This window comes from Eschrichtius robustus, chromosome 5 (assembly GCF_028021215.1).
Source record: "Eschrichtius robustus isolate mEscRob2 chromosome 5, mEscRob2.pri, whole genome shotgun sequence".
Classification (NCBI taxonomy): Eukaryota; Metazoa; Chordata; class Mammalia; order Artiodactyla; family Eschrichtiidae; genus Eschrichtius; species Eschrichtius robustus.
In genome coordinates, this window is record NC_090828.1 from 1,105,521 (window position 1) to 1,242,321 (window position 136,801).

Below are 136,801 nucleotides of genomic sequence, written 5' to 3' on the forward strand. Positions count from 1 at the left end.
CTCAAATAAACAATCTAACCTTACACCTAAAGGAACTAGAGAAAGGAGAACAAAGAAAACCCAAAGTTAGCAGAAGGAAAGAAATCATAAAGATCAGAGCAGAAATAAATGAAATAGAAACAAAGAAAACAATGGCAAAGATCAATAAAACTAAAAGCTGGTTCTTTGAGAAGATAAACAAAATCGACAAACCATTAGCCAGACTCATCAAGAATAAGAGCGAGAGGACTCAAATTAATAAAATTAAAAATGAAAAAGGAGAAGTTGCAACAGACACCGCAGAAATACAAAGCATCCTAAGAGACTACTACAAGCAACTCTATGCCAATAAAATGGACAACCTGGAAGAAATGGACAAATTCTTAGAAAGGTATAACCTTCCAAGACTGAACCAGGAAGAAATAGAAAATATGAACAGACAGATCACAAGTAATGAAATTGAAACTGTGATTAAAAATCTTCCAACAAACAAAAGTCCAGGACCAGATGGCTTCACAGGTGAATTCTATCAAACATTTAGAGAAGAGCTAACACCCATCCTTCTCAAACTCTTCCAAAAAATTGCAGAGGAAGGAACACTCCCAAACTCATTCTATGAGGCCACCATCACCCTGATACCAAAACCAAAGATACTACAAAAAAAGAAAACTACAGACCAATATCACTGATGAATATAGATGCAAAAATCCTCAACAAAATACTAGCAAACTGAATCCAACAACACTTTAAAAGGATCATACACCATGATCAAGTGGGATTTATCCCAGGGATGCAAGGATTCTTCAATATACGCAAATCAATCAATGTGATACACCATATTAACAAATTGAAGAAGAAAAACCATATGATCATCTCAATAGATGCAGAAAAAGCTTTTGACAAAATTCAACACCCATTTATGATAAAAACTCTCCAGAAAGTGGGCATAGAGGGAACCTACCTCAACATAATAAAGGCCATATACGACAAACCCACAGCAAACATCATTCTCAATGGTGAAAAACTGAAAGCATTTCCTCTAAGATCAGGAACAAGACAAGGATGTCCACTCTCACCACTATTATTCAACATAGTTTTGGAAGTCCTAGCCATGGGAATCAGAGAAGAAAAAGAAATAAAAGGAATACAAATTGGAAAAGAAGAAGTAAAACTGTCACTCTTTGCAGATGACATGATACTATACATAGAGAATCCTAAAGATGCCACCAGAAAACTACTAGAGCTAATCAATGAATTTGGTAAAGTTGCGTGACACAAAATTAATGCACAGAAATCTCTTGCATTCCTATATACTAATGATGAAAAATCTGCAAGAGAAATTAAGGAAACACTCCCATTTACCATTGCAAAAAAAAGAAGAAAATACCTAGGAATAAACCTACCTAGGGAGACAAAAGACCTGTATCCAGAAAACTTAAGACACTGATGAAAGAAATTAGGGCTTCCCTGGTGGCGCAGTGGTTGAGAGTCTGCCTGCCAGTGCAGGGGATGCGGGTTCGAGCCCTGGTCTGGGAAGATCCCACATGCCGCGGAGCAACTAAGCCCGTGAGCCACAACTACTGAGCCTGCGCGTCTGGAGCCTGTGCTCCACAACAAGAGAGGCCGCGACAGTGAGAGGCCTGCGCACCGCGATGAAGAGTGGCCCCTGCTCACCACAACTGGAGAAAGCCCTCGCACAGAAACAAAGACCCAACACAGCCAAAAATAAATAAATAAATAAATAAATAAATAAATAAATTTATAAAAAAAAAAGAAAGAAATTAAAGATGATACCAACAGATGGAGAGATATACCATATTCTTGGATTGGAAGAATCAATATTATGAAAATGACTATACTACCCAAAGCAATCTACAGATTCAATGCAATCCCTATCAAATTACCAATGGCATTTTTTACAGAACTAGAACAAAAAATCTTAAAATTTTATGGAGACACAGAAGACCCCGAATAGCCAAAGCAGTCTTGAGGGAAAAAAGCGGAGCTGGAGGAATCAGACTCCCTGACTTCAAACTATACTACAAAGCTACAGTAATCAAGACAATATGGTAATGGCACAAAAACAGAAATATAGATCAATGGAACAAGATAGAAAGCCCAGAGATAAACCCACGCACCTATGGTCAACTAATCTATGACAAAAGGAGGCAAGGATATAAAATGGAGAAAAGACAGTCTCTTCAATAAGTGGTGCTGGGAAAACTGGACAGCTACATGTAAAAGAATGAAATTAGAACACTCCCTAACACCATACACAAAAATAAACTCAAAATGGATTAGAGAGCTAAATGTAAGACCAGACACTATAAAACTCTTAGAGGAAAACATAGGAAGAACACTCTTTGACATAAATCACAGCAAGATATTTTTTGATCCACCTCCTAGAGTAATGGAAATAAAACCAAAAATAAACAAATGGGACCTAATGAAACTTAAAAGCTTTTGCACAGCAAAGGAAACCATAAAGAAGACGAAAAGACAACCCTCAGAGTGGGAGAAAATATTTGCAAATGAATCAAATGACAGAGGATTAATCTCCAAAATATATAAACAGCTCATGCAGCTCAATATTAAAAAAAAAAACCCAATCCAAAAATGGGCAGAAGACCTAAGTAGACATTTCTCCAAAGAAGACATACAGATGGCCAAGAAGCACATGAAAAGCTGCTCAACATCACTAATTATTAGGGAAATGCAAATCAAAACTACAATGAGGTATCACCTCACACCAGTTAGAATGGGCATCATCAGAAAATCTACAAACAACAAATGCTGGAGAGGGTGTGGAGAAAAGGGAACCCTCTTGCACTGTTGGTGGGAATGTAAATTGATACAGCCACTATGGAGAACAATATGGAGGTTCCTTAAAAAACTAAAAATAGAATTACCATATGACTCAGCAATCCCACTACTGGGCATATACCCAGAGAAAACCATAATTCAAAAAGACACATACACCCCAATGTTCATTGCAGCACTATTTACAATAGCCAGGTCATGGAAGCAACCTAAATGCCCATCGACAGACGAATGGATAAAGAAGATGTGGTACATATATACAATGGAATACTACTCAGCCATAAAAAGGAACGAAATTGGGTCATTTGTTGAGATGTGGATGCATCTACAGACTGTCATACAGAGTGAAGTAAGTCAGAAAGAGAAAAGCAAATATCATATATTAACACATATATGTGGAACCTAGAAAAATGGTACAGATGAACCGGTTTGCAGGGTAGAAATGGAGACACAGATGTAGAGAACAAACGTTATGGACACCAAGGGGGGAAAGTGGCAGGGGGGTGGTGGTGGGATGAATTGGGAGATTGGGATTGACATGTATACACTATGGGTATAAAATGGATGACTAATAAGAACCTGCTGTAAAAATAAATAAATAAAACAAAATTTAAAAAAAATCCATAAATTACTAATATCAAGAATGAAGGAGGACACATCATTTAGATCCTACAGACATTAGAAGAATAATAAAGGAACATTATTAATAACTTTATGCAGAGACATTTGACAGCTCAGTTGAAATTCACAAATTCCTTGAAAGTCACAACTTGCCAAAATTTGTACAAGAAATATAAAATTTGAATAACCTATATCTATCAAAGTTGTTGAATTTATAATTAAAAACCTTTCCACAAAGAAAACTCCTGACCCAGATGATGTCACTGGTGAATTCCATCAAACATGTAAGGATGAAATAATGCTAATCTTAAAGACTTTCTGAAAATAAATAAGGAGGAACACTTCCCAACACATTTTCAAAGACAAGCTTTACCCTCATAGCAAAACTAGACAAAGATGTTATTACAAGAAAACTACAGATTAACATCATGTATGAACATAGACACAAAAATCCTTAATAAAATATTTTTAGCTGATTGAATCCAGCAATATAGAAACCAAATAATCCACCATGCACAAGTATCCCAGGATTGTAAGGTTTATTTTAACATTAGAATGTCCATCAATATAATTCGCTATATTAATAAAATAAAGGAGAACATAATCCTCTTAATAGGTGCAAAAAAAATCATTTTACAAAATTCAATACCCATTTATGATAGAAACTCTCAGCAAACTAGGAATGGAAAACAGGTATGCTCAAAACCACAAAATATTGCTGAGAGAAATTAAGATGTCAAAAATGGATAGCTACACCATGCTCATGGATTGGAAGGTGCCAATTCTCCTCATGTCCATCTGCATAACCAAACCTATTAAGTAAGCATCAAGCATCACGTGCTGCGGGCTTTGCTTTCCAAGCAGACCACAGCACTGCCCTCTCCCCTCAGCGCCCACCCCCCCGCCCCCGCCCGCCGGGACACCCTCCTGTCTCGCTTGCAAGAAGGCGGCAGTCTTCTGGTTGGTCCCCTCCCCCAAGTCCGTTCCTGAGACTTCAGCCAGAGACAGATGTCAAATAGGCACACATGGGGCCCTGCTTGAAACTGCCATGGCTGCCACTGCCCAAGACGTGAGGCCCAAGCTCCTGGAACGGCCTCGGGACCCTCACATACTTCTCCAGCCTCAGCTCTTGCCTTGTTCCCCAAGCCCACTCCCCGCACTGCAGGCACAGAGAGCTTCTTTCCATTCTCTGAGGGTGCCCGGTTCTCCCGCCAGCCCCTGCCCTGCACCTGGCAGACCCCAGGCTGGTCGAAGACCCCCCAGCCCCACTGCCACCCCCATGCGTCATCTATCACCTCATTGTCATGACTCTCTGGGTGACCTGTGTGCAGACGGTCCAACCTGAGGACCCTGCATGCCTGAAGCTGCACGTGCTCACGGAGGGGCTTCAGCGTGAAGGGACCGGGGGAGCAAGGTGGCGGACAGGGATCGCAGATGCCGGCGGGTCCCGTCCATGGGGCTTGGGGGATGAGGGGGGAGCCCACAGAGACATGCACACGTCTGCCCAGGCCCCGGAACCTGCAGGGGACCTGGCCTGGCCCCGGACGGGGCAGCCCCAGCCCAGCCCAAGCCAGTGCTGGCTCCTCACCCTGCAGCCTCACCTCCTGGGTGATTTGTGAAGGGACCAGGAGTCCCAGGCAGCTGAGGACAGGCCCTGGCCCTGTGGCAGGGTGGGTGGGGGGGTGGGGGGGGGCGCGGCAGCGGGGTGGGAGGCAGGAGGCTTAGGAAATCGTGCACAAGAGTGCCCTGACTAAACCTCCACGGCCACTGGTCCCAGGGACCCTGAGTGAGCAGGCTCCCAGGCCATACTCGGGGCTGTGCAGGCTGGGCAGACGCAGCCTGTACTCGCCAGGAACCAGAGAGGAATGGCCTGAAGGTCGCTGCACAGACTGGACCACCCCCGGTCTGCAGCCAGAACCCTGGAGACGGATAGGGCCCCGGAGCGGCAGAGCTGCGCACTCCTGGGACTGGCGAGCCCAGCCTGCCCGCAAAGCTCGTCCTCTCAACTAGAGAAGACTCTTCCTCTGATGGAGCAGCCATGCCCAAGGCCACGTGCTGTGTCCCCAGGAACAAAGTGACTTTTCCCTTCACTTCAAACGGCAGTAAAAGCTAGGTTAATCTGTTAAACATCAGGGAAGAAAATAAAATTCAGTAAAACTAAAAGAGGCATACATGGGACACTGCGCAAGGCATACTTATGAATGGAGAGAGACAGAGACAGAGACAGAGACAGAGAGACGGAGAGAAAAGGGCCTGGAGCATCTGAGAGCCTTGGCCCTGGCCTGGCTGGGCCTGTCCAGCTCACTCTGGCCCCATCCTGCCTCCTGCTCAGGAAGCCCTGCCCCGCCGGGCCCCCTCCCTGACAATCTGCTCTCAGGGCACCAGGATCTCCATACTCAACCCAGAAGCTCTGCCGCCCCCAAGGCTGACCAGGCCTAGGGAGGGAGGGAGGACGGCGAGAGAGAAGATCCAGGATCAGGACTGAGTAGGGCTCGGTTCCCACTGCGGAGGCACTGCCTGCTATGCCTGGAGCAGGAAGTGATATCCACAAAACTCAAGCAGGTGGTTCAGGGCAAAGTCTGCAGGGAAAGCCCGGCAAAGGAGGTATCCTCACCTGCACACCCCCTGGCCCGCCCATCTGGGTCAGCCAGGGCCACGGCACATGGGAGGGAGGTGGTCTTTACCCAGTGGCATGTCCACAGAACAGGGACCCCAGGCAGCGCCTGGCCCTGGACACAGCCCCGGGCTCAGCACAGGGCACTCAGCTCGGTGTGGGTTCCGTGGAGCCCAGGTGGGCCCAGAGTAGGGTCCCAGTCTGTGTCAGTCAATACAGTGGAGGGTTGAGGCAGCAGTGGGCGCCCCTGGGGCCCCAGGCCCTCCCAGAGCCTGCGGGGGCCCTGCCTTCTGCAGTCCCCCCCAACCCGGGGGATCCTGCACTGGGCCTGGGGGCCAGCATCAGACATGATATTAAGCAAGGCCCGAGGTTTCTAACGCATCAGGAGTTCCACCATGGGCGGGAGGGGGCACGGCCACCGCAGCTGGACGGGCTCAGACCCTGCAAGACCTCGGGGAGCAGGTCCCCTTCCTTCACTCCCCTCGTCGGCAGACCTGGGCTGAGCCGGACCCCACCCAAGCAGACGCATCCAGACCCAGGACTCCAGGGCAAACCATAGGGCCAGAGCGCGGACACGGGACACCCTGTCAGTGTGGCCAGAGCCTGGACAGCAAGGACACTGGAGCCCAGAGAACACAAGCTGCGCTGGCGGTGGCTCAGCTAGGAGGTGACCGCGTGGAGTGGAACCGGGCCTGCCTGGCTCCTGAGGCTGGCCTGGGGAAGGGCCCCCTTCAGCTCAGCCGGCGGGTGGCCACTGTGAAGGGATGATGTAACAGCTGGCGCAAGCCGGGGGCTGATGGCAGGAGGGGGCCTGGGGCTTGGGGCACAGAGGCCACCCCCGACGGCGCCCTGCCTCTCAGTGCCCAGACTCTGCTTCCTCTGGCTCAGTAAACAAGGCCAGCGCCCGCTGCGCCAGCTGTGGCCTAGAAGCCCAGGTGGTGGGCGCCTTCCCATCTGCAGCGGCCGCGGTCCTGGCCTTCAAACGACCCCGCCGTGGGACCCAGATGGGGCCCTCGCCCAGCGAGGGACCAGGACTCTCCCCAGACGGGCACAGCGAGGGTGTCTGGCCGAGGGGAACCGTGAGTCACCCCACGGGCTCCTGGGGAGAAGCCGGCAGCGTCCCGCCCTCTGCCCTGGGAAGGCCCACCCGTGCCTTCTGGGGTTCTGGGAGTCCTGGCGCCTTGCCCAGGGTGGGAGGCCGATGGTGTTGGGGCAGTTGGCAGCATTTTACTTTTCAGGCCCCTTTGGAAGGGTGGCGCTCCGCAGGGCCCCTGTCTGAACCCTCACGGGGGTGAGACAGTGCACTGACTTTCTCTATTTTCATGTAAATGAAGTGCCTCGAAGTGAAGCAAGTGGGGAAGGGAAGGGGATCAGTGGATGACAAGAGTTGAGACGCGGTGGCCCAGCTCGAGTGCGCCCCCCGGAGGCCTCCCCAGACCGGCCCGGTGGAGCAGGGAGCCCCAGGCTGGCCCGAGGGAGAGGTGTCCGGCACACAGCTGGCTGGCAGTGACACTGGTCGTCCAGGCGGGGCCATCGGGTGAGCTGGCCAAGTACAGAAGGGCTTCGAGGCTGGGCAGGGACGTGTGGGTCTGGAGGCACCCATCCCCCCCGCCCCCCCAGCCAATCTCGGGACAGGGCTCTTCAAGGCAGTGGCAGCTGCAGAGAGCACACGCACCCTGTGGAGACTTAGAGAGAAAGTCCACTCCAGGGAAGCCTGAGGCCGCGGCTCAAGAATCAGGAGCAGCCTGTCTCAGTCGCTGCCAGGACAAAACACCGCAGGCTCGGAGGCTTAACCACAGACATTGATTTCTCCCAATTCTGGAAGCTGGAAGTCCAAGGTCAAGGCACTGGCCAATTTGGTTCCTGGCGGAGGCCCCCGTCCTGACTTGTGAGAGCCGCCTTCTGTGCCCTCACGTGAAGCTCTGCTACCTCTTCTAAGGACACCCAAGGGGTAACCTGCCGGGGAGACTGAGCCGGGCGGGGTGTAAACACCCTGCATTTAAGTCCCATGTGGGACTCTGGATGCACGCGTCAGACCTCCCCTCCTTCCCTTATGAACACCCTGCGCCCCAAACTTGCTTTCGTGTCGGCCTCCGAGGTGCAAGGAGAGTTGATACCGTGGGGTTTGGCGCTGGATCGCCCACTGCGCCTGGCGACAGGGGACTGCCTCTGGTGGCACAGGTGGCGGTCTCGTCCTGTCTGGGGGTTTGAGATACACGGACAGCAGGGGACAGGGCAGGTGGCTGGGCGCCAGGTGTGAGGCCGCCTCTGGTCACTCATGAAAAAGCTCCAGCTGCAGGGCAGACAGAGCCAGGCCTGGGCCCACTGACTGCAGAGGTGGCCGGGCTCCAAGAGGAAGGACCCGCCCCCAAAAGCAAGTGTGCACAGCAGACTCCCCCAGATGCCCCCACCCACCTGGCCCTTAGGCCCTCTACTCCTTGGCTGTGCTCAGGGAGAGGGAGGGGACGTCCAGACATTTGAGACCCACTGGGCATTCAGGTCCTGAGCTGACACTGACCTCTGGCGCATCCTCATGGGCCCTGCCAGGGTGGGACACAGGAGGCTGTTGACAGTGGAATCTCGCCAGGACCGGCTCCCAGCGGGTGATGGCGTCACTTCCTGGTCTCCAAGCATGTAGCTGGGATTCACACGTGCAAATGACCAACACCCTCTCTGGGGTCAGAGGCGCCCGTCAGGAAGGCCAAGGGCGAGACTGAAACCATCACCCGCCCCAGACAACAAATCACGAACGGTACCTCGGGGGAGGGTGGACACTGGGACCCCCCCTTGAGTCCCCGAAGACGCAGGGGTGGTCCCATCGGGGGTGGTGGCCCCATCCTAGCTCCATTTGACTCAGAACTCGGGTTTCCCAGGACAACTCCTGCTCCCCGAGGGCAGCGTCAGGCACAGCAGTGCTCCGGGACGGAGCAAGTCAGGAAGATGAGGAACAGCCCACGTTTTCGCGGAATGGAATAGGCACTGGCAGTTCTTTCCAAGAAACTATGTTGTAATACAGGACAAAGAGACCCAACTGGCTAGACGCCCCGATCATGGTGATGACAAGGTGTTGAAGTCAGAGGAGCAAGATGGGGCAGGAGACAACCAGGCCAAGATCGGGGCACCAGAAATGGTTAGGGGTTGAGGGGTCCCGGGGTCGGAGGCCTGCGGGCTATCCCCTCCCAAGTCAAGAGCAGAGGACCTCATCCTGCACCTCCTAGAAGGAAGCAGGAGGCCGCTGGGCACTGGCGGCAGCATTCACACCAGAGCCTGTCGGCTGGTAGACCAGATGACTAGAAGGCAGCCAGGTGGGGGGCCCGGTGTGGATGGGGAGTCGATGGCACCGTGCTGATTCGGCCACTCGCGGACTGCCGTGTGCCGCCCCTCCAATTTTCTCTTCTCACTACCCACCTCCTCCTTCCCTACACCAGCCCTGCCCCTCTTGGGCCACCTGGTCACCCCCCCGTATCTCAGCAGCCGGGCGGGAGCCCCTCACCTGCTCCCCCAGTGACAGCCAATGAAGCCGCTGGCTACCTGAACCAGGACCCAGCTGGAAGCTGCTCAGTGCTAATGTTTATTTATAAAGTTACATCCTAAAAACGTTTCTAATAAATAGTTTTAAACAAGATCTGTCCCGATGCGCCGTAAGGCCTCTCTCCGGGGCCAAGGAGACAGGGCGTGGAGGATTTCAGGGAGGCTCTGTCAGCTCAGCGGCGTGGAACGAAGGTGCCCACCCTGAGTTTTTCTTGCCCTTCCCGCAGCACCTGCCGGGATGGGGGCTCTTTGCCAGGTCCCGCTCAGGCCTGGCCGCCGCGGCACTGGCGTGTGGGCCACTGGGAGCCCCTCAGACCCCTGGTCACCGGAGCCGACACGCAGGGTCACCCGGTTAGGCTTTCATCACTGCCACGAAGGAGGCCTGCGGGAGGAGATGGCGAGGGCTGGCGGCACTGCCCCGGTTGGCGGGGTGAAGGCCGGCTCTCATGTCCTCCAGGGGCTGTCACGGCAGCCCCAGCTTCTGGGCCCCGAGAAGCTCTGCCTGGGGCTCTCAGGGGAAGAGACCAGGGCACCTTGTGTCCCAGGGCACAGCCCAGCCTTCAGGGTGGCCGCTGGGAGGAGCTAGGTGGGGGAATTACGACCCAGGGCACGAGGAGGTCCTAAAGCAGAGTGAGCTGGGCCCTCCCAGGCCCCATACGTACCTCCTTGAGGAGCTGCCCCAGCATCTCCTGGCTGTGAATGGAGCGCCTGTGGGAGAAGACACCGCGGTCTCCCCTCTGGGTCCCTCCCCACGCACTTGGAGAGGCAGCCACGCTCCAGGGCCGTCTGCTCTCTAGACGGCGCACTCTCCTCCCACAGGCCTCTGGGCTCTGCCAGGACAGTGAGAGCTGGGATGTGTGGGGCAGGCGGGAGAGAACCAGGGGCGCTAAGATGCTGAGGACCACGGCCCCCCGACCGACACACACACACACACACACACACACACACGGCCCCGGCGCCCCACCTGTCTATTCTGGTCTCCACGGTCACTGTGAAGGCCCCCTCTGTGTCCGGCAGGTAGGTGGAGGGCACAATCCAATAGGTCCCCTGGGACAGGTGGCAGAGCCGGCTGACCTCCTGGGCGTAGCAGTGCGGTACACAGCTCAGCAGAGGCTCCTGGAGCAGCAAGGAGGGCGCATCCTGGCCCCCGCCGTCCGCTGGGACCTGGGGGAGGCCCGGGCTCAGACCGGGCGGCCTGCCCGTGGGCAGACCAAATCGGCTGTGCCCGCCAGGACGGCGAAGGCAAGTCCCCTGTCTCAGCCTTGGCCTCGCTCCCTTCCCGGCAGCACTGCCCTGGGTTGGGAGCAGCCCGGTGCAGTCTGCTTGGACCCCGTCACACATGCCAGGCCCCCAAAGCTGGACTCGCCACTCACCGGGGCCCCACCACCCGAGGGCCCCAGCCTGGGGACCAGCAGAAGACCCGCCCTCACGTCCTCCAGGGGCTGTCACTGCAGCCCCAGCTTCTGGGCCCCGAGAAGCTCTGCCTGGGGCTCTCAGGGGAAGAGACCAGGGCACCTCGTGTCCCAGGGCACAGCCCAGCCTTCCGGGTGGCCGCTGGGAGGAGCTAGGTGGGGGAATTAAGACCCAGGGCACCAGGAGGCCCCCACTGCGCAAGCCCCTGCCCTGGGACTCATCTCTTTGGCCCCGGCACCGGCACTTTTTTCGAAGCGCCAGGGGGGTACCCCGGGGGCGGCCTGCGGTGGAGCGAGGCTCCAGAGCGCGTCCTCAGCCGTTGGGATCCTGAGGGCACAGAACCTTCTCAGAGAGGAGCCGACCCTCCCCTCCCCCACGTCGTCTGTACCGCAGGCTAAGCGTGCCCAGCCCCATGACGGGCCCCTGATGGCACAGCTCCGGGCCATCCTCCAGCCCATGCCCTCCTCGGGCACCTGCCACTGCCCAAGCCCATCTTGAAGCGGGGTCCCCAGAAGGAGCAGGGGAGCCACACCGTCACCACGGGATCTGGGTTTGCGACCTCTGACCTCTGGCACTTCACCTCCCCGCTTCCTCCAGCTACAGGTCCGCTAGGTGCACCCTGCTCACGAGCCGGGAGGGGAAGGGCAGACTGAGGCCGGGGAAGGCGCTCGGGGCGGCGTTTGTGAGCCCCTGGCCCTCGCGCCTGGCCTCCACAGTCTCCGGCCACCCGTGGGCAGAGCTCCAGGCCCCCATGACCCCGGGGGACAGCCTCTCCTCTGCGGGGACAACCGGCACACTTTCCCGAGTTCCCGAAGGCCACCCCACCCTCCTACTGCCTGGGACTCGGCCCCGCCCCTCGGCCTCGCTCTCAGCTCCTCACCCCCAGCTCTGCCTTTTCTTCCTGATCTGAAGACCCTCGCTCGGTGGCGCGACCGTCCATCGCGTCTCAGCGGGTGTGGGCCTCCCCTCCCTCCCTTTCCTGCTGGTCCCCACGAGCCCAGGCCCTCGCTGGTTCCAGACTCAGGCACGGGGTTTGGGGCGGGGAGGATTCATGCGGCTTCAGGGCGGCTCCTGCTGGACAACGGCGTCCTCTGCGCCCTCTCGGGCCTCCTGGCTGGAGGTGCAGTGCTGGGGGCAGCTCAGGACACAAGTGTCCAGTTGTTCTGAGCCCGGGCGAGGGGACGAGGGGCTGCCTGAGCTGAGCTGTGACCCCCAGTGAGCTACGGACTTTAGGAAACCTAGAAATGAGTCTTGCGTGTGACTGGATGACGCGGACAGACCCCGGAGGGCCTCTCGCCCCGACCCCGGCTCACCCCACCCGGACGCCCGGGAGCAGGGGCGCCTGCCTGGAAGACGTGGAAGCCGATGGGGAGGCCCTCGTGGTCACGGCTGTGCTGGCGCAGGGTGATGCGGACGCAGCGGGGACCCGCGCCCTCCGGCACCGAGAGGGGGAAGCGGGGGTTGGTGGGGTAGGAGGCAAAGTTCCGGCTGCCCCCTGCCGTCCGGCCGACTCTCCAGGAGCCCCGCAGCCTCACGATCTCCCACTCGCCCACGGGCAGGGCCTCCCTGGGGGCAGCGCTCTGGGCTGCCGGCTGGATGGCGCTGCCGGGGAGACAAGAACAGGAGGCGGCCGTGGCGCGAACGCACGCGGCCCTGCCCCAGTCCCTGGCCCGCCCGCCGCCCTCACCTGAGGGAGACTCTCCCGCTGGAGAAGACCCGGAGCAGGAACTGCCCTGGCACGTCCTTCAGGAAGGTGCTGGGCACGGCCAGGTAGTAGCCCGGGGCAAGCTCACAGCGCAGGTGGACCTCGCGGTCGTACGCGTGGCACGCGGTGCCCGCCACGGGGGGCGCGGACAGGGCCCTGGGCAGGCTGACCCGCCGCTTCTCCACCTGCAGGGGAGGCCCGCGTGCACCCGTCACAGAAGGGCCCCCCTCGAAGCACCCAGGCCTACGGGCCCCCCCCCACCATCCCCGGTGAACCCGGGCCTTCCCCTCAGCCCTGGGGTCAACGGCTCCGTCCCGCACGGGAGCCTGCAAGTCCTCCTGCTCTGGGAGGAAAGAGACAAATCTAGACAGGGCCGCGCCCGCAAAGGCAGGTGGCTGATGCAACCTGGGGACTGCCAGGCAAACGGCTTGCCAGCAGTTTCTGCAAGAGGAAAGGAACGCCAGGCAGGCCGTGGCCGCACAGGGACGGGGAACAGTGCGATGTGAGCTGTCAGACCCCGTCAGCACATACAGGGTTAAACACCAAGCGACTGGGCAAGCCAACGGGCAGCGCGGTCCTGTCGGCCACCCTCCCGTCCCCTCAGAGAGCAGGACAGGGGTCTCCATCGGGAGCCACAGACCTACCCTCAGACAACCCATGGGAGCACAACGACCCCATGCCCGTTTTGCAGGGAGGGGACTGAGGGAGGTCCCGGGCCGCCCCCCGCAGCTCTCCTAACACCTCTGCCAGCTCTGCTAACGGCTGCCTCTGTGTAGCTTGCCTTTGGCCAAAGGGCGCACCCTGGGCCAGGGGAGGGAGGTGAGTCCTGTGGACTCAGATCTGAGCGGGGTCTGTGGGAGGACAGCCGGGGGGGCGAGGGGCACGTCGGGGGCTCCTGGGGCTCAGGCCTCCTCATCCCTGTGCCTGCATCCCACAGAGCGTGGTGCTGGGCCCGGGCGGGTTACCTTCCAGAGGTGCAGGCCCACGGCCTGGTAGTCCCTGCCTGGGTGGCCCGCCGTGCGCAGCTGCGGTCTCTGCAGGACGGCCACGTATACCTCGCTGGGTTCGCAGACCCGCAGCCAGAACTTGGGGTTGCTGGGGAAGCCGCTGTTGTTCCGGCAGCCTCCCGCCGACTGGCCCTCGACCCAGGCCCCGGGCAGCTCCTGAGTGTGGCACAGTGCCCTTCCTGGGCGGGGACCCCCACGTCAGCCGCAGGGACAGGGTCCCCCTCACGCCCCCTGCACTGGCAGGGGGCCCCCACCCCGCCACCTGTCCCCCCAGGGCAGGGGGGGGGTGCGACCGTTGCTCCGCCCTGAAGAGAAGCCAAGGGGCAAGAGGGGTGCCCAGGCGCCCCGCGGTGGGACGCGGTGCCTGACTTCAGGGGCCAGTCCGTCCGGGCCACCGCGTCCCCACGAGGCCTCCCCCGGGGCGCAGGCCTCCCTTACCTGAGTAGAGGCTCTGCAGGTGGCCAGCCTCCGTGATGGGGAAGCCAATGGTGACCTCGTCAAACTCCCGCAGAAACTCGTCCTCCTCCACCCAGAACTCCCCCTCCTGCAGCTGCGACAGCAGCTCAGACTGGGCCGCCGACTCCACCCGGCTCCACCCTTCACCCCTGGAAGGAACCTCCCTTCAGCGGAGGCCTCCCGCCTGAGAGCGACAGCAGTGCCCAGGCAGCAGGGCAGGAGGCGCCCTTGCCGGGCTGGGTGGATGACGGGGGCGGGGTGGGGTGCTGGTCCCGCTCTGTGACCCTGGGCCGGCGAAGGGGAGCGGCCCTGGTCCCGGTCTCGAAGCTGAGCTGAGGTCTGGGTGCAGGCGTCCCGTGGGTCTCTGTCACCCGCAGCCCGGCAGGGCATCCACCAGTCCGTGGGTGCCCTCAGGACAGGCCCCGACCGTCCCGGCTCGCCTGGGTCACAGGGCCCAGCACTAAGCCGGCCTCAACAGGCCATCTGGGGCCGAGCACAGAGCACGGTGGCCCACGAGCAGGAGAGCAACCAAACCCTGTCCTGACCACGGCCCGGCCTCGGACACCAGGCGCGCACGCGGTCGAGGCGGCTCTGGGCGGCCCCTCGGGCCCCGCACCGCCCCCCCCCCCCAAGACCGGCACGATGACCCAGAGCGCACCCTGGCCCGCACTCACCCCTCTCTCCAGGGCCCCTGCCAGCACCGCCGGCCCCAGGGGTTCTGAATCCGCAGCAGCAGGATGCTCTGACCGGCCCGACCGCGGAGCTCTTGCAGATCCGCGACGATGAAAGCGTGAAACTCCCCCAGCGCCCTGGTACCTGGGTGAGGAACAGCCAGCAAGTCCCCAAACCGCGCAGACGCACAGGTCCGCCTCCTTCCCTGGGACGCCCCAGCCCACCCAACTGTGGCTGCACAGGCACCCGGGTCCCCGCGGGCCACCAGGGGCTCCTTTCCTGACGGCTGCAGACAAGTCAGCTCAGGGGTGGCCTTATGCAGTGTGAGTCACAGTGAAGGACCTGGGTTTAGACTCTGGCTCGGCTGCCACCAGGACTGGCAAGTCATTCCCTTCTCTGGGCCGCGGTCCTCGCTGAGGATGATGAGGGAGGTTCTCAAAAGGGCTGCTCCCAGCACCGTCACGGGCGGGTCTGTGTCGCCAGAAACTGAGTAGGCCCACTGAAACTGGGTGAGGCCCGCTAGGGTGTCAGGGGCGTCAGGTAGTGTCTGAGCAGAAACCGGTGGGGAGAGCTGGAGGCCCGTGGGAGACCCTCCACCTGGCCAGAGGCCTTGGGACAGACAGGCGCAGAAGTGGAGGGGCCAAGCAGAGACCAGTGGGGGGGCGGGGGGCGGTCCAGATGGGAGAAGAAACTCCTGGAATGTCTTTAAGGGCTTTGCTTAGAAAGGCACTGGAGCCGCCACTCTGGGTCTCCCGCCCACGTCCCCAGACCCCTGCCACTTCGGTGGGCTCCAGGTGCTCTCCATCTTTGCCTGGGGGTTCCCCCAAAGCCTGACGTGCCTAGAATTAGCCATACCCCACCCTGGGGGCAGCTGATGCTCTACAGGCCACCCTCTGAGGCCGTGTCTCGCGCGGCGCCCCAGCACAGCACTCTGTGGGCCCCCTTCACCCCCAAAGTGTGCTTCCCCACCCCCATCCTGAGGTCTGCAGGTGGGGAAACCAGACCGGGGCTGTGCTAACCCTCACGCACGTGCCGCGCAGCGTAACGGTCAACACGTGGCAGTTTATTTTGATGTTCTTATTCTTCGGACAAAAATCCCGTTATGAAAATAATCCTAAATATGAAAACAATTGTGCATAAAGATGTCCACTGCAATGTTATTTATAATAGCACAAAATGGGAAAGGCCTTAAATATCCAACATCAAGGGAAGGATTAAGAAGAGCACAGCAGATACACTAATACAATAAGACGTTGCCAAGTGTACACAGCAACACAGAGAATGGTATATCATATAGAATACAAAACGTATACATCTTTTTGGAAAAAAAAACTGAGAAAGGGGACTAAAAAGTTCAAAGTAGTCAAATCTGAGTGATTTTTTTCTTTCAACGGATTTCTTTCAATGAGCAGATATATTACTAAAGTGAAAACCTGAGTGTCGATTTTGCCAGGTTACCACCTGGGCCAGAGATGGTGCCACCACCTGGTTCCCACTGACCCCAATACAGGCTCCTGTCTCCCCATAGGGGTAAGCCCTGGTCAAGGGGAAAGGGGACACTTCCCTCCAGAGAGGGACGGTCAGTAGGGAAGGTCACACACCCAGACAGACACCAGTTCCGAAGGTTCTGCTTTCCACTTAGTCCATATAGGACCACAGTAAAAAGCTCCGTACAGGAGGCCGAGAGGGCCCAGGTGCGCAGGCCTGCCGTGCCGCCGCCCGCTCCCGCCCTACCTGTTCTGGGGCTGAGCACCGAGCAGCTCAGCAGACAGCGGTCCTTCAGGCTGAGCAGCTGCCGACAAGTCCTACGTTCCGCGCCCCTCGGCCTGTCCTGCTGGCCGCTGGTTCCTGCCATGTCCTTCAGGTTCCACCTTTCGGCCAGGCCACCAGTGAGGTCCACCAGGGCGTCAGCCACCTGTCCCGCCCACAGGTGCTCATAGGACCCGTAGATCCTGGGGAGACAGCCAGGAGGGCGTGAGGCTCTGGCACCAGGCCCCCTGCCCCTCTCCTGCCCCTGTGGTCTGCCTTCTACCCACCTCAATCTCCTCTCTTTCCTCCCCTCTTTCCCTCCCACCCTGTCCTCACCAAGTCCAGACACAAGCTCGCCTCCAAGGCCATAAGGGACAGCACCCCGCGGTGCCCTGCTGCCTCTGCCCCTGTGGGGCACCAGCGGGAGGCGGGCACAGAGGTTGTGCACCCCCACTCCTGCATCTGTCGTGATCGAGGCCCTCGGCCCCGCCAGCGGCAGCAGTGGAGGGCTCACTCCCAGCGCGGAGGCCTGCCTACCGGCCCGGCGCCCTTCAGCACGGCCATCGGCACACTGGGGGAGCAAGTCCTTGGCCTCGGGACTACGATAAACGAGCATGGTACCTCGGCGGCCTCATTCCTTCCCAGCAACCTGCACAGAGGCCGCCTGTCCCCAGTGGTGACACAGACAGACGGAGACATTTCTCTCGCTTGGGTTTGAGGAAAGAGAGAGGAAGACACACACCCTCTTTCTGGAGGCGAGGCCTTCATGCCCGACTTTGAAATGAGGGCAGGGAAAGAGGGAGTGGGCAGAGGGGAGAGCAAACCACAGGCCAAGTCTCAGAGTTTCTGTCTCTGGACGGGTCGCCCCACCCAGGACTGGCCACCAGGCCCTCGCTGCTGACAAGGACGCTGCAGCCCAGGGCGAGCAGATGTGCTTCCCGGGCCCCCAGCCCGCCTGGCCCGGCCCCTCCGCCCCCAGCGTGCGTACTTGGCGTAGACCTTCTCCAGTAAGGGAAGCCAGAACACATCCTCCCTCTGGCACCGGGAGAAGCAGAGTCTCCCTGCAAGACAAGGCAGACGGTCATCTATGGTCACCTCCACCCAGCGTCCAAACTGCCAAACTCGACAGGTGAAGGAGCCGCGGTACGTCTGGTCGAGCCAGCTCGGCTGTCCCGGAGGAAAGACCTGCCACGCGTGGGGAGAGGCAAAAGGAGACGGTGAGAGAAGCCACCACGCGGCGCGCTCCCAGCATCCCGAGCAAAGCGTGACCGTGCTCAACAGTACCCTCCCGTCGCGCAAAGGATTCCACCTCCCCCGACGCCTGGCTGGCAGTGCTTGTGCAAAACCCGCTCACTGGGCAGAAGACTAACAGACCTTTCAATAAAAGAGGCTAGGGCCACACTGAGGGAGCCGACTGGCTCCCAGAGGTCAAAGTCAACCATCATGTCCTAGTGTCCCCAATCAACACGCGACCTGAATCCAAAACAGATGTGACTTTTATAGGCCCGAGTGACCCAGTTCTCGACAGAGCGGCTGGTGGCAGGTCACCATAGGTACAGCGACCCCCTGGCTGGAGCCTGGGACCTCAGAAACTCTGACAGTGCCCGGCCCGCTCTTCATTGCTGGGTTTGTGATTCTGGCCTAATGCTGAGACAGGACGGGCTCTGGACCCAGATGGCCTCGTCTGGGCCTGGCTCTGTCCCTTACTAGCTGGGAACATGACAATGGTTTTAGTGCCCTCGTTTGTAAGAAAGGGTCAAAGCCAGCAAGCCCTGTGAGAATGAAAGCCAGCAACTGGGGTGGGCTTAGCGCAGGGCCTGGGACGTGGGAGCGGCTCGGAAAGGGGTCACCACCATCAACGCTGTTGCCTGTATCGGTGACACTTAGCAAGGCCGTGAGGGCTCCTGGGGAAGGAGTCTGACAGGCCTTCTATAACTGTGGTACCTGCTTAGCATTGGAAACAGTTTTAATCACCTTTTGCCAATTTATATTCAAAACCTGTTAAAAAAAAAAGCAACCGCAACTGGCTAGGAAGCTTACTCCAAAGCAGCATAGGACCTCTCAGCCAACCCTTTCCTACCCTGGGCTGGCATGTTTGCCTTTTTATTCCAAATGCCTGCCTGACCCAGGGCTCAGGAGATGGCAGAGCAGGGCAGAAGGCACCCCTGCTGGCCCCTGCGGGAGGGGGTCACTGCGTCTGCGCCTCGGAGCCCCCGTGGCCTGAGGGCCGAGCCCCGCAGAGCAAGAGCTTGGCTGCCTCCTGCTTCCTTCCAACGCGGGCAGACAGGAAGCAAGGGTCGGAGAGGAAGCGCACTGTGGCAGACACCTGGTCCAGGAGGTGCTGGCTCTTCTGCAGGGCGGCGCAGGCGCACAGGAACCAGCAGTCCCCTAGCAGCCCTTGCTTCACCTGCCCTTCCTGAGCGCGATCTGCAAACAGCTGGGGCGTGGCGCAGATTTCCTGAAATAAAGAAAATCGTCCAGAATTACTTCATGCCTGTGGCTAGCTTTAAAACTAAGAACACAGGATCTATGTGACAGGGGCTGGGGAGGAGCTTTTCTGGTCATCCACATTGCCTAAGAGGGGACGGGAAGCAGCTGGCTTCTTGCAGCCAGTATCCGCCAGCCCCTCCTGGCTTCAGATCATCGCATCCGACTTAGATTCCGGGGTCCCTGTCTCTGTCTACCTTCCTTAATTGGCAAAACTCCCAACTCTGGATGAATCCTACCCCCCCTTTCATAAAACAGTGCAATGTTGGTCTAGAAAACGGTCTCACTTTAAATTCATAAAGGCAAGTCTCAAGTGGGTCCTCTATACTGTTTCTCTAAAAGGCTCAATTTTCCACACCCCAGACTAGTTTACCCCTTCTCCTTCCTCCTTCTCTTCTCAAAACACCCTCGCCCCTCTGAGCAGATGGCCTCGCCTTACGCTCCATCAGAAGCCCCCTGACCTGACCCCGTCCCTGCCCTCAGTATCTGATCCCTCCCAGCATCCCCGCTTCCTTCCTTCTCTGCAGGCAGGATCCCACCAGCATAAGGCATGGGAGAGGATGTCTCCTCTTCTCTAAGATACTGTCCCTGGGCACTATTTCCCCTCTAGGCCCGTCACTGACCGACTTCTTGAAAGAGCTGCTGCCCCTACTTCCTCCCTCCGGCTCCTTGCAACACCTCGTTGCTTCTAAGCCAGCCATGCCCCCAAAACCGCTTTTATCAATGTCACCTCCGTGTCGTCACCTCCAACGGGTATCCTCTGTCCTTGTCTTTCCCAACACTCGGCAGCATAGAGCAGTGGCTGCCCCCGGCCCCAGCAGCCCCCTCCTGGCTTCCATGATTCCAAGGGTTTCTGGCTGTCCTTTCCCCTCACTGCCTGCCACTTCTCAAGTCTACCTGTCAAGGCACCTGCGGTTCCTCAAGGCTCGGTTCCAAGCCGCCTCTTCTTCTCTGCCCGTACTTTCTCCTGAGATACCCTTCCAGACCCTGGACAGTAAGCCATCTGTTACAGTCCCAGCTCCCTGGTGGAGCATCTAGCCCAGGTCTTCCTGAGCTCCCGACTCTCATATCCACTTGCCTACTGTTAGCTCCACTTCAACCTGTGAGAGCACAACCCAAGCCCCTAGCTCTCCTCCACCTCCCAGTTTCCCCAGCACATCAACCGGGTGCTCAGGCTAGAAATCTAGAAGTCATTCTTGGTCCCTCTTTCATCCTCACCATCTACTTCCAATCGGTCACTAAGACAAACTCGGGTCTCAGACCTACCTCTGCCACTTCTTAGTTCTGAGACCTTGGGCAACCTTTTGACTTAACATTGGTTTCCTGATCTGTAAAATGGAGATACAAGTACCAACCTTATAGAATTATTCGGTGGACTAAATAAAATCAAGAGCATAAATTCTGTGTGCATACAATACCTAGCCTTTACTGGCATATAATGAGTGTTATGTAAATATGTTTCTCTTCCCATTTCCTGACCACCATGAACCCAGCTCTAGTTTCCAATCGGTCACTAAGACCTATCAATCCCCCCTCCAAAATATCTCTCAAATCCATCCACTCCAAAGCCCCATCCCAACGGCTGTCACACTAATCTGAGCTCCTTCATCTTTCTTCAGGACCACTGCAATGGCCACCTGCATTCTTGCCTCAACAATCCACTTCACACCTGGCAGTAAGAGTGAGCTTCTTAAAACGTAAATCAAATCAAATCACTCCTCTACTAAAAACATTCTAATGGCCTCCCATTGTCCCTAAAATCCACCCCCACTTTTTTTTAACCCAAATTCCACTGGCATGGCCAATCAGGCTCTTTGGCCCTTGGCACCTCCATGCCAAACATGCCCTCTCAGTGTTGCCCATGGAAAGCACCTCAACAGCCAAAGCCAGGTCTGGCCTTCTTCCAGGCCTGGTGCACGCAGATGTCCCCACTAAGACTGCATACGCTCAGGGAGAGACTGTTCCTTGGACAGTCTTATTCAGCTGATACACCATTTCTAAAGATATCAGCATAGCACTAGACCAGAGTATCCCTCTAAACTGCCACCTTAAAATAATTACATCTGAAAGTGCAAGTGCACGAGGTCCAAGACAGGAACGTGCAGAGCAAAACGGCTTTGCTTTGTAGGCTCAGCCTGGCCCTTCCAGAACAGCATGAGAGACAGAACGAGACCGCTTGTGGCCAGAAGAGCCATGCAGACTAGAAGCTCTTCAAAGCAGACACAAGTGGGGCTGAGTTTGCGTCTGTTAAAACGCCCCTCTCGCTGTGCCTTGAATCTCCTATTGAATGGAGCTCTCGCAGGTAGGGGCCGTAAACTCCGGTCCAGCACACCCCAAGTGGGCTGGGGAGGGGGCCTGGGAGCCCACGCAGGAGGACAGCGGCGGCAGACCCTGCCGACCGCCGTGCACCCAGCCCCGGCTAACCCCGACTGCCGCGCTCGCACCCCTGCAGGAAGGAGCGCCTGGACGCCTGGCGCGAGACCCGTGAGACCCGCGCGCCCCCCTGCCCCACCTGGGGCCGCCTCCACGTGATTTCCTCCCGGAACTGGGCCAGCGGCGTGGAGAAGCTAGAGAAGAGCGAGGAGTCCGAGGCCGGGAAGGCAGCGTCCCGGAAGAGCTCCCTGGCCGGCGCCCGCATCTTGGGCACCCCGAGGTCCCATCTGCTGTCCGCACCCCGGTGCCGAGCGCAGCCGAGGGGGCGCGCAGCCCCGGAGGGAGCGCGAACCGGCTGCGGTCCCGCCTGCCTCGCGCCTCCCCCTTCCGGCCCGGCCCCCCAGCCCCGCTGGACCCACAGTACCACCCGGCCCCGGTGCCCGCCCGCTCCGTCGCCCCGGTAACCGTCGATCTAGGCTGCAGCCAACCAGGAGAGTAGCCCCTGATCACATGACAGAACGGCCCAATCCCACTTGAGCGTTGGGAAGTCCGCGCCAGAGTCCCAGCCCCCAGGGGGCGTGGCTCTCGAGCTAGGCTCCAGCGAAGCCGGTTAGTCGCCTTGGCTGCACTGCTCTTTCCAGGGCCGGGGGGCTCGGAGGTGTCTCAGCCGAGACTCACACCTGGGAGGCTGGCAGCATCTTGTCCTCGGGCCGGTGTGGTTCGGGTCGGGGCGTCGGGACTGCCTCCTGAGGCTGAAGGGACCAGAGAGGCAGTCTCGGCCGAGGTCGGGACACGAACTACAGGTCCCAGCATGCCGCGCTGCCTCCAGAATGCACTTCTTCCGGCGGGGACGGTGGGTCCGGCCACCTGGTGTCGGGAGAGCCAATGAGACTCGGGAAAGGGAGCTGTGGGCCGTCAGGGACCGTGTGGTGTCCGCCACTGTTGTGGTTGTGTGCTGGGGTCCTGGGGAATGTTACGGCCCCGGGAGGGCCTTCCCAGGCCTGGGAGGCTGTCTCAAGGCAGGCTGGGATCAGACGCGCTGGATCCGGAGCCGGGCAGGCGATGAGGCTGGACCATCCTCCTGGTCCCCAGATGGCCGGGCATCTAGTCCTGGTGGGCTGGACAGTGACCCGCTGGAGTTAAGGTTACAGCCCATGGCCGCTCAGTGCTGCGGGTTGGTGAGGGCAGTGACTTCAGGATCTGCTCAAGGATTCACCTTTGCTGCAGGAACCAGCGTTTCCCCGTCCCCATTCCCAGGAAGGAAGGCAGCCAGCCAGCCAGAGGCTTATTCTCTGAGTGCCTCTCCAAGCCTGCTTCACTGTGGCTGGAGCCTTCACAGAGGGCCACACAGGGGAGGAGATGGGGTGGGGTGAGGCACAATCCTTCTAGGACAACTCTCTGACACCTACTAGAGCTTCTCAAATTTTGTATTCCCAGGCCGCTTTTGCCCAGCCTCCCAGATAGGAAGGGTGGTCAGATCGAAGCCCTTCTGCAATCTAATCCAAAAAGTCCCCACTGCTGATGAGAAACGGAGCCTGGTCCAAAAGCCCCTGCCTCGACCTTCTTGCTCCAGAGGCCCTGGTTGCTGTGACAGCTGCGGCTTCTCCCTCTGAGAGGCCCAGCAAGGCCTGCATGAGTAGCAGCTGCTAGTGGTGGCATGATATGGGCTATCTTGACCCCACCAGGCCCCAGATCCCTGGTTTGGAGGCCTAGGGTCCTCATCTCTGCTGAGGTTCTAGAGAAGGGAGTGACCGCATCGTCTGACATCTCTCTCTGGGATGCTTACTTCATGACCCTTCATCCCCGTGGTGCTGACTCTCCCAGAAGATGTTTATGGCAAGCTGGAGGCTGCACCGTAGCTGGGTGGAATCAGGAATGGCCTGGGCTCTGCTTCATGTGGGTGTCCTGAAGGACTGAGACAAATTTCCCTGACATGGGGTGCTGGGCAACTGGTCTGCTCCAGGTAACACATTGGGGTGGTGAGCAGCGAGCTGGGGCCAGCCCAGGATCTGGACTCTAAGTGGGGGCCTCTGCTGTGCCACTTACCCAGGCTTGCAAGCTCTGGAGAGCAGGCAGTTTCCTGTGGGCACGTTGGTGTCCAGAGCTGGGCCCATGCCCAGAGAAGGGGCCAGGAGACAGTTGGTGCTGGGTAGGCAGCAGCCCAGGTCTGCAGTATTGGTTTGTGACCAACACTGAGATGGCATGAAGGCAGCTCTCCTGTCGGCCTGCGGGCACAGCTCGGCCTGGGCCACACTTACCCCCCACAAGCCCTGTGGTGCCATTCCCCACCTCTGGGTGCAGAGATGACCCCTTGGCTAATTAGCAGTAGTCCCCTCTCCCTCCTGGGCCCCCCTCCCTCCGCCCCCCGCCCTGTGCAGAGTGGAGCCTCTGGCTTGTGGGTATCAGGAGGCGTTGGAAGCAGCCTGGGGTGGGAAGATGAGGAGCTCTGGGGGCAGCTGGTCACAACCCCAGTCTCCACAACCGCAGGTCCTGGGATGGGCAGTTATTTAAAGTCTGACCTCAGGGCCCTCGCTGTAAGGCGGGAACACCAGCTCCATGTCATAGCGCTGTTTGACGGTTACAAGTGAGACATCGGGAGGCCCCGTGGAGCTGGAAGAAGGATTGGCCTTGGGCCCCTCAGGTTAGGAAGCTCTTGAGACGCGTTCTCAGTTACATTGACACGTCTGAATTGCAAGGCAGTTTCAGGCCCACAGAACAGTGAAGGCCATGTGCCCCACCCCAGGCAGCCGGAGATTGACTCGTGTCCCGGGCCTGCGGGCAGTGGGGTGCCTGTCCCTCTGAGCAAGCCCTTCTCTCCGGGACTCTCCTCCTGAGGGGACGGGACAGGTGGGAGGTCCCCTACCTTAGCAAGGCCCTGGGCCCGTAGGACCAGCGTCCACCATGCACATTCCAGAGCTGACTCCGGCCTCTGAGCGTTGAGAGACGGTGGGAGCACGGGCGTCCACCCCAGCGGGGCCGGGAGGCATGCAGAACAGTAGTCCAGGGCCCCCGAGCCAGGAGCAGCCTGAAGTCACCTGAGCGAGGATCACCGGAAACCTGGCCCTGCTGGGCAGCTGTCCCAGCTGCTCTCTGGGCCCCCGTCTCCAGCTACAAACCCCACAGTGCAGAGGCCCTGGGGCGTGCTGAGGATTGAGTGAGACACAGTGCTGGGCCTGGGCCAAGGGGCAGTCAGTGAGGGCCACGAATGTGGACTGTTCCTCCGTGGGATGGTCTTAGCTGGGGTGGAGTGGGAGTGGGTTCTGGAAGCTTGGGTCTCTCCCCTGCCCCTGTCTGAAGGTTCCAGCTGAAGGAATCTTCCCAGGCAGGGCTGGAACAAAGTCATCCGTGTCTTTCCTGCAACCTGCAATCCGTTCAACAGAAGTGAGGAAGGCTCCGCCCCTAAGGGCTTGAAGGGTCAAGTGCATTTGACAATGACGATACGTGGAGTGTGTATGATCCTCACGCATCTCAGAGGTAGGTGTCACTGTCCCATTTTATGACAAAGAACCTGAACTTCAAAGGGCGGAGGTGGCAGCCCAGGACCCCGCAGCTGTACGTGGGACGGAGCCAGCATTCTGACACCAGGCGGGCCCAGGTCACTCTGCTTGCTGACAGAGGAATGGATTCTTTTGGGGTGATGTTTTAGATTAAGTTTTGGGTTTTTTTTAACCTCATTGTTAAAAATAATACATGCTCCTTATAGGAATTTCCCCCCTTAACTACTGCTCCAAAATGGTCATGTGTTCTTAAATTTTATTTTGAACACAATACAGGTAATTTCTTCCTTGACTTCAGTCCTCTGAGGTGACCATATTTCCAAAGTGGGATATTTTCTGCACTGCGGGCGTTGCATTCACTTCAGGCCGTGGAGTCTTTTCCTCTCTGCTCGCTCATGCGTTTTTGAACAAGGGAGGCTTATCCGGGCCTGGGTGGGTGGGCGGGAGCGCTCTTAGCACCCTGCCCTGCGCCCGTTAGAGCCCCTCTCGGATGCCAGGCTAGCCCTGTGGGCAGCCTTGGCGCACCCCACGTTCGGGTCCTTGCCCTACTCTTCGCCTTCATCCTCCCAGGGTCTGGTCAGTGATTATTTAGAAAGAAAGTGAAGAAGGAAAAAAAAACCCTTAACAGCTGACATCAGATTGCTCTTGGTGAAAGGACAGCCTGTGTTAGGGTGTGTGGGTTAAGGAGGCTGCCTGGGGCGTGGCGGCCTCAGGTGGCCCAGCCTGGCCAGGGAGGTCTGATGGTGGGTAGAGGGGGGCAACGGCTAAGGAAAGGAGGCTGGAGTCCCGGATGTGTTGAGGGCGAGGATGCCTTGATCAGCCTGAGCTGCTTTGTGCGGCCCAGTCTCTCCGTGACCCCGGGTCTTGGGCGAATTCCGCTGCTTCGCTTTTCCTGTGTACTTTCCCTTCGTAAGGCCCTTTGCTGACGCTAGGAGCGCTCTTTGTCAGGTGCTCCGATCCGTGAGTCCCGTCTTCATTGTGACCATTCTTCTCAGGTTGCATTTTTTTAATTTAAAAAGTTGTCCCTTTAAGAAACTTCCAAGGCCTCTGACTGGTTCTTTTTCCTGACTCCCGGTCATCTCACAGGTGCCTGTTCCTGTCTTAGGGTTTATTTCAAACCACCCTCACCCCGCCATTGTGTGGCTGAGACGTTAGTTCTGTTCTGATTACGTTGTTAGCCCTGCTTCCCTGGGGGTCAGTTTGGGCCGGTGAGTACTGGCCGTCGTGCACGTGGTTGGTGCTCTCCTGGGTGGGTGCTTGACTGGGCCTTATCTTCACATCTGAAGTTCCACCCAAGGCATCTGGCCTGAGAGAGGGGGGCTTTACCCCCATTAAGTCCCAGTAAGAGTGGGGGAGGGGAGAGAAGCGCCCCCAAGGCGAGTCTGGACCGCACAGGACACGGCTTGAGGGACTCAAGACGCCCGTACCTGGACCCCAGAGAGGCTCCAGGCAGCGCGGGGCTCTACGCGCAAACCCTCACGCGTCAGCTCTCCACACGCCATCTCTCCTCGCTGCCCCACCTTCCCTGGCCCCAGCAGATCTGATGCTCACGGCCACTCCCATCCCCATCCTGGACATCACCCCCCTCGGCCCCATTCTCCTGCCTGACTGCTCCCTTCTCTGTCCCGAAAGTTCTGTCTCCCAACACTGCCCTCAGCCCCTATGGTGGTCAGTACTGCCGCTGGCCGAAACCCCCCACCTCCATGCACGTGGCAGGAGTGGACAGACGTGGCGCGTGGCCCCAGCGCATCTGACTGCTGGTGTGAGCCCCTTCACAGCCCCACCTCTGGCGAGGTGCTTTCGTCCATCAGCAATGGGTCCTTCAGGAACCAGTGACAGGAAGCCCACACCCCCGCCTGGCCTGAAGTGGACACGAGGCACGAGTGAGAGATAAAACTTCGTCATTTAAAACACTGGTATTTTAGGGACTTCCCTGGCGGTGCAGTGGTTAAGAATCCACCTGCCAACGCAGGGGACATGGGTTTGAGCCCTGGTCTGGGTAGATCCCACATACCGTGGAGCAACTAAGCCCGTGCGCCACAACTACTGAGCCTGCGCTCTAGAGCCCGCGAGCCACAGCTACTGAAGCCCGCACACCTAGAGCCCATGCTCCGCAGCAAGAGAAGCCACCGCAATGAGAAGCCCGCGCACCGCAACGAAGAGTAGCCCCCGCTCGTTCCAACTAGAGAAAGCCCGCACGCAGCAACGAAGACCCAACACAGCCAAAAATAAATACATTAATTAAAAATAAAATAAAATAAAACGTTGGTATTTTAGAGCTGTTTGTTGCCAGAGCACAGACATCGGCCCCAGAATAGGTGTGAGGCTGTATCAGGACATAGGATGCAGGCCGGGGGCTGGCATGGGCCCGTCACTGGAAGCTGTGGTATACAGCCACAAAACATTTGGTAGAACTCAACCGTGATGGCCCACGAGGCAAACGATGTCCTAAATAACTCACAGGTCTGGTGGAAGAGGTTGGGAAACCCTGGCAGCCTGTGTTGGTCACAGGCTGCGTTTGGCAAGATACCACGAGGAAGAGAGAGGCTGAAAAAACATTCCCGGGTTGCAAGCTGGGAGGAAAAGGAATCGAGACAGGCAGGAGTGCAGGGACTCATGGGGTTGAGAGGGCACCTGCTCATCCCAGAGGGCAGATCAGAGTCAGGACAGTGTGGCAAGGACAACACCGAGGTGTGGGCGTCACCCCGGTGAGACTGGGGGGCTTGCTTCTGAGCCTCGCAGTCGGGCGAGGCCGGGGGGAGTGAAGCAGGCGCCTCGGGTGTGGCGGCACGCCCACAGAGGCCACATCAGGACCTTGGGGGACCGCAGTGCTTTTGAGAGTTGCACTGCCAAAGAAACCAGGAGGCTGGGACTAAAAAGTTTGTGACTAGAGACTTGAAAATGGCCTTGGTGGGGAAGAGGCCGAGGAAGCAGTTCAGCCCCCAAAGAGGGCTCGGCCAATGCCACGTTCAGGTGTGGTCAGTTAGACGGGAGGAGGACGGACCCTTCCCAGGGCAGAGCCAAGGGCCACAGAGAACCCAGGCCTGGGGGAGCCTGGCCCAGGATGGGGTCCCTGGTGGGCCTCTAACACTGCTATGGGGCGGGGGCTTCTGGCCCCCCGTGTTTCTCCCTCCGCAAGGGTGTTGTTGCTGCCGCCCTGTCCCTGTTCCCCGTGGGTGGGTGGCTGGCCTTCCAGCTCACGAGTGGCTGGGCCGAGGGGAGCCCCACCTGGCCCTGGTGCTGGGACAGCCCCCCGAGACCTTGGGCCGTGACTGGATGGGGCCAGGTCAGCTTCTGGCCGGGGCAGGGGGGTGCGGTGGAGGGGTTGGATCTTGAGTGCAGGAAGGAGAGTCAGTGGGACATCTGGTGACCTGGGAGCCGGATGTGGCAGGGCCAGGGTTGCTGGCCCACCATTTGTGGTCCTCCCACGCCCCGGCCCCTTGGGTAGAGGGGGGCTCTGTGACCGGGTCCGGCCAGTGGGTCAGGTGACATGTCACTGCGGGGCCAGAGCGTGTAATCCTGGTGGGAGACCCACAACCAGAGGTGTGCTGCCCCGTGAGCCCAACCCCGCAGGCAACCAGGAGGAGCAGGGCCCGATCGCTGCCCTTTGTCGCAGTGGCTGCATCAATCCCAGTGCCCACAGCTTAGCCATCCTTCGTGGTGATGCCCCAAGTGGAGTGCCCAACCTCACTCCCTCTTCCAAGCCCCACCAGTACCTGCAGCCTCGACTGCACCTGTGCTTGCAGACGTCCCTCCTTCTCCATCCCCCAAAGTCACACTCACCTCTTCCTTTACTCCAGTTTGGGATGGGGGACCACTGCTGAGAAAGGCCCACAGCAAGGGTGGTGACAAGTGGCTTCCTTGCTTTGGTGTTTGGGGGTCTGGGGCTGGGGGGGGGGAGGGGCTGGGGAGGGTGGAGGGTGCCGCTGGTGCTCAGACCCCCAGGGCTGCCGGGCAGGATCAGGGGCTTCCGAGGGCAGAGCCGGGATGGTCAGGAGGGGCTGGGGGCAGAGAAGAGCCTCAGTCCTACCCATCCCCTCCGGCCTCTGGCCGGGAGCCTGCGTGTCTGGCGGTGACCAGCTCAGGACCCCGCCCCACGGCAGCTGGGCAGGTGTGAAGGAGCTGGGACGAACAGGCCGGGAGGTAGTTTGCAGAGTGGAGGTTTAATGGGACAATCACGGTGACCCTGCACAGTGGTCCCCCGGGGGGCCCGGCTCTAAGCACTGGGTTCCCCAGGCCTCTTCCAGCAGGGTGGGCCTAGAAAGAGCACCAGCGCCGCCTGCCCCTCCCTGTGTGTTATTGCTGCACTGGCCCCAGGCAGCCCCAAGACAGACTGTCCCGTCCCACTCCCCCTGGGGCCTGGGATCCTGTGATCCCGTGTTCCCTGAGGAGCTAAGGCTTTCCGGGGGCCCCTCCCCAAGGACATCCACCCTCTCCTCGGTGTCCCTTCCCCCCACACGGAGGGCATGTCTGCGTCCTCTGCCGGGGGCCAACCGAGGCTGCCATCCCCGGGGGTGGGGGGTGGGGTCCGCGGGGAGGAAGCACGCTGGGGGGACAGCGTGGCCCGGGCCCCCGGCAGATGTAAGGCACGGTGTGGCGGTCGCCATCCACCCAGGGGCAGCGCCTGGCAGTCAGTGTTGAGACAGGAGGGTGTGGCGTGTGCTGGCCGCTCCAGGCCTGCAGTGCAAGAGGGCTGGGGGGACCAGGTCCCCTGGCATTGGCCGGCCCCGGGGGGGCCCCAGAGAGCCTGCAGGAGGGGTGCGCGGGCCCGGCAGAGCTCCCGGCCAGGCTGAGGCGCGGTCACGGTGGGCCGGGGCCCAGAAGGCACAATCGTGGTGTCGGGAAGTCAGGGCTAGGCAGACACGTTGACATCCCTGAGAGAGATGGCGCTGCCGGGGGCCTCGTCCCCGAGCAGCAGGGCTGGTGCGTCCGCGTCCGCCTCCGAGTCCGCTCTGGCCCCGCCTTGCTCCACGCTGGGCTCTGTGCCGGGGCCCAGGCCCTGGGACAGGATCTGCTGGATGGTCCGGCGCAAGTTGGGGTGCAGCCGGCCCTGCGTCTGGTAGAAGACCTCCAGGGCGAAGGACTTGAGGGCGCCGGTGCAGAGGTCCTCATACAGCGGGATGGTGTACATGCGGGACATCTGCGGGCGGCCGCTTGTCACGCTGGCCGCTCCCCGGCCCCTCCCGCCCGCCGGCCCCAGGGCTGCACTCACACTGCCGCAGCGCGCGCCCCACTGTCCTTGCCTCCGCCACTGCAGGCCTCTGTAGAGGCCCCAGCTCCAGGGAGCTCGGGCTAGGGGGGCACTGCTGGGGGACAGGTCTGGGGAGTGGGGAGGCCGGGCCCCTGCAGGCCTGGGGCCCTAGGGCCTCTGAGGAGCTCAGATGCCCCGGCTGTCCACGCCCAGGGCCCAGTGGGCCCAGACCCCCACCCCGGACTCTGCTCCCAGCCTGGCCCTTGGGCACCGCCTCCCCAAGGCCCGGCGGGGTGTGCGCTCTTCCCCCCACTGCCAGCCCCGACGCCACGTCTTCCCCACCCCATTCTCTGGGATGCCCAGTCTGATTGGGCGGGGGCGGGGGCGGGGCGGGGCGGGCCGGGGCGGGGCCCGCGCCGGTGGCTGCACCTGGTTCTCAAGGAAGCGCCGCACCCTGTGGAGGTCGGGGTAGTAGTCGTTTCGGACGACGATCTGCAGCCAGCGGATGCGGATCTCGGCGTTCATCGAGTCCAGCAGGGAGGAATAGCACTTGGACAGGCTCGTCACCACCTCTGCCGGCCACGGGCAGGTCAGGCCAGCCGGCCCCTCCCTTCTCCTACCACCGGCCCCTCCCTTCCCCCACCACCCCGCTGGCTGCAGGACTCACCCTGGGGCAGCGGGGACCCGTCCAGGAGCCGGTCCAAGAAGAGCGCCGTCTGGAAGGTCCTCCACTTGGAGATGTCGATGGTGCTGGCGGAGGCGGCCGCCTGGTCCAGGGGCGCCGCGGTCCACAGCTGGAAGAGGGCCTCCACAGGCCGGGTCAGGCTGGATCCCTGAGACAGGTCTGGCTCGGCCAGCGGGGGGCCCGTGGCATTCAGCCAGCGCTCAAACTCCAGCCCTGCAGGGGAGACACCACCCTGGGGTCCCGAGCAGGCCTGCCCAGGAGACCCCAGACCCCGAGGGTGTGCCTGGGTGTGACTGTTCCGGGGCCTGGGAGCCCCGAGGGCGGGGGCCGCCTGGGGAGGCCGGGGTCACCTCTAGCCCCTGCCACTCCAAACCACTGGGGTGGCTTTGGCGAAGGGGCACACAGAGGCTCGAGCTGGTGACTGAGGGATCCCTGGCCCCTCCACGCCTCTCCTGGGTAGAAGACAACGAGGCACTGTAAACCCATGGAGGGGAGGTGGCGGGATAGGCTCTGCCCCACGAGTGGGTAGGGGGCACCACCCTGGGAAAACGATGTTCCTGCTTTAAAACCCTGGAGCTGGGCAGCCGTGGGGGCAGGTTCTGCCCATCGCCCGCTCCCAAAAGCGCTTGGAGCACTGACCAAACCTTCCCAAACACAGGGTCCCCCTGCCCACACCTCCCAGCCACACCTCACTGCCCTATAGCAAGCCCTGGCTTCTCCCTAGACGTCAGACTCTCCAGTCTCTTCTTTGGCCCCCAAGCCCTTGGACCAGGGACACCCCCGTGAGCCTCGCACGCAGGCCAGCTGCCTTCAGCTAGCTCTCAGGCAAACCTCTCTCTGTCTCGCAGATCCTGCCCCAGGCCCTTGGCAGTTTCCGGGGACCTCTTTCTGGGACTGCTTAATCAGGTCTTCCTGGGCTAAGTGCCACCTCCATGCTGGGAAGCACACCCTCCTCTCTGCTCCTATGGTGTCCAGCCCGAGGCCCACACTGTCCAGCGAGGGTGGCTGCAGGAAGGACGGATGAACCCGAGGGAATTTCTTCCAGGCAGAGGGGGCATCTTGTGCGGTGGAGCCCACACACCCGCCGCCTCCCTGGCAGGCCGAGGGCTAGCCGGTTGCGGACCCGCGGCAGGCGGTGGGCCTCACCTGCCCGGCAGTCCACGCTCTGCTCCTTCAGCTCCGGGAAGAAGGTCAGGAAGGAGTCCAGCAGGTCCTGGGCTACCACGCTGGTGAACTTGTACTTCTCCACGTAGGCCTGCTGGGGCAGGGGCAGGGCTCGGCTGGCCTGGGGGCTGGGCACACCACCACCATCCCACCACCCACCCCACAGCTGGGGCCTGCACAGCCGGAAAGGGCCGCCGCACTGAGGCGTCTGCACAGAGCGGTGTGCAGGGCCCAGGGTGGCGCGGAGGCACCCGCTGCTGCCCCATGGGCCCTGCCAAGTGGTCAGAACTGGGAGGGAGGGAGGGAGGGGAGGAAGCACCCCAGGCACTGCCCGGAGAGAAGGCCGTGTCCCAGCTCCGCTCACAGGCCCCCGCCACTCCATCCCCACCACCAGGGGAGAAGGGCAGCCCTGGGAGTTGGGGCGGAGACGAGGGGGGCGTGCGGGGCCTGTCTCGGGGAGGGGGCCGCTCACTCGGAGAAAGCTGTCAAAGCGCTGGGGATCCCCGCAGAGCTGCGACAGGTAGTACACGAAGCAGTAGCCCTTCTCGTAAGTGAACAGGTTCATGAGGTGGCTGGGATTCACCCCTGCGAGCGGAACACCCATGGCTCTGGGCAGCGCCCTGACCCTCCCACGTCCCGAGGGACGGGGGCAGGATGGCGGTCAGGCGCTGTGTGGAGCGGGAAGAGGGCCGCTGTCCCTCACATCTGGATGTCCCAGGAGTGCGGAGATGGGGCCCGCCCTACCCGGGGGGCCTCGGTGGAGACCTCGGCCCACACACCACGGTGACGGGTGCTCAGAGCCCGTGAGAGGCAGTGGCAGGCTGAGGGGCCCCTGACCTGGCCTCTGCAGGGACGCCACGGTGGGGACAGGGACGCCCGGCCAGAGTTAGCCTGGGGGGGGCAAGGACGCCCTGCAGGATGACGTATCCGGGGCCCGGAGCAGGGCCGGTGGCAGTGGGTACCTGGCTCCAGCTTGACCTGCAGCTTGCTGACTGGGCTGTCCTCGCCGAGGACCTTCATCTGCCTGTGGAGGGCGTCCAGGCGGAAGGCTGTCTCCAGACAGGTGAAGGCAGCACCTGGACGGGGCAGGTGCGAGGCTGCTGCCCTGAGCCTTGTGGAGACGACCCCCGGCCACCCGGCTGGACACACACACGGCAGGGGGACCGCACCCCGGGGGCCAGGCTGGGCTCCCAGCCCCGCACACAGTGCCCGGATGGCCCTGGTAGCCCAGCCTGCACGAGGCCACGGCGGTGCCCCTGCCGCCCCTCCTCCGGCCCGGGCGGTACCGTAGGTCTCGGTGGTGATGCGGCGCTGCGCGTAGGTGGCCAGGCCCTCACTCAGCCACATCTCCTCCCACGTGGCGTTGGTGACGGCGTTGCCGAACCAGCTGTGGGCCACCTCGTGGATGACGTCGATGATCAGGAACTCGTCGCTCTCCAGGATGGAGGAGATGATGAAGGTGAGGCAGGGGTTCTCCATGGCCACAATGGGGAAGGAGGGGGGCAGGAAGACGATGTCATACCTGCCCAGGGTGGGGGGCGACCGTGAGAGGGCCGGGGCCCGGGCAGTGAGCATCTCTTCCTCCCCAGGTCAGACAAGGCCCCCCACCAGGGGCTCCCGCTGCTTCTCGGTAGGGTGGGGACTTGCCCTCTGACCCCTCCTGCAGTCAGCCAGGCTCCCAGGTGCCCCAGGACGTACCTGCCCCACAGGTAGGGCCCGTAGAGGCGCTCGGCTGCGCTCAGCCACTGCTCCACCGCGCCTGACAGCTTGCTGGTGGCCGTGGGCAGGAGGCACGGCTCAGCCCACACGCGGCTCCTGTCACAGGGGAGAGGGTGGGTGGGGGCCGACCTGCCCCCATCCCGCTCACCCCACGAGGCCTTCCCTCTGCTTCTGGGCTCAAACACCACCTACACCAAGTCTGGCCTGGTCCACCGCCCAGCTGCTGCCCGCCGCCCTGCCTCACTCACTGCCACCACGCAGGCCCTTCCCACAGTGGGGGCCAGGCCACACGCGAGGGGCCGCTGGCTCCTTCTGTCTCTGAGTCGAGGGAGCCCGCACAGGCGTGAGGCTATGTCCAGCAGCGGCCCGGCCCGGCAGGAGGACCAGCTTGCGCAGGGCGCTGGGGAGGCCGGAAGCCCAGCCTCCAGGTCTGGGGGTGCACGGGAGTGAGAGGAGCCTGGCAGGGACGGCCCCGGGGAGTGGCGATATGGCATGTGGGGTCCTCCGCCGGGCAGCTGCAGACGCGGGCCGCACACCCGGCCCACGGTAGGATCTCCCCGAGGCCTGGACTCTGGGCGGCAGCAGCAGCTGCAGGAAGCAAGAGGCGGCCCTACCTGGGCCCGATGTCTGCCGGCTGGAGGTCCCCGGCCACGAGGGCCACGAGGTAGGCGGGCACGGGGTGCTCCATGTGGAAGCGGTAGACGCCCTCCTCCTCCACGTAGGTGCTCTGTGTGGCACTCATCAGCACCTGCACCCCCGACGGGGCCTGTGTTCGAGGAGGCCCCACCCATCAGGGCACCCTGTGTCCTCGATGGGGAGCCCCACGCCCCGTCAGGGCACCCCGTGTCCCCAGTGGGAAGTCCACAGCCCGGTCAGAAGCCCCACATTCACGGTAGGGGATGCCATGTCCCCGACGGGAAGCCCTGCCACCTGGATCAGGTAGCCACGTCACTGTCGGGGACCCTCTCAGCCCCATCAGAGGTCCCCCCACACTATTCAGGGAACCCCACGCTCCTGGTCTGCACACCTCTTGCCCCAGTCGGGAGTCGGGTGGGCGTAGGGGTGCTGCCACGCTCAGGCCAGGAGCCCTGGGACCCAGCGACTCCGTCTGTGCCCTCCCCTCGTCAGGGTCCTATTGGCTCATCCTGGGTCCAGGACCCCGACCCTATCAGGCTGCCCCCTCCTGCACAGTGAGGAGAGTGGGCTCCTTCTAGAACAGTGGTCCCCGTGGCAGCTGGGGCCAGACTCGGGCAGGTAAGAGTGAGGAGCGGGGCCTGCTGGTGGGCGCTGACCTTGACGACGGCCGAGTAGGTGCACTTGACGGCGGGCGTGTCGAAGCACGGGAAGAAGGAACGGTTGCAGACGGAGTGGCCCTGGGTGAAGACGAAGGGCTTGGCACTGCCGTAGGTCAGCTCTGGGTCCAGCCACCAGATCTGCAGTGGGCGGTGGGCAGGGTATCAGCCGACGGCCCCTGGGCTCTGGCCAGTGACGCCCTCCCCATCACGTGGGCTGAGGCCTCCTGGAGACCAGAGCTGCTGGCTGACGGCCCTCATTGTACCAGTGAGGCGGGGGCACCCGAGGCACACAGGGAATGGGGGGAGCCTGGGGGCCATGCCCCACAGAGAGCAGCACGTGGGGGCCAGAACACCCCTGCCAGCCCGGCCTTGATTCCTGAAAGCTAAGCAGAGTTCCTGGAGAGGGCAAGGCCTTGGGAAGTGGCCCCCACCCCCCTGTCCTTCTCAGGCTTCCAGGCCCAGGGCTGCTGGGGCAGCAGCTGGAGAGGGAGGGAATAAGGAAGGGCCCAGGAGGGGATGGCCTGACTGGGCTTGTCCAGGGCCAACAGCAGCTCCTGGGCACCATCGCTTGCCCACCCTGGGCAGGCAGGGCAGCTGACACAGAGTGTGGCCTGTGCTTCGCCACCAGGGCCAGGCCTCTCTCCAGGTGGGAGGCCATGCACCCAGGGAGTCCCCCAGCCTGTGCCCCTCACGCCAGCTGCCAGAGGGAAACTGAGACGGTCAGGGCACCCGAGTCCAAATTCTCACAGGCAGGAGCGAACCCGGTCTCAGCCAGGAGAGGGAGCTGGGAATGTGGACGTGTGGGGAAAGCAGTGCTTCCTGGTGACCCCCACATATGCCTGAGCCCAGGGCCACGCCTGGAAATGGCGCAGCCTCACAGGGAGGGACCCCCCCCCATGGGGAGAAGGGCTCCAGGCCAGGGCCTGTGGGCAGGGAGCTCAGGCCGGGCTCTCGGAGGGGACGGGCGGGACAGCGGCAGCCCGGGGGAGGGCCGCTGGGGCCACGGCCGGAGCCCTGTGGACAGACCCCGCAGCGGCCACCAGCGCCCAGGCACCCACCTCCCAGGCGGGCCAGCACTGGTGGGTGCCTCGCTCGTCGGCAGGACGGACGGGGACCTCCGCACAGGACCTGACACCACGCACGGTGTCCTCGGGAAGGGCAGCCGTCGGGGGCGGGCGTGGGCTCGGGGCAGGAGTGGGGAGGACGCCCTGCAGGGCCGCTGCGCAAGGAAACGGCCCCCGCCTGGAAGATGCCGCCACTGCGCGGCTCTGGTGGCCCGGGGAGGCCACGGGGGCCCAGGACGGGGGTGCTCTTCGGTGCCGTGCCGCCTACCTGCTTCCACGCCTGCCGGACACTGTCGCCCTCGCGGCCAACCGCCCCCCAGATGCCGAGGCCAGGCCCCACCCCCACGAGGGAGCCCTCCCTCGCACCCTCGTGCCCACCACTGCCCCCAGCCTCCCTAGGGCCATTGCAAGACACCCCCTCTCAACTCTGGCCAAACATTCCGGGGTCTCCAGGAAGGTCCGCACGGAGCCTGGGGGAGCTCCCCCAACCCAACCGCAGCCATTCCGTGGGGCCCCAAATCTGTTCTCACGTCCCCTCTGCCGGGACGACACGATCATTGAAGCCAACTGGACTGTCCCTCGTCTACTTTAGTGACCGAGCGCACGCAGGCTCTCCCAGGGCCGTTACGGAAGGACCCCAGCCCCCTGCAAGTGACAGGTCTGAGCAATCCACGGCTGAGCGTAACCACAGCCGCTTGCCGCTGCGAGCTGTCTGTGCTGAGACCACAGACGTGGAGGACCCCAGACCCAAGTGGGGCTCCCTACCCCGCAAACCGCAGACCCCAGACCCAGGAGGGGGCTGCCTCTCCTGCAGACCCCAGATCTTAGCAGACGCCCAGGCTCGGCAGGGCTGCCTATTCAGTTCCTGCAGACCCAGCCAGACCACTGTCAGCGTTCACAGACGTCTTCAAAACTTCCTTTGGGCCGCTATGTCTCTGTCTTCTCACGGTGAGGGGTCTGCAGCGGTACCTTCCTCTTCTGCGGACCCCCAGGGCTGCCCCAGATGTTCAGAAGGCCTGTCTGGGGAGCCTGTTCAAAAATGCAGACTCCTGGGCCCTGCCACAGAGCTTCCTGGGGCTGGGACCCAGGAATCTGCATTTAAGGAGACTCCCCCCACAGTGGGTCCTTCTGCAGGTAGCCCTTGGCTCATGCTGGGGACAGGCCCCCATGGTCAGGCTGCTGGGGGTATGGTCCGGCCAGCAAGGGTGGCCTGTTATGGGCCTTAGTCCCACCACTCTGCCAGTCTTGGGTGGACCAGACACGTGGGCTCCAAGTTCACAGATCGAGGTCAGGGAGGATCATACCCCTTTGTTCTCACGGCTGTAGTGGGAGGCACACATGCCGCTGTCAGAGACCCAGGCTACCCCAGCAGGTGCCAACCCAGCAGGCCAGGGGCCAGGCCAGCACACCCACGGAAGCTCACAAAGGAGGTGAGGTGGCAGCTGAGGGCTCCTGGGAATCATGCAGGAAGCCCGTAGGTGTGTGTCTGCTCTAGGCTCTTCCTGTCCAGGTGTCACCTTGATGGCGTCTGACCTGATGCCTCTGTGCCACCTGTGCATCACCCTATCCATTTACATGCCGGGGGCACTGACACATGGAAACTTCTGGGGCCGCCCAGAGCTACGTGTATGTTGTGTGTGTGTGTGTGTGTGTTTGGGGCGGGCAGTGTCACAAGTGTGCTGTTCACACGGAGACCCAGGAACCCCCATGCTGCCAGAACGGAAGGCCCTGCTCCATCCTGAAAGCCCTCCTATGCATAGGTGGAGGAGTGCTGCAGCCACAGCACCCAGCCTGGGCCACCCAGCCTTCCTGCTGAGCCCCTGGGGCGGCAGGTGCTCCACGTCCAAAGCCCCGCAGAGCCTACGTGTGTCCGTGTTGGGGACACGGGGCAACCCTGCCGACGCACCCGCCAGTCCCCAGGGGGCCTGAAGCATTAGAGCCAACCCGGGCCTCTCCGCCTCCCACTCCGCCAGGTCTGTCCCTCTTGCCACCTCCAGGGAACATTCCTCTGAAGGCCAGGTCACACGGAGGCCCTTCCACATCTGACACTGCCTGGCCTGCTTCTCAGTGCCAGGCTCCCTCAGATGTATGGCTTGGCGTGTGCTCACCAGAAGCTGTCCCTGTCCCAAGGCAGGGACAGTCCCTGCACACCTGAAAGGAGAGGCTTCCCGTGGTGGCATGCTGTCCCCTGTCCCCACGGTCCAGGGCCAGCACCCAGGCTCTCGCTCGGTCCAAGGTTCCTACGCGCTCCCCGGGCACCAGCTGGGAAGCACTGCAGGCACCTGGACAGGACTCCGGAGCCAGGTGGGGAAGTGCCAGGCCGGCCCCATCTCTCCGCAGGTGCCTCAGGCGCAGAGCCCACATTAACGCCCCCCCTAGCCTGGCGGCAGCGCGGGGAGAAGCCGCCTGGAAACGACACGGCGACCAGCCCACCGCCCCAGCGCCCACCCGGCGGCGGGGGACTCACGGCGGGGGCGTCGGTCGAGGTGTAGCGCAGGATGACCTGGAAGGGCTGGTGCGCCTGCAGTTCAGGCGGCAGCGTGACGGTGAGCGAGGAGCCGTAGTCCGTGAAAGGGTCCACCCTGAAGGCCAGCGGGCAGCATGCGGGCTCCGCGCCGGGCGCCTCGGGGAAGGCGGGCAGCGGGGGCGGCGGCGCGGGACCCGGCCCGGGTGCAGCGAAGGCGAAGGCGCAGGGTGGCTCGCCGGCGGCGGCGGGGGCGCGGCGGAAGGCGGCCGAATGCAGGCGCAGGGCCGGGTGCGCGTCGAGCACGAGCGCGCGGGGCGCGGGTCGCCGCGCGCACAGCTCGAGCACCAGGCAGCCGGCCAGCTCGCGCGCCTCGGGCCGCAGCTCCAGGCCCAGCTGCAGGTGGCGGAGGCGGAAGAGCTGCGCGCTGGAGGCCGAGGCCACGTCCAGGGCGGGCGGCGGCTCGGGCGGCGGACGCGCGGGCGCGGCCTCGGCGCCGGGCGCCTTGCGGCAGCAGCACTGCGCCGCCATAGCCGCCGCGCTAGGTGAAATCCATGGGCGGCGGCCGCGCCGGGCCGCGGGGAGCGGGCGAGGGGCGCCGGGAGACGGCGGCGGCGGTGGCGGCGGGGCGAGGGCACAACAGGAAGTCGCGCCGGGAGCCGCCCGGCCCGGCCCCGCGCCGTGCGCCGCCCCGCTCGGGCTCCGCTCGGCCGCCGCCGGGGGCGCTGTGCGCGGGGAGACCGGGGAGCCGGGGGCGCAGTGAGCGGGGGCGCTGTGAACGGGGAGACCGAGGAGCCGAGAGCGGGGCTAGGACCGCGAGCCCGGGGCGCTGTGCGGGGCGGGGGCACAGGGGAGCCGGGGGCGCTGTGCGTGGGGCCGGGGGCGCTGTGCCAGGGCTGGGCCGGGAGCCGGTGCGGTGCATGGGGCTGCAGCTGCCGTGTGCAGGTGGCCGGGGCACTGTGCTGGGGGTGGGGTGGGGGGCGGGGCGCTTTCGAGCCGGGGTGCGCCGGGCGGCGGAGTGGCCCTGCGGTCTCCCCAGCCCTTTGCGCTTCCTACCCGGCTCGCGTCTGGGAGACCCCGGGAGTCAGGATGCCCGATCCGTCAGCGATGCTGCGGGCCAGGTTCCTGGGGCAGCGACTGCTGGGACACCTGGGTCAGGGAAGCTGGGAAGTGTGGCGTCTGGAACTCAGTGTTATTCGTCCATTCGGGAACCTCTGGCCCCAGGAATGATGGAATGATTCCCATACACCCGACCCACTCCTCTGTGAGACCAGTGGTCTGTGTTACGTGCCATATGGTGCACGGCGGTGCTCGAGAACCTTAAGGCTGTGCTGTCAGATAAGTGTAGCTATTTATTTATTTGTTTATTTTTAAAAATTTATTTGTTATTTATTTATTATTTATTTTTGGCTGTGTTGGGTCTTCGTTTCTGTGCGAGGGCTTTCTCTAGTTGTGGCAAGTGGGGGCCACTCTTCATCGCGATGCGCGGGCCTCTCACTATCGCGGCCTCTCTTGTTGCGGAGCACAGGCTCCAGACGCGCAGGCTCAGTAGTTGTGGCTCACAGGCCTAGTTGCTCCGTGGCGTGTGGGATCTTCCCAGACCAGGGCTCGAACCCGTGTCCCCTGCATTGGCAAGCAGATTCTCAACCACTGCGCCACCAGGGAAGCCCAGTGTAGCTATTTAGATTTAAATTAAATTAGAAGTTCAGTCTCTCAGTTGCACTAGCTATATTTCAAGGTCTCCGTGTGTTTGGAGGGTAGTGTCTGGCTAGTGGTAGCCATCCTCGACAGAGCAGATATCCTATCACTGTAGAAAGTTGTGCTGGACAGTGCTGCCTTAAGGGCTGTCGGGGCCCTGGAGGAAGATTGTATAGGTGAGGGCTGGGCAGTAACAGGACCTGGCCTGCCTGTCCCCATTCCACCTCGCCCAGGCCTGCCCAGAGACTTAGGCCCAGAGGGGATGCCTGCAGACCAGCGAGGGTGCTCAAAGAGCTAGCATCAGGGGGATCTCAAAGCCATGGAACCAGAGGGGCCACCAAGATGCTGTCATCATCGCGTAAGAAGTCAGACCCTTAGGGAGAAGGGACTTTTTGGCCTGGAATCCAACCCACCTCTCTCCCCTGATCAGTCTCCCTGTGGCAAAGTTGGGGCCTGACTCACAACGCACTTAACCTCGATGGCATCCCTGAGTAGCGTTTGATCCTTCTGGGCTCAGTATCCCAATCTGTCATCCATGTGATCCTGCCTGCCCTCCTCCCCGGGTGGGGGGCTGGGTGGGAAGGACGCCTGAGTGGGAGGACACATGTTCACTGATTCAGAGCACCTGCACCGAGGCATCTCTTCAGTTTTTCCTATGTGCCATCTTAGCTGGGGGGACACAATCTCCTTATAGGGGCCCCACCCCAAACTCGCCAGTCACCTGGAGGAGGGGGTTCAGTCCTGCATCCGAGGCTCAAGAGGGAAGAGAACTGGGGTCTGATCAGTCCTCTATGCCTTCAGGTGGCCCAGCACCTGCCCAGGTGCCAAGGGCAGAGTGCTTTAGATGGCACTCCCAGTTTGACCAGCCTTTTGGAGCCACCGACCCCCCACCAGGCCAGTGGGGCTGGAGTTAGAAGACCTTCAGGAGGACCGTGTGTGGGCACCCACACTAGCCTGCCCTAGGCACCCGCAGGCAGGTCTACCAGCCACCTGCACACTCAGGGTAAGTTAACATCAGGGGGCTTCTCGCCCTCCTGGTCCCCTGGACTTGGGTGAGCAGGGATTGGGTCTCATCCCTTCTCTCCTGGGCACCTCCCAGCGGCCAGTTCTGCACACAGAAGGGGTGGAATGGGGCAGTCCTGCAGGTCCAGAGGGGCTGTTACCACTTCGAAGGCCACAGGGGTCGTCTCCACTCTCCACCCTGTTCCTGTCCTGCAGAGGACACTGCCTTCAGTGCTGGGGGCGGGGCACTGCCTTGCTGACAAAGGTCCAGGGTGGCTGCGGTGCAGTCCTCCTCTCACTCCCGCCCCAAACCGCTTAGGGGAGAGGAACCTGAAAGTCGGCACTGCTACAGGCTGGGGTTTCTCCCGTAGGAATTTTCATACACCAGCCTTTTGATGATCAAATCCTGGCTGGCTTGGGTGGGCTGATGCAGCTGACACTCCGCCTGCACCCCAGCTTTCCCCGGATGCACGTGGACTAGGTACCCCTATTCAAGTGCGCTGGCACTGGGAGGGGAGTGGGTCCCTGGCCTCACTTGCCAGCGGGTGGACACGGAGGCAGGAGGGCTTCCAGGAAGCCTGTGGTGTTCAGATGGGGGCTGTGTTGTCCCTGGGTCAGAGGTCCTAGGGATACCTGGGCCTCTGGTGGCAGCCAAAGTTGGATGGTTCTCAGAATGGAGCTGGTGGGACAAAAGGCTGATGTGACCCACAGATGTCCTTCAGCCTGGCCCAGGCTCTGACATCCTGGCAGCCCTGTCACCCAGGGCCAGGTCAGCAGGTGAGGGGGCGTGCCAGCAAGGGTGTCATGAGCACACAGGGTAAAAATGTGGGCTCAGGTCCTGGCTCCTGACCTCCTAGCTGGGCAAACCGCTCAGCTCACCTGAGGTTACAGGTGGAGCCACTGGAGCCTCACCCGCCACGTGGAGACAACAGCAGGAGCTTGTTTACGGGGTTGATGAAAAAGTGACACGAGCTATGAGGGGCTTGTGGGGAGTAAGTGGCAGCTGGCAAGCCTTCCATAAAGGTGTGAAAGTCGGGTTAGCCACGAAGAGCTGCATTTGGGTTATGACGAGGGCTGTGGCTCTCGGACATGGGGGCTGCCGATTGGTGACATCGCACCGGGCTGGGTGCTGACCCGCAGGGTGTGGTGTGTGCTCTGAGCCAGGGACCGTCACAGCTGGAAGCCCAGGTGCAGGAGCAAGAGGGCTGGGGAGGAGGAAGACCCTTTCACAACCACCCCAGTGCCTCACTCACAGAGTGTGAGCTTCCCATCCCCACAACTTTGGGCTCTGCTGGGTCAGAGGTCTTCATCTGCAGGTAGGATGCTTCCATCTGGGGACACACCTGGACGGGGGACTGAGACACCACTTAACCATTTGGGGCTCAAGCCTCAAATCAGGAGTTGCTCTGCTGGGTGAGGTGACTGATCCTGACTTTTCTTTTCTTTTTTTTTTGGCCGCACCATGCGGCTTGCAGGATCTTAGTTCCCTGACCAGGGATTGAACCTGGGCCCCAGGAGTGAAGGCACCGACTCCTAACCACTGGACCGCCAGGGAATTCCCTGATCCTGACTTTCAAGGGGCAGCAGGGCTTTGCTGCTGCTCAGGGGGGGCCAGGAGGAGGACGCTGGAACTCAGGGCGTTCTCCTGATGCCTCCCAGGACTCCCTGGTGGTACGGCAGAGGTCGCTGAGGCCACAGCGCCAGTGCAGGCAGGACCGCTCAGGGCTCTTCAGGATGAAGGCTCCAGACACCCGACTAGGAAAGACCAAGACCTGAGGCATTGGCTGAGGGTCAAGGAAAATGATAAACATCAACTGCAGTATTTTATTCATAACCTTGTTATGTATATATTTGTATATTAACCCGGTATTATATTATCTGTAACTCATATGTGTTACCCAATTTTTCCTTTACTCTTTCCCCACTATCTTATTTAAGGAGTGTTGCTGGTGATTAATTTTCTGGTATAGTCTTTAGGCTGTAGCGTGTCCAAGTGGGGTGCCTCTGAACCAGAAGAGGAATCAACAAGCTCAGACACATGGGTGGTCATTGCATTGTTGACATGACCTTGGCTGCAGGATGTTAGGCTGGGACTCATTGCTGTTGCTGAAACTGGGAGGCCAGTAAGGTAGGAGGTGGGTACGGACACTGAGACCCCCAAGGGTGCCCACATTGGGTGGTCTGTCACACAGCCTCGAACCCTCACTATGTGTCACAGCAGCTACAAGTCTGGAAACTGGGCCCTCACCAGCTGGATCCCATGTTGCGTTCTGTGATGGGACCAGTGTGAGGTTTGGGAAAGCCACTGTGGCTTGAGCAGGTGGCAGGCACGAGGTTCTGCCAGCAGCCCCCCAGAAGTCGCCCACATCAGAGTGGAAGGCAGCCAGGAACAGGGTGGCGGGTCTCTGTGACTCCTATACTTCCCCATCTCCCGACCTTGGCTCCCTGGCCTCCATCTCTCTGTAGTAAATGTGGTTTTGGCTAAAATTCCTCAAGTGGTTTTGATGTTCCTGACCAAGCTCTTGTCTAATAAACCTGCTGACCAGGGGAGGAACGATTCTCAGTTCTCTCCTCGGTGGACACACCCCTGCCCTACCGTCAAGGGGGGACAGAGACCTTCAGGAAGTTGCAGAACATAAAAAATCCGTGGGACGTGAGGCAGTAGAGGACAGACCACCCTCCCGTCAGTGCGTGAACTACCTCTTCCCACCCCGAGGCTGCAGGAAACTCTAAGCGCCCCCCTTTGGGGTTGGGCCGTCCTCAAGGGCTGACCCATTAGGGCTCAGTCGGGCCCGAGGGCTCTTCGGGCAGGCGGGACCGCGACTGCAGGGCCTCCTCGTACTTCTGGAGCTGGGACCAGAAGCCCGGGTTGGGCTCGGCCACCGGGCGGGCGCTCTTCACAATCTGCAAACGAGAGGCTTTGGCTGGACACCGCACAACATTGGCTGCAAGCTCCGCGGGCATCTCCAACGCCCGGAGGCCCCGCCCCCACGACCGGGCTCTCCTCGAAGCCCCGCCCCCACGAGCGGGCCCCCGCCCCTGCTTAGAGCCTCGCCCCGCCCAGAAGGCCCCGCCTCTTCCCGCCGGAAGCCCCGCCCACGAGAAAGTCCCGCCCTACCTGGAAGGCCCGCTCCCGCGTGAGGCCGCGGTGACGCATGAGGTAGGCGGTGCAGACGGCGGCCGAGCGGCTGCGGCCGTTCTTGCAGTAGACGAGGCAGGCACCACCGGCGCGCACCGCGGCCTCCATGGCGGCGCAGGTAGGCTCCAGGTGCGCCAGCAGGTCCTCAGCCGGGTCGTCGAATACGGGCACGCGCAGCTCGGTCACGCCGGGCGCGCGCGGGCCGGGTTGCTGGCGCGAAACGTTGACGCACAGGGTGACGCCCGCGCGCTCCAGCAGCTCCGGGGAGGCCGCCGCGCTCGCCCTCCCGAGGAAGAGCGAGGGGGCGACGCGCACGAACAGCGGCGGGGCGGCCGCGGCGGCCCCGCGGCGTCCGGCTCGTTCCGCTTCCATGACCGGCTCTCGGGCCCCCAGCCCGTGTGTGTATTTTGGGCCGTCGGGAGGCCGGCCGGGCGCCCCCGGGTCCTAGAGGCCTCCGAGGGGCGCCCCTCTTTCTCTCCCGGGGCGGGCCCTGTAGTGGTTGTGCACGAGCGGGCACGCCCACAAAACCTTGGCCGCCTCCTCATTGGCCAGGTCTAAACGGGAGAGGCCTCCTCTGATTGGCTGAGGCTGGGGGTTGCGGCCATTGGCTGGCCTGGTGGCCATCGGAAGAGTCTGAATGGCCGCAGTGAGGTGGGCGGGTTCGGGTTGCTGGGAGGAATGGGCCTCTCCTCGCTGGATACCGGAGCCCCGCAGGTTGCAAGCCGGGACATCTGAGAATAGCTGGTGCCTGTCCCTGCGAACGTGGAGGTTTCCAGCTGGGCGGGGCTCGGGGAGGTGCGCTTCTCAAGCTGTGGCTGATGTGCAGAGGAGCAGGGGACCTTGTCACAGATTCTCATCTGGGCACTGACCGGGATCCTGCACATGGTTTTGTAGGTAGGCCCCTTAATAACTGCTTCTCTTACAACCGCATAGCCAGGTGAGGTGCCCTTTAGTATAGCTTTATGTATATTCCTTTTTATTTGTTTCCTAATAAATCACCCTGTGTAATTTCTGCATTTTATTTTCTCTCTTATTGTAAAACATGGTTCATATAAAATAAAGCTACTTACGGTTAGCTTTTCATCATTTTTTCATAGACCAGTATTTTTGTTTTTATCTTTCTCAATTTTTTTTTTTTGCATTACTACTGTAACTTTAAAGAATTAATACCATTTAATTACACAGTTGCCATGTAAGAAGCCCTCTTCAATAGATTTTTCTGAGGTCCAGTGTCTTTCAGGGGCCGGTTTCAGTGAAAGGTTAACTGTCTTCCAGTCCTGCATGCATCTAGTTATTGCCGCTTCAATTCTATTCTGATAATATGAAAACATTTTTTCTGGTTCATCTGTATCATTTACTTAAGATTTGCAATCCGTTCTATTAGAAATTATTCTCCAGTACTCCCATGCCCCGCCCCCCCCCTCCCCATACAGAGTACTCAATAAACCTGACAAAATGAACCTGTACAGTCTCTCTGGGTGACCTTGATTCTCTCCATTCTAGCCAAAGCCACCAAGCATTGGTAACTGTCAGATCTTTTTTGCTACCTGGGGCTCTCCCTTGAGCTAAAGATTCAAATGTTGGTGTGTAACCAGGTCTTCACTGGTCTTCACAGGTCCAGACATCACCTACGTAGAGGCCTTCCCAGCATCCATTTCCCTCTTCTGTGGCCTAAGGAAGGATTCTGACTTTCCTGGGATGGGATTCCCATTTTCCCCAGAGTTCACGGGAGCCATCCAAGTAGGTGGAGTTTCCCTGTCCCCCAGCTCCAGAATCGGGCTTCTGATTACGTCCAGTCAGTGACGCCTATACCCCCATGATTGCTTCAGGAAAGGGCTTGGGCTGCCATATGAACCAAAGAGGAGAGAGGGGCTTGGAAACCTCTGTCCTCTCCTTATGACCACAAAGGGAAGCCAGCCTTGGTTGAAAGCACAGCTGAAGAAACGGTCCTCGAAGATACTGTTGGGCCACTGAATCAAACCAAACCTGAAGAGCCTCCAACTTCTGGGCTGTTTGGTTTCCTGAGCCATCCAATCACCCTTTACTGTTGGATATTTGAGGTGGATTTTCTGTTCCAAGGCCTCTTGACTGATAACCTCACACTCCTTCACCCCATGGAGTTAATGAGTCGGTAACAAGTCATCCTGAGTATCTCAAATCCATTCTCTCCACCTTGATTGCTGTGTTTACTTTGGGCCACTGTCTTCTGGGCTTGGCACCAGCCTCCTGAGGGGAGCCTTCCAGCCTTCCTCGCTGTAGCCGGAATACGCTTTTTAAAGCAGTGCTTTTCTGAATGTTGGTCCTGACTCAGCAAGTTGTGATCCGTTAGTGGGTTGTGAAATCAATTTTGAGGGTTTTGACCTGTATTTTATTTTTAGTAAAATGGTATAGAAAAGAATAGACTACATGAAAATATTAGGGTGCGTTCATGTAGCAGAGTGAGTTTTTTCCGCATAATTTTTTGAGTTATGTTTGTACTGGCTCATGATATGAAATGGGGTATTACAATGGGTCCCAGGCAAAAAGTCTTGAAACCTCTCAGAGCACACGTCTGACTGCACCGCCCTCCTGTGTAAAAATGTCTTGCTGCTTCTGTTTTTAACCTGGCATTCAAGGCCCCTCCTGCTTTGTCCTGTCCATCATCCTTTCTCTCTGTTCCCTTGTCAACTACAAATTGGCACTGGCCATCTACCTCTACAAGGATTAAATTATGAGCCGCTGCAGCTGCTGACCTTCAACACCTCCTGACAGGAGTTCAGGGCAGAGATCAGGAATGTGGCACTCTGTGCTCTAGGAAAAACTGGCAGAACAGTTCTTCAGATGGTTAGATATTTTCAGGAGAAGATTTTATGAGCCCAATTCTTGCATCTCCTTGTATCTAGAAAAGCACTAAAATCCTTCACGGTGACGTCTGCTCCTCGTGACTAGCAGAAACCTTCTGCAAGAAATACGTGCTTGATTGCATGTACTCTCCCTTCACCAAAATCACATATATACTGACCTCCCCGCTACCTGTTCAGAGCAGTTTCTCCGAGCTATCTGAAATGCTGCCTCCTGGGGTATTGTCCTCATTTTGCCCCCCAAAAAACTTAACTCATAATTCTCAGGTTGTGCTCTTTCTTTTTTCAGTCGACACCACCTGCCCACCACACCGTGGCCCCGTGGTTTTCAAAGCGTGGTCCAGATTTCAGCAGCAGCATCTGGGAACTTGGTAGGAATGCACATTCTCAGGAGTCCACCTACTCAGGACCTGCTGAACCGGAAACCCTGGGGGTGAGACACAGGAAGCTGTGTGTTACCATGCCTTCCATGTGATTCTGAAAAAAAGATAAAAACCTAACCATCATTTAGTTGATCTAAAAAGTCATTTAAAGCAAGATTTTTACCCATTCCCTTAAACATTGTATTTTGACCTACTACCTGTCATGTATATCCACTCACTTTCTTCTGATGAGTCATGATCACACATATACGTCTGCTCACTTTTCCCTGTGGGTCAGCTGAGGCGTTACTCATAGTGGCACTCGGTGCCCGGCCGTGACTTCCAGTTTCCCTTGCTTTCCTTCACGTGAACTTAAAAGCACTTGAGAAGTGATCAGCCAGTAGAATCCTTTTGGAATTTCTTAAAATATTTTTTTACTCACAAATCTTCTACGGTGTCTCACATGCATCTAATTTGATTGCAGTTTTTAAGTGGCTTTTGTTGACTTTTCAAAGCCTTCAACTGAATTTTAATAGAAATGCCACTCTTCTTCCCCATGCACACATCATCAGTCATATTTCACTAAATTTCATAACTATAATAGGTTCAGCCAGTATTTTCAGATTTGCGAACACCATCACTGGTCATTTGAACAGCTAACTTGCTGAAAGCCAGTCGTCCTAAAGGTCAGTTTGCTGAACTACTAATTTGCTGATTTTTACCAAGTTTATTCACCAATAACTAATATTCTTGAATATTGTCAATGAATATTAATATATTTTTCCTATGAAAACATTCTTTTGGAATATACTCTTCATCATTGTAGGACTTGTATCAACTTGTGGAAATAGGGCTTTTTAATTGTATACCTGGTTTTTAAAAATACCAGTGCATATATTCTTATGAACATAAGCAGAATTTCAGCATTTCATATTGCATTTTTTTCCAGTTTATAGAATTTTCCAGAACACCTTTTTTGGGCCACATGTTAGAATTGTTTTGCCAGCCTCACGAAGTTGTCAGATTTGCTGAAACAAATAGTTTTAGCTGCTGTTCAGTCAGTCTTTTATTCTGGGTGATATGTGAGTTTCCTAGAGTCAATGTAACAAAGCATTACAACAAACCCATAGGCTGAAAACAACCGAAGTGTATTCTGCCCTCTGTGTTGGTGTCTCCAAATCTCCCTCTCCTTGTAAGGACACTAGTTACTTGGTTTGGGGCACACCCGAATCCAGTCTGACCTCTTCACTTGATTGCATCTGTAAAGACACTGTTTCTGTATAAGGTCATTCAGAGGGGTTAGGACTTCAACTTATCCTTTTTTGGGGGGGGGGGTGGGCACTGCTCAACTCACAGCAGGTGGTATGGTTTAACAGGAAGTTTTAGTTGACTGCTTTTCTTTCTCTTTTCACAAACAAGTTTTAAAGGCAGCACGGTTTGTCTCTGCTTAGCTTCGCAAGCTGCAGTTGGAGCAAAGCAAAGATGGGACCTGAGGGGAAAGGATAAGAGGTAGAGAGGGGATCTAGGAACCAAGGTGGTATTGGGGGGCTGAGAGGGGAGCAAGGGAGAAGAAAGAGGTGAATTGGGAGACAGATCGCAGGGTGGAGGAAGTGCCCCTGGAACCCTGGGATCCTGGCACAGCTGCCTTCTTCCCACCACTCCAGCTCGTGGGGGGGCCTGGTCATCAGGTTTTCTTATCCCTTTCCCCTGTTCTCAGGGGCAGTCTGCGTCGAGAACCCCAACCCCTGCGCCTCCAGAGAGCCCCTCCTCGCTCGCTCTCCAGGAAGCCACGACTGCTTCAGTGGCAGAAAGGCCTCATGCTCTTTCCCAGCCTTGTGTTTGTGCACGTACTAGTCCAGTTCCCTGAAATGCGCTCTCTCTTCTGTTGAGAGAGCTCCTACTCATCCTCTGAAACCCTACTTAGGAATCTTCTCCCCATAAAGGTTTCCCCAGTGACCCCTCGGTCCAGACAGCTAACACTTCTCTCCCAGTGACCCTCGGCTCCTCCCTTATCTTGTTCCCCAACCAGGCTGTGAGCTCCTGCTCTGTGCCTTCCACAAACACTAACTGAACGGAAACGACCGGCTTTGGAGTCAGGCAGGGCTTGATCAAGTATTGGCCCTACCGTGTCCTAGCACGTGGCTGTGGACAAGTTAATTTACTCCCTTGTGCCTCAGTGTCCTCAGGTGTCACACGGGGCCTCTGAGCTCTTCCCGGGGGGCGTTGGGAGCTTTTAGCGCTATCTCCCCCGGGGAGTCCCTGACCCAGAGGCCGACCCGCCGTCCTCTGCTTGACGGCGAGATGGGTGTCCGAGGTGGAGGCCGCCGGCCCAGGCTCAGCAAGCCGGGTGTGAGGGTCTCCGCGGGGCACCGGGCGCGGCGCGGGCCGGGGGTTGGGGGCGGGCGGCCCGTGGGCCCTGTGAGGTCACAGAGGGGAGCCCCCTGCCCTACCCGGGACGCCAGGGGGTGTGGGTGGGCCGTGGGTATGGGCGTGGCCGGGCGCGGGGATTGGCCGGGACCCGGAGCCGCCTGGGGCACGGCAGGCCGGTCTCCAGGGAAACCTGACTCCTGCACCCTGAGCTGTGCCGAGCGGAGGCTGGCGAGCGGGCTGCGCTGCGTGTGCCACAGGCCTGCGTAGACCCTGTGCGGTCGGTGAGAGCTCTCCGAGCTTCGGTGCGGCCCCGCGGCAGGGGCATGAGTGGGGACATCCCCGAGCTGCGTGCAGGCGGCGGTGGGGGGCCTGTGCGTGGGCTCCACGCCCCCTGGGTCTGGCCCGCTGTTCTCGCTGGGAGGGGAGCAGAGCAGATTTGGGACCCGACGTGCGTGAGAGGGTGTGAGTGTGGGGTTGCGTGGGGACCGGGTCCTCGCCGCCCTGGCTCCCGAGGCCCGCGGGGAAAGGAGGAGCCTGCTGTCTGTGGCCCCAAAACGTGGACCTACTGTAAGGTCGCAGGAGGGTAGCCCAGCCGGTGCTTCCTGTGGTTCTAGGGACACCCTCGGGGCGCTGGAGGAGGTTTCCCTGGGCGGTTCCAACAGGGTCAGGATGTCCGCCTTGTTAGGGGAAAGGGCCTTGTTCCTCTGAGGCCCATGGTGCTGTGGGCGGGTCCGGGGGCGCCTGCCAGGACCCCTGAGGGCGAATGTGGGTCCCCGGCTTTGCTTCCAGGTTCGAAGACGAGAGACATGGAAGATCGTTATTCCTCAATCTCATATTACGAAATCCCAAATGCTGACAATTCTGAAAACCAGGTGGAGGAGGGGGGCAGTGTGCCTGCTGCTGCCGGGACCCCGGAGAGCTCCATGCTTGGCACCAAAAGGTGTGGGAACCCTCCCCAGGGTTGTTCCTTCTGAGGGGGTGGGAATCTGTCCTGGCCCCTCTCCTTGGCTTGCAGATGGCTGTCTGCTCTCTGTGTCTTCTCATCATCTCTCTGTGTGTCTCCCTGTGTCCAAACTTCCCCCTTGTATAAGGACATCAGTCACATTGGGTTCTAAGGACATCAGTCACATTGAGGTCACTTTCATGACCTCACGGTAGCTTGATCGCCTCTGTGAAGATGCTGTCTTCAGATACAGGCACACAGTCAGGTCCGGGGACTTAGAACTCCCAACATATGAATTTGGGTGGGGAGAGGGGGAGAGGAACACAATTCAACCCCTAACTACAGGTAAGAAAAAGAAAAACAAACCAATTCTGAGCCCCCAGACTTTAACATTGTTGCATGTGGGTCTCTATCCTTCCTGGCTTCTTTCTACAGACAAATAACAATGTGGCAAAGAGAGATATTTGTGTTTGCAGCAGGCGAATCCCTTCTTCGTTGGGCAGGTGCTTTGTTAAGCCTCTGTGGCTCATGGCTGGCATTTGAGGCTGGCTGGTGGAGGGGCTCAGTCTGAGGGTTCCCATGCGTGAGCAGCCCCGCCAGGCCGTCAGCCTGACGGCGGCACAGGTCTGTAGGCCAGAGACACCCCGGCACAGCATCCCCCAGAGAGCCCTTTAGAGTTGGGAAGGAGGTGGGGGTGGGTGTGAGGGGGCGAGAGGTGGGTCTACTTTTAAGTCAGTGCTTTCAGCTAGCAAGAGCAGGGAAGAGGCAAAGCTACCGTGGCACGTGCTCTGCCCCCTTGCTGCGCGCCTGCCCGTCCTGGCATCCTCCCCTCAGTCTGTGCCCCTTGCTAGTCAGCTTGCTGTCTCTCACACTGCTCTCAGACCCCTCCCCTGGCCCAAAGCTTCCTGTCCTGGTCCAGATGGAGTGTCAAACCAAGGGGAGAGGCCAGGGGAGGGGTGCACGCTGGGCTGGGGGAGGAGACAAGGCCCCCCAGTGCACAGTTGGAGTGGGGCAGCCACTGGGCTCCAAGCAGTGGGGCTGGCCTGGGCTGGAGAGGGCTGCCTGGCCCGGGCTCCAGGGCACTGCAGCCGTTACCCTTGTCAGACAGGCACAGCTGCACACTTAGTGCACTTTCCACTTCTATGTGACCCTGGGCAAGCACTGTGCCCCTGGTGCCTCAGTTTCCCTCTCTGGAGAACAGGGATAGCTACGCAGTCGGCCTCGGGGGTTGCTGGTTGAAATAAGATGGTGTGTGGTTCTCGGTACCCAGTGGCCCTAAGACCTTCAGCCAGCATCGGTCTCCCCTCCCCCTGCTCTTCGTCTTCCTAGATTCATCCCGGAGGCCCCAGAGGGGGAAAAGGAGGAGCCCGAGGGTCCCCTTAGGGAGCAGGACCTGAAGGAGGCCTACATCGAGCTCATCCGGGGTGTGCAGGAGTGGCAGGACGGCTGTGTCTACCGAGGAGAGTTCGGGCTGGACGTGAAGCTGGGATGCGGAGAATTCTCTTGGCCCACGGGCGAGGTAACTAGCTCCCCTCTCCTCCCCCGGTTCAGCCAACCAGAGAGACTTCTGAGATCACGTCCGAGGTTCGCCTGGGTGTCCACAGGCTGCAGCTCGGGAAACTGTGACTTCAGAGGGTAAATTCTTATTCTAGGCAAATTTTTAAAAATTGCGAATTACTGTCGAGAGTTGTATATTTGTATTGATGAAATTGCCTTGTATTTAAGCTCAAACAGAAAAAATGGATCTTTCTAAAAGTGAAAGTGCACTTTTGCGCCGCTGCAGCAGGCGGTGTCAGGACCTCCTCAGTGGGGACTCTGAGGGGCCCGTGGCAGAAGCTGTTGGCGCCACCTGGCGTCCCGGGAGGTGGAGCAGCCATGCGTGTGGCAAACCTGGGGGTGTGCTGTGGCCTGGGGGCTTAGTGCGCCTCCCCCAGTGGGAAGCTGGCTTCTGAAGGCTTCCCAACAATGTGTTGCATCCCTGCCAGCTGCACATGCGCTGGTGGAGGATTCTGCCCTGCTTGCAGGGTTGTGTGGTTCAGTGGAGACTTAAGTGCATCTTTTGCTTGCAGATAATAAAAACCGTCTGGAGGCACCGTAGGGGTGTGTGCATTTGGGGGGGTTGGAAAAGCATCAGAGGGCAGGACACCTGGCACTGAAGCTCTTCTGGGAAGCAGGCGCTGGCTGGCACAACCTCCTAGGGGCTGTGTAGGGTCCCGGCTCTGCCCCTCTCTCTTCCAGGCTTGGTTCTGCCTCTGGGGCCCCGGTTCACCTGGTTTTGGTGCCCAAGGCTGGGGGGCCTCGCCCAGCCCCTCACCTCCTGCACTTAGTCTCCCTAGTTCAGGGGAGAGCGGGGCAGGGAGGTGAGCGGGGGTCTTGGGATGGAGCTTGGGGAGCGGTGGGGGCAGGGAGGGGACAGCAGGAGCAGCTGCAGGCAGAGGCGGAGCTTCTGGGCCCCCAGCCCAGTCCCACCTGGAATGCGCCCCCAGCTTGGAGGAGCCTCCAGACCTCATGTGAGGACAGAGGCCGGGACCTGAGCCTGTGCTGAGCTTCTGCCAAAGAATGCACGGCATCGTGACCCCGATGACCCAAGCGCTGATTTTTGTTCAGCATCTGTTTCTTTAGTCCTTGGCTAGTTCCTCTTTTACCCAACAGTGTGGTGTCCAGTGGTCAGACAGCCCACGTTCCCAGCTGTGGTAGGTTGGGGCCCACTGACCGGTCCTCCTGGCCCCAGGTCCTCGCCGTGCAGGGGGACCCCAGCAGGTAGAGCATCAGCTTTGTCACTGCCTGGGGGGACGTCTGGGTCCACCGAGCAGGTGCTCCTGCAGCCATGGCAGCTCCTAAACCAGAGAGGCCAGGAGGACGAGAGGGCGTGCAGGCCGAGAGCAGCGGCTTTACACGCGTCAGCTGCCTCTGAGGAACGGGCCCGAGCGCGTCAGTCTGGCTGGTCAGATGAGGCTCCGGCTCTGTGTGGAGGAAGGATGGAGAGGGTCCTCCAAAGCTGCGCCCTCCTGGGAGCGGACAGAAACCCTCTCCCCTGCAGGCGAACCTGAGGAGCCCCCGGGGGGTTGGATTCTCCTTAGAGTTCCACACAAATGGTCTGCAACGTGGCACCTTTTTTCAGTTGGGTGGACTCTGATAGGCCCCCCCAAATCATACAAATGGAATGAATGTGGGCAGCAGATGGGCCGTCCCCCGCCTGGTGCCTCACTTCATTTCCCATGCAGCATGGAGTAGCGAAAGCCCACCAGTGAAAGGCAACGGAGGCAGATTGGTAGGTTTTTGGAGACCGAGGGTATACTAGAGGCTGGCTGGTAGCCGGAGAAAACTGGGGAAAAGGGAGCAGAGGGGAGGCTTGCAGAGGCCAGAGCAAGCCTCAACAAACCTCAGGGACCGTCTCTTCACAGAGCCTTCATTTGACTGGATCAGACTGAGGAGGAATTTACATCCCAGGACATTTTTGAAAGTAATAGAGCAATAGCTTGAAATCCATGGCGCTAATATATGGTGTGGTCATGAAAAGAGATGGTCAAAGGAAGCCCTGCCCAAACCACTGTCATCCAGGGTGGCTGTGAGTGACCCTCCACCCTGTCAGGGGCAACAGCTGAAGCTTCACACTGCAGGGGGTGGGGGGAGGACAGACACAAAAATAATTCAGCCAGTCAGTAAGCAAATAAGCAAATAACAATAACAAGCCCAGCACTGCGGGAGCACCAGTGCCTGGAGTGGCTACAGTATATTATCTAAATCGTTGTCTTCAACCCATAATTACGAGACATGCAAAGAAATGGGAAAATATGATGCATACATTGGAAGGATTAAAAAAAAAAAAGAGATAAACAACAAACTGAGAGCACCCAGATGTCAGATTTAACAGAGAAGGACTTCAAAGGAGCCATTTAAAGTATGTTCAGAGAACTAAGGAAGCCACAGTTCAAGAGGTCAAGGAAGGTATGATGACAACCTCTCAGGTAGAGAACATTCATAAGGAGATACATAGAAATTATTTTAAGAAGAGCCAAGCAGAAATTCTGGAATTCAAAATCAGTACAGTCACCAAAATGAAAACTTTACTAAGAGGGGCACAGCAGTGACAGAAAAAAGGAATCAGCAAACTTGAAGATAGATTGATAGAGATGATGCAATCAGAAGAAGAGAGAGAAAAAAAGAGTGAGGAAAAATGAACAGAACCTCAAGGAATGTGAGACAGCACCAAGCACATCAGCATATGTGTGATGGGATTGTGGGGAGGGGGGGATGGGACTGGGGTGGGGGGAGGGAGAGAGAGAGATTGAAGAATATTTGAAGAATTAGTGGCTGAAAACTTCACAAATGTGCTGAAAATGTTGATCTATACATCTTAGAAGACAAAGGAATTCCAAATAGGATAAATGCAGAGAGATCCACAAACAGACACATTATAGTAAAATTGCAGAAATCCAAGGCCCATGAGAAAATCTTGGGAGCAAGAAGAGAAAAATAACTCATTACATACGAGAGGATCCCATGAGATTAATTGTTGACTTAGAGGCTGGAAGATAGTGGGATGACATTCAAAGTGCTAAAAAAAAAAAAAAAAAAAAAAAACAACCAAAATTCTTAAATCCAGCAAAACTATCTTTTAAAAATGATGGCAAAATAAAAACATTCCCAGTTAAACAAAAGCTGAGAGAATTTATTGCTAGCAGACTTGCCTTAAAAGAGATTCTAAAGGAAGATCTTCAGGTTGAAAGCAGCCAACTGAGAATCCTATGTCCAGAAAAGGTAACTTTCAAAGATGAAGATGAAATAAAGGCATTCCCAGGTAAACAAAACCCGCTAGTAGTCTGGCCTTACAAGAAATACTAAAGGTGTTCTGAAAGCAAGTGATCAGGTGAAAATTTCTGTTTACACGAACACAGAGCACCAGCAAGCGTTATTATAAAAGACAGTATAAATAATATTTCTTGCCTTTCCTTATCTTATTGAAATAGCAATTATATAAAACAATAGGTATATAGTTTCTACTTCTGGCATGAGAGCATGAGGTGGTCCACAGACCCACTTCCAAGCAAGACTGTTGAAAATTATGATAATTTAAAAATCCAACCATTTAAAGTCTTGGTAAATGGTCTAAAGATCATAGAGCATAACATTTATTGAAGAAAATCAAATTTGGTAAGAACGGAGAATCTGTGGTATTCAGATCTCCCTTTCCCCTCAGCTCTGAATATAAGGGCTGTCTTTCTGGGAAGGGTAGATGTCAGCAATTCTCATCCTGTCCCCAGCCATCTGACTTTGGTATGTCCAGGGAGTGGGGCTTCATTTTTATGCTCAGCCCCCAATTTATGGAACAGAGGCTCAACCTTCAATGTGGTACCACTGAGAATACTGGGGCTCTGATCGTTCTTGCCCCAGCTAGTAAGGCAGAGGTTTCATGCTGGGAGAGGCAAGCTCAGAAGACCGGAGGCTATCATTCCCGACCTCCACTGACTGCTCAGGTCCTAAAGTGGGAGTGTCAATAAGAGGAAAGTGTGCTGTTGTCCCCACCATTGTCCCCAGCACAGCGCCAGAGCCATGGCTCAGAGATCTACCCAGGGGAGAAGCACACCATAAAACAGAGAGCACTGAACCTCACCTCAAAGGAAATTACCTCATTGGCAATAAAGCATGGAGACATTCAAGCCTAATGGTACTCTCAGAATCAGTGGAGGTTGTGGCGAAGGCAGTTGTTAAGGAGACTGTGGATTCATTAGAGATAAAGACTAAACTGTAATCTGGCTGGTTGCCAAAGAAACCAGGAAAGAGGCAGCTGGGAGGAGCCCTCCTGTGGTCAGAGCAAATCTCAAATACTGACCTTGGGAACTGTGCCTTCAATGAGCCCTAGTTTGATTGAACCAGTCTGTGAAGCAATTTATGCCCAAGAGCACTGTTGTAAACAGTAGAAGAATCAGTCAGCAGTCAATGGAACTAAACATCTGGGTGTGCTCCAGTAAGGAGACAGTCAGAGCCCTGCCCAAACCACAGTCAGTCCTGGGTGTGCTCCAGTAAGGAGACAGTCAGAGCCCTGCCCAAACCACAGTCAGTCCTGGGTGTGCTCCAGTAAGGAGACAGTCAGAGCCCTGCCCAAACCACAGTCAGTCCTGGGTGTGCTCCAGTAAGGAGACAGTCAGAGCCCTGCCCAAACCACAGTCAGTCCTGGGTGTGCTCCAGGAAGGAGACAGCCAGAGCCCTGCCCAAACCACAGTCAGTCCTGGGTGTGCTCCAGGAAGGAGACAGTCAGAGCCCTGCCCAAACCACAGTCAGTCCTGGGTGTGCTCCAGGAAGGAGACAGTCAGAGCCCTGCCCAAACCACAGTCAGTCCTGGGTGTGCTCCAGGAAGGAGACAGCCAGAGCCCTGCCCAAACCACAGTCAGTCCTGGGTGTGCTCCAGGAAGGAGACAGCCAGAGCCCTGCCCAAACCACAGTCAGTCCTGGGTGTGCTCCAGGAAGGAGACAGCCAGAGCCCTGCCCAAACCACAGTCAGTCCTGGGTGTGCTCCAGGAAGGAGACAGCCAGAGCCCTGCCCAAACCACAGTCAGTCGTGGGTGACTGTGGGCATACCCACGCAGCTGCACCTTGTGTGCAGCGGCATCAGAAGCTTCACGCTGCAGGGGGGACGTAGACGTCACAGCGTTAACCCAGCTGGCCACTGTGCAAATAACAGTAACCAGCCCCAGAGAGGGAGAATGATGATGAGAAATGAACAGGTCCCCGGAGAAAAGCGGGCGCCACCAAGCACATCGATATATGCATAACTGGAGTACCAGAAGCAGCGATGGGAGAGACAGGAGCAGGAAAAGTAGTCAAAGATATGATGGATGAAAACATCTCAAATTTATTGAAAAACGTCAATCTATACATCCAAGAAGCTTAATGAACTCCCAATAGGATAAATACAAAGAGACCCACAAACAGCTGACAGCTGAATGAGTCATCACTTACAAGGGAAATGCTGACAGTTAAATGATTTATCACTTACAAGGGAACCCCAATAAAATTAGCAGTTGGCGTATCATCAGAAGCAATGGAGACCAGAAGGTAGTGGGATGTTATAGTCCGAGTGCTCAAAGAGATAAACGTCAACCAAGAATCCTATATCCAGCAAAGCTAACTTAAAAAATGAGGGTGAAATAAAGGCATTCCCAGAACGACAAAACCCATAAGAATTTGTTACTAGTAGTCCTGCTTCACAGGAAATATTAAAGCAGGTGACTCCAGATGGAAATCAAATCCACATGAACAAAGAGCACTGGCAAAAGTCATTGTAAAAATGAATGCGTATTTTTCTTAACAGATTTAAAAAGCAATTTGCATACTAATTTATATATAAGCAATTTATATAAAAATTAGTATAAGTATATATGTATGAATTTTATTTACATATAATGTGTGCATATATGTTAATATATATTTATAGATGTGTGTGTATTACTGAGCCCATAACATATGGAAATGCAATATATTTGCCAATAACAGTACAAAGGAGGTGGGTAGGAGGAAAGATGTATTGTAGTAAGAAATGACTCCAGATGGCAGCTCAAATTGAGAAGAAGAAATAGAAAGACCCAGAAATGAAAAATAATAAGTTTAATATAGCAAAAGCTATAAATACATGCTTTTTTCAGCTTCTTTAGTGTACACAAAATTATATAACTAATCATAACACTGTAAGATTGGGTTTGTAACATTTACAGATGTAATATGTACGACAATAATGTCACAAAAAGGGAGGAAAGAGGCCAGAGCTATATAGGAGTTACTCTTTTATATCTCACTGTGATTAACTTAATATGGATCTGAAGCTGATATTGATAAGATTCATATGGTAAACCCTAAAGCAACCACTAAGGAAATGACAAAAGTATAGTTTACAATTAATGAAGAAAGTAAAAGTTACATTAAAAAGTATTCACTTAATGCAAAAAAGTAAATAAAGGAGGAGCAGAGGAACAAAAATATTATGAGACGCACAGAAAACAAAATGTAAAATGGCAAATGCAAATTCAACCATATCAATAATAACAAGTGTGAATGGACTAAATAATCCAGTCCAGAGGCAGAAACTGTCAGACTGAATAAAAATAAAAAAGGCTCATCTATATGCTGTCTACAGGAGACGTATTTTAGAGTCAACAATAAAAACAGATTGAAAGTAACAGGATAAAAAATCATATATCATGGAAATAACCACAAGAAAGCTGGAATGGCTATACTAATATTAGGAAAAAATGGACTTTAAAACAAAAAAAATTACTGATGATAAAGAGGGTCATTTAAAAATGATAAAAGTCAATTAATCAGCAAGATAAAATAATTATAAACCTATATGCACCTAATGGCAGACACACAGATACACGAAGCAAAATCAGACAGAAATGAAGGGAGATACAGATAATCCAACAATAAAATAATTGGAGATGTCAATCCCCCACTTTCAATAGTTGATGGAAAAACTGGGCACAAGATCATAAGGAAACAGAAGATTGAACAATACTATTAGACTACGAGACCCAACATATTTATGGAACATTCTACCTACCCAACAACAGAATATGTATTGTTCTCAAGTGCACTTGGCACATTGTTCAGGACAGATGATATGCTAGGTCATAAACCCACAAAACTCTTAATAAATTTGTAGGGATAGAAATAATACAAATTATGTACTCTGGCCACAGTGGAATGAAATTAGAAATGAATAACAGAAAGAAGTTTGGGGAAATCACATAAAACACACTCCTAAATAACCAGGGGGTCAAAGAAGAAATCAAAAGGGAAATTAGAAAATGCTTTGATATGAATGCAAAAGAAGACACAACATACCAAAACTTATGGAATGCAGCTAAAGCAGTGATTATAGGGAAGTTTATAGCTGTAAATGCCTATATTAAAAAGAAAAAAAAATATCTCAATCAGTAACCTAACCTTCCTGCTTAAAACATTGGTGGAAGAATAGCACACTAACATAAAGTAAGCTAGTTAGCTAGCCAGATAAATGTGTGTCTGTTAGAGCAAACATTAATGAAGTAGAGAACAGAAAAACAACAGAAAATCAATAAATCCAAAAGGTGGTTCATTGGAAAACATCAGCAAAACTGACATATCTGGCTGCACTGACCAGGAAAAAGTGAAGACCCAATTTACTAAAATCAGAAGTAAAAGAGAGGACATTACTACCAAACTTATAGAAATGAAAAGGATTATGAGAGAATACTATGAACAATTTTATGACAAAAATTGGATCACTGAGATGAAATGGACAAATTGCTGAAAACACATGATCTACCACAACTGATTAAAGAGGAAATAAAAAATCTGCACAGACTTATAACAACTAAAAAGATTGAATAAGTAATAAAAAACCTCCCAACAAAGAAAAGCCCAGGCACAGATGGCTGGTAAATTACACCAAACATTTCAAGCAGAATTAATACCAATCCTTTTCAAATTCTTTCAAAAATTAAAGGGAGCACTTCCTAACTTATTTTATGAAGCCAGCATTACTCTGATTACAAAGCTGGACAATGACATTATGAGAAAACTACAGACAAATATCCTTTATGAATATAAATGCAAAAAGCTTCAACAAAATACTAGCAAACCAAATTCAGCATCATGTCAAAAGAACTATTGAATATCTGACATGACCAAGTGGGATTTACTCCAGAAATGCAAGGGTGGTTAAACAACAAAATAATAAATGTAATACACTGCATTATTAGAAATGAAAGAAAAAACCATTTCAATTGATGTTGAAAAAACATTTGATGTAAAAAATCCAACAGCCTTTCATGATAAAAACACACAACAAAGAATAGAAGGGCCTTTCCTTAACCCAATAAGGGGCACCTGCAAAAAACCCCATAGTTAACATCAAACTCAATGATGAAAGACTAGATACTTTCTCCCTAAGATCAGGAAGAAGACAAGAATGTCTTCTCTCACCATTTCTATATAATTTTGTATTGGAGTTGTTAGCCAGTGTAATTAGGCAAGAAAAATAAATAAAAGGCATTCAGGTTGGAAAGGAAAAAGTTAAACTCTATTTGCAGATATCATTTTACAGATTGAAAATCTTAGGAAACCACTTTTAAAACTAACAAACTAGTATTAAACTATTTTGACTACATATAAAAATAGTAATATTAATCTAAAAATAAAACTACTACACTATTAAAACTAATAAATACATTCAGTAAGATTGCAGGATATAAGATCAACATACAAAAATCAATAGTATTTCTATACAGTTGCAGTGAACAAACCAAAAGTGAAATTTAAAAAACAATTCCATTTACAATGGCATCAATAAGAATAAAATACTTATGAATACATTTAACAAAAACAGTGTAAAATTTATACTCTTAAAACCACGAAACATTGTTGAAGAAATTAGAGGAGGCCTCAATAAATGGAAAGACATCTCATCTCCCTATCAGAATCCCAACTGACTTCTTTGTACAAATTGAGAAACTGATTTTAAAGTTAATGTGGAATTGCAGGGGTCCCAGAATAGCCATAACCATCTTGAAAAAGAACAAAGCTGAAGGACTCTGACTTTCCAATTTCAAACTTACTGCAAAACAATGGTAATCAAGATAGCATGATACTGGCCTAAAGATAGACATATAGAAACAATGGAGTAGAATAGATCCCAGAAATAAACCCATGTGTCTATGTCAACCGATTTTCAACAACAGTGCCAAGACTTTTTAATGAGAGTAAGAACAGTCTTTTCAACAAACGGTGCTGGGACTACTGGTGATCCACACACAAAAGAGTGAAATTTGACCCCACCTCACACCACATACAAAAATTAATTCAATTTGGATTGAAGAGCTAAATGTAAGAGCTTAAACTATAAAACTTTGAGAAGAAAATACAGGGATAAATCTTCATATCCTTGGATTTGGCAATGGATTCCTAGATGTAAGCAAGGAAAGAAAAAAATAAATCAAAATTAAAAACTTTTGTGCTTTAAAGTATACTATGAAGAAAACGAAACATAACCCATAGTATGGGAGATGTTTTGAAAATCATATATCTCATAAGGGACTTGTATGTAGTTAGGATAAATTTTAAAATCTTACAACTTAATAATAAAGACAAACAACCAAATTAAGAAATGGACAAAGAGTATGAATAGAAATTTCTACTAAGAAAGATACACAAATGGCGAACAAACACATGAAAAGATGTGCAATATCATTAGCCATTAGGGAGATAAGAGATATCACTTCACAATCACTAGGATGGCTATAGTCGAAGTCAATAATAAGTGTTGGTGAGGATGTGGAGACGGTGGAACCCTCGTGCGCTGCTGGTGGGAATACAAAATTGTGCAGCTGCTGTGGAGAACAGTTGACAGTTCCTCTAATGTTAAACATCGAATTACCATAAGACCCAGCAATTCCACTCCTAGGTATATACTCAAGAAACATGAAAACATATGTCCACACGGAGATTTATAGAAGCATGATTCATAAAAGCCAAAGAATGGAAACAACCCAAGTATCCATCAGTTGATGAATGGATAAACGAATTGTGGTCTACCATACAATGGAATATTATTCATCCATAAAAAGGAATGTAGTACTGAAACATGCTACAACATGGATGAACCTTGAAAACATTATAGTAAGCAAAATAGTCGTGAAAGACCATATATTATATGATTCCATTTATATGAAATGTCCAGACAGGAAAATACACAGAGACAAAGTAGATGAGTGGTTGCTTAGAGATGGAGGGGTAGGGGAATCGGGGCATGAAGGCTGTCGGGCTGGAACCGTTTTGGAGGATGAAAGTGTTCTAAAATTGATTGTGGTGATGGTTGCACAGCTGTGAATGTACTAAAAGCCATTGGATTGTGCACATTTAAATGGGTGTATCGGATGGAATATGAATTAGGTCTCAACAAAGCTGTTCACAAAAGAGTCCCAGCACTCTAACAAACAGACATGCCCTCTTGTCATTTCCCTGTTTCCTTTTAAAGAGGTGATTTGTGACACCGAGGTGCCATCAGATCCACTTTTAAGTTCTGCTTTATTGTCAGCCCTCCCAGAAGCATCGCCCTGGTACCATGTGGTCTTCAGGACGGTGGCTTTGGCCCTGCACACTTCGTCACACAGCTGGCTTCCTGACCCACGTCCTAGTCCCCAGAGCAGCGTGGGAAGTGGCTCTGGGTGCTGGTGGGCACAGCGGTTGGGGGGGTGATGAGGGGCTTCCACCTTCTCTACTCATCTCTACTCGCCAGCAGGTGTTTCTTTGTGAAGTTCCTGCATCTTCAGGGGTGCTGGCGAAGCGGAGGATAGGTGACCTTCCTTGGAAGGACTACGTGTTGTTTAAGGACAGGAAGGTGGAGGGACGTGGTTGAGCCGCAGGTGATTATTGTCGGGGGCTCGCTGCCCTCCTGTCCCCCAGCCCCCTGTGCATCCTGCCACCAGTGGCCAGAGAGCAGAGCCAAGAGTCTCCCCTCCAGAGAGGGGTGTGAGCCGGGCAAGGCCAGAGAGAACCTGGCGCTGCCTGGTGGCCTTTCAAGGCGTGGTGAGGGGACACAGAGCCGGGGCCGGTGGCCAGGAGGCCGCAGATACTAGGGCAAGGATGCAGGGGCAGAGGGACGCCCGCCAGCACCGAGCCCCGCTCTGCGCCCTCGGACCTGCTCGGGGGTTGTCCAAGGCTTGGGGCGCCTGCCTGCCTTGCCGCACAGCCAGGGGTGGGCCCACCACAGGAGGGTGGTCGAGGTGGGCAGCTCAGAGCCCCCTCCGCAGGTGGCGTCACGCGTGACCAGGAGGGCCCACGGGGGCTAACGCGGTCTCCCGGTGCAGCGGAGCTGGCCCCCTGTTGCCGGCTGAAGCGGAAGGGCACCGGCCTGCCCGAGGGGCTGGACTTGGACGAGCAGGAGCAGTGAGTGGCCGAGGGTGGCGGTGGGCTGGGCGTGCTGCCAGGCCGGCCCCGACCCCCACTGCCCTGGACATCGCGGCTCTTGAGAGGCCTGGCCCTGCTGCGGGCGGTGGGCGTCCTGGACGGCGCCCGCCCACTAAACCCTGGTGGACGGGGGTGGGCTGGGTGCGGGGGAGGCACACCCACCGGGCTCACCGTCCTCCTGACGCAGGCGTGCCAGGCCCACTCCCGAGGCGCGCCCGCTAGGAGGCTGCTCCCCCCACTGCAGACTGCCCCCCACTCCCACGCCGTGGTGCGGGTCCCCTAATGGTGTGGTGTCGTCTCCTGCCCAGTCGGGCCGGCCAGCACCCGGACGGCTTCCAGGGCACGGGCCTTGTTTCCTGTTCCCAGTAGCACCGCACTGGACACAGGGCAGGCTCCGGGGCTCCGGGCCTCGGGCACAGGTGACGGGTGCCTCCCGACGGCCCACGTGGCTTCCCGGCAGGATTCCCTTCTTCAAGTTCTGCTACGAGTGTGGCCGCTGCATTGGGGTGCGCCTTACGCCCTGCACCCGCTGCTACGGGATCCTGACCTGCAGCGAATACCGCGAGACCAAAGCCTGGCGCGACTTCCACAGGAGGGACTGCCACTCACTGATGGCCATCGGTGAGTCCGGGTGCCGGGCCGGGCTGCTCCTGGGACGCAGGCACCGGCCTGCAGGGTGGCCGGGCAAGCATCCCTCATCATCCTCTGAAATTGCTCAAATTCAAGCCACTTTGCAGAATTTCCAGATGGGTCTGTGTGGGGACAGGGAGGGCACTGTCCCCGTGTAAGGTGGCAACGCCACGCTTAGTGTGCCCGTGGCTCCCTGGAGGTGTGACGTGACACCGGGGGCTCCGCTGGACACCTGGGGGCTCTGCTGACACCGGATGGCCCTGGTAGACAATGGCTCCCCCGGACCTCAGGGCACTTGGCCTTGGGGCTGCTTCTGGAAGTTTCCTCCTAGCCCGCTCTCCCGGGTGTCTGTCGCAGCAGGAGTCTGCTTCTAGAAGCACCCTCCTCTCCCACCCTCCCCACCCCCCTCTGGTGGGCCGCGAGGAGAGCTGAGGGTGCGTGGGTAGTGACTCTCCCCGGCCCTGTGCTCCTGGTGAGGCCGGTGGTGAGCAGGGCTGTGTGCAGAAGCTGGGATGTGGCTGGGCGGCCCGGGCCTGTTGGGGGCCAGGGAGAGGGGCAGGCGATGTCTGCTCTTTCTCAGAACCTGTCCTCGGTTCCACCGGAGAGGCTGGGCTGAACCCTGCCCTCGGGCCTGTGGCCCCGAAGCTCTGACAGCCAGTGTCACCTCCGTTTCCCCCCTGTGTAGTGGGTCTTTTGATAACAGGCCCCTGTGGGGTGCACCCTGGATCTGCTCACAGCACCGGGGGCTGGGTCCTCTTTGAGGAGCGATCACGGCGCACAGGGAGTCCTTGCCGTGTAACCCACACACGTGCACGCACGGAGCACGGCACGCCTGTGCAGCCCTCGCCCCACGTTGGGCTCTGGTCACCTGGCGCTGCGGCGGGGAGCGGAGTACCGCGCTGGGAGCAGCAGTGCCGGCCCTCGAGGGCGTGTGGGCCCCCGGGGGACGGCCCAGGCCCCTCACCTTCTCCTCCCCCTGCCAGTTCCTGGTGCAGGGCCCACCGGAAGGGCGAGGGCTGGAGGGTGGAAGGATCTCAGTAGCGGAGCCGCGCTTGGTGCCCAGGCTGAGAGGGCTGGGCTGCCTGTTCTCCCCTGCTGGCAGCTGCACCTTGGGGTCGCTTCTGGGCTCCTGGCCCCAAGGAATCGAGGGCGGGGGGTCTGCGCCTGCAGTGCTGTGCGTAGCAAGGTCTCCCTCTTGACCCCCAGTAAAGCGGCCCCCGTGGGGCTGCTTTTAACCCTCTCTGCCCCTACCCAGGCCAGGGGCTGCACGTCCGTGCTGGCGATCTCACTGGGCCCCGTGGGCCTGCGCCGTCTGTCAGGAGAGGAGGAGGGCCGGAGGGTGCGGCTGGAGCGCGCTCTAGAGGTCACCGCCGGGACGGGGGACCCACAGCCCTGCTCTCCATCCGGGCTCAGAAGGGACGGGCTGGGTGTCTCACGTTTCTGCCCACGGGCTCCAGGCTGTCCCCTGGTGTCCAGCGCATTCTTTTCTTCCACGTGCGTTTACTGAGTGTCTGCTTTGCCAGGGTTGTTCTGGGGGGCTGCTGGATGTGGACTGAGACGGAGGAGGAACTAGAGGGTGACCCTGAGCCAGGAGCACAGCGTGAGGAGGGTGGGCCCCTGGGTGGTGCGCCTGCTCTCGTGGAGGGGGTGGGGGGAGGGGGGTGGTGAGGAGTGAGGGCAAGAAGGTGGTGGTGCTTCCAGGGAGGAGGTGGCGGCAGGGGGGCTTGCTGCTGAGAGCAGAACCTCGGGGAGAGGGGCGGGGCGGGGCGCGGCAGTTGGCAGGGAGTCAGGGATGGAGCCTAGCAGGTGAGGTCCCCAACCAGGCAGGCTTTTTGCTGGTCAAGGCGGCACCTGCAGCCATGGGGGTTTTGCTTGACTTCCATAGCCTCTTGTTGGAGATGGGGCTCCCTATGTGGGAAGTTTGCTGGGGGCCGTCCTGACCGATGCTCCTGTAAGGGGAGAGGAAGGCCTGTGGGCAGAGTGAGAAATGACCTTGTATGTTGCTCTGGAGCTGGGCTGGCTTTTCAGAGGGGCTCTCCATGGAGGCTGGGGGCTGGGCCTTTGTAGCAGCCTCGGCTAGTTGTGGCTGCAGGCCCCCCAGAGGGACACGTAACATGGCAGTGGAGGGCCTTCCTGGGGAGGGGGGAGGGGTGGGGGTGTGGCCGCTCCCACTGCATCTGCCAGAAGGAAAACGTCCTAACAAGGACTCGTAGAGAAGTTAGAGAATATGGATACACAAAAGTAAGAAATAGTGAATGGCGATTATCCTGACACCCGGAAATTACCATGGTTGGCACTGTGGTGTGTGTCCTTCCGATTTCATCTATGTGTCTACAGACACCACACACACAACACACGTGCACACAGCACAGACGCACATGAGTATCTAAAGTGGGAGCACGGTCGTGTTCTAAACTAGGCCACAAACGTCTCTCTTTGCTACTAAATACTTACCTGCAACATCATTTTCCCCAAATGAAAATAGTTTGTTTCATTCTGGTTATGCAAGATGAAATCAGCGTAAAGCATCCTAGCCTACTCAAGTATAATTATCCTGAACATGTTTAGATTTTCATCTGTGCACGCATGCATACATGCGTGTATGTCCTCAAGCACCCCATGCACACATGTGCTTTTTCATGCACTCCGTCCATTTATGTTAATTAAAACAAAGGTTAACTTTGCGACCTTAATCTGCCTTTCCGGAGCACCGCGCGGTCCTGTCACTTCCACGCAGGAACCCGAGCATGTCTGCCCGATGCCCCTGTGAAGGGCGTTTGGGTTCACCGTTCACCTGTGAGAGGGTGCGGCACGCACACCGTTGGCCTATCTTTCCCTTTGTCTAAATTCACAGGCGTTAACTCTTCACACCTTTAGTTTTGCGTTCTGGGAGGTCACCGCGCGTGTCCCCACACCGCACCATCAGTCACGGGCTCTGGCACTGTCGCCCTGTCCGGTCCCCTGGGGAAGGCTTGTACCAGTGTGAGCACACTTCCACGCTTCCGATTCAACATTTGTCTTTCCTCTTGCCCTGCTTTCACTGGAGAGCTTTGCTCTCCCCGACTTGTGAGGACTCTTCCTAAAGCACATCCCCTCTCCCTCTCCTGTGGAAAGGGCCTTCTCCCAGTTGAACTTGGCCACGTGGAATTTTCTACTCTCTTGTTCACTCCGTCTGTTCTGTCCTTCAGGGTCCGGTTTGCTGGCCTGCTTAGGGAGCAACCCTGGACAAGATTATACAAGGGTGTGCCCAGATTTTACAAACGATTTTCTTGCACTATGGTTTTACCTGGAATTTTATAATCAGCCTAGAATTCGTTTTTGTGCAGGACCCGAGAGCCGCCTAGCTGGACCTCTCCCCCCGGGATTAATGGTGATCGAGTGTCCACTTCTGTTTGCTGCCCGGGCACACGTGCTCCTGGGTGCCCCAGGCTGCTGGCTCCACTGTCCCCGGGACAATCCCACCAGGGTTCTGTTCCCTCTGAAATGCACTAGCTGTTGTCCATACGCAGATGAATTGTAAATTGTCAGGTTCAAGAATGTCTTGCTGGGACTTTGTAATTATTTTCAGTGTTTAGTTTGATTGGGAGACAGCATCTCCTGTATGTTGTTTTCTAGGCAACAGTATGTTGCTGTTGAGTTTGATATTTTCCATTACAAAGGAATCACCGGCAACCTCTTTCACACCTCACTTCAGATCTTCAGCAAACCTGCTCAGCTCCGCCTTCAAAGTACGGCCCAAGGCCATGTAGCTCCGCCCTCCACCCGCATGCCCTCAGAGCCCTCACGCCTCTGGCCCCGCTGCATCGCCACACCCACCCTGGCGCTCACCCCCTGGCGCTTGGCTCCACCCTCTGGCTGGAACACCCTCCCCCAAACGTGGTTCACTCCCTCCCTCCCGCCCCCAGATGGGTGCTGCGATCTCCACTCCTTTCTGGGCCAACACGTGCATGAGTGCCTCCCCGCTGCCCAGCATGCTCTGGGCACCCAGGACACCGCAGAGGACAAGGGCACCGGGTCCCTGCCCTGGGGGGGCCCACATTCCAGGAGGGAGAGCTGCTGTGTGGGGGAGGGCCACAGCTGCCGGCCTCCACAAGGAACTGTGTGCCAAGCTGAACCGCAGGTGCCACAACAGTGCCTCAGTACCGTCCACGGGGGACCCAGCCCGCAGGCCCCAGCGTTCGTCTTACACGTGATCTGTGCCCACACCATGGACGAGATCAGGCAGCTCGGCTACTGCTTGTCCCCAGCCTCTGGGTGGTCGGCCACGGGCTCCGGAGATGGCGATGCCTGGGTCCGTCCCTCCCCGGCGTCTGTGGCTGTCTATCCCTTCCCCGGCACACTGGCCGGTGCTGCAGTGGTGCTGGATGACGTGGCAGTGGCAGGCCACCTGTGACTTTAAGGGAAGGCTTTCAGCCACTGATTTCTTAAAAGGATACGCGGCATTCCATTCTACAGTTGTTGCGCTACAGTTAGTCGTCCCAGCTTAAATCTTACCTCTCTGTTCCATTGGTCTATTTGATAGATGCTGTGCCTCTGTGTATTTTCACTTGTGTGGTGAAGCATCTCCCCATCACCGCCACTCTCAGGCCACGGGCCCAGCGCTGGCCTCTCCGTCCCTCCCTCACCCGGAAATTCAGCTGCGTCTCCAGAATATACGGGAACCCATCACCTCTCACCTTGCCCTTGGTGGTCCCTGCAGTGTCTGGGAGGCTGTGCCTCATGGACCCCTCCTTCGTGCCGCCCGTCCCCCTCCCACGTTGCCGTCCACGGAGACTCCGACCAGAACAGGGATACAGCCAGGCCAGTGGCCACCCCCTCAGGTCCCGAGTGCCTCGGGCAGCCGCCGGTCGGGATTTCAGACGCAGGGATAGCTTGGGCTCTTGGCTGTCCCTGGGGTCAGCTTTCCCCTTGACAGACTCAGAGCAGGGTGGCGCCCGGCACTGCCAGTGTGTGTGGAGCAAAGGGGGCCCCGTGCTAGGGGTTCCTGCAAAGCAAAGCTCCCTTTCCAGAAAGTTCTGTGATGTTGCTGAGACCCTCTGCCTGCTTCTGTTCTCTGAGCGTGAGGATGTGCCCCGAAATCCCACCTCCCTTCTCCCGGCCTCAGTGGGCTGGGCTGGCTGCTGGCCCCTTGGCTCTCTGAGAACTTGGAGTTCTGGTCACTTAGGCCCCGCTGCCGGAAGACGGGCCCCAGGAAGCTAGAGAGGCTGTGTCCAGGCTGCACGCTGGGCCCCACCTGTGCCCCCGTCGGCGGCCTGGACCTGGAGGAGCCTGCCCGCCCCTCCCTCGTGCACCCCACCCCGTCGGGGGGTCGTGGCGTCGCTGGGACTGCCGGTCGCCTGCTGGAGGCTGATGGGAGGGGAACGTCCAAGGTCGCTGGGCCAGCAGCGCTCGGGGTGAGACTGCCAGCAGGGGGTGGGCTGAGGCCAGGGAGCACGGCGTGCGAGGCCTGGTGACTCGCCGGGACCTCGGTGCCCCAGAGGGAGAAGCCCCGAGGGCCTGGCGCTGGGTCCCTCAGGGGCTGTGCTGGGCGTCAGGGCCACGAGGGCAGGAGGGGAGGGCCACAGGATCACTGCACAAGGCAGTGATCGACCGGTCTGAGTGACAGGGGTCAAGTTTTGGCGAGAGGGGGTGCAGGGTCAGAGCTCAATGTAGAAATGCTCAGCGTGTGCTGGGCACCTGCAGGAGGCGGGGCTGCAGAGAAGCACACGCTGGTGCCGGGAGCACATGGCAGGGCTGCCGGGGTGGACCTGTCAGCTGTGGGCGGTCATTGGAGCCGCGTGGCTGGACGGGGGGTGGAGGCGGCCTCAGGGTCAAGTCCTGTGTGTCCCGAGAAGTTGAGGGGAGAGCGGACTGCCCACGGCCTCAGGAAGTGGGGGCCGCGCGGTGGGATTTCTCCTGCCCCGGGCAGCTGCGGAGCAGGTGTGTGTCCGCGTGTGCAGAGGCGGTCACTGCCAAGTAGGTGGAGGGCCGGGCTGCCTGGGGGCTGTCTCGCCGGGCAGCCGTTGGGGGGTCAGTTTGCTCCGAGGCGCTCCCATCCCTGCCTTCTCCCTCCCCCCAGCCACTCCCACCCTTCCTCTGGCTCAAGAGTGTGCCCGGATGCCCCCTGGCTCCCCTGCGACCCTTGCTCTCAGCTTCCCTGCCTCCAGGCTCCTCTCGGCCAGCCACCTGGACGCCGGGTCCTCCCTCAGGCTGGTAAGAGGAGCCCTGGCACCTGCCTCGCCCCAGGCCCACACCGGGGGCACTTGAGGTGGGGGGGGGCAGGACGGCGCAGGGGGGAGGTGGCCCAGGGTGACCGTGGGCGACCTCAGAGCGAGGGTGGCGGCCGTGGCCTTCGGGGTCCAGACTCAGTGGAAGAGCAGCGGGTCAGGAGGGCAGTGGGGGAGGACGGCGGAGAGTGTGAAGGGGTGCGGGGTGCGGGCCGGGGGTCGGTGATCAGGACAGTGACCGGTGGTGTCTGAGGCGCTGCGCCCTGGAGCAGGCGAGGTCCAGGCGGTGGGGCGAAGGGGCGGGGGTGCGGATGGGCGGATGGGCCCCTCTTAGAGCGGGGGAGGAGCGGGGGCGGGGGACAGGCCAAGAGGATGCTATGAGGGGGGCCCATGTCCTCAGGGCATGAGGGGAGGGGACAGTGGGGGGGTGGGGGGCCGGAGCCTCTGAGCCGGAGGGACCAGGCCGGTTGGTAGTGCCCTGAGGGATGCCAGATAAGGTCTGGGGAGCAGCCCGGAAGCTGGGAAGGGGAGTCGGGGAGCCCGAGAGGGGCACAGCCTGGGAGGAGGCCTTGGGATGGGGAAAGGGCAGTGGCATTTGGCCGGGAATGTTGGTGGTTGAGATAAAGGGCCTGGAATTTGGGGTGCTGGCGTTCTGCCCAGAGCCAGCGTTCTATGCTCTGGAGAGATGGGGTGGGGAGCAGGGTGGGTCCCAGGAAGGATGCAGAAACCACAGTGCCTGGAACCTCAGGTTCCTTCCAGGCCACAGAGCCCCCGCCAGCTCGCCCTTGGAGCCTGGGGAGCTGGGCACCTGCCCCTCCCCCTTCCCGCCCGCTGCCGCTCCTCCTCGGGGGTCCGGAGAGTGACCTTGAGCCTGGGGAGGCTCCCAGCTTAGTTTCCTTTGTGGTTTGTGTTCTTGTTTTAGAAGAGACCACCCTCCACCCCCTTATAAGAGCTTCAAGGCCCTGGATCCGACCTAGTGCAACGCTGGAAATTTTAAAAAGTCAACAAAATAATAAAAGGAGCCCCCTCTCCCCCTCCCCCCAGGTGGGACAGGTATCCACACAGGCGTCCATGCTGAATTATGCTCATGTGAGGCCTGGCTTGTTAAGAACTGGCCGAGATGCAGGGAAGCCACCCCGTCTCCTGTTCTGGGGTTCTGCTTTCGTTGGCATCTCCCTACATGACGGGTGGAATTGCTTCCACTGTGAGACCACACTGCACGACGCTTTGGAAGGTCTCTTTGCATTTCCTTGATGACAAGCGAAGTTGAGCATTTTCCATACATTTATTTTTGGCCCTTTGGAATTCCTTGTCTGTGAATTACATGTGTGTGATCTTTGCCCATTTTTTGTTGTTGTTAAATTGCCTTTTTTTTAAATTGATAGTAGGAGCTTCTTCTCTACTCTGTGACCTGCACTTCCCCGTGTCCATGGTCTTTGTTGTGCAGGCTTGGACGTCAGTGCAGCCGTGGTCGCCGCTCGCATCCCTCGGCTTTGCTTTGGGAAAGTTTGCCGCGTCCTCAGGTCATACACCGCCGTCTTCTCTGTTTTGAAGCATCGCTTTCCACCGTTTCCCTCCTTATTCCGTCCCAAATATATTTTTGTTGATAATGTGAAGCAGGGGCCCGTTTTATCTTCTCCACGCGGTAGCCCGCGTCCCGGCACCACCTGTCTTATGGTCTTGTCTCCCCCGACCCTGGCAGTGCGTGTCGGCTCCCGCCCCTACACACTCGCCTTTTCCAGAATGTCATCCAGAAGGAATCGGCTGGTGTGGGCCCCTGCAGCCTGGGGGCTGCGTTCAGGCTGCCAGCCTGTGAAGGAGGAGTGGGGGGCTCTCACTTCTACGGGGGTCTTCGTTCTACCTCCCACCCCACTGGGTCCAAGACTTGCTCTCCCTACCCACCCCCACCCCCGCAGACTCAGAGCTCCTGCCCACCTGCCTCCTGCGGGGGTCCCCGCCTTCTGCGGGGGCATCCCTGCCTCAACTCCACTTGGTGCATTTCCCAATCTTTTTCTCCTGTTTTCTTTTTAAAAATAGACTTGTTCTAACCTTATGGTTTCCATCTCTCCCTTTTCCCCTCTCTGATACTACACAACACCTAATTTTATTTACTGTTATTTATTGAAGTATACTTGATTTACACAGGCTTACGTTATCAATAGTTTTAGGTGTACACCATAGTGATTCGATACTTTTATGGATTACACGCTGCACAAAGTTATTATAAAATATTGACTGTATTCTCTGTGCTGTACATTACATCCCTGTGACTTATTTTATAACTAGTAGTTTGTACCTCTTTTAATCTCCCTCCCTTATTTTACCCCTCCCCACCCATCCTCTGGTAACAACTTGCTTGTTCTCTGTATCTGTGAGTCTGCCTCTGTTTTGTTATATTTGTTTTGTTTTGTTTTAGCTTCGACATATAAGTGAAAACATACAGTACTTGTCTTTCCCTGCCTGACTTATTTCACTTAGCATAATACCCTCTAGGTCCATCCATGTTGCTGCAAATGGCAAGATTTCATTCTGTTTTATGGCTGAGTAATGTTCCGCTGTATAAATACACCACATCTTCTTTACCCATTCACCTGTCAGTGGGTACTTAGGTTGCTGCCATATCTTGGCTATTGTAAATATTGTTGCTATGAATATTGGGGTGCATATATCTTTTCAAATTAGTGTTTTCCTTTTCTTTGGATTATAAATACCTAGGAGTGGAATTGCTGGATTGTATGAGAGCTCTATTTTTAATTTTTTGAGGAAACTCCATGCTGTTTTCCATAGTGGCGGCACCAATTTCCATTCCCACCAACAGTGCCTGAGGGTTCCCTTCTCTCCACATCCTTGCCAACACATGTTATGTTGTCTTTTTGATGATAGCCATTCTGACAGGTGTGAGGTGATATCTCATGGTGGTTTTGATTTGCATTTCCCTGATTGTTAGTGATGTTGAGCATCTTTTCATGTGTCTGTTGACCATCTGTCTGTCTTCTTTGGAAAAATACCTATTGAGGCCCTCTGCTTATTTTTTAATCAGATTTTTTTTTTGATATTGTGTTGTGTGAGTTCTTTATATATTGTGGGTAGTAACCCCTTATCAGACATATCATTTGCAAATATCTTCTCCCATTCAGTAGGTGGCCTTTTCACTTTGTGGATGGTTTCCTTCACTGTGCAAAAGCTTTTTAGTTTGACATAGTCCCATTTGATTATTTTTGCTTTTCTTGCCTTTGCCTGAGGAGACAGACCCATAAAAATATTGCTAAGAATGATGATGTCAAAGAGTACTGCCTATGTTTTCTTCTAGGAGTTTTATGGTTTCAGGTCTTACATTCAAGTCTTTAATCCATTTTGAATTGATTTTTTTGTATGGTATGAGATAGTGGTTTAGTTTGATTATTTTGCATGTAGCTGTCCAGTTTTCCCAACACCATTTATTGAAGAGGCTGTCTTTTCCCCATCATATATTTTTGCTTCCTTGTTGTAGATTAATTGACAATGTGTGAGTGGGTTTGTTTCTGGGCTCTTTATTCTGTTTCACTATCTAAGTGTCTGTTTTTGTGCCAGTACCATTCTGTTTTGGTTATTATAGCTTTGTTATATAGTTTGAAATCAGGACGTGTGATGCCTCTAGCTTTGCTCTTCTTTCTCAAGATTGCCTTGGCTATTTGGGGTCTTTTGTGGTTCAATACAAATTCTGTAATTGTTTTATTTCTGTGAAAAATTCCATTGGTATTTTGATAGGGATTGCATTATATCTGTAGAATGATTTGGGTAGTATGGACTTTTTAACATTAATTCTACCAATCTGTGGGCATGGGTAGTTTTCCATTTTTTTGTATAGTCTTTATTTTCCTTCTTCAGTGTCTTATAGTTTTCAGAGTACAGGTCTTTCACTTCCTTGTTTACATTTATTTCTAGGTATTTTATTCTTTCTGATTTGATTGTAAATGGGATTGTTTTCTTGTTTTTGCTTTCTGATAGTTCATTATTAGTGTACAGAAAAGCAACAGACTTCTGTATGTTAATTTTGTATCCTGCAAATTTACTGAATTTTTATTTATTATTTCTAATAGTTTGTTGGTGGAGTCTTCACGGTTTTCTCTATATAGTATCATGTCATCAGTAAATAGTGACAGTTTTACTTCTACCCTTCCAGTTTGGATGCCTTTTCTTTCTTTTTCTTGTCTGAATGCTATGTCTTCCAATTCTATTGTTAAATAGAAATGGTGAGAGTGGGCATCCTTGTCTTGTTCCTAACATCTTAGAGGAAAAGCTTTTTACCATTGAGTACAGTGTTAGCTGTTGGTTTGTCATAAATGGCCTTTAATATGTTGAGGTACATTCCCTCTCTACCAATTTTGTTGAGAGTTTTTATCATGAAAGAATGCTGAATTTTGTTCTGCTAGATGTTTATTGAGATGATCATGCGATTTTTATCCTTCGTTTTGTTAATGTGATGTTTCATGTTGATTGATTTGCAGATATTGAACCATCCTTGCATCCCTGGAATAAATTCCACTTGATAATGGTATATGATCCTTTTAATGTATTGTTGAATTCAGTTTGATAATATTTTGTTGAGGATTTTTGCATCTTTGTTCATCAGGGATATTGGTTGGTTATTTTCTCTTTTTATAGTGTCTTTGGTTTTGGTATCAGGGTAATGCTGACCTCACAGAATGAGTTTGGAAGGGTTCCCTCCACTCCAATTTTTCGGAAGAGTTTGAGAAGGATAGGTGTTAACTCTTCTTTAAATGTTTGATAGAATTCACCTGTGAAGCCATCTAGTCCTGGAATTTTGTTCGTTGGGAGTTTTTTGATTATCGATTCAGTTTCATTACTAGTAGTTCGTCTACTCAGATTTTCTATTTCTTCATGATTCAGTTTTGGAGATTATATGTTTCTAGGAATTTATCAATTTCTTCTAGGCTGTCCAATTTGTTGCTGTATAACTGTTCATACTGTTTCCTTATGATGGTTTGTATTTCTGTGATATCAGTTGTAACTTCTCTTTCATTTCTAATTTTTAAAAATTTGGGCCTACTCTTTTTTTTTTTTCTTGATAAGTCTGGCTAAAAGTTTATCAATTTTGTTTATCTTTTCTAAAAACCAGCTATTTTATTGATCTTTTTCTTTCTTTCTTTTCTTTTTCTTTTTTTTTCTTTTTGTTTCTATTTCATTTATTCCCACTCTGATCTTTATTATTTCCTTCCTTCTACTAACTTTGGGCTTTGGTCTTCTTTTTCTAATCTTTTGGGTGGAAAGTTAGGTAGTTTATTTGAGACTTTTGTTTGTTTGTTTCTTGAGGTAGACCAGTATTGCTATAAACTTCCCTCTTAGAACTGCTTTTGCTGCATTCCATAGATTTTGGAAAGTTGTGTTTCTATTTTCATTCATTTCAAGGTGTTTTTTATTTTATCTTTGGTTTCTTCATGGGCTCATTTTTTTAGTAACGTGTTGTTTAGTCTCTACATGCTTTTTCCCCCCAGTTTTCTTCCTATAATTGATTACTAGTTTCATACCATTGTGGTCAGAAAAGATGCTTGATATGATTTCAATCTTCATAAATTTGTTAAGACTTGTTTTGTGGCCTAGTATGTCATCTATCCTGGAGAATGGTCCATGTGCACTTGAAAAGAATGTGTTTTCTGCTGTTTTTGGATGGAATGTTCTATAGATACTTATTAAGTCTTTTTGGTCTAATGTGTCATTTAAGGCCACTGTTTCCTTATTGATTTTCTGTCTGTATGATCTGTCCATTGACATAAGTGGGGTATTAAGGTCCTCTACTATAATTGTATTACTGTCAATTTCCCCCTTTATGTCTTAATATTTGCTTTATATATTTAGGTGCTTCTATGTTAGTTGCATACATGTTTGTGAACGTTATATCCTCTTCTTGGATTAATCACTTTATCATTATATAATGCCTTTCTTTGTCTTTTGTTATAGACTTTGTTTTAAATTCTGTTTAGTCTGATATGAGTATTACTACCCCAGCTTTCTTTTTGTTTCTATTTGTGTGGAATATCTTTTTCCATTCTTTCATTTTCAGTCTGTGTGTGTCTTTAGTTCTGAGGTGAGTCTCTTATAGGCAGCATATGGATAGGTTTTTTAAAAAAAAATCCATTCAGCTATGCAATGTCTGTTTAATGGAGCATTTACTCCATTTACATTTAAAGTGATTATTGATAGGTATGTACTTATTGCCATCTTGTTACTTGTTTTCTGGTTGCTTTTGTAGTTCTTCTCTGCTCTTTTCTTCTTTTGGTCTCTCTTCCCTTGTGGTTTGATGATTTTCTTTAATGTTATGTTTGGTTTCCTTTCTCTTTTTTTGTGTGTATGTATTGTAGGCTTTTGGTTTGTGGTTACTGTGAGGTTCATGTATATCTCTGTCTCTATATATCTATTTCTATATCTATGTACATATCTCTATATCTATCTGCCATCTATCTAATTTGTTTTAAACTGATAGTCATGTAAGTTCAAACACATTCTAAAAACTCTACATTTTTTTACTCCCCCACTCCACATTTTGTTTTTGATGTCATATTTTACATCTTTATATGTATCTCTTAACTCCTTATTGTAGTTAATTTTGTGACTTTTGTCTTTTAACCTTTGTACTAGCTTAAATTTTAAGTGGCTGATCCACTGCTTTTACTATATATTTGCCTTTACCAGTGAGATTTTTTTGGGTTTATTATTATTATTATTTTATTTATTTATTTTATTTATTTTTGGCTGCATTGGGTCTTAGTTGCGGCATGTGGGATCTTCGTTGAGGCATGCAGGATCTTTTGTTGTGGCGCGCGGGCTCTTCGTTGTGGTGCACGGGCTTCTCTCTAGTTGTGGTGTGTGGGTTTTCTCTTCTCTGGTTGTGGTGCACAGGCTCCAGGGTGCATGGGCTCTGTAGTTGTGGCACACGGGTTCCAGAGTTCATGGGCTCTGTATATTGTGGCAAGTGGGCTCTAGTTGAGGCGTGCGAGCTCAGTAGTTGTGGTGCGTGGGCTTAGTTGCCCCACAGCATGTGGGATCTTAGTTCCCTGACCAGGGATCAAACCCACGTCCCCTGCACTGCAAGGTGGATTCTTTACCACTGGCCCACGAGGGAAGTCCCAGTGAGATTTTTTTCATATATTTTCTCATTTCTTGTTATGGTCTTTTCTCTTTTGCTTAAAGAGGATGCTTTAACATTTCTTATAAGGCTGGTTTAGTGGTGACAAACTCTTTTAGTTTCTGCTTGTCTGGGAAACTCTATCTCTCCTTCAGTTCTGAATGATAATCTTGCTGGTAGAGTATCTTTTGTTGTAGGTTTTTCCCTTGCAACACTTTGAATATGTTGTGCCACTCACTTCTGGCTTACAAAGTTTCTGCTGAAAAATCAGCTGATAGATTTGTAGGGGTTCCATTGTTTGTGACTCTCTCTTTTTCTCTTGCTGCCTTTAAAATTCTCTATCTTTACCTTTTACCATTTTAATTATGATATGTCTTGGTATGTGTCTCTTTGGGTTCATCTTGTTTGGGACCCTCTGTGATTCCTGGACCTGGATATCTGTTTCCTTCTTCAGGTTAGGGAAGTTTTCAGCCATTATTTTATCAAATACATTTTCTGCCTCTTTTTCTCTCCCTCTCCTTCTGGGACCCCTATACTGTGAACATTAGTATGTGTGATGTTGTCTCAGAGGTTCCTTAAGCTGTCCTCATTTTTTAAAAATATTTTTTCTTTTTGCTGTTCTGATAGGGTGATTTTCACTATTCTGTCTTCCAGGTTGCTTACGTGTTCTTCTGTATCACCTAATCTGCTGTTGATTCCCTCTAGTGTATTTTTCATTTCAGTGTCTTCCTCAGCTCTGATTGGTTCTTTTTTGTATTTTCTAATTCTTTGTTGACATTCTTACTGTGTTCCTATATTCTTTTCCCAAGTTTGGTGAGCGTTTTTCTGGACCATTGCTTTGAACTTTTTATCAGGTAAATCACTTATCTCTGTTTCATTAGTTTTTTTCTCCTGGGGCTTTATCTTGTTCTTTCATTTGGAACATGTTCCTCTGTCTCATTTTGTTTGACTTTCTCTGTTTGTCTCTATGAAATTATGCAAAACAGTCACCTATGCTGGTCTCGAAGGCCTGTCCTTGTGTGGGAGTGTCCCTGTGCAGTCTGTGTGTGCCCAGTGGCTTCGGTGGGAGAGCTGGGTCTGAACTGAGCATGGCCACACCTTCTGGGGTGCACTGGCAGCTGCCACACACACCACCTTATGCACTATTCCAGTTTCCCCATCATCCAGCGTTCTCAGGGTGCTCTCTCTGGTTGGTGGGTAGTTTTTGGCATGTTGTAGATTTTAAATTTGCTATTTTTTTTTTTTTTTTTTTTGCTAATTTGCTGGGGATTTGCTCTTCCCTCTCTCTCTGGGGGAATCACATTCTGCCTTACACTGGGCGAGCTCTGTGGGTGCTTTTGTATCTGCTCCTGTCTGTCGTCAGCTGAGGACCAGTGGGACTCTGATGCTGCTGGGAGATACTTCTGCTCAGAGCCCTGGCAGCGAAGCTTTCTCGTCCCCCACTGGCCAGCAGGGAGAGCTTTTTGTTCCTTCCACAGTCCAGGCCATACAGGGCTGCCAGCTCCAGCTGCCTGTCCCATGCCTGTCTGCTCACCTGTGATGCCCAGAAGGGAATGTTTCTGCATCTGATAACCACTCACACACTCACTGCAACCACACAGGGCCTTTTTTTTTTTTTTAAAGTGCATCGGACTTAGCTCTCCTGTGACCTCAGGTAGCTGTTGATTTTATAAATACTTTGATTTTGCCCAACATTTCAACATGTCTGCCGGGAAGTGGGTCATTTCAGCTGAGGCTACCATGTTGCTGTGACCTCTTCAAAGTAGACATTTCTTAATATTTTCTCCTGTTTCTTGATATTCTCATGTCGGGACAGTCGGTCTGATTCCCCAGGTCAACGCTGCTGCATATTTTGAGATCTTGGGCAAGTTCCTTGCTGGTGTGTTTCTCTGCTTTCCCAGGCTGGGTATAGAAATGGGTTTATGCTAGAAACTCTGCAGGTTCCTGTCCTTATTTTCAGGCCACACGAAGGTAGGAGGGAAGTGTTTAGGGTCACTGAGGTTTCACTTTCGAGGGTGGGGTCCTGTCTAGAAGGAGTCCCTGCTGTGCAGAGGGAGGGTCTGCTGGGGTCTCCCGGGATCCCACCCATGTGCCCCATCTTTGATGGCCCTGTCACGTGTCTTCACTTTCTAGTAGGGACACAGACACCCTCATTCTAATCCTTCCATTATTCACTAGGGTCTTATGGTTGGGGAATCACTTCTCCATCCTGGAAGTGACTAGCACTTTGATTATAAACATCATTTCTAGACGGAGGGCTTGTCTCCAGGTAAAGGAGTACTGAGTGTCACCTGGAGGGGAGCAGAGAATGCATTCCTGCATGCGTATGCAAACACTGGTGTGTCTGAATGAGTGTGTGCATGCTTGTGCATGTGTGTGCACTGCAGACACCCACGCTGGCCTTGCCCAGGCCACCCACAGGTAGCTCCCTGTGGAGCTGGCTGATCTCTGCCCGGCAGTGTGGGTCGGTCAGGATGTCTGTGGCTTCCTGGATTCCCATGAGGAATGAATGGGGACCAGGAGCCAAGGAGGGGGAGCCTCTCACTGACCGGCACCTGGCCTGGGGTGGGCAGGGCTTGGGAGCTCCAGGGTGGTCCGGGGCCTGGCCCGGGGCAGGGAGGGCCCAGTGCTGCAGGGACAAGGCAGAGAGACCCCCAAGGTGGGCCCCCTCCCTTCCTGCTCCTGACCCGTCGGCTGTCACCTCACCCGTGGACTCCTTTCCCCCGACAGGGAGAATACATCCAGCTCTGTTCACAAGGGAACCCTTGCAGCAACGTGGCAATGAGCCACAGAAGTCTGCGACCCTGAAGCTGCCACGCAAGTCGAGGTGCTTATATTCCACCTACAGTCACGAGTGAGCGTCTGGACACCCACCTGCCTGTAAGGGCTCCAGGAGGAGCTGGGCCAGCAGGAACGGGGACCACCCCAGGACTCGAGGAGGGGTGGGCGGGTGAGCACGCAGTTGCTGCCGGGCGGCAGGTGTCCAGCAGGGAGGCCTGAGCTTCGCCCCAGGCCCAGCAGGAGCTGCGACCCCTGCAGGACTCCCTCCGTGGGGCGGCATTCTCCTCCCAGGGTGGGCTGCCTGGTCTCCCCCCCGACCCCGTGCTGGGGGCCCTGCTCTTTACACTCACGGGGCCCAGGGTCCTGGCTGCTGGTCCTTCAGTGCTCCAGGGCCCCAGGTGACAGAGAGGCTTTGCAGAACGTTTGACTGGCAGGCCACTGTGGGCTGCGACACCCAAATAAAGTGACCCTCAGTGGCTCCCGCCTCTATGTTGCCTCTGGCTGAGGTGCTGGGCCCTGCACTCGGTGCGGTGCTGCAGAGGCCGGTGTCCAGGTGGGGCTGCAGGGCCCCCCGGGGGCAGAGGTGGGTCTGGCAGCTTTACTCAGGGATCCCACGGGACTGCCTGGGGAAGGGCAGGGTGGCTGGGCAGGGGTCTGTGCTTTGGTGAGAGAAGCCAGGTGTGGCAGGGCTCTCTCTGTGGCCCTGGGGGCTGACTGGACCATCAGGATGTCCCGCCAGGCCCGACCTCAGGAGACGCTGGTCCCCATGCTCTGACCTTCTGGGCATCTCTGAGGCTACTTGGCAGAAACTGGTAACGGGAACCTTCCTGGGACATGTGTCCGGATGTGTGTGTACAGAGCAGGGGCGGTGAGGGTGGACGGCAGGGGGACCCCGGTTGGGGGCAGGACATGCACTCTGCAGCTGTGGGCCACACCGCCGGGCGCGATCTGTGCCCGAGCCCCTCCTGACCTCCCAACCAGCCACGGCCTGCTGTGCACGGCCCACGGCACACCCTTGCAGCCGGGCTGAGCACAGTGGGGTCACTGCAGCCACACGCGGTCTCCAGCCTTTTATTCATACGAGGACTCAAAGAACACACGTCACCTGCTGACACCGTGCAGCACAAGGAGACAGCAGGCCTGGCCGCCGCCTGGCCAGTGACCGTGGCAGGGCCGCCCCTTCCAGAGATGCACGTAGGGCAGGGCTGGAGTGCAGGCCGCTCTGGGGCCGTCCATGTGTAGCTCAAGGGCGGCCGTCCTGGCACACGGGTGGTCACTGCCCCAGAGCCCCTGAGAGTTCAGCTAGCCCTCACTCGCAGGGAAGGAGGCCCCAGGCCCAGCCCCCTGCCCAGGCACGACAGGGTTACGATGGGGTGGGTGTGCCTGTGAGGCTGGGCTGCTGGCAGAGTGCAGGACCCCACGCATCCCAGAAGCCCTAACCAGCGGCCAGGGGCCCCCCCAGTCCTGTGAGGAAAAGCAAAGCAGCGCGAAGCAGCCTTCTCAGGGCCCGGGGGCTGCTTAGGACCACATTCCCTGGCCACGGTGGCTCAGCACCCTCCAGACCCTCAAGGACCCCCTCCCTTGCCCGGCTCCCTCTCTCGCCAGCCCCTCCCCAGGCCCTGCAGAGGGCAGGGCCCAGGAGGGTGGGCCCACAGGTCTACGGAGGGGCCTGGATAGCCTGAGTGAGCGGGGGTGCGCCCAGATCCCAGGGCCGCAGAAGGTCGCCCGGGACCTTCAAAAGCATTTCGGGAGGAGCTGAGAAAGCAGCTCTAGGTGAGAGAACGGGAAGCGCTTGCAGAGGATGCACGGCTGGAAAAGCCCTTAACTGTCAAAGCTCCCCGGGCCCTGCAGCTGGTGGGGTCAGGGAAGGGATGTCCCTCCAGCCCGCAGAGCCGGGTCTCACTGGCCCTGAGCTGAAGTTTCACCAGCCACCCAGCATCCCTGTGGCCAGGTGACAGCCAGGGGTCACCTGCAGCCCTGGCCTGTGTCGCCCTGAGCTGGGACTGGCCCTGGGTCTGGGCGGAGACGGGGGGCAGGACAACAGCAGGTGGCGCGTCTGCACAGCCAGAAGTCCCCGTGTGGGCCGCGGGCCCACGTGGATGGCTAGGAGCAGCGGCCCAGCCCCGCAGAGATGCAGCTGAGAGCAGAGCCCAGAGGTGGCTCTGGGGGGGCGGGTCAAGGTTCATGCATGATCTCAAAGGCCCCGTTAGACCCTGGACGGCGGGAACCCCGACGCCCTCTCAGGGATTCTTGGGCGCTGGGGGTGGGCCTGGCTTTCAGACACCTGGAGCCCCCGGTGCTCGGCGGGGCAGGCGGGAGAGGAAGGCACGGCTCGCGCTCCGGGGGACACTGCTCGGGCCGCCTCCTCACAGGCCCTGGTGCTGCCGTGATGGCGCAGGAGCTGGGGGGAGAGACGGCACTGGCATCCCCGAGGTCCCTGAAATGCATGGCTTTTGGGGACACTGTTTCCTGCTGACCTGAGGGCCTCATACAAAACTAAAAGCCAGGGTGGCTGGCAAAGCCACTCGCCCGGCCCCCAGCACGGTCACGGCCGCGGCCCCTCGCCGGCCCTTCCTGTCCCGCCCCGGGGGCTCTCGGCCGAGGGAGTTCAATACCGTCTGCTTCGAGTTTTGGCAAAGTCAGTCCTTGGCCTCGGTCCCTGGGGCCGGGCAGTTACCGCCACCGGGGCCTGGCTGCTGAGAGAACCAGGGTGAGGACGGAGAGGAGCAAGAGGCACGTGCAGGGCCGGGGGCAGCCCGTGGCTGACGTCTTCTGGCCCCCCTGCTCGGAAAGGCCGGGGAGGGCGTGGCTCAGGGGCGTCCGGGAGCTGGAGCCCTTCTTGCTGATCCTCCGGCCACACTCGTTATCTGGGCAGCCCTCGCCGCTGCCTGAGCCGCTGCCGTCATCACCTGGCAAGGAGAGGAGGCTCCAGCGGGCCTGCCCCGCCCTGGGGACCACGAGAGCCGTGGGCCCGCCCCGCCCTGGGGACCACGAGAGCCGCGTCCCCCCGCCTGGGCCTCCCGGGCCGGTGACGCCAGCTCCACCCTGACCGCAGCACCCCGACCCCCTGGGCCTGCCAAGGCTGGGAGGACATCCGGGCCGGGTCACAACTGTGCCTGGGGGCAAGGGGCAGGGGGACTTTGTGACCACACCCGGGCAGCGGCTGCGTCCTCAGAGCCACTGTGGAGGCCGCGGGGCTGGGAGGGCCCCGTCCCCGGCACCCTTCCCCAGCTGGGGGTGCTCCCTGGCGTCCCGGCGCCAACCCTAGGCTCTCAGCCCCCAGGCCCCCCCGGGCCCCGCTCTCACTGGCGTCCTGGAAGTCCACGTCGTTGCCGTTGTAGGCGCTGCGCAGACGGTTGGTCGTGATCTTCAGCTGCATGATCTGCTGGCGGATGGTCATGTCGGGCTTGGTGATGTCCACCTCCACCTCGGGGTTGTTGATCTGGTTGGCCAGGCCATCGCCCATCACCTCGGGGAGGTACCTGGAGGCCGGGAAGGCAGGCCCTGGGTCACTGCCCCGCTCCCCGCACGGGGGCACTGCCCCAGCATGCCTGCCCACTCCCCTCCCCCCGTCAGGGCGGTGGCAAGCCTGAGACCCCCCCAGAGGCTTCAGGGGCCGACGGGAGCCCGTGCAGGCCCCACTATGGCGGGGTGAGGACGCGCTGAGCACGGCGCCTGCTGTGGGGAGCTGGCACAGGGCGAGGGCTCAGCCCTCATCCCAGCTCTGCGTCCCGCTGCGTGTCCCACGTCAGGTATGGCCCTGTGCACACAACGCCTGGTGCCCCAGACCGGCGAGGGGCCGTGGAGGAGGGACGGACTGTGTCAGCTGGGGGGCACCTACCGACCCTTGGCCACCCCGTTCCAGCAGCGGTCATCGCTGGCTGCGCTCATGGCCAACTTCTCACTGCACAACGTCCCCGGGAGGCTGATCCAGAAGTCCTGGGCATCTCGGAGCTGGGCCTTGGCCTCGGAGACCTGCAGGGCAGCAGTCAGGCCACCAGGCACCCCGGCCCAGCCTGCCCTGGACCCCCAACTGCGCCCACCTGGGGCCTGCCCAGCTGAGGGGCCACTCACCAGCTTCTGCAGCGTGCCCGTGGGCGGCCTCTCCGGCAGCGCCAGCTTGCCCCGGCGCCGCTTCTCCTCAGGCTCAGGGCCCTGGGGGTTCACCTTGGGGTTCCCGCAGCCCTGGATGACCTGGGGGAGAACGCAGGGGTCCTGGAAGGGTACGAGGCGGTATCCGGGGTGCCCCCCCTCGCCCACCGCACGCCCCGGCCCGCACCTTGGCCGTCAGGGTGTCGCTGCTGTCCTGTAGGGCGCCGATGGCCTCTGCCAGCCACAAGTGCACGCCGCCGATGACGCTGTCTGCGCCCGTCAGGCCCCAGAACTTGTCTGTGATGAGCACCATGGAGTCTGGCACAGGCGTGAGCACACACACAGGGGGCACTTTGTACGTACGCGCACTGGCTCGCCACATGCTACCACGCACACGGCAGCTCGTACTAGACATCTGCACGTTGGCCCACGTCAGGCCAGCCCGTGTACACGTTAGCGCCTGTGTGCGTCGGCACACGTGTAGGTTGAGCACGTGTAAGCTTACGCCCGTCGGCACACGTACACCTGGCCCACCACATGCCTATGTTACCTCACGTTTTCATGTTGGCTCGAGGCATGCCTTCACACGTCCACGTTAGCACGTGTCTCAGCATGAATGTGTACTGGCCCATGTGTCAGCACGCGTTAGAACTTACGTATCTCGGTATACAGGCACGCTGAGCTCTCACGTCAGCCCACGCGTGTCGACATGGATGCACGCAGGCTCACCTCACAGCAGCAGGTGTACACACTGTGGTACACCTGTGTTGGCACAGGTGCTTGGTGACCCACGGCACGTCGGCACACCTCAGAGTTGGCCCACCCCAGGGCAGCAACGCACACGTTAACTCATGCACGGGTTGGCCCACTGTAGGTCACACACGTGTTGGCGCGTACGCGCTCGGTGGGGAAGGGCAGGACTGTGACCCCGCGGGGCTCCCTCCCGGGCAGCTGCCCACGTTGCACTCTGTTTGGGACGTTCAGGGGGCATCTTGTTCCTTGCCCCAGGGACCGCCTGCTCCAGAGGACAGGCCCGGTTCTGCACGCCCTCAACCCCCCTTCCTGCAGGCGGTGGCGGCAGTGGGAGCTCACCCAGAAGGTTCCTCCACTCGGCGTCCAGGTCAGCCTGGTTGGCCAGGCAGCCCTTGAGCACGTTGCGGCAGTAGTCGGGGCAGGGCCGGGCGCCGGGCACCCCGAGGCAGTGGGCGCAGTACACCAGCTTCATGACAGACCGTGAGCACTCCGGGCTCAGGGGCACCTGGGGAGCCAAGGCAGCCTGAGCGCAACCCCGCAGCAGGTGTGCAACCCCACAGGCGTGCCGGGGTCCTCCTCAGGTGACCAAGCTGGCCTGCTGGCCGCGGCGGGGCTCCGGCTAATAACCGACACGCTCACAGTGCCACGCCTCCCGGAACGCGGTGGTCACTAACCCTCCCAGGGAAGCGGGAATACCGCCCACCATGCAGCGGAACGGATGGAGGCTGGGGCTGGGGAGGCTCGTTAGGGACCCCAGTTGGGGTGGAGGTGGCTCATGCCCAGGGCTGCAGGCGCCTGAGGCCGATGCCCTCCCACACCCGACGCTGGTGGGTCTGACGGAGCGAGCTGCCCGACGGGGCCAGGCATCCCCCGCCCCAGCCTCGGAGCACGCATCTCCCTCATCTCCCGTCTCCCGTCCACCTGACCCCTGGAGCCGACTCAGCATCCAGCCGCAGCCCATCTCCTTCCCTTCCTGCCCGGGACCGGCCTCGCCATCGCTGCCCGGAGCACAGCTCGCATGCTGGATCCTCCCATCCGCCCGGGGTGGAGGGTGAAAGGAGGCACCGGGAGGCCCAGGGCCCCGGGGTGGGGGCGCGGGGACGTGCGGCAGGGGGCGGGGCCTCCGCGCGCACCTGGGCCACTTTCCGGACCACGTCGCTGGCCACGCCCAGGCCCTGCACAAAGGCGCGCGCCGCCACGAAGGCGCGGGTGGCGCGCAGGCGCAGCTCGCGGGGGGCCTCCCCGAAGGGCCGCAGCGGCTCGGCCTGCTTGCCCAGGCAGTCCAGGTAGTCGTCGGGCAGCAGCAGCTGCGGGTGCAGCTGCCGGAAGAGGCGCTCGAGCAGGCGGGCCCAGAACTCGGCCAGCGTCTCCTCCAGGTGCAGGTTGGCGCCGCGGTAGTAGAGGCGCAGCTCGGTATACAGGTCGCGGAAGGCCTTGGCGTTCTGCACGTACAGCTCTCCGAAGGCGCCCGGGAAGGCCTCCTGCAGCGCCCGCTCCGAGTCGTTCAGCAGGCGCTGGAAGTGATCTGCGCGCGGGAGACGGGCGTCAGGCCTTCCCAGAGCCCCCTGCCCACCCCGCGTGCTGTGGCAGCGCGACCGGCATTAAGGGGGCTCCGCCGGGGACCCCCGGTGCTCTGAGAGTCATCAGAGCCTGCACGGGCCCTGGGTGCCCGCCCCCACGGGGCTCTGAGACCTCCCCCTCCTGGCCCGGGGTCTGGGCATCCAGAATCCATTTCTGAGCTGGGCCTGGAGCAGGGGACACACGGTGCCTCAGTGCCCCCCGAGATCACCTGGCAAGGGTCTGTGTGGAGGGGCAGGAGGGTGCTCTGAGCGGGGGTGGGACCCAGTGGGGGAAGAAGGCCCAGGGCGTCCCTCGCCTGCTTTCCCTCCCAGCAGCTCTCCTTGCGTCCCGCCCCCTCCCCTGGCCTCTGTCACCCAGCCAGGCCCCCTGCCCTGGGGGCGTGCCTCTGTGCACTCTCCACCCTGCCCACCTCTGAGGCTCTCCTGGGCTTCCTGCCCTCCCCCTCCGTCCTCATCTCTCTTGGACGCCCTCCCTCTGGTTTTGGAAGCTGGTGAGCCTGAGGGTCTGGAGAGGGTCTCCCGCAGCCCTCAGGATGCACCCAGAGTCCCGGACAGGGTGCCGAGGCGGGGCGTGAGCGTGGGCCGCAGACCCCTGTGGTTTTGGGGAAATACCTCTGTGCCCCGTGTGCTGAGAACGAGGCCCCCAACGCCGTCCACCCCTTTCAGCAGGGAGACTGCAGGGTCCATAAGCACACAGACCATCCACTCAGACGCTTCCTCGAGAGCTGTGGCCAGCCCTCCCCACACAGACCCAAACTCGGGTGTCCAGGGACACAGGGCCAGGTTGGCTTTGCTCTGAGGCGTGGTGGACATCAGGCCTCTGGCCCTCGGACCTGTGTCTACACTCACCCCACCCAAGACCCTCCCGCAGCTCCTGCTGTGCCCCTGCAGCTCCCCAGGTGGGAACCGTGGGAAGGAGCGGACAGTCCAAGTTCCCATCCAGCTCCTGCCGTGGGACCCCGGGTCCTGGTCCCCACCCCAGCCTCTGGCCCAAATGGGCAGTCTGTAGCTCAGTCACTAGCCCAGCAGCACACGGGGTGGTCATGGGGCCCCCAATCCCATGGCCGGCCCCCAGCCCCATCTTTTGAGCAGGGTCCTGCTCTGAGCCAGGCCCCTGGCAGCCGGCCCAGAAGGTGTGGTGCGTGAGCGTGGGCCCCGCGTCCTGGAACACAGCCACCCGAGGCCCCGCTAGACGCAGGTCCCAGGCGCACTTCAGACAAAGGCTCTGAGACCCCTGCCGCTGGTGGCCAGGTAAGGACTGCTCCCGAGGCACGAGGCACGGAGGGAGCCAGAGCAGGCACGACAGTGGGGCTGAGGCGCGGGGCGGGAAGTGGCACACAGAGGGGCAGGTGGAAAGGACTCTCGGGGTGGGGGGGGGGGCACAAGTGGGCCTGGAAGCGGATGAGGAATCGCTTTGAACACAGATTAGTGTCCCGAATGGATGCTGTGCAGGCTCTGACATCAGCTGTCACTTCTGGGGCCCCTCCCACCGGCGCCCGCCATCCCCTCCGAGGTGCCCGCTGTCAGCGTCACAACGTCATCCCACCGTCCCTTGTTTAGGGGCCCAGACACGACGAGAGAGCTGGTGAGGGGCTGGGAATAGATGACTGACACACACAGCTGACCTGGAGGCTCGAGGGCCATGGCAGGGGCCCCAAACTCCTCGTGCCCCCAGCCTGCAGCCCCGTCCTGGCCCCCCATCTCAGTCCTCACGCTGAGCTCCCCAGCTCCAGGCCAGCTGGTGGCCAGTGCCAGGCCTGTCCCTGGCAGGTGCCTAGGACAGCTCTGGAGGGCAGAGGGTCCCCTCTGAGGGGCTGATGGAAGGGACGGGCTGGCCCTCCCCAAACGTGCGTGCCTCGGGGTGGACAGAGACCTGAAGGTGACCCCCCGCTCAGGCCCCTGCACGCGGCCAGCGTTCTGCTACTACGTCCCCTCTGACCCTGCCTCGCTGCGAGAGGCCCCCAAGTGCCCAGCCCCCTGCCGTGAGCGTCCTGCGGCCCCGGAGCCCCTCACCGTCAAAGCCCCGCAGCTGGGCGGCCAGCGTGGCCTGCAGGGCCCAGCCGCTGTCCAGGAGCGCCGTCTCCAGCTCGGCGCGGCTGCGGTTGGCCAGGTTCTCCTCCATCTCGCTGGTGCAGCAGGTGTAGCCCTGGGGGCAGATCCGCAGGTGCTCACCTGTGGGGAGGGGCTGGCGTGAGGGAGAGGAGGGCTACAGGAGGCTGGGGGGCGGGGCACCAGGAGACGGGGCCTCGCGGCCGGTGGGCTCTCCTGCACAGCGGGGACGTGGGCAGCAGGCCCCGGGAGGCGGCACACAGGTGGGGCTGCCAGCCAGGGTTGGGGGAAGGCAGGCCCGGCTCGGGGCAGCGTCTAGGGTGGGCCGCGCAGCCCTCAGCGCAGGACACAGGAGCAGGGCTTCCTCTGCAGAATCCCACCGCTAGGACCCCTGGGGCAAGCCCCGGTGCGGATGGGTGTAAAGCAGGGTTGCGGAAGGCTGAGCCCCAGGGCAGGGCTGTGGGGTGCTGTCCCCACTCAGCCCCTTCCAGCTCTCCACGCCCCCTGCGTGTGAGGAGGGCCACCCCAGGTGCCCTGAGCAGCTCCGCTCACGCCTGGACCTCAGCACAGAGAGGCCTCAGGTCCTGCGTGGGGGGCATGGGGGGCTGCCAGACTCAAGGCTCACAGGGGAAGTGTCCAGGCCTGCCCGGCGCCCCTCCCTGGGCCCAGGCTGAGGACAGGGAGAGGAAGGGATCCCCGAGGAGCAGGGCAGGAGAGCCCCAGCCTCCCCGACCCCAGTCCGGGGTGCCAGCTCCCACTGAGGACAGCAGGCCCTGCAGGCTGGGCAGGCCACCCACCCACAGCTCCGGGCCGGCCAGAGGCAGTGGCCCCCTAGGCTGAGGCCCACCCCATCAGGACAGCCCGGGCACAAGTCTGCTGGGGCCCTGCTGTGAGACCCGCACCCACCTGGCAGGACACACTGAGCCCCCTCAGGTGTGTGCACCCTCCTCTGCACCCTCAAATCCCCCATCACCCCCGTGCCACCGCCCGGGCGCGGGGTCCCGGCAGCACTGCTTACAGCAGCGCTAGGACGTGACTGAGGTTGCTTCCACCACTCTCATGGTGCAGGGCGCACCTTTCAAAGTGTGCTGGGCCCAGTTCTGAGGTGGGTGCTGTGAACCCACTTTACAGACCAGGAAACTGAGGTTGGCAGAGATGAGGGTTCCTGTCTGAAGTCACACAGTCAGGGGCCAAGTGGCTCCAGCCACCCGATTTCAGGCCCCCATGGCCACTGGGCTGCCTCACAGCCCCCCAGGCCCACTCCCCACAGGCCGCAATTCCTGCCTCTAAGCGGGGCAGGGCACGGAGGAAAGTGGACGCAGGGGTCTGGCCTGGACAGAGGCTGTGTGGGGCTGGGGTCGAGGGCTTGCCCGGTGTGGCTGGCATGGTTGCAGGGGGTCGTGGAGCAGCCTGGGCAGAGATCTCTGGGTCCCGAGGCTGCCCTGAGGGGTGGGGGGCTGCAGGGTGGGCAGCGGCCTCCAGCGGAGGCCTTGCGGGGGGAGAGGGGTGGGTAAGACCAAGTCACTCTCCGCAGGCTGCATTAACCCTGAAGAGCCTGCGGGGGTGGCTCGGTCACACTTAGGTTTGAGTGTCTTCCTCTCCTGCACACGCCCCGGGGAAGCAGGGACAGGTGCGGAGGGCAGAGTCGCCCTATGGCCTGTCTGCAGCTCTGTGCCCATCAGTGTAACAGCGGGGAGAGGGCAGCGGTGCCCCAGGCGCGGTGGGAGGGGGCAAAGGGCGCTGCACACTCGGGTGGCACTCGAGGGAGGTGTCAGAGGCTCAGTGGGGAGGAAGGGGGGTGGGCAGAGGCAGGAAGGGCAGCTCCCTCCCGCTTTTCCCTCACAAACCTGCCCCCAGCCGCCTCGTCCCCTGGGGCCCCCACCCCTGCTCCCAGGGCCTGCTGTCTAAGGGGCGCTGTGGCCTCCACCCTGGAACAGGGCTGCCTGTGGGGTAGACGTCGGAGCTCGTGTGCCTACGCCCTGCAGAGCCCCAGGCCCGCGGGGGTGGGAAGTCAGGGGTCTGGGACCTGCCCCCCCCCCCCCCGCCCTGGGGCGAGTCAGGCCTTTCTGGCCACGTGTGGGCCTCACGGGAACCAGCTGGGGTGGAGGGACAGAGCCTGGCTCCCCAGGGCCTGGCAGAGAGTAAGCACCCTCATCCCTGCCCTCCTTCCTTCGGGGCAGGGGTGGGGTGGGCGGGCACCTCCAGGCAGGGAGGGCTGGGACCTGAGGACGTCCCCAGAGACAGTTCTTCCTCTCGGCTGCCCTTGCTGACGCTGACCCGTGGCCCTGGACCATCGCCAGCAGGGGGCAGCTCACAGAGCAGGACGAGGGTCCTCCAGCCAGCGTCCCAGCTGGCAGAGCAGGGCAGATACTGGACCCGTCTCCCTGATGGTGGAGGCTGTGCAATGGGGCCGTGTGCACCCAGCCAGGAGGGGCCTGGGCCCCGACCGCCCTCCCCCCGGCTTCCCCTCCAACGGCAGGGGCCAGGAGAGCACCCTTGGCGAGGCCCCTCCCCTGCTGCTTGGGACCAGCTGGCCGTGGTGGTGCCGGGCTGGGGGTCGGGGGCTGAACTGGGGGCGTGCCCTGGGGCTGGGAGTGGCTGCAGGTGCCAGCCTAGGCTCAGCTGTGACAGGCACCCAGGCCAGGCCGGATGGGTCACGGTGCAGCGGCGGGCAGGCAGGAGAGGCAGGAGGGTGCAGGCTGCCGAGGTGCAAGCACCTGCGGGCCATAGGGGCCGGCGGCCTCCCCGGCTGGCTGCCCTCCCTCCCGAACCTTCCGTTCCTGCAGGCAGGAGAGAGGCGAGGACAAATCACCCAGGACCCCCTTTTCTCAGGCCGGCTCTGAGCGGGCTCCTTGGCGCTGTCGGCCCACCCACCGCTCACAGCCGTGAGCCGCCCCCCGCCCCCTTGGCCTCCCCGCCCCTCCCCCGCCCCGCAGCCTCCCTGCGGCCCCCCTCAGCCCTGCCTGGCTACCTCGTCCAGCCAGCCCGGTGACCTGCGCTGTTCCGGCCGCCCCAGCACAGCCCCCGTCCCTCCCTCCCTCCTCGGACACACACGGGAGTGAAGACACGGAGCCAGAGCCCGGGCGCCGGCCTGAGGCCCCGGGCAGGCTGGGCTGAGGCTCCCCGAGCCCGCGGCAGGGCAGATGCGGTGGCCGGTGCTAGTCGGTGGTCAAGGCACTGGCCCAGCTCGGCCTGGGCCCGCAGGTCATCTGTCGGTCCTGGACATCAGCCGGGCAGAGGTGGGCTCTGCAGGGCACCTTCCCCAAAAGCAAGTCTGTTCCCTGATCTAAGCCAAACGGTTGGAGGCGGGTGGGGCCTGCCAGAGAGCAGGTGAGCTCCCTGACCCTGGAAGTGTGCAAGGCAGACTGATAAAATTCCCCTCTTGTCATTTCAGACCTCCACCCCCAAACCCTGACCTCTTCTCGGCTAAACGCCTGGAGAAAGGGGGGCACTCGGGCCAGGCAGGAGGGCATGGCTGGTATCCCGTCCATCTTAGAGCTGCCCACTCCACCCCTCCGGTCCCCGCTCCCCACTGGGAGGCATCAGCCTGTCCCCTCTTCCCACGGACCCCTCCCATCGGCACTGAGGCTTCTCCCCCAGCTGGCCAGTGATGGCCCCTCCTTTCTTCCTCAGTCTGTTGCTGCTTTTTCAACAGCAGACTACATCCTTCTAGAACTCTCTCTTCCCTCAGCCTTTGGGACACCTCCTCCTTTCGTGATCCCAGGTTTTCTGGGGGGAAGAGGGGAGAGCTCTTTCATGGCAGGTTTGCTCCCCCATCCCCAGTCTCTTTAGAGCCCCTCCTCTAGGCCTGGCCCCCAGGTCCCAAGTCTCCAAACCCCCAGCCGCCCTCCCCAGGTTAAAACACCTGCACTCGCTTCCTACCCACACCCCCCGCAGTTCCTTCTCTTGCTGGATGGCAGACCACATATCCGCCTTCTTTCCCCCATACTCAGACCTCCTGGGGTCACCCCAGATTCCGGCTTCTCCTCAGCAAGTCCCATCAGCCTATGGCTTAAACATCTTTAAGCCTCACACCTCCTGCCACCTGCTGACACAGCCACAGTTCCCGGCCCTCCTAAGGGCACAAGCAGCCTCCTGATGGCGTTCCCACCCAGCAGTCCCCCCACCAGCTCTGCAGACCCAGTGCTTTAGCCCAAGACCCCATCGCAGCAGTGATCCCCATCACCAATGCTGGATGCAGACCTCATCTGTCCGGGCCCAGCCTGGCAGCCACTCCTGACTGGTGGCCCTAGAGCCCTCCCAAGGAGACTGCAGAGGGAAGATGGCGCCACACCAAGCCCATCTCTCCAGAAGCTTCTGCAGCTCACACAGGAGTACGCAGACTGCCTGCTCAACTTGACTTTAAAGCCACATCCCAGATGCTCTGCACCAACTAATCCTGCCACCCCTAGAATACTCTTCGGCAATTCAGTGTAGGCAATTAGCCGCCCTCTTCTCCCAGGACGGTGCTGGAATGCAGCTCTGTGGCCAGTTCTAGGCACCCTGGCCTCCAAAACACGAGGGAGAGGCCCAGGTCTGGAAAAGCAGTTAGGGGGCTGCTTCCCTACCCCTCCCTTCTTCTCAGCTCTGGACCCCAGCCGGCCTGCTGAGCGGGTGGGGTGTGCAGAAGGCTTTCCCCAAGCAATTGACCCTTCTTGGGACAAATGCCCACGCCCACTCCTGCTCCTGGACTCCTTCCAGCTCCAGTGGGTGCTGCAGGACCCTGCTGGCACGTCCACCAGCCTGCTGGTGGGGGGCGCTGGCCAAATAACCCGAGGTCCCCTGGGCACCGCCCACAACCCGAGCTCCAGACCTTCTTTCCTCATCTCCTCACCCCGCCCCCCCCCCCCCCCCCGGCCCCAACCAAGAAGCGTTTGTCCCTCGCCAGTCTCTGTCGCAGGGTCACCCCGAGCACCTAGAGTCCATCCAGGGGGGCAGCCTCAGACCCACCTCGGACAGGACATTTCAACCACCATCCTCCCCCGTTCCTAACGCGGCAACAAAACCCATAACCCCTCCCGCCCCGCTCCCAGCGCGCTTCTCTACCCCTCACCGACCACCTCACCGCCGGCCCTAAGCCCCTCCACCATTCCGGCCACATGACAGCATCACCAAGGCGGCCCTCTGCCGCCGCTGCAGAGCCTCCGTCACGCACGGGGACCGAAACCGAGGGGTCTCGGCTGCGACCCCTCTGCGCTCGGCGGGAGGGGTCCGCCCCTCAGGCTCGCCAGGGGTCCCGCTGCCCAGGGGCTGCGTCGCTGGCGGCGGGACAAAGGCCGAGCGCCCGGCCGCCAGTCGCTGCCGGCCAGGGACCGAGGGCCCCACGCCGCGGAGCAGGAGCCGGCGCGCGAGGGTCTGCAGCGGCGGCCGAGCTCCCGGCTCCTGGCGCAGCGAGCAGGGGGCGCTGGCGCAGTGGGCGCGGCCGCGCAGAGAGCAGGGGGGCCGCGCCGCCGGGGCCTGCGGCAGGCGAGGGGGGGAGGGCAGGAGGGCGACGCGATTGGCGGGGAAGGGGCTTGCCGCAGTGGGCGCGGCAGGCATTGGCGGGGGTGGCGGGAGAGGGGGCTCGCGGGGGCTGCCGCAAGCGAAGGGGAGGGGAATGGGTTTGACGGAAGAGGAAGGGGGGTTTGCTGCAGGAAGAGATGGGGGCGGACAGGGGTGGCAGGGACACTGCGGGGATACAGCGGGAGGCACGCGAAAATGGGGTGAAGGTGGGGAGCTGAAGGGAGGAGAGGTGGATTGGTGATGGGCGCAGTGAGGGTGAGGGATCGATGGGGTGGACGCGGAGACTGGCGAGGGGGCTCATGATGGGAAGGGGGTGGAGAAATGCATGAGGGCGCAGACGAGGGCTTGTGGTGAGGGTGAGGGCGGGGTAGCATGGACTGAAGGTGGGGTTCTGGCGGTGGTGATGGGGGACGACAGGGCTGGAGATGAAGATGGCTAGGAGGAGGGAGTGGAGGTGAGGGTGGCGGGCCTGCGGATGGAGATGCGGTGGGACGGCGGAGATGGAAATGGGTATAGGGCGGGCGGCGGGCTGGGCCCGGGCGGGGTCACCGGCTTGGATCCCAGCTCCGCGGACGCCGCCCGGGCTTAGCCCGAAACCCCTTCTCGGCGGCGGCTCCGGCGGCGGCGTCCCCAGCTGCGGCGGCGGCGACGGCGGCGGCGGCGACGGTCCGGGCGGGCGGCGCGCGACTCCGGGTGCGGGTGCGTGGGGGTCTAGGGGTCCGCCCGTGGAAAGGCGGAGGAGCGGGATCGGACTGGAGGGCTTGGAGGGGGTGCGCGGAAGCGCAGGCGAGCGGGACCGGCTGGAGGACTCCGCGGCCGCCTCCCAGGGCGGCACTGCAGCCGCACTGGCGCGCACGGTGGAGGGCGGCGGCTCCCCGCGCGGCGACGCGCCTCCTCCCGCGGCCCCCGCCCCGATGCGCTCGGCACCGCCCCCGTCTCCCAGGAAACCGCCGCGGCCGCCCCGCACCCCTCCCGCCGCCGGCTCGGCAGCCGCGCTCAGCCCCCGAGCTTCCCACGGCCCGGGGCCCACCCGGTGCCCGCCAGGCTCCTGCCGCCCTGCCCTACGGGGGGCTGCTCCCCATTTGCAGTCTGGTGCGCAGGGGAGCCAGGGCCGATCCCAGAATGGTGATGGGAGAGGCGTCAGCTCTCTCCTCCGAAGGAGAGTGGCAGCCCACTGCCTGCGAGTCCCCTCTCCGCATGACAACGACCAGATCCCTACTGCTGTCTGGACACTCAAGGGCCACCATCGGTCACTCCCCGTATCCTCTCCCCGCCCTCTCCAGCCCCCAGCCTCTGGCCTCAGGGACCTGGGCCTCCATCCTAACGTCCTGATCTGCGTCCCTAGGAAATATCAGACCGCGCCTGGCCACGCCCTCCTCTGGCTCAGCCACCTCCTCCTCCTGGGTCGCCCTCCCACACGCAGGACCAGTCCCCTCCACTCGCTGCAGCCCCAGCCCTGCTCCTTGCCTCCGCCGTGCCCGCCAGACCCACTGGAGAAACCACCCACTGAGGCCCCCCCCCTCGCCGCAGTGCCGCCGTGCCGGGTCCCCCCCCACCCCCCGCCCCCGCCCCCGCCCCCGCCCCGGCCGGCCTGCACAGGGACACGGAGACACGTGCTGCACAGGTAGCTCTGGAGCGAAGCGCCCTCTCCAAGGCGGCCCAGAACACTGAGGGCGCCTAAAGACGGGGGTTTCACCAGGTAACTCCCAAGGCCGCTCTCTGCTGCCTAGTTCCTGCTCAGGGACCCCCCTCCCCCGAGCAGGCCACCCTGCCGGCAGGCACCGGGCTTGGGGGCGTCTTGGCGAGGCGGTGGGTGCCCCTGGATGTGGGCCTGGAAGCAGCTCTGGCTCAGAGGCCAGGCCTCTTCCCACTGGCCTTCCCACAGTGGTTCAGGGCTCACACCGTGGCCTCAGAACAAGCTGGGGATGAAGGGGCGTCTTCTGTGCCCGTGACCCCAGGTCCTGGTTGCAGGGCAGGGGGCTCTCTCATGGGGCCTGGGAGTGAGATGCTCCCCGGAGGCCTCACCCAGCAGGCCAAGCTCAGAGCTGGTTTCTCATCCTTGGCCCAAGCCAAGCCGCAGAGGGCATCACCCAGGACTCTACGCAGCCATCCCCAACAGGGGCCGGGTGGGAGCTCCTGGGCTCCGTACAGCTCTCCCATTTAGCTTGCCGTCCACCCAACCCCTGGGCCAGGGCGGCAGCCCAGGAGATGGACTGATGCTGCCTGCCTCCGCCGTGTCCACCGGGGCGATCCTGGAATAGCAGAAGGGGACGCTGCGGCCCAAGGGTCCTCTCAGCCAGTTTCCCACAAAGACCCAACGCAGGCCCGTCCATCCACCCCGGGAAGGCTGAACAGGCAGACTCTCAGCTGGGCCAGAATATAGAGCAGACCCCTGGGTGCCACTGAGGGAGCCCTCGGGGGCAGGCTGACTCCCAGGCCCACGCCCAGCACCGGCTCCATAAATCCAGAGGGGAAGGAACAGAGGGGCTCAGCCGCTCACCCCCAACTGAGCCACTCCCCACAAAGCCTGGCAGCCATCTCCAAGGTCATGGCCATCCCCGCTGGCATCCAGCTCTCACTTGCTGCTTCCGCTAACCCCTCGATCTCATGCACCCTTCTCCTTTGCCCTACTCTCTTTCAAGGCCCACTCACCTCTCCCTTCCTCCAGGAAGCCTTCCAGGTCCCTCTGGGCCAAAGCACCTGCCTAGCCGGTAACCTCCCTGAGCATGGGCGGCCCTCCCTGGGGGCTTTCCGATTGGCCACCCTCCCCAGCAGCAGGAGAGCTGCTCGGCCTGCTAGTGGGAGCCTCCTCTTCTCTCGCCTCTCTGCCCAGCATCCAGGCTGGACCTGGTGCTGAGTAACAAATATGTATAAAGAAAGGATCTCTGTGCAGTGTTGGCATTCAGGGAAATGAGGCTTAACACCAGCGTTGCCCTAGAGCCGCAGCCTCAGACCTCCCCCTCCCCTGGAAAGCCAGCACCTCCCCGACCCGACCCCTCCCCAGAGGCGGCATGACAGCCAGCTGCGTGCTGGTGCGAGGGGGGCCTGCGGGGGTGATTTCACAGTCCACAAGGACTCTCTTATTCTTCCAGAGGCCCCGGCCACCTCCTGATGAGATGGAGCTCTCACTGGGTGCCTGCAAGGGTCTCGGCCATTTCCGGGTTTGAGAATCCTTTCCTCTTCACGACAACTGCTCTCTCCCATTCTACTGCTGCCGGCGCCACACAGGGAGCTAGAGTGACATGCCCAGGCCACTCAGCTTGGAGTGCTGCAAGGGACACAGAAGAATCCTGGCCTCCCCCGCCTCTCCCACCGCAAGACCTCCCTTGATTCCAGTCCCAGGGGAATTCCTGAGCAGGAGGGCGGTGGCTGAAGCAGGAGCAGACACGCTCTGCCACCAAGCGATATGCAGACAGCCACCCGGAGGGCCCTGGGAGTTCTCAGGTGGGATGGTCCCCAGCTGCTGACTCAGCACGTCTGCCCAGGCCGCACCTCCGTGTCCAGCACACACCCAGCTCGCCGGTGTCGGGGCACCGAGCCCAGCCCCAAAGGCACGATTGTGAGGGCGTGCGCGCAGATACAGCCAGGACACAGCTAACCGTGCATTTCAGATAAACGATGCATTATTTTTCAGAATAAAAGTATCTGGCCCCATAGAACTGAAAGCAGGGACTTGAACAGAATCTTTTCCACCCCCGTTCACAACAGCATTATTTGCAGGAGCCAAAAGGTGGAAACAGCCCAAGTGTCCACTGATGGATGAACAGATAAACCAAACGGGGCACATCCATACAACGGACACCATTCAGCCTTAAGGGGTCACGAAGCGCCGACACACACCACAACGTGGATGTACCCTGAAAACATGATGCTGAACGCGAGAAGCCAGTCTTGAAACGACAAATACTGTTATGATTCCACTTAAATGAGGTCCCCAGAGGAGTCAAATTCATAGAGACGGTAGAATGGTGATTACCAGGCGCTGAAGAGAGCGGGGTGGGGGGGGTGAGTGTTTAATGGGTACGAAGTTGGGGAAGATGAAATTTCTGCAGGTGGGTGGTGGTGACTGCTGCACAACAGTGGGAATGAGCTTAATGCCACTGAATGTACACGTAAAAATCATTCAAACGGTGAATTTTATTATGCATACTTTACCACCAAAAAAGCACACAATCCCCCCTCCCCAGTATATGGGACATACTTATACTAAATATGTGGAGCTTACTTATACTAAAAATGTATTTGTTGTTTATTTGAAACTTAAATATTCAGGACATACGCTACAGAATTATTAACTATCGAAATAGCAATTTAACTGGGTCTCCTGTAGTTTTATCTGCTAAATCTGGCAGCCCGGCCCTTTGTGGGGCGTGGGGAGAAGCCTGACCAAAGTCACTCAGGCTCCCCACCGGCAACTCCCCGCCACACGTGGGCCTGCACACGTGTGCACTGTCTTCCAGGCTCCCTGGACGAGGGCCTCAGACCCTGCTCATGCCAGCGGCAGGAGGGCAGAGGTGGATGTCAGAGCAGGGTCCACCTTCCCACAGCCCCCGGCCTCCTTGGAGAACGGTGGGCCTCACTGTCTCAGTCAACAGGAAGATACAATTATCCCCATCTCACAGATGGGAAGACTGAGGCTGGGAGGGTTCTGAGACTTGCTCAATGTCTCAAACGTGTTGCCTAGTGCTGGTCTCCTTCCACTGGCCCGAGTGCCTCCCTGTCTTCACTGAAGGGGAGGAAATTAAAGTGCTGGGCACCTGGGGGCCCACCAGCAGCCCAGAGGTCCCAGGTACAGAGACGAAGGCTCCTGGAGGATGAGGGCAGAGTGGTGGCCTGGCCACCCTGCTAGCCTGCACCACCCCGTCAGTGGCCAGGAGCTGCTAAGACCTAGGACACCGTCAGGCAGCTGGGCAGGAGCCCGCGGGGCCAGCGGCCATGCCCACCCCCCGCACGGGAGGGACACCTGCCAGGACACTCCTGCCAGCAGCACAAACCCACCAGAAAGGACACCCAACCTGGAGCAGTAAGGTGACCTTGGCATTTGCCTGCTTGCCCGGCTCCCCAAAGATGGGACCCTGACCTCTTGTGGGTCCTAGGGGCCAGTGGGAATGGGTGGGCCAGCCTATTTCCTGACCTCTCCAGCTCAGTTTCTCCAGGGTGGTCAAGCTGATGCATCCGTCAGGGAAGGGCCAGGTCTCTAAGCAGGCCGGGAATTCTGCTCCCTCAGGCACCCAGTGTCTTGGTCCCCACTCTGTTCAGCCGCATCCAGCAGGCAGAGGTGGGACGGTCCCGCCCAAGGCAGTCAGATTCCTGGGGCAGACAGCCCCATCCCCAGAGAGGGGTCAAAGGGGCAGTGACAGGCCCCACATGACCTGGGCAAGGAGAGGCCCCTTCTGATGCAGGCTGCCAGGCCCCTAGGCTGGCCGCGGGCTGACCATGAGTGGGGTCCTGCTGGCACTGTCTTCCCCCCACCCTCCGACGTCTCTGCAGAGCCTGCAGGGCCTTCTGGGCCTCTGCTTGGGACTCATTTCTGAATACCAGCTGCCACCCTCCAAGGCTGCCCCAAGAGCCCTCCTGGCTGGCGGCATGGCCCTGTGCTGGGGCAGCACTCCTTCATCGCGGGCTGCCCCTCCAGGAGGGGCCTGCAGCCAACTCTTCTTGCAGTTCCCAACTTCTCAGGACCAGGGCCAGCCAAGCGGGAACACGGACACCATGAGACAGCGCTACCCAGTTCCCAACTTCTCAGGACCAGGGCCAGCCAAGCGGGAACACGGACACCATGAGACAGTGCTACCCAGTTCTCAACTTCTCAGGACCAGGGCCAGCCAAGGGGGAACACGGGACACCATGAGACAGCGCCACCCAGGAAGCAGCCGTAGTGACCGGGGAGCCCCTCCTCTCCAGCCCAATCCCTCTGACCCCCAGTGTGGCCCCTGGGCCTGGCTGGCGCAGGCTGGCCTCCCTCCCCACCAGGGGGCACTCTTCCCCACGGCCGCCTCTGGAGAAAGGATGGGCCTCTCTCTCCAACAGGCTCCCCCCTGCCGTGACGCCCCCCTAGGACACAGCCCCATGCTGAGCACTCCACACGAGAAACCAGTTTCACAACCACTCCACACAGCAGGCGCTGCTACCATCCCCATTTTACAGAAAAGGATTCTGAGGCACAGAGAGGTTCAGTAATTGGTCCAAGGTCACACAGCGAGGGAGCATGGCACCAGACTTGAACCCTGGCGGCAGGATGGCCGCGTCCAGGAGACCAGGTTTTGGCTTCTGCTAGGGCCCCACCTCTTTCCTAAGACATACGCCACTGGGAATGGCCACTGGATCCAAAGGACACTGGCCCTGGGCCGGGGGGTGGCCTTGAAAACTCTAGGTAGCAGAGGAGGTGGGGGCTGGTTCCTTGGGCCAGGAATGCCTGGGGTGGGGGGCCCACCCAAGGCAAGAGCCCTGCAAGGGCAGCGTGGGACCCTTGGGCCATGAGGGGAGCTGGGGCCGAGCAAGCGCCTCAAGCCCTCAGGGAGGATGGGGCGAGAAGGCCACGACTCACAGTGAGAGTGGCCAAGCGGCACGTGGGCCAGGGGCCGCCCCAGGCTGGGAGGGGTCTTCGCTCTGCGGTCAAGAGCGACATGTATGATTGCAAACCGCATGCGTGTGTCTAAACCCACATGTTATTTCTCGTTTACAAAAGTAACACGTGGTCACCGTGGCCAGCAAAGCTGCAGCTCACGTGAAGCCTCTGACACCCGTCCAGACCCTACGCAGACGGCATTGTGGCTGCATTTCAGCACCGAGGACAGCGCCTGGCACACAGTAGGAGCTCAAGGAACACTACCGAGTGACTCAGAGAGACTGATCTCTGTGTCCCCATCACCCCCACCTGCAGGCAGCTGGCCGGGCTCCTGCTCTGCCCCAGTGCTCCCGTCCGGCCCGCCGGCTCTCCTGGGGCAGACATGGGGCTCCACCAGCCCTCGCGCCTTGGCTGACGGCCCAGCCCGCCGCCCAGAGGCCTCCTCTTCTCTGGGCCCTGGGCCCCCTTGGCCGCTGGCTGAAGACTGCAGACCCGTTCTCAGGATAAAGAAGTAATGAAGTAAAAAATTACGCAGAGAATCATGAAGGAAGCTAGCTGCAGTGCTGCAGCCGTCGGAACATTATAAACAGGCGCGTGAGGTGGTGTCCATGCGCTTTCCTATGAACATCCTGCAGGCCTGATGCCCATCAGAAACTCAAAGCTGTGGTGAGTGGAAACGGTACTTTGAGATATTTGCTAAAAGTGTAAAGGACGTGAAAAAATCAGCAGTTTGCACTGGTGACCAAGTCCCAGATTCTAGAATGCCATCGTCGCCTTGTTCATAGTAACAGGAAATGTTAAAGGTTAGCAAAAAAGGAGATGTAATTTCTTTCTCAGAACTCCCTGACTTCTAAACCTGGGCCTCTCCAGTGCACCCTGGTGAAGGAGCCCAGCCTCAAATGACCTGCCTTCACACCCACGTCTGTCCATCCCAGTTTGCCCATCCTTCTAGAACCATCCCTGGAAGGCCATCCTGGCCCCAAAGCAGAGGGGTGCCCCCTCCCCTCTGCCCCCTCGGCCGCTGGCTCCATCCTGCCTAGAGCTTCGGTTCAAGGGCTTCTCATGGGGTGGGACGGGTGTTTCGGGAAGCCACCTCCCACCTGTTCAGGAGTGTCCTGCACTTCATGTGGTCTCCGGCCTCCCTGTCCCCTCCCCTAAATGCTGTGACAACCAAAAACGCCCCCGGGGAACGGCTCCTGGTTGGGAACACCCACGTTATCCTGGGGTGGTTAGCTGTGTGTCTGACCTGCAGCAGCTCCCAAATATACAGTGACAGGGAGGTGGCAGACCCTGGGTGTTAGGTCACTTGAAGGGAGACCGGCAAGGTGCCTGGTGCCACTGCCAGGCCAGGGGAGGGGGGTCAGGGACGGCGGGGCTAAACGTTTTAAGAGCCTCGCCCCTTTAAAATACCCCTATGGGTCCGGTGTGTCCCGAACTCCATGATGAAGGGAGATGGGAGTGAATACCTCAGCCAGCCCTGAAGCAGGTGGCATCATCCGTCTCCCCAGGGCCTGCAGATGGTCACAGGTGGGTGGGATGTACTTGCCGTGGCCCCAGACGCTTGAGGACGCACACAGACGTCACACACGGCTCACCACAGGGCCCAGATGTCCACAGGTGGCCCCAGGCGCCAAGGATGCGCTCAGACACACAGACGAGCCCGGACGGCCACCCTCAGGTTCAGACAGCGGTCCTCAGCACCGGGGACGCTGTCCGAAGGTGTAGCACAGGCCACGGACCTCCACAGGTTCTGGTGCTGATGGTGAGGCCAAGAAATGTCCCCGCCAGGGAGGCACAGGGCCACAGTCACTGCCAGGTGCCCCTGTCCAGGGCCTGGCTGCCCGCCTGACAGGGAGACGTGTTGGCCTGTCCCTCAAGCTGCTGGGAGCACTGCAGCCAAATCCACCCCCAGGCCAACAGCCGGGGCGCAGTGGCTGCCTGGCTCCGGACTGCGGGGTTCGGGAGGGGCTGGCGGCCCCAGCTGAGTTTCTCACTAGACCCTGACCTGTGGGGGGTGGGGCCCATAGCTTGAGGTGAGCACAGAGCGGATGAATGGATGGACGGGTAGGAGGGTGAAGGTCCTCGCCTCCTGCCTGGCCAGCCTCTCCTCGTCCCCTCCAGGCGGGGCGGCGGGGCTCGGGCGTTTGGTGCCCATCGGCGGGACCAGCTCTGACCTTAGGAGGCCCTCCTTGAGGTGGTGGGCTGGCAGAGCTTGGGCTAGAGTTGAGCTGAGCCTGACCTTCTCTTCTCCTGCCGGCCGGCCGGGCCCTCCTGCAGCCCGAGTCCTCACGTGCGCCTCTCTCAGGCCGGCTCCTCTCCCGGACACCCCACCCAGCCCCTCCTGGGGCTCGCCCACCTGTCCCAGCCTTGGGGTCTGCCAGGGCCCGTCTTTCCTTGTACCTGTGGGAGCTCTGTGGCCTCCCCGCCAGCTCTGTCCTCTGGCCGACCTCACTCTTGCAGCCTGGAACGCACACCCAGCACCTATGGACAGGGCCACACGGATGCCCCCAGCGCCCCGACGAGGCAGGCTTGCGTGGGCTCGCCCCTGACCTCCTCCTCTCTGGGGCACCCCCTCAATGGGTGGCACCATTGCCCGGTGCCCACGCCAGATACCTGGGGCCAACCTGGGCCAGGGCAGCAAGGCCACAGAGAAGTTACTCCAGGGACGGGGCTCTGAGCACGGGGGACCCCTTTCTGGGACCCAGCTTCCCCACCTGCACACTAAGTGGTTGCACCAGGTGGTACTTGGCCTGCCCTGCAAGCACCCCGTTCTGCCCGCTCTGGGAGGCTGGGAGGGGCTGCCAGGCAATGGGCCGGCGGAGGCCAGGGCACAGCTTAAGGATGCAGGGCCTTGGACCGAGGCTGGGGCTGGCTCTTGGGCACTTCAGTGGCAGGAGGGGTGAGGAAGGCAGGGCCCAAGCCGGGGCTCCGGCAGGGCCTCCGCGTGCTGGCCTCCTCCAGCCCAGGTGCTCCCCTTGGCCCCGGGCCCGGCTGTGGTCATCCTGTCTACCTGCAGGGCCCTGGGCTCAGCCACACTGCGACACCCGAGCTGATGGGAGGCCCGCCTCATGGTGCTGCTGGCTGGTCCTCACCATCTCCTGGTGCTGGACCCCAGTTTCCGTCTCCTCCCTCCCTGCAGCCCCGGACTCGGCCAGGTCGCAAACTGCCTGGCCTCCCCCTGCCGGCGTCCCAGCCTGTGCAGCTCTCCTCCTCCAAGATGCAGCAGGGGCGGCAGGCAGGGCGCTGGGCCTCCAGGGGGCCGAGGTCAGGGCAGATGGTGAGGGAGCAGGGTTGATGGAGCCCGCCGGGCCTGCCCTGTCATCCAGCCAAGCCTCTAGAACCCAGGGAGCACTTAGCACAAATCGGCAGCCAGCGTTCTCGGCTGGGCCACGGAGCCAGGAGCCAGCTGCCTGCCCACCTCCCCTCCCCACACCCTGCCCCGCATGCTGTGTCCCCTGCTCAGGGGTCCTCGCACTTGTGGGGGGGGACCCCCAGCCTGTCCACGACAAACTGGTGCCAGTGAGTCACAAGTCTCCCAGACGGGTGCCCCTGACCCCCATGAGGGTCTCACGGCTGGGCCCCTCATCGCCCACCCAGGTTCTGGGACGTGCCACAAGTGAGATGCATCAGCGGGTCGGCAGTTACCAGACTCTGAATGTCAGAATGAGTGGCGCCCGGCCCTCCCCTCTGACTCAGTTGGAGAAGTTAAGGCCCATGGGGTGCAGAGCTCTGGCCATTTTCCTGAGAAGCTTGCAGGCTGGTGGGGGTGAGGAGCGGGCTGAGCATGGCCCGACACCCTCACTCCATCACCAAGGCTCCAGCGCACGTCTGAGCCGAGACCCTGAGCCTATGGCACGGCTCTGTCCTGAGGAGCCACCCACCGAAATACCCAGAGCCCAGGACCCCCACCCACTGGACGGGATGCGCCCAAGAGTGGGGCGCCGTGCCTGCAATGGGCTGAACCCCGACCCTCGTTCGTATGTCAGAGTCTTAAGCCCCAGGACTTCAGGAGGTGACCTCATTTGAGCGTGGGGTCTTTGCAAATGTAACTGGTTGGGCCCCTAACTTGATAGGACTGGTGTCCTGATTTCCATAAAATGAAATTCAGAAGCAGGCCAGCACAGGGACACCTGCTCATAAAGACAAACCCAGAGACTACAGACCAAGGACCCCCAAGGATCGCCTGCAACCCCCAGAAGCCACGAGAGGCCCTGGAACAGCTTCTCCCTCACGGCCTCAGGAGGAACTAGCCCAGTGACACCTTGATCTTGGACTTCCAGCCTCTGAACTGCAAGACAATAAACTCCTGCTGTGAGGCCGCCTAGCCTGCTGCATCGGTGCCAGCAGCCGGGGGAAGCGGACACACGCCTGACCCCCAGCACCCAGCCCAGCCTGGCACCACGTGGGCAGTGCTCAGCACACTTACTGCTGAGGTTGCCCAGACTTGGGGAGCACCCCGGGAAAACAGGGAGAGCCCTGGAGAGTAGTGGGTGTGTTGGGGATGCCCAGGAAGCTGCGTAGCAGGGCCAAGCCCCGGAGGGAGGATGGTGACGGGCGTGTGCCGAGGGTGGGCATGGGGAGGGCCGACCTGGCAGGAGGGGGCGCGTGTGCCAGGAAGGTGAGCCAGCCAGGAGCTGGCGGGAGCCAACGCTGAGGCCACAGGCAGACGAGGGGCTGGGGTGGGGCTGGCCTGGCCCCCTCAGGGGCTCCTAGATCTACCCAGGATTCCAGGATTCCTGCCAGGAAAGCCGGTATGCACCCCTCACACCCAGAGCTTCCCTGGCACCCATGGCGAGACCAAGAACAGTTGAGAAAGCTGGAGGCCCCAGCCCTGCCCCCAGTGTAGGGGTCACGGCTGGGAGGACAGGACAGCCCCCACCCCACAGCTGGGGACGGGGTAGGGCCTGGGGTTGGGGAGGACTGCAGCACCTCCGCCTGAACCATCTCCACCCAGAGACTTCAGGCAGCTCAGAGCACCTGCCCAGGCCTGTTCCTAGACACACGTGGCAAGAAGGCCGCCAGCTGGCACGGGGTGGGTGGCCCCGGGCTGGAGCCCTCACCCGCCTGAGCCTGTGTCCTCTCCCGAATGTGGGTGATGACCTGACCCCACAGGGCCGTGCTGACGGCTGGATGTGGTCACAGCTGGTGCCAGGTACCAGGCAAGGAGACATCAGACAGGCAGGGCCTGGACCCTGAGTCTCGGTCTGAAATCTTCCTGAACCAAGCCAGGCCTCAGGGAAGAGGGTCTGGCAAGCTGACCAACCTCTCACCACCTGGGCACGTCCAGGCCTGGGCCCGATTTGATTCCGGCTTGGCCTCGGGTGAGCCCCTCTCCTGGCCTGTCTCCCTGTCCAGGACCAGCCAGGCTGACACCTGTGCCCATGCACGTGGTGGCCTAGCACAGGCCCGGTGCACCCACACACCCTCTGTGCTCTCCTCCCCGCTCCGAGGCCCACCTGCCGCCTGGCGGGAGTGTCCTCAGTCCCTCTCCTGGGAGGCCTCCGGGGCCCTGCAGCCCTGTCCACCACGGGCTCACGCTGTTCCCTCTTAGGGCCGGCATGGAACCAGTCTACCAAGACCGACCTGTCTTGTCTTCTGGACTCACCTACCCCTGGATGGGACATCTGTCCATGACTCCTGGGGGACCTGGCCCGGCATGGTGCTGGGGACACGCCAGGGGCTGCTCTTAGGGTCGGCCAGCAGCACACAGCTGGGCCATCCTCTGCGTACACCCCGGGCGGGGTCACCTGATTCCCACCCCTGGAACAGCCCTCTCTAGCAGGGCAGGAGCGGCGGGCCTTCACTGGACAGGCTCCCGGAACCAGCTCAGGGTGAGGCCCGGCTACGTGGAAGGCCGAGTCACCGGCAGCAGTCGGGGTTGGGGCAGGGCGGCCCCGGAGAAGGCGCAGGAGGTGTTCCAGTTAAGAGGAGTTCTAACCCGGCCTAAACAGTGGAGTCTACGACCAGGAGAAGGCAGCTGGTGGCCCATCAGGGCCTGGCCTCGAGGCCCCATTTCAGGCCTCCAGGCCGGGGTGGCACGAGGCTTCCAGAGAACACAGAGCCCAGGACTGTTCAGCAGTTAATGCCACCGGCTTTGGGGTCAACAGACTGGGCTCTAGACCTCAGAGCTCCACGTGGGCCGAGCGCCCTGAAGAAAGCTGTGGGGCTTCTCGGACTCGGTTACTTATCTGTGAAGCAGGTCTGCAAAGACCCCTCCTCATCCGCTGTACCAGCTAGACAGTCACCGGGAGGAAGCCACGCTGAGTCTGGGTCACGATGAGGGCTCCCAAGTGCCAGACACCACCGCCTGCAGGCCCTCCAGGGGCCTCTAGGGCGGGGCGCACAGGGGAGGACATGCCTGAGGCAGCCGCAGAGTGCATGCGTCAGCATGCTCCCCTCCTGCAGCCTTCGGGTGGTCGTGACTACTCCCGTGTCACACGTGAAGAAACGGAGGCACAGAGAGGCCAGGTTGGGGGTGGTGGTGGTGGGGAGGCCGCCGCGGCAGGGCTGGCACCTGAGCCCAGGCCCACGGAAGACGTCCCGCCCCTCAGAGCAGCACGCGGCGTGGCCGGCACCGCGGCTCCAGCAAGGCCCTGGCCGCCGCATCGCGCAGGTGGCCCCGTCGGCTCCTGGCTCCCCTGGGCTCCCCTGGCCCCCCTACCTGTGGTTCTCCCCGCCCCCCCCCAGCCCTGCCCTCACGCTGGGGGTGATGAAACCTCAGCTGCTCTAGTGGTGAAGGGCCAGAGCAGCAGCTCAGCTGGAGGCCACGGACCACCCTGGGGCCCCAAGCCAGGCACACGGGGCCTCTGCCCTCTGAACAGGACAGGGGGCACACAACCGTCCGGTGTGGGGCCGGGCTGTACGCAGATGGCCTGCGAGAGCCGCACGGCTGAGGGACAGGCTGGGCGGGCTCCCTCGGCCTCGGGCAGGACGGCACAGAGAAGCAGCGGTTTCCGCTGGGAGGCTAAGGGGTGGTCCTCGGTGGGGAGCCCACGGCCAGCCGGGGTCCAGGAGCAGAGGAGCTGCCCGCCAGTCCGTGTTGCACTGACAGGCCCACGCTCCCCTCTGACCTCCAGCCCCGAAGTCCAGGCCCCTTCTCCCGTGCCCAGGCCCTCCGTCTCCCACTGCCCACCCACCACGGCTGGCAGAAAGCAGGCCGTGTGTGAGTCTTCAGCAAGTTTTGACTGAGAACCTACTTTGTGCCAGGAACTGCGCCAGGTTCTGTGGCTACTACAGAGAACAGTACAGACAGAGGTGGCCTCTGCCCCCAGGGCCTCAGTGAAGGGTCAGAGAGATACACGACAAACCGTGTCAAGTGTCAGGAGGCCGAGCAGGTGCTCAGGAAACATCTGGGGACCAGGAGCAACCCCACAGGCAGAGACAGAAGATGGCCGGCCCGTGTGCGCATGCGCGTGTGTGCATGTGCGTGCAAGTGTGTGCACATGCGTGTGTGTGCGCGCGCGTGTGTGTGTGTGTGTGTGCGTGAGATGCAGCATGGGGCTGGGCTTTTCCCCAGTGCTGCAGAGGGAGCCAGCTAGAGGGGCGGCTCCCCCTCACCTTCCATATAGTGCTCTGGCCGGAGGGAGGGCTACCTGAGCTGCGCAGCCTGTAAAAGGGGATGACCGTCGTCCTCATCAGGGCCACACCTGGCCGTCCATCCAAAAAACTACACAAAGTCACGAACGGGAGCCCCATGCACGCTGATGGTCCCTCCTTCATGAGCCCACACCATTTCTGCTCTCCCAGGCAGGCGCAGGCTGGAAAGGCCACCCAAAGACCCAGGGCCACCCTCCCTCCCTTCCAATGACTAGCAAGCATTGAGTCTCCACCCCACCAGCCAGCCCAGTCGTCCACCCCCGGGGGTCCGCAGGCTGGAGAAGTCTGCCTGCCGCCTGGCAGGACAGGAGACCAAAGGCCCGGATCCCCGAGAGCAGCGTGTCACCACGGGGCCACCAGAGGGCGCCCGTTCCACGGAGCCCGGCCAAGTTGCTCGGAGCAGGAGAGGACAGGCCTGGCCGCTGCCTTGGGAGGTCACCCTGTTTCCTTCACCCCACGTGGCACCGGCACTCTCCTCGGTGCCTGGGCCCTGCAGGGCACTCTCCAGTTCAGGTGCTTACGGGGGAGTATGAAGCCATAGGGGGTCGGGGAGAGCAGCTTCCCAGAAGCCCCTGGAGGTGGGACGGAGGAGCCACGGGCACTGGTCGGGAGGGGGTGCAGTCCAGGCCCCGGGGGGCAGCACCTGAAGCCCTGGCTGGCGCGGTGCTCGGACAGCTGCTGGGCGGCCGAACACCGCACCCCCCCCCCCACCCCGGTCACATGCACAGCAAGGCACTCTGCTGGTTCCGGGTCCCCAACCCACTGTAGCCCCAGCCCAAGGAGGCCAAGACCCAGCCCCCCGCCGGCCCCACCTCACCTTCTCCAGCCTGCCCTGCTCTCTCCCAGCCCTTGACGGTTGCCCAGACTCTGCCACTCTGTCTCTCAGCCTAACTGGGACAGAGGCCTGTGGATGCGATCAAGTTGAGGATGGTCCCGAGGACACAGCGGCCGAGTGGGAGGGGATGTGTGAAGGAGAGCTGTGGGGCGAGGGGACCTTGGAGTGCCGTCTAAGATCGGGGCTGGGTGAGGGCAGCTGCTCAGCTGCCCTGAGACCCTGGTGTCCAGGGGAAGGGATTCAACCGAAAGGCCAGGGATTCTTGGGCATTAGCTCCTCTGTTTGCATGGCGGGTGGCGGGGCTTACGAACCAACGTGTGCTGGCCCCAGGCACCCAGATGTGCCCCCCAAACCTGTCCCCTAGGGAGGGTGGCAGCCCTGACAATGACAGGGCTTTGTCAGCAGACAGAGGCACAGGAAGGCCTACCCTGGGAGACTTGAACCTGGGGCAGGGGGCTGTCAAGGTATCAAGGCAGCCTTCTGTGGGTCCTGCCCTGCTGGGGGCAAGGGTCCAGGGCCTGGCTGCCCCCTCCCATTCCCCAGCAAGACACAGCCATGGACTTGCCCCTCACACTCCTCTCTCGCTCAGAACTCCTGTGGCTGTGGTCATTCCATGTCCCCCGTGTCACTACTCAAATGCCCCCTCCCCAACCCCGGCCCAGTTTGGGAGGAGTTCCCCAGGGCAGGAAGCTGGTCTGCTCCGCTCTTGTCCACCGTGTCCCAGGCACCCTGAACAGACGCGCAGACCCGCGGTGGTTCTGGACACATTTGCAATTTGAGGAAAAAGCCTGGGGGGCGTCTGTGAAATCCTTAGCCACCATGCTCCACCTCCACCCTCACTCCGGTCCCCAAAGCTCCTCAGAGGCCTGCAGGGAGGGTGTGGGCAGGACTGCGGGCAGCTGCAGGGCTGAGGCCGCCTGGGACGGCGATGCTCTTACAAAGAAATGACACGGCCCCTGGGCGGGATCCAAGGCGCCGACCACCTGCAGCTGGACTCCCCGCCCGAGGCGGCCCTGAGTGCCAGGCGAGCACAAGTTCCCTGGGCAGGAATCCCTGCGAGGTGATGTTCCCTTCCCGGTGGCAGAGGTCGAGCCTCTCCACCCTCGCCCCCGCCCCTCCCCGAGTGCACAGTTCGCTCCCGACCTCCCCGGGGCCCCTAGGCTGCCTCTGCCGGGGACCCCCGGGAAGCCCCGGGCCGACCCGTGGCGCCTCCCGGAGAGGCCCGCACAGCCGGTGGGAGTACCTAGCCCACGGCCACCGTCGGCTGCGCCCCGACAGCCGGCCCCGCAGCTCAGCCCTGCCTGTCCCGGAGGACGCACCAAGCCGGGGACCGCCCGGTCCGCCGCCCGGCGAGGACAGCTCCGCGGGGAAGGGGCCGGTGTGCGTGTTGGGGGCCGGGGGGCGGCCGAGCGGAGCAGAGAAGACCCGGGCGGAGGGAGGGCGGCGCGGGGCGCGGAGGCGCAGGGCGGACGAGGGCAGAACGGGAGAGAGAAGGGAGCGCAGGGGAGACCCGGGAGCACCGGGTCACTCACCCGAGATCTCCGCCTGGGGCACGTCGCTCAGGCTGAAGCCCTTGGCCCCGTAGATCTGGCGGACTTCGCCGCAGCTCCGACTCTTGCTGGCAGGGTCCCCGTGGGCGCAGGCGGCCAGCGCGACGGCTACGCACAGCAACCACCAGCCTCGGGCCCGGAGCTCCATGGCGGGGCCGGCGGCGCCCCCGGCCGGGCCCGTGCAGCCCCCGCCCGCGAAGGGCAGAGCCAAGGTCCCGGCGCACTCGGCTCGCGGTCCGGAGGCGCCGGCGGCAGGGGAGGCGGAGACAACAAAAGCCGGCGGCGGCTGGGCGCGGAGCGCGCGGGGCGCGAGGTCCGGCCGCTGTCTCCGGCGGCCCAGAGCGCGGCAGGAGAGCGCGCAGTCCCAGCCCGGCCCCTCGGCGGCCCGGGAGAGGGGCGGGGAGGGGCGCGCGGGGCGGGGCGCGCAGGGGCGGGGCGGGGCGCGGCGCGGGGGCGCGATCCGAGGCGCACGGGGCGCCCCTCCTGCTGCCGGGGCCGCCCGGCTCGCGCGGATCTGTTGACTGCTGGAGGGAAGCGGGGTGGCCGGGAGCGCGCGGGCCGTGTCCGGGGTCCCCGAGGGCGGGCCCTCCACGCCCAGCGCCCGGGGCGGCGGCACCACCTGTGGGGGCGGGGGCGGGGGTGCTGAGGCAGGGCTTCCCCCGCCGGACGTGACATCACGCCTTCCGCGCGCCTATCAGGGGCCTCCCCGCCCCCAGCCGAAGTCGGCATCCCTCCCGTCTTCCCTCTCCTCGGATCAGGCCGTGCCTTCCTGCACCCTGGCCGCGTGCCTCGCGTGTCCGCTCCCGCAGCCTTGGTCCCTTTTGTCCCCCGCCTGCACCCCTTTACGGCCCCTCGCCCCCGCGCCCATTTCAGCCGCCTCTCCCGCGGCTCCAGCTCACACTTGATTTTTTTTGTGGAGGAGAGTGGGGGGCTGTACGTGGGAAACTAGCCGAGAGTAGACCTCGCGCGCGCCCGTTCCTGCGTAGAGGCAACCAACGAGTTAGTTGTTGGAGATCGGCAGCCGGTTTTGTGTCCCCTCCACGTGATGCTTTGGGTGCTCGAGAAGCGAGCGAGGGGGGCAGAAGCTTTTCCGTTGGCTTGGGCCGCTGGGCGGTGGCAGGTGATCTCTTGGGGAAGGGATGGCGTCGGGCCGACAACAGGTCAGATTGCTGGGGTCTGAGGAGGGCGTAACAGTGAGCGAGGCGGCGGGGGACCGTGCAGGGCGGGTGGACAGTGCTGGTAGCCGCAGAGGGTGGGGATGCGGGCCGTGGGAAGCGAGGTTGAGAGGCCGGGGCGGGGGGACGGGCGCCGGGAGCTGAGGGCGCCTCCGTTTCTTTCTTCCCGGCTGCTGCCCTCCCCCACCCCATTCCTGCTCTCCTGATACGTGGGCAAAGGCCCCAGAGACCACCAGGCCATGACCCCAGACGCCTGATTGGTTGAAATGGGGGGAAAGCAAATAAATAGGCACCCTTGGAAGAGGACCCCAGGATAACCACCATGTGCCAATAAGGGTGCCCAAACCTTGAATCTGGGGGCTTACTGTTTCACCTCACAGCAGGGGGAGCTTGTCCACTGTGGGTAGGAAGGAGGGCTCCATCCCTCCCCTGGGGTTCCCAGAGTGGTGGGCTCAGCAGCCTCAAGAGGGGGCTTGCAGTCTTCTACCCCCTCGCCCAGAGACACTGAGTCATTGTGTGAGAGAGGGGCTGGGAGGCCCCTACCCCAGTGTGCTGGCCTCTGGCCCTCCTCACGCACCTGCCACCCGGTCATGCTGGTGACTCACAGACCCCGTGCAGCGCTCAGACCAGCCTGTTCCTGCTTGCCTGTGCCTGGCACAGCTGCCTGCATGCCTCCCCTGTGCCCGCCTGGCTCAGGCCACCTGGCCCCTGCCCCCGCCTTCTCTTCAGGAGCTCACCTCCAGCCACATGCTTCCGGGTCAGGCAGGAGCCAGACGGCCTGAGGCTCGATAGAGTCACACACACTTACTGTTGTTGTTATGGGGATCTGTCGCCTCCTCTTAATCCGGCCAGACGGGGAGATTTCTCAGGGTGGCGTCAGCGTCCAGTGCGTTTCTGGGCCTCCAGACAGTGGTGTGGCCAGAATGTCCACGTGCCATGCTCACGTGGCCGGTTTTCAGGACATGGTGGTTACGGGCAGGGCCCCTGCACACGCCCCTCCCAGGTGTATGATGACTCCATCCCCTAGAGAAATCCTCACCACTGCCTGCAAGGTCCCTGTGTCATTCCCCTTCAGAGGTCACGACCCTCGCAGCCAGGGCCCTTCCCCTAGTGTCCCCTAGTGAGGAGACATGCCCCCAGCTGGATCCGAGCTCTCATTTCCCTGACGTCGAGGGGAGCCGGGGAAGTGAGGGGTGCAGTGTCCCTCTGGAGAATGGCTGTAAGGAAAACTGGGAATGGCGGCCGGGCAGCCTCCCCTCCCCAGGGGTGCGGGGCTCTGGCTGCGTCCCTCTTGGTCTCCTCCACGTTGGGTGGCTTCCTGGGTGCTCAGCTTCCATGCACTTGAGGGGGCCGAGGGGAGGCCAGGGTCCAGGCTGGGGCGGAGGTTCTTCCCAGGGCACATGCGTGCCCCCCACCAGGTGCAGTTTCTTGCCAGTTTTCCATCATCAGGACACTTGATGACTGAAAGTAACAGAAAGCCAACATGAGGAAAGGAGATGCATCACCTCGGTAGCTGGCGCTAGCTGACTCCCTGGTCCTGTCCCGGAGCGAAAGGAACAGGCCTGAGTTCAAATCCCGGCCCTCCCACTTGTCAGCAGTGTGGTTCTGGATGTGGCACTCGGCTTAGTTTCCTTGTTTCCTCCGTGAGGCTCTAGGAGGGAGGTCTGTGCCTGTGCGGGAGAGACGCTGCTGCTGTGACCCCGCGTGGACCCAGCTCCTGGGGGGCCCATTCTCAGGGCCTGGGAGGAGGCAGTGATGAAAGCCCTGCCACGGTGTTGGCCTGTGGCCCAGAGGGATGGCAGGCGGGACCATCCTCCCGGCTCTGGATGGGGCTGGCCCCTGCCAGAGGGCCTTGATGACAAGGAGCTGGAAGGCCAGGTGTGGAGGCGGCTCTGCCAGGTCACGGGGCTTTGGGGGCCTGGAGAGGAGATGCCTGTGCACCTGCAGTGTTCCTTCCCCTCTTCCGTCCAGTCGTCCGGCCCGCAGAGCCTCCTTCCTTGCTGCCCCACCCGGGGGAGTGCTTATGTTGTACAGACGTGGACACTGTTACTGGGAGAGGGAAGGGGCCCCATCCCTGGTCATGAAGCCCAGAGGAGGTGCCCCAGTGCCAGCTGCTGGGACTCCGCTGTTCCTGAGACACAGCTGCCTCTGCCAGGCTCCCACTTACTGCCCCGGCCCTGCCGTTCAGATCTACTGCCCGTCTGGGGCAGCCCAGGGCGAGGGATGCCCACGCAGCCTGGGCTTTGGGAGCCAGGGCCGGGTTACACTGGGGAGGGCCTCGTGAGCCCACACATGGCTGCTGTGGCTCCAACCAAGACCACCACCTCCTGCTTTGGGGCCCTGGTCTGCCAGAGGTGTGGGCACAGACGTGCAGACACAGACGTGCAATGGAAGGAAGGGAGGAAGGAGTGAGTGGTTTGCTCACGAAAAGGAAGTGGCATCGTTCCTGAACGAGTGGGTGTGTGATGGGGGCTGGATTTGCCCTCTGCTTACACCAAGGGAGGGCTGAGAAGAAAGGGACCATTTAGAGTCATCTCGGAAGGGGGCCTGTGCTCTCCCACGTTTCCGTCTTCTCGAGGAGTGACCCCGAGTCCTGGAGGGCAGCACCCTGCCCCCCACTTCCTGTCTCCGGCCAGGGAGGGGTCAGGGCATGCTGGGCCCTGGCTGCTCAGAAGACATGGGGAGTGAGCGGGTCGCCGGATCCACACATTAGGGCTGCCGGCCTGCTGGCCTCCACCTCTGGATCCCCACGGGCCGGTGCTCCCCTTCCCCAGCTATTGCGGAGCAACAGGGGAACCCCAGAAGCAAGTTTTCAGATAGATTGAGCAATTCCATCCACATGTCTGCTCACGACCGTCACTGCCAGCCGTGTCCCTAACGAGGGCCCCGTCGTGTTGGCAGTAAGGCACGGGGTCAGAGGGCACTGGGCAGGACAGCTAGGCTGCCACACCCTGACCCACTGGGGCCCCGGAGGTGTTGTGATGCCCTGGGAGTCAGCAGAGGACACAGGGTCCCCCCACCTCTGTAGGGCACGGGGCCCCCAGGCAGCAGCCTGAGAGAGGAAGTGGACGCCACGGCGTGTGGCTGATGGAGGGGAATGTGACACTGGCTGAGCAGAGGCTTCTCCAGGCGGGGCGTCCTGCGGACGGAATCAGGGTCCCTGACGGGGTTCCCCAGAGCCTGGGGGTGGGAGGGGGAGCCAGACCCTGGGCCTGGTGGGTGCCACTGGTTTACTGCAGCTCCCTGCCTCTGCGGGGAGGTGGGAAAACAGAGTCCCTCACTCGGCAGCTCGGGAATGCATCTCTTGTCCTTATAAAGGGTCTCGGCCCAAGGCCACCCCGGGATTGCCCCAGTGTGGAGACCCCAAAGTTGGCCCCGACTCTGCCCAGACACTCAGTGGGACTCTGGAGGCCCCCCAGACGTGGGCCTCGTCCCCAACCCCCAGAAGACTGACTCTGCTCCGAGACCGAGCTGCTCCCCAAGCCGGGGCAGGGGCTGCCTCTTGGGAGCAGGGAGGGTGGGGGAGGCCCAAGCTGAGCACCGTGGGGTCAGCAGGCCAGACAAAACATGGGTGCTGTTGTTCCGCACGTAGGGTGGTCCTACGTGTCCCCCTGCCCCTCGCTCCAACGCCCGCCAGGCTCAGACTTTAAGGCAGACTTGTTGGCAGCCTGCTCAGCTCTGCGGGGCCCTTTGATCCGCCAGAAGCCTGGGCAGGCCTCTCGTGCACGCGGGGCGCGCTGGGGAGGAGTTGCACGGAGGGGGGGCCCTGCACAGCCCGTGCCCGAGTCTGGGGTCTGCGCACCCACTGGAGGAGAAGGCCCCGCCCTCAGCTCTGGGCCCGCCTGGCGTGCTCTTCCCTGTGCCGCCTTCCTCGCCCCGGCTCCTTGGCCCGTCCCCTGGGAAGGCCTGAGCCGGGCCCTGGGGTGTCCAGGCACCGTGTGACATGTTGGGGCGAAGCCCTCCTGGCAGGCCCAGGCCACCGGGAGCTTGCTGCTTTCCGGCTGGGCTGGCCGGCCCTCCCTGCCTGGTTCCGTGTGCCCCTCCGCACCTCTTCCCTCTGGGACCGTCGCTGGCTTCTCATCTTTTCTTTCTCCAATCCATACGGCCAGGCTGCTGGCTCTAAAACCAGCTTCTACCAAAAGCCCGCAGAGACTCTGCCTGCAGGGCGATGCCAGAGAGCCCTCGGCCGCTCCTTGTTTTGCGGCTGACCGGCTGACCGGCACATTAAACCAAACCAGGCCACTCCCTCCGCCCCAGACAGCCCTGGCTCAGTCCCGGAATCTTCCACTCATCTTGGGGCAGGTCTGAGGTTGCTGCCAGCCCCAGAGGTTTGGGGCCGAGGACGTATGTGTCCACGCAGATGCAGCACCTGAGACCTCGAGGAACCTTGAGGGAAGTCAGTCTTCCGCACTTGAGGCCTTCCAGCATTCCTTCATCACCCGGAGGGTGTGGACAGCCCTCAGGGGTTGCTGGGTCCCCAAAGCAAAGAGCAATTTCCAGGGCTGGGTCAAGTTCGAGGCATCCTCTGAGAACCCCGTGGAGGACTCGCCCCTGGGAGGAGCTGGCCCAGGAGGACCAGGGTCCACCACATGGCCGAAGGAGGACCCAGATTCCAGTTGTCATTTTTAGGAAGAGACGAATCGGCATCTGAAACAAGGCGTCGCCTTGCTCTTCGGACGTGACCTTGCTCACTCACCTACGTGCTCCCCGAGCTCGTGGAGGCGCGGACCCCGTGCTCACCTCGTGGGCTGAGACCCCAGCAGCCCAGGACGTGATGATTCCTCTGCACCCCGCGGCCGTGGAGCGGTGCTCCAGGAACGGACCCCTCTCTGGCTGGCTGTCCCGATCTTTGCTGCTCCTCACAAAGGTGCCCCGGGCTGCAGGGCCATCGGTCCGAGGGTCTTCCCCAGGGAGTCCGCCTGAGAGAAGGGGCTGAGTCGGCAGGGAGGACGGGAGAGGTGGCCAGGCTGGGGGCCCTTGTCAGCCAGCCCGGGAGGAGCAGAGAACAGTGGGGAGGTGGCTCTGGCCTCAGTGGCCTTGGTGGGCAGCCCACGGGCTGGGGGCGGGGCCCGCACACCGGGCTGAGGAGGCCCCCAGCCTGTGTGGTCAGGACCCAGCCCAGCCACCCAACGCTCAGACCACCACACGCTGTGTGAAGCTGGGGCCAGGGCACAGCCATGGAGGGGACGGAGTGTGGGCCCACAGGGAAGCGCTTTCTCCTGGAGGGCCCTGCAGGGTCCGAGGAGCAGGGTCTTGCAACCTTGGCAGGTGCACTGAGTCCCAGGGTAGGAACTCGGGTCTTCTGGACCCCGAGGGGAGGCTCTGGCAGGTGGGGCTGAGAGAAGATTCCAGCCGCCGTGGTCTGCCAGTGACGCTGCCGGGCTCTGACTCTCTGTGCAAGAGTAAACGCCTCCTGGGTGGGAGAGGACATCTGACGCTGAGCCAGGGGCCCCTACCCCTGGAAACGGGTAGAAGGTGGGAGGGAGGGGTAGTCAAGGGGCAGGCTGCTTCCAGAGTCAGGGGTGCGCTGCTGGGGAGGGTGGCGTGGGGAGCGGTTCGGCCTCGTCCTGCCCTGCTGTCCTGGGCGCAACCCAAGGTGAGGGAAGGTTCCGGCCCTGGCCCTGCTCACAGGAGGCTACAGCCCCCCGTCCCCCAGCACAGCAGGGACATCCCCATGGATAAAGGAGGCACTGGCTGGAACAACACGGCTGAGGAGTTGGGTGAGAAAGGGGAGGCTGGTGACCACAGCCTGCGGCCATGACCTGGCCTGTTGGGTCGTTCCTACAGCCAAGCTCAGCCCGAGTGCCCCAGACCTGGGCCAGTTCTGGGTGAGCAGGACGTGGCCATGGCCCACCTTTGCTGGGAGGCAGGGGGCACTGGAGGTCAAGTGTCCCCTCCGCGGAGGCAGTTGGTGGCTTAGACTGGATAGTGACATTGACCAGCTTGCCTGTCTCCTTGCTGCCTGCCCTTCAGTGAGAAACTGGCAAAGGTGTCCCCGAGAAGGGGACAGACAGGGCAGCCTAGCCCTTCCCGAGGGCCCCAGATCAAAGGGGTCCCCAGGCCTGAGGCTGGGGCTGGAGCCGGGGAGGGTGGCCTGAGGTGCCTGCCCACTGTGCCCTCAGCCCCAGGAGCCCCAGAGCCAGGTCAAGGCAGCCCCTGGAGGTGCTCCCCGGCCCGCAGACCCAGTGCCCTTGCCTGGCCCCCGAGCCCTCTCCCCTCATCCCCTCCAACACTGCTGGTGCCCAAACTGCCAGTGCCCAGCTGAGCCACCCCAGGAGGGCACTGTGTCTTCTTTTGCTTTCTCCATTATCTCACGGGAAAAATGGGCACGATACAAAGTTGTTCCCTGAATAGCCAAATAACCTTAAAAAGGGACAACAAAGTTGAAGGAGTTACATTTCTCAATTTCAAAACCCACTACAAAGCTACAGTAATCAGATAGCGTGATACTGGCATAAAGACATAGACCAATGGAATAGAAATAAGCCCGTGCATGTCTATGGTCAACTGGTTTTCAACAAGGGTGTGGAGACCATTCACTGAGAGAGAGAATAGTCCCTTCAACAAATGGTGCTGGGATAATGAAGTTAGACCCCTAGCTCACACCATACACAAAAATTAACTCCAAATGGATCAAAGACCTAAATGGGAAGAGCTAAAACTATAAAACTCTTAGAAGAAAACAGGGGTCGATCTTCATGACCTTGGATTTGGCGATGAGTTTTTAGCTAGGACACCAAAAGCACAGGCAACAAAAGAAAAAAATTGATACATTGGACTTCTTCATCAAAATTAGAAACTTCTATGCATCAAGGGACACAGTCAAGAAAGTGAAAGGACAACCCACAGGGTGGGAGAAAATGTTTGCAGGTTACGTCTCTGATACAGATCTAGTGTCTAGATCTATGTGTATATAATATAAATTAACTAAATATATAATATATGTACATATTTTATATATATGTATATATATACAAGAACTCTTACAACACAACCATAGAAGGTCAAACAACCCAATTAAACAATGGGCAGAGGACTTGAGTGGCATTTTTCCAAAGAAAATATGCAAATAGCCAAAAGTACATGAAAAGATGCTCAACATCATTAGTCATTACGGAAATGCAAATCAAAACCACAAGGAAGTACCATTTCATACCCACTAGGATGGATATAATAAAAAAGATGGAAAATAGCAAATGTTGGCCAGGATGTGGAGAATTTGGAACTGCCGTACATTGCTGATGGGAATGTAAAATGGTGCAGCCACTGGGCAAAACAGTTTGGTGGGTCCTTAAAAAGAAAAAGAGAATTACCATTTGACCTAGCTACTGTACTCCTAAGTATATATACCGCAAAGAACTGAAAACAGGTAGTCAAACAAAAACTTGTACACGAATGTTCATAGCAGCATTATTCACAGCACATAAAATGTGGAAACAACCCCAATGTCCATCAGCTAATGAGTGGATAAAGACAGTGTGGTCTACCCACACAATGGAGTAGTATTCATCCATAAAAAGGAATGAAGTGCTGACACAGCCTACAACCTGGATGAACCTCGAAATCATTACGCTCAGTGAAAGAAGCCAGTCACAAAAGGCACGTATTGTCTGATTCCTCTTATACGAAATGTCTGGAGGAGAGAAATCCACAGGGGCAGAAAACAGGTTGGTAGCAGCCAGGGGCTGGGGGAGGCGGTGAATGTGGAGTGACTGCCAGTGGGTGTGAGGCTTCCTTTTGGGGTGTTGAGAATGTTTTGGAACCAGACAGAGGTGGTGGTTGCACAACATTGTGAAGGTACCAAATGCCACTGAATCGTATGCTTTAAAACGGTTAATTTTGTGTTATGTGAATTTTATGTAACCCACTCCCCACCAAAAAAAACCCAGGGTTGTCATTCTTCGTAAGTCTGATTAATTTGTGTGAAGCCTGAGAGCACACCTGGCATGAGCGACCCTCCTGGGACGTCCCTGTGATAAGCTGTTGTGACAGTACCTTCCAGAGTGGGGACAGCGAGGGACACCGGAGTTACAGGGGAAGGAGTCAATCTGGTAGTGCGTCCTCGCTTTAACTCCAGCCCTGGTGGGGACCTGCATTTGTCACCTGGAAGGCAGGTCCCCTGGGAGGGAGGGAAGGGGTGGGGAGGGGAAGCGCCTGGCACGAGAAGAGCTTCTCAGGCTCTGAGTTTTTGATTTCCCACCCACTGGGAGTGGACCTACCCTTTCATAACAGGCAAGAGCAATGTCGTCACAATGTCAGGTTCCCGCAGAGGCTTCTCCGTGTGCCACTGGCTCGTCACCGCCGGGTCATGAGCCACGGCAGGCCGCGGAGCTCACAGCAGGGGCTGGTGTATCCATCCTCCATCCGTCCTCTAAGCCGGCAGCCAGCCCAGCCGCAGGTGAGGGAGGCTGCTCCCCATCACCCCCCTCCCCTGACCCTCCACCTCTGGCTCCCTAGCTCAGGGGCTCCCAGGGGGGATAGTCGCCTTTGCTCTGACCAGCACAGGCTGGCCCTCACCTGAGTGTTCACACCCTGCACATGTCCCTCGTGCCCTGGCCCAGGCCATGAAGACCCCCGATGTCCTGCTTCTTCATCCTCACGGGCCTCTCCTGTGGGGATGGGACGCGCCCCTCAGGGCTGCGTTCAGCATGAGGCTCAGAGCAGTGGTCGCCGGCCAGCCTGCTTGCTGACCCTCCCATTGCTTCAGAGAGACCCCCAGCCTCAGGCTCCTTCCCACCCTGCCTGCAGATTTTCTGGAAGGAGCTAGTCTCACCAAATGACCATTTCTACGTCTGCACCTTCAAGCTGTCCAGATTGGGTATTCTGACTTAACTGCAATTGTGGCAAATGCACTTCAAAACCAGAGACCTTGCCAGCCCCCTGCCCACCCCCCGCAGTGGTCAGAAACACCCGGGGACACCAGGCAGGAGCTGGGTTGGGTGCCCCCGGCGCCGGGAGTGCAGTTATGTACGGGGTAGCAGGGGGGCCCGGGATCCTGGGACTTACAGGTGACACACTTGGTTTGGACAGGTGAAAGGACTGCCCACTCAGGAGGGTCTCCCGCAGGGCCTCGGGTAGGGGGACTATTTGCTGCAGCCCCTGCCGGAGTGGGCAGAGGTGCTGGAGTGAGAGGTGGCCGAGCAGGCCGAAGCCCGCTGCTCTCAGCCAAGATCCGGTGTGCATGACCAACAGCCAGAATTTAAAGCTTCCTAAAAACTTAAAAAAATACTCTAGTAGCGTATGTATATGTGATTGTTATAACTCCAAATGCAGAAGTGTATGACAAAAAATAAAGTTCCTGTTCACACCCCAAATCACACCCTCCATCCAGAGTATTGAGGTTAACACTGCAGGCATGCCCTTCTAGAACTTTCTCTGGGTCTTTTCTGGGCATCTGAGAGACCCTAATAGTTCAGGTCTATCAGGCATATTGTTGTGGAGCATTTTCAACTGAACCCTAAGTCCTGGTGGTCATGTCACATTCGTATGTCCAGATCTCCCTGTCCTTTCTGTTTGTTTCCTCTTTATTCTGAAAAGCGGCTGCATTCTCCTTCTATTTAACCGTGCCTCTGCTCGAGAGTTCTGTTATATCAGACAAATCGACGTTAAACCCCACCAGTGAGTCTACGTGAGCACACATGAGTTCTTCTATAGAACAGATGATCAGAAACACGTCTGCTGAGTTATGGGGTGTGCACTTTAATATTTTAAATAAACATGGCCAAATTGTCCTTCCGAAACACCGGGCCAGGTGAAGCCCCTTGTCATGTGCCCACCTGGACGACAGGTGAATCTCACGAGTGTTTCCATCTGTGCTTCCCTAGGATTGGGAGGTTGAGATGTTCTCATAAGTTCGTGGCACCTTGCGTGTTTCCTGGGGCCCATGTATCCAAGCCCTTTGCCATCTTCCACCTTTGTTGTTGGTCTTTCTGTATTGATATTTGAGGAGTTCTCTATGGATCAAAGACCAGTCTCGCACCTGGAGTCTCCGTTGCAGATTCCACCTCACCCGCAACCATGTGAATCAGTCCACATGAATTCCAACCCACGCAGGTGTGTTTCTGGACTCCCATCCTCCCATCTCTGCGCAGGTTTCCGTCTGGACCAAAACCTTGCTGTTTCAAATACCATAGTTTAATAGGACACATATTTCTTAATTTTCAAAATTTCTCGGCTATTCTTTCAAATGTTCTCCTCTGTAAGAACTTCGGGCTCGACCTGAAGTCTCATGAATTGCCCTGAATGTGTAGGCTAGTTTTGGGAGAATTGATTTTTTTTCTCAAAATTGAGAATCTTATGTATTTCAAATTTCTCCCTTTATTCAGTTTTTTTAAACAATTGCTTTTCAATGAAGTTTTATAATTTTTATCATGTAGGCCAGCCGTCCTCAACCTTTTTGGCACCAGGGACCAGTTTTGTGGAAAACAGTTTTTCCACGGGCTGGGGTTGGGGGGATGGTTTCGGGATGACTCAAGTGCATTACATTTGTTGTGCACTTTATTTCTATTATTATTACATTGTAATACATAATGAAATAATTATGCAACTCCCCATAATGCTGACAGGAGGCGGAGCTCAGGCGGTAACGCGAGCCATGAGGAGCGGCTGTAAATACAGATGAAACTTCGCTCGCTAGCCCCCTGTTCACCTCCTGCTGTGCGGCCCGGTTCCTAACAGGCGATGTACTGGTAGTGGTCCGTGGCCCGGGGGTTGGGGACCCCTGATCTAGGCCTTTTACATTTTTTTGGATTTATTTTTAGATTTTTTTTGGCTCTTGTGACATGTTTGACAATGTATTTTCATCAGTCATTACTTGTACAGGAAAGTTAGTGACTACTGAATGTTGCTTTTTGACCTCACAACTTGACTAAATTATATAATTAGTTCTAACATTGATATATATATATATATATATTTGTGGCCGTACTGCGCAGCTTGTGGGATCTTAGTTCCCTGACCAGGGATCGAACCTGGGCCCTCGGCAGTGAAAGTGCCGAGTCTTAACCACTGGACCCCCAGGGAATTCAAACAGCTTTTCAGTTGGCCCCCTTCCGATTTCTCGATAGCACCTACAGTTAGTCATGGCTTGATCTTTTTATTTTCAAATATTTATGGCTTTCAGTTCTTTTTTTAAAGTATATATATTACTGCCTTGACTATGATCTCTAGTGTAATACTGGTAAAAGATGAAATGTTATAAAAATATTGGTGGGACTTCCCTGGTGGTGCAGTGGTTAAGAATCTGCCTGCCAATGCAGGGGACACGGGTTCGATCCCTGGGCTGGGAAGATCCCACATGCTGCAGAACAACTAAGCACGTGCGCCACAACTACTGAGCCTGCGCTCTAGAGCCCGCGAGCCACAAGCTGAAGCCCGTGTGCCTAGAGCCCATGCTCTGCAAGAGGAGAAGCCACCGCAAGGAGAAGTCCGTGCACCGTGACGAAGAGTAGCCCCTGCTCGCCGCAACTAGAGAAAGCCTGGGCATAGCAACGAAGACCCAACACAGCCAAAAATAAAAATAAATAAATAACTTTATAAAAAAAAAATATTGGTAACGATGGAGACCCTTGTCTGTTCTCCTGACTGTAAGGGGGATGCTTTTAAAGTTTTACCGTTAATCGTGACTTTGGCTGAAGGTTTCTAGAGGAAATCTTCATCAAGTTAGGGAGGTTTGCGCCATTCTTTTCTTGCTAAGAAATTTCAAAGTTTTTAGTAGGAAAGGATATGAAATGCTTTCAACACCTTTAAGATGATCATATTTTTTTCTCCTCACTTCTTAACATAGTGGGTTATATTTATAGATTTACTGATGCAGAGCCGTCCTTCTGTCCCAGAATTAAACCCTACGTGAAATGCAGGTGTTCTCAACCCCATCCTGGCTGTGGTTTGCTGAGGTCAGCCCCCAAGCCCTCTGGTTCTGATGGTCTGGGTGACTTCTCCTGCCCCGGGACTCCCTGCTGGGCTCAGGGCAAGTGGCCACATCGCTGTGACTGTGGGGTCAGAGGGGCATCAGTGGCTCTGTCCCCCGTGTACCTCTGGCTGCTGTTCAGCCAGGGTGTGACGGACAGCACCTGTCGGGCCTGGCCTGCCTTAGGCAGCTTCCGGTGCTGTGTGTCCCACAGTCTGGAAAGTTCCCTGTAGAACCCTGGCCCCCTCCTGTCCTGCCCCGGGCTTTCCGTGGCCTGCTTAGTGTCCCCAGTCGTCATCGCCCGTGCTCACGGCGGCACCGTCCTGCCTTGGGGAGGCTGGCGTGGCCTTTCCGCGGTTGCCTGGAAATGGGTGGAGTCTCCAGGAGGGGCTCCGCCTGCTCGGGAGGAGGGCTCCTGCTCGAGTGAGTCACTGAGCAAAGGCCTGTCTGGGAGCCTCCAGTGTCCTATGTCTTGTGTGTCCCAAATGGGTGGAGTCATCCACCCCGGAACCCCCCCATGTCCAGCAGCTGAGACCCAGGGGTCTGCAGCCTCTCCCTGCACATCTTTGTACAGTAGGTCCTTTGGAATTTTGAACTTGGGGGTGCACGGCTGAGCGCCGTGCCAGGGCTGGAGGGTGGAAACCTCCCCTCCTGAGGTCTGGGCGCTGGCCTGCGCCTGACTTTGTGGGCCTGGTGTCCCCAGCAGGCCGGTGCCCCCGGGCAGATCTGCAGAACGGGTCCCATGGTGGAAACGAAGATGTGCATCCCTTAATCCGAGCAGAAACCACTGCTCAAAGCTGTGGACACTTGGCTCCCGGCCCCGTAAGCGGGCTGGTGCCTGTCATTACGCAGAGGCGTGTGGCTCGGCGGCTCCCTGGGGCATGGCACCCGCCCATCTGCAGATGGTGTAGGCCCTGCAGGATCCCTCCTCCGCTGAGGGCCGCGGAAAACCCACGGATGGAGGACATACGGGGCTCGGTGAGGGGGAGCCCTGGCAGCACAAGTCAAATGGACCAGACAGCGGATCCTGCCTGCCTGTCCCAAGAGCTCAGCCAGGGGTCCTACCCCTCTGGCGTCTCCCCTGCCTGGGGTCTGCTCACCCAGGAGGCCACCCTTCTATCCTTTGTTTTCCCAGGGAACCCCCCAGAGGGCAAGATGCAGGTCAAGCACCAGCCATGATCCCGAGGCCCTCATCCTTCCCCAGACCCCACCGTGGTAGATCAGCCCTTCCTTGTTAGCCCCCGGAGCACGGAGCAGAGCCCACCGAGGCCCTCTGGGCCTTGTGGGTGGTGTCAGCAAGTCTGTCTGTCCTGCCACATGGAGTCAGGAGACTGTATTGGGTCCCTAGCCTCTGAAGGCGACGGGCACGGCGAAGGGCGGCAGCTCCCAACCCAGGACCCCTCACCGGCTGTCCCCCTTCCGCCCACAGCAGGGGTCTGGCCCGCCGGCTCCCGGGTACCGGCCCTCAGGCCTGGCAGCCCTGGGGAGGGGTTCTCGGCAGGGATCACCTGGCCACCTGTGGGCTGGCCGGCTCCCAACTCCCTGCAGAGACAGCACCTCATGGACGGATTAAAAATAAAATGATAAAATAGAAAAGGACCAAACTCGGGGAAAGGCTCTGTGAGGCCGTTGGGCCCGATGTCGATTCTCCAAACCGTGATTTTGATGACGCGGCAGAAGTGGCACACAGACCGAGTTTCCCTTGAAATGCACAGTGGTTTGGCGTCTTGTTTTTTTTTTCTTCGTTAAATTACAGGAGGAAGGAGAGCTTGGCAAAGTATAGTTTGGGATTTGCCAAGCCCAAACTATCTGAAAAGAAGAAAAATCACAAGATTTTTGCCCAAACTCTAAAAAGACTTTGATTCTGTTTGAAATTGAGGTCTGTGCAGATGGCCCGCTGGGCGGAGGTGGAGCCTTGGCCCGGCCCCCCATGCGGCTGCAGTGTGGCCCTGGAAGGTGGCCTCGGTAGGGGGACCCCGCTGCGCCGTTCTCCAGTTAAGGAACCTGAGTCCCAGAGGGCCAGTGGCCAGAGCTTGTTTAGATGTTTACAGACCCTTTCCATCTTCACCGCCCTGCCAGCACAGCCATTTGTGTTCAGAGGAGCAAGTGGGTGACCTCCAGCAACTCCGCCACACATCGGGGGCCCCCTGCGACAGCAGGACCAGTCTCCCCGCAGCAGCTCTGGGAGGTGGGGTCCAGAGTTCACCCGGCACAGGCAGGAGGGAAAATCCACACAAGACTGTTTCTGACATCAGTGACAAGTCTGCGGTCCCTGAGGCCAGCCTCACGTTCTGTAATTCACTAGAAAGACCCTCAGAACTCACCAGAGCTGCTACACTCAGGGTTATGGTTTTTCCCGGGAAAGGAGACAGGTTAAAGGCAGCCAGGGCGAGAAGCTGAGGGCAGAACCTGGGAGAAACGCCGGACAGGAAGCTTCCACTGTCCTCTCTTGGAGGTAGGATGGCCGGCCTCCCCGCATCCACATGAGATCAGGGCCCGGAGCACAGCCAACCGTGGGCTCACTGCAGCCCGAGTCCGGAGTTCCTCCGGGAGCCCCGCTACGTGAGCACGATTCATTGACTGATTGATGATTGTCCAAGTGGCTGACCTCAGCGTCCAGCCCCTCCTGAGGTCAATTGATACCACATGACCCCAAGACTGCACCCCACATCACATTTGTCACCGAGGTCCCCAGGTGAACAAAGGCACCCCCACTAGGTGGTACCTTCCAAGGGCTCAGGGCTCACCTCCTGGAAGCCGGGGCCGTGACCAGACCTCGTCTTGGGTGAGGTTAGATTTTCTGCTACCCAGGCCTGCGCTGGGGCACATCTGAGGGATTTCTGTCTGGACCAGCATGCTTCTTCCAGAGGCATCTCCGCCTCCTGTGTCTTTCCATGTTGTCACCCCAATCCTACTCTGGGGCCACCCTCCAAGGGGTTCCCTGGACGGGGAGCGGGGAGCAGACCCCTGGGGGCGTGCGTGCGGGGGGCTCCAAAGCCCCATGGGCCTTGGCCTGGTTTGGGGTTGGCCTGTCTTTAGGGCTGGCCGTGGCGCCCAGCTCTGCATCAGCGGGGCGGCGGGCAGGCAGCACCCCCTATGCCCTGAGACTACCACAGCCTCCTCCCCGGGGTCCCAAATGCACAGCCGATGGAGGTGGGGCTCAGCCTCAGGAGAATGGCCTGGAGCCCCACCCCAGGTCAGCGCAGGGCGGGGGAAGAGGAGGCCATCAACAGCTCCCTGATGCCACCCTGCTTCTGGAGAAAGAATGGGAGCGGTGAAGCAGACTGTTCCGGAATCTTCCAGAAGTGAGGCTCCATCAACCCTGGGTGATTGATGACAGACCTGGGGCTGCCTGCCAGTGATCGATGCAGGGAGAGGGGCCGGGCTGCCTGGCCCGGCTGCAGGGGGCTCCCTGCCAGGTCCTTCTCCCACCCTGGCCCGAAGCGCCAGACCCAGACAGGGAGAGGCTGAGGCCGCAGGGTGTGTGGGGCTGCCCCCACCTGGCTTTGCCCTTGACCGGCCCGGCCTCTTCCTCCCCTGGCTGCACTGCCTCCTTTGGGGCATTGATGAGGTTTGGCTCCGTCAGTGGTTTGCAAACTTTACTTTTAGCAGAAGATGCTTAATTGAAAGAAGAGCTTACCTGGACCCCAGCTCAGTCTATAAAATGGACAAGCTCGAAGCTCTTCGGGCTGTTGCAGGAAGGCGGCCCTCACCCCGCCCTTGCAGCCCCGCCGTGCCAGAGAGATGGAACCAACAGCACCTTTATCATCAGTCAGGAGATTTCTGGGGGCCTGCCCGGGTCATGGGGGTCACCTCCGTTACTGAAGCCAGCTGACTCGGATGCTGGCCCATCTACAACCGGCTTCCCAGCACCTAGATTCCTGTGCGATTGAATCACCGGCACCAAAGCTTAGCCGAGGGTCACATAAACTGACCACTGCCCTCGGGACGCCCAGGCTCCAGAGCACCAGGACCCACTTGCAGATGCCTCTGCTCTCCACAGCCATGGCGTCCCCGCTTACCTGGACCCCGGGACCGGGGGAGGACGTGGCACACCCTGGCCCCCTGCTTGCTCAGGGCTCTGCCCAGGAGTGGACCGGGACCCTCGCCCCACTGGGCCCTTCTCCAGGAGCCTCAGCTCTCACACGGGGGAGCAGTCCCCGGTGATAGCAGAGAGAGAAGGGATGGGCGGAGGTCCGTGCAAGTCCCTGCCGGCCCAGGACGCGTCTTGAGAGCCTCTCCCTGGCACGGCGGGGTGACCTGGGGCTCACGCCACACTGGACCCAAAGGCCCACGGCCCCCAGAGGGCTCTGAACCTCGAAACCTGCCCATGGCAGACATCCCAGGGCAGAGGCCTGTGTGTCGCTCACCTTCCACGTGAGGCCACCGCCTGGTCACATGGCTGGTCAGGCGAGGGCAAGGCTGGGGTCCAGTGTTCAGACACAGCCCGAGTCCTTCCAGCCGCTGCCCACCCTGCCGAGCGTGAGGGAGCCAAGCTCTACTCCTGTGGGCCCCTCCCGCTCCCCTCTTGGACCCTGGCATCCAGCCCTGGGTGACCTGGTCTCGGCCTCTCCCTGAGATTCTCCTGCCCTGGGGGGTGGGGAGCAGGTGCAGTTGGGCCTCACCCCCCCTCTGCCCCCCGGTGGGAAGGGGAGAGTCTGCAGGGGGAGGACAGTGCCTGCGACTCTGAGGTCTCACGGGGACGGCTGCTATGACCTCGTGGTTCCTGGGCCCTTGGGAACTCGATGGCGGAGAAGAGCTGAATTCCAGGGGGTTCCTGAGATAGCCCCCCGCCACACACACGCAGGAGATGGGGATACAGGGCACGTCCTGTGTGGGAGGTAGGGGGTGGCTACACCGTGAGGTGGAGGGCTGGGCGGTGGGCCAGGGCCCCCAGGAGCCTGTCTGAGGCTGGGCCCCAAAGCCAGGGCCTGAGCTCGGTGGGAATGAGCCCACAGCCCTGCTCAGGGGCGGGTGCAGCTGTGGCAGACCCCCTCCCCGGTGCGACCCATCTTCCCACCTGCTCGCCTCCCCTCCACAGCCTGAGACCTAGAGGGAAGGAGCAGTCACCCCGTGACCCATAAATGACGGCCATGAGGCTGGGGTGAGGGGCGCTCTGGTGGGCAGCCCAGGAGGAGCCCTGGTGAGGCAGGCTGCCTTCTCTCCATCAGGTTTCAGAGAACCGTACCCAGCGAGGGACGAGGAAGGGGAGAAATGCGGGAGGGCAGGGGTGCCCCCTGGGGTGCTGACAGGAAGGGAAGGGACACGCGGCCACCGTGGAGGGTCTGGGATGCCATGGCCCTCGTGTGGCCTCGGAGCGTGGCGGACTCCAGTGGGGCTCAGTGCCCTGCTCCCCCAACCCCTCCTGTCTGGCCTGGGACATGCAGCAGGACGAGAAGGTCTGAACAGGCCACAGGCTCCCAGGGCAGGGCCCGTGGGCCCTTTGTTCCTCCCATGTCTGACCTGCCCTTCCCCTCCCGGAAGGGCCACCCCTCTTTCTCCAGCCAGGCGCACCGTGTAGAGCTGCGCCGGGGGTCTGCGGAGAAGGTCTCTGGGTGGACCCGGGGGGGGGGGGGGCGCGGACCAGAGTGGGGGCTAGAAATGCAGCTTGGAGGCAGCGGGGTGGGGCCGGGGGTTGGGGGTCATGGAGACCAGTGCCCCCGAGCGCCTGAAGGTCAGCGAGCGAGGACAGCGTCCCATCGCCAAGCTGTGCGCAGGTGTCCTCTGTTGAGCAGGGCCGCCCCCTCGTCCTGCACAGCCTCAGTCTTTGCTGCGTTTCCAGAGAAGCTGAACAGACCCTCCCCTCCACAGGGCAGCATCTCAGCACTCCCAGTCCTGCCAGGGTGTCTGGGCCCCAAGCCGTGGCTTAGGCACCCCGCTTGCCCTGCCTTCTCCTGGGGTGGGATGGTGGTGGGGAGATGCCAGCTAACAGATCCTTCAGGGGCACCCTGGGAGGGGGCAGGAGGTTACAGGGGGACCACGAGGACGGCCTGGACAGAATTGGGGTCCCTGGTTCCCAGGTTTCTGCTTCCCACAACAGAGACGGGCTGGGGTTCCTGGGTCCAAGGGCAAAACGTGTGCGCGTGGCCCCAGGGCCAGCCGGGCGCAAGGTGGCTGCAAGGAGGGAAGAAAGAGGGTGGGAGAGAGTTCTGCTCTGTCTCCGGAGATGAGGAGAGCGGGTCCCTGCCCTGGGGGGCCACTGAGGTGAGCCCAGGAGCTTGACTAGGACGGGTGGCAGAAGGCGGGGCAGGGGGCGGGTTGGGCAGCTGGAGAGAGAACCGGGACATTCCGTTGTTTCTTTACTGGTTCACTCTTTCATGCATTCATCCAGCATTATCTGACTCCTGCTCTGTGCCAGGTGCTGTGAACCCCAAGGGACCCCCCCCCAGCTGGAACCTGGTCTCCCCAGGAACCACTAATCATTATTTAAAACGTTTGCAGTTAACGTTTCTGAGTAAACAGTAAATCCCTTGGTCAGAGTTCAGAGGTACTGGGGCCTGTGCAGGGCCACGTCTCCTTCCGCGGGTGCCCCGCCTCCTGGAGGCCTCTTGAGGGCTTGTGCGTCTGTAGTGGGGCACACCTAGACCTGGACTTGCAGCCAGGACACACACACGTGGAGCTGTGCACACGCGCTGTCTGCATCCTCCGCATGTGCGCATGCCCGTGCGCGTGTGCGCACGGCGGCCCCGATTGCGGTTTCCCGCACACTTTCGCCCCAGTGCGCGGTATGTCCCGTGCGCACGTAGACGTGTGGGCACGCGGGTGTTCCCTTTTTTTGGGCCCAGAGCCCTCAGCCCCGGGTCATTTCACAGGCACGCAGGGCTGGCAGAAGGATTCCCTCCTGACGGGCAGGGTGGAACTTGGGGCCGAGGTTTCACCATGACATCCCCTGGATAGAGGATGCAGAAAGGAAAGAGCGTGCAAACTGCTTCTCAGTGCTGTCGGTTTTTTTTCAACTTTTCATCTTGAAGTGATTGCAGACTTTACCGAAGAGTTCCAGGAGACCCTTCTCCCCGCTGCCCCCAGGGCTGACGTGCTGCAGGGTACAGCGCCTTTGTCCACACTGACACCTACCCTGGTGGATCCTACTGACTAAACGACAGACACAGGACATGCTCCCCAGGACGGAACGTGCTGGGCCTCCAGGGTTCCCTCTGCCGTCTTCCCCCCTTCGCCCCACGGTACCCAGTGCAGGGTTTCCGTGCAATCCCACGCCACTCCCAAAGGCAGCACCCGCAGCCTCATTTTTGGTGTCCCGAAGCCAGGCTGGTCACGGCCCCTGACGCAGAGGACACCTGCCTGGCATCAGACAGAATCAGGGGCACAGGTGGTATCTCCTGGCCCCCCTGCCCCTCCATCGCCGCCGGATGGGCACCCCGTGCCCTGCGCCACAGAGAGGCTCTCCAAGCCCCCTGGGCGGCCCCCAGGACTCGGCAGGGCCTAAGCAAGCATGACCCCTGTGTCTGGACTCCTGGGGCTTCCAAACCGCCATGTCAGCCCCATGGGGTCCTGAGAACTTGTCAAAACACCGCCGATTTCTGCTTCCCAGCTTGGGGGCAGCTGTGCGTCTTGTCTGCTGGATTTCAGCTCCCGGGGCTGTCCTTCCACCTCAGCTCCTCCCGTGGCTCCAAAATGATGATTCTGAAGCCTTATTCATGTCACGGTGGGAGTGACATTCTCTTGTCGCTTCCTCCATCCTAAGCAGAAGAAAAGTCCCCCTAAGCAGTTACTTTGTACCATGTTTTTATGTCTGCAGATTTTGTCTTGTGTAGAGAGGCCTTCCTTACCCTGAGATAAGGAAATGTAATGGTCTCCCACGGGTCCTTTGAACATTCATGCTTTCATTGTATTTATATCTTTGACTTTTCTGGTGTGAAATGTGAGATCTATATCTAAGCTTTCCCCCAGTCAGCCCTAGCTGTCCCAACATCGCCTATCATACACCGAACAACCCAGGTCTCCCCACACAGGACGTGGTCCGCATGTTTGGGTTGATACCAGGAATGCCTCGTCCAGCATTTATCTGCTTGCACGCGTGATGGTACCACCTGCTTTTAATTATGATGCTTTAATTTAAACTTCTCCTTTTTTATTTAGAATGTTTTATTGGTGTTTTTTATTGGAATCACATTAATGTTTTAGATGAAGCTACAGAGAACTGACATCTTTATGATGTTGAATCTGTCTACGCAAGGGCATAGTCTGACTTTTTATTCATTCAAAACGTATCTGTGTAAAAATTTTCTTCACGTAGAACTTATTCCTTAGGATTTTATCAGTCTTGCTGCTATTTCAAGTGGGATCTTCTCTTCTATCTTCTACAATTTATTATTAGGGGTATTGATGAAAGCTACAGATTTCTATATATTATTTTTGTACTTAGTCATCATGCAGAATTCTCCTTTGGCTTATAACGATGTTCAGTTGATTTTATTTGTTTCTCCAAGTATGCAATCATATACTCTGAAAATAGTATTAATTTTACCTTTCTTTTTTCAGTTTGAATGCCCCGGGTTTCTTTCCTTTTCTCACCTGTGCAGCAGTGCCAAACAGTAGGGTGGATGGTGGATTTGTCTTGCTTTGGTCTTGGGGACAAAGATATGTATTTCCCCATCAAGCATGATGCTCGTGTGGGGCGGAGGTGTCTTTATCACGTGAGGGAGGGAGGTTTCCACCTATTTCTATTTCGTTACCTTTTTAAACTTTAAATGAGAATGAATGTTGCGTTTCATTAAACGTCTTCATCAAATCCACGAATTGGGTCAGTAAACTGCCCCCTGAAACAGGCCCTGCTTCTCATGCAGTCTGACGCTCCAAAAGTGCAAACAGGCTAGAAGCTGTTTGCTTGCATTTTATTTAGGATTTCTGCATGGGTCTTCATGGAACCATCTTTATGTGCAATATACGTTGGATTTTGACATCGGTATCACGCTTACCTTGGATCCAATCAGAACCTGTCTGTGTCTGTGCTCTAAAGCTGTGTGAATGATGTTGGAATGACCCGTTTTTCTTGGAGGGGGGTTGGGCAGAATTCCTTGGTTACACTGCCTGGGTCTCGTACTTTTTTGGAACATGGCTGCTTGACAAATTTCTCTTTTTCTTCTGGCAATTGTTCTATTTAGGTCTCTCCCCCAACCCTTGTTAGTTTTAGTAAATTATGTTTCCTAGGCTAGTGCTCATTTTGCCCATTTTCCACATTTATTTGCACAGAGTTTGACGAGGTAGCAAGTGCTATCTCGTTGCTGGAACTGCAGGGCCGCTGCTCTCAAGGGACCGCACTCCTGGAAGGTTCCTGTTTAAAAGTAGAAGGACTCGTCTGAGGTGGGGAAACGGGGGTCTCATGCACTGCCGGTGGGGGAGTGAAACGGCTGCAGCCGCTTTGGAAAAGTCCGGTAGTTCATTTAAAGGTTAAACATAGAGCTACCACATGACCCGGCAATTCCACTCCACTTGAGTATAGACTCAAGAGACATGAAATCACATGTTCCTGTGGAAACTTGTACATGGATGATTACAGCAGCATTACTCACCGCAGCCGGAAGGTGGAAACAACCCAAGAGTCCAATGACGGATGGATGGATGAACACAGCGCGGTCTTTCCACGCAACGGAATATTATTCGGCCACAAAAAGGGCTGGAGTTCTGCTCCGTGTCACAACATGAGCGAACCTGGAAAGCATTACGCTAAGTGAAAGAAGCCAGTCACACGAGACCACATGTTATGTGATTGCATTTATATGAAGTATCCAGAATAGACAAATCTAAAGAGACAGGGAGCAGATTTGTGGCTGCCGAGGGCTGGGGGGTGGGGGGGGGTGTGCGGAGTGGCTGCAAATGGGCATGAGGTTTCTTTGGGGGAGGGTGACGGTGTCCTACAGTTACATGGTGGTGTTGGTTGCACAACTCTGTGGATATGTTACGGTATGTAAATTACAGCTCAATAAAGCCATTAAAATGGGGGGGTGGGTGGAAAGTAAACAGCTTCAGCACACGTTCTTATCATCCTAACACGCAGAGACAAGCCGGGGGCAGGAGGGTGTAAGGGGTCATTTGAAACAAAGTGCGTTGTGCCCGACTAGGAACCTTGAGGGAAATGGACTCAAAGTGGCCTTTTGGAGACAAATCTCGTAGAATAATTTATTGAAGATTCAAACGAATATGTAGGGAGTCGGGCCCATTGCGATCCTCCACCGTCAGCCCTGCACCTCAGGCTTCAACTTTGTTAACGGTGTGGCGGGCAGACTCTCAGATACTCAGAAGGCTGCATTCTGGGCTTTCTCAACCTTGGCACGGCCGACATCCTCTGCGTAGGGCCTGACCCGTGCTTCGCGGGATGGTGAGCAGATTCCCTGCCCTCCGCCCACCAGACGCCAGGAGCACCCGAGTCGTGACAGTCACACGTGTCACCTCGTGACATCCACAACTGTCTGGAGAAGTGCCCGTGTCCCCGGTTGTGGGAGTCGGGTGGGAACCCGTCCCTGGCTGAGAACTGCTGCTGCGTCCTAACACAGCTGAGATCTTGCTGTAACTTCTGGAACCAAGGGGCAGCTTCCTCTGGAGACATGCACAGGCCGAAACTACCCCACCCTACGGGGGGACCGTTTATTCCCTCTACCAGCCAGGTTCCGGTGGCTTTTCTGCTAGTTTTTCACCATTAGGACAAAGGTTCCTGCCATATACATCCTTGCACAATTATTTCCTTAGAAAAAAATTCTCAGAAATGCAGGGTCAGAGGTCTGCATATGTTAACTTTGGACGCACGTTTCCAGAAGTCCTCCAGGAAGAGTTTGTCACAGCTCCCAGCGTGTGGAGGTACTCAGGACAGCAAGACACTCTGGGCAAGCATTAGTAACTGTGCGTAGCCAGTCTGAATTTTGGTTACCTTATTCAGGAAATAAAGCACAGCATCTGACTGAAAAGAGCAGTTTCATAGCAAGAGATCACATGGGGTGGTAAAACGCCATTTTGTAAACCTCTTCTTGAGTTTTTTCCGTCTTTGATATGCGGAATTGTTTCCCACCTCTCAGACGCTTTAATTACTCAGGGTTACTTCGACTTTGTGTGTTTTGGAAATAGCTATCATTTTAATCTTCCCTGAAAACGGCGCACAGAGAAAACTTATCAGTTCAATGCACGGCTCCTGAGCGCCCACGGTGCACCGCCTTGTGGGGGCTCCACATTTTGGAAGGAAGTTTATCACAAAGCGAAGGAGATCATGGTCTGATTCTTCTCCCTCCCCAGTTGTATCTCAGCTGCTCGCTGTGTCGTGTCCCAGCCGTGGTTGTGCACGCGGGGGGCTCACACCCACAGCGCTGCGTCCACGCTGCCCATTCCCTCCAGGCGCTGCCCACCGGCTCCCCCTTGCCTGGGAGCTGGGGCCAGGGTGGGGGCGGAGGCTGGGACGCTGAGCCAGCCCAGGACAAGGGATGCCCTCGGCGGAGGCTGCGAAGAGGCAGGAGGGCGGGGAGACCAGGAAGGACGGGTGAAGGTGGGCTCGCGCGGGTGTGAGGCTGAAAGGTGAGGCTTAGGGCGAGGGGTTCTGGAAGAGGGGAGACCCAGGTGCGTGGGGCGGGGGGGGGGGGCGTATCTTCGGGGAGCTCCTTCTCCTCGGCCTGGGGCCCCTGCCTTGCCCACAGAGGGCTCCTGGGGTGTGAGGGGCAGAGTCCGCTTTGGCTGGGGAGACTGCCTGAGCCACTGGGCTCGTCTGACCCCCAGGCTCTGATTAAACGCCTGTGCCCAGGGCGGCCTCTGGGAGACAGCCGGGCCCCTGCCCACAGGCTCCAGGCTGTACTGTGGGCCGGCGTCTCGGGGTCCCTGACCGAGGGTGGGGATGTGTCCCTCGTGGTCCAGGAGGCCGTAGAGGTGCAAAGAGGGAGCCTGTGCCCATCCGCAGCGGGCGCTCTTGCGGAGCTGGGGTGTGCCCGGACTCCAGGTGCCTGGTCAGCCTCCCGGCCGCCAGAAACCACGCTGAGCTGCCCCCTGCGCCCACCCCTGGCCCCCCAGCCCTCTCTGGCCTTGATCTTATGCTCACTTTTCCTGAAGTGTGAAATCGACGTGTCCGGTGGGTGAGTTTTCACAAGCAGGAAACACCCGTGAGACCAGCACCCAGACTGAGATGCCGAACACAGCTGAGCCCTTCCCAGGCACGCCCCGCCCCCTGCGGGTGATGCCGCCCTGGCCCCAGGGCTGCACTTACTTAGGGGAAGCAAATAGCACCAGCTCTCGGGCTTCCTTGGTGGCGCAGTGGTTAAGAATCCGCCTGCCAGTGCAGGAGACACGGGTTCGAGCCCTGGTCTGGGAAGATCCCACATGCTGCAGAGCAACAAAGCCCGTGTGCCACAACTACTGAGCCCGCGTGCCTAGAGCCCGTGCTCCGCAACAAGAGAAGCCACTGCAATGGGAAGCCCACGCACCACAACGAAGAGGAGCCCCTGCTTGCCGCAACTAGAGAAAGCCCACGTGCAGCAACGAAGACCCAACGCAGCCAAAAATAAATTAGTTAAATAAATAAATTAAAAACAAACAGCACCAGCTTTTGGCTTCTCCTCCTCCTTCACCTACTCTGACAAATCCCCCCAAATCAGTGGCTAAAACAACACACTTTCATTCTCTCCCAGTTCTGGAGGTCAGAGGTCCAAAATCACTGTG

General features: G+C 58.5%; 5 protein-coding genes and 1 long non-coding RNA gene across 17 annotated transcripts; 2 read left to right on the top strand and 4 right to left on the bottom strand.

Moving 5' to 3' along the window:
* Positions 1-9,584: 9,584 nt before the first annotated feature.
* On the bottom strand, positions 9,585-21,844 carry CAPN10 (calpain 10). Of its 4 annotated transcripts, none has more exons than XM_068544089.1 (12): positions 21,567-21,844; positions 18,894-19,025; positions 17,556-17,752; positions 16,553-16,770; positions 14,821-14,962; positions 14,129-14,295; positions 13,649-13,869; positions 12,666-12,868; positions 12,325-12,580; positions 10,530-10,729; positions 10,228-10,273; positions 9,585-9,947 (listed from the first exon to the last, which is right to left on the bottom strand). In XM_068544089.1, exons 1-12 carry the CDS (start codon positions 21,690-21,692, stop codon positions 9,918-9,920), a joined length of 1,938 nt encoding a protein of 645 aa, XP_068400190.1. In that variant the 5' UTR covers positions 21,693-21,844; the 3' UTR covers positions 9,585-9,917. The 4 variants fall into 4 exon arrangements, with proteins under 4 accessions (XP_068400190.1, XP_068400189.1, XP_068400192.1 ...); XM_068544088.1 differs by having other exon boundaries at positions 12,292-12,580; XM_068544091.1 differs by lacking the exon at positions 10,228-10,273 and having other exon boundaries at positions 12,292-12,580.
* Positions 21,845-29,068: 7,224 nt separating this feature from the next.
* Positions 29,069-39,125, bottom strand: RNPEPL1 (arginyl aminopeptidase like 1). 3 transcript variants are annotated; one of them, XM_068544095.1, is made up of 11 exons: positions 38,510-39,125; positions 34,976-35,116; positions 34,298-34,431; positions 33,663-33,779; positions 33,251-33,486; positions 32,927-33,040; positions 32,437-32,549; positions 31,947-32,058; positions 30,783-31,013; positions 30,545-30,687; positions 29,069-30,064 (listed from the first exon to the last, which is right to left on the bottom strand). In XM_068544095.1, the coding sequence occupies exons 1-11, from the start codon at positions 39,035-39,037 to the stop codon at positions 29,777-29,779; spliced, it is 2,157 nt and encodes a 718-aa protein (XP_068400196.1). In that variant the 5' UTR covers positions 39,038-39,125; the 3' UTR covers positions 29,069-29,776. The 3 variants fall into 3 exon arrangements, with proteins under 3 accessions (XP_068400196.1, XP_068400195.1, XP_068400193.1); XM_068544094.1 differs by having other exon boundaries at positions 31,947-32,055; positions 34,298-34,449; XM_068544092.1 differs by having other exon boundaries at positions 34,298-34,449.
* An 824-nt stretch (positions 39,126-39,949) lies between these two features.
* On the top strand, positions 39,950-43,027 carry LOC137765010 (uncharacterized). The gene is made up of 3 exons (XR_011074099.1): positions 39,950-40,562; positions 41,006-41,207; positions 42,682-43,027. It is a non-coding gene; the product is annotated as an uncharacterized lncRNA (long non-coding RNA).
* On the bottom strand, positions 43,011-44,849 carry DUSP28 (dual specificity phosphatase 28). The gene is made up of 2 exons (XM_068544102.1): positions 44,325-44,849; positions 43,011-44,110 (listed from the first exon to the last, which is right to left on the bottom strand). The coding sequence occupies exons 1-2, from the start codon at positions 44,715-44,717 to the stop codon at positions 43,982-43,984; spliced, it is 522 nt and encodes a 173-aa protein (XP_068400203.1). The 5' UTR covers positions 44,718-44,849; the 3' UTR covers positions 43,011-43,981.
* On the top strand, positions 44,333-81,007 carry ANKMY1 (ankyrin repeat and MYND domain containing 1). Of its 7 annotated transcripts, none has more exons than XM_068544098.1 (7): positions 44,353-44,474; positions 45,961-46,085; positions 47,475-47,618; positions 50,707-50,857; positions 52,190-52,379; positions 64,266-64,426; positions 80,495-81,007. In XM_068544098.1, the coding sequence occupies exons 4-7, from the start codon at positions 50,724-50,726 to the stop codon at positions 80,547-80,549; spliced, it is 540 nt and encodes a 179-aa protein (XP_068400199.1). In that variant the 5' UTR covers positions 44,353-44,474; positions 45,961-46,085; positions 47,475-47,618; positions 50,707-50,723; the 3' UTR covers positions 80,550-81,007. The 7 variants fall into 7 exon arrangements, 6 of the variants coding, with proteins under 6 accessions (XP_068400197.1, XP_068400202.1, XP_068400201.1 ...); XM_068544097.1 differs by having other exon boundaries at positions 44,357-44,463; XM_068544100.1 differs by lacking the exon at positions 50,707-50,857 and having other exon boundaries at positions 44,348-44,463.
* A 593-nt stretch (positions 81,008-81,600) lies between these two features.
* On the bottom strand, positions 81,601-111,461 carry GPC1 (glypican 1). Its single transcript, XM_068544104.1, has 9 exons — positions 111,053-111,461; positions 88,984-89,142; positions 86,524-86,915; positions 85,730-85,895; positions 84,825-84,955; positions 84,620-84,739; positions 84,387-84,520; positions 83,852-84,027; positions 81,601-83,454 (listed from the first exon to the last, which is right to left on the bottom strand). Exons 1-9 carry the CDS (start codon positions 111,216-111,218, stop codon positions 83,219-83,221), a joined length of 1,680 nt encoding a protein of 559 aa, XP_068400205.1. The 5' UTR covers positions 111,219-111,461; the 3' UTR covers positions 81,601-83,218.
* Between the last annotated feature and the right edge of the window lie 25,340 nt (positions 111,462-136,801).

Excerpts from the sequence above, each read along its gene's own strand:
- CAPN10 (XM_068544088.1), bottom strand. The coding sequence starts at position 21,692 with ATGCGGGCGCCGGCCAGGGAGCTCTTCCGGGACGCTGCCTTCCCGGCC. Across the intron at positions 14,963-16,552 it reads GGTGCTCAGCCCCAGAACAG|GTACCAGGGCGCTGGGGGAG; the intron begins GTAGGGCGGGAG and ends TTCCTCACCCAG. Across the intron at positions 12,869-13,648 it reads TGGGCCTGCACCTCTGGAAG|GTGGAGAAGCGGCGGGTCAG; the intron begins GTAACCCGCCCG and ends CCTCCCCTGCAG.
- RNPEPL1 (XM_068544092.1), bottom strand. The coding sequence starts at position 39,037 with ATGGCGGCGCAGTGCTGCTGCCGCAAGGCGCCCGGCGCCGAGGCCGCG. Across the intron at positions 33,487-33,662 it reads GGGCCCTACCTGTGGGGCAG|GTATGACATCGTCTTCCTGC; the intron begins GTACGTCCTGGG and ends CACCCTGGGCAG. Across the intron at positions 32,059-32,436 it reads GCTTTGACAGCTTTCTCCGA|CAGGCCTACGTGGAGAAGTA; the intron begins GTGAGCGGCCCC and ends CCCCTGCCCCAG.
- ANKMY1 (XM_068544096.1), top strand. The coding sequence starts at position 44,452 with ATGGCGGCGCAGGTAGGCTCCAG. Across the intron at positions 52,380-64,265 it reads TCTCTTGGCCCACGGGCGAG|GATTCCCTTCTTCAAGTTCT; the intron begins GTAACTAGCTCC and ends GCTTCCCGGCAG. Across the intron at positions 64,427-80,494 it reads CCACTCACTGATGGCCATCG|GGAGAATACATCCAGCTCTG; the intron begins GTGAGTCCGGGT and ends TTCCCCCGACAG.
- DUSP28 (XM_068544102.1), bottom strand. The coding sequence starts at position 44,717 with ATGGAAGCGGAACGAGCCGGACGCCGCGGGGCCGCCGCGGCCGCCCCG. Across the intron at positions 44,111-44,324 it reads CGCGGGAGCGGGCCTTCCAG|ATTGTGAAGAGCGCCCGCCC; the intron begins GTAGGGCGGGAC and ends TCTCGTTTGCAG.
- GPC1 (XM_068544104.1), bottom strand. The coding sequence starts at position 111,218 with ATGGAGCTCCGGGCCCGAGGCTGGTGGTTGCTGTGCGTAGCCGTCGCG. Across the intron at positions 84,521-84,619 it reads CGGGCACGCTGCAGAAGCTG|GTCTCCGAGGCCAAGGCCCA; the intron begins GTGAGTGGCCCC and ends GCTGCCCTGCAG. Across the intron at positions 84,028-84,386 it reads AACGGGGTGGCCAAGGGTCG|GTACCTCCCCGAGGTGATGG; the intron begins GTAGGTGCCCCC and ends CCCGGCCTCCAG.